The sequence below is a fragment of the Ornithorhynchus anatinus genome, chromosome 10 (assembly GCF_004115215.2).
Source record: "Ornithorhynchus anatinus isolate Pmale09 chromosome 10, mOrnAna1.pri.v4, whole genome shotgun sequence".
In the NCBI taxonomy this organism is placed as follows: Eukaryota; Metazoa; Chordata; class Mammalia; order Monotremata; family Ornithorhynchidae; genus Ornithorhynchus; species Ornithorhynchus anatinus.
Genome location: NC_041737.1, coordinates 46,437,366 through 46,559,837, shown reverse-complemented (window position 1 = coordinate 46,559,837; position 122,472 = coordinate 46,437,366). Strand labels below are relative to the sequence as shown.

Sequence of the window (122,472 nt, the reverse complement as noted above, 5' to 3'; positions counted from 1 at the left end):
AGAGCAACGGGACCCGAGAGTCCTGGCTCCCAGCCCAGCGACTCGTCTGCCTGTCTGGGCGCTCTTCCCATACGATTCTCCCTCGCCCCCCTCCCCGATACAGGGAGGGCGGGCCTAGGTGTGACGGGGGGAGGTCTCGCCCCCCTCCCCATCCCAGCTCCAAACGGGCTACCTACTACCCTCGGCACGCGGGGACCCCTGACTCAGGGGCGATGTCACCGACCCTTACTTGGGTTCCCTCTCTCGGGGGGAGGGGGCTCCAAGGTCCCCCGTGAATCACCTCTGTCCTCCCCGGGGCTGACTCAGGGGGGTGACTGAGCAGCAGGGGCACGGGGAGGGGTGGGGGTCAGGGCCGGCCTCCCCCATGCCAGGGAGCACCCCCCTCCCCCGCCGGGCACCGTGCCCCGCCCGGGGCGAGGGCCGGGCCTTCGGAAGGAAGAGCCCGGTCTGCCGGGCGGGGACATCCCTCGGGAGGCGGCCAAGGGGGAACGTGAGCCGGAGCGGCGGTAGAGGGGCAGGTCCGGGACCTGATGGGGGACGGGGATGGATAGGGGCACCGAGGGAGGGAAAAGGCCAACAAGGTGGCACCCCCCTGGTGGACGTGACCCAAGCCTAGCCCGGAGGTCAGGCCCTTAGACTCGGCGAGGTCGAGATGCCAGGACAACTGAGGCACAGGGCAGGGGAAGGGGCACAGAGAGACAGAAAAACAACATCGAGCCGGAGCCCCCACTAAAGTCCCCGAGGCCCTGATTTCCTGAAGGCCAGGTCCTGGGGCGGGGGGTTATTCCAAACTTTGACTCAGACAGTGACTCCGGTCCAGCTTCCAGGAGGGGTGTGTGGTGGTGGTGGGAAGTGTAGGGGCGGGAGGGAGATGAGGGGTTGAGGAGACTCTGGAAAGTTCTGGGGCTCCTCTGTTGATTTACTTCTCTCTCTGCCTCAGAGAGGCTGGGGGTTGACGGGGAGGAGGGCAGAGCCTCTGGGGTGAGGGGCTGGGGGAGGGGGAGGCTGTCCTAGGTTGTGGGGACCTCAGATCAGAGAGGGCAGCGCCCCACTATCACTCCCAGGAGAAAGGTGGAGTTGGGGAATCTGTGTTCTCTCAGAACTGCTGGGTTGGGTTAATGGAAGAAGGACGGAAGGGCCTGGGGTAGCAGGAGAGGCTGGTGGGAGATAAGCGCGTGAGTAATTGGGGGAGGGGGCCTCTGGGGGCCCTAGCTGGAGACCGGGATGGATTGGGGGTGGGGTAGGGGCTCCAGAGCCCTGATGGTGACAGGCGGGGGTATAAATAGCCCTCGGCCCAGGGCTCATGTTCCGTCTCCTGGCCGTGACATGCGGCTCAGGAATTCCACTCTCCTGGTTGCAGCTCTCCACCACAGTTCCTGCCCCGCCTTCCGCGAGTCCCTTCACCCCAGAACCAGGGCCCCCAGAGTCTTGCTCCACTAGACCTGGCCTCCTGTGGGGGACCTTACTGCCAGGGTCTGATGCTAAAGGACTGAATCCGACCTAGCTCCTGATGGCACAGGGCACAGTCCCTCCGTGGGACCCCTGGGGCCCGATCCAGGGTTGTGGCTGCTGGGGCCATTTGCACACCCTTTGAGCACTTCAGCCAGTCCCCACTTTGTCATGGGAGTTGGCAAGTGAGCGCAGTGGTGTTCTGATTTGCCCCCAGAGGCCCTAATAGAAGGCCAGTTCCCGTTGATCCCCTAGGGATGGCACCTGCCCTAAGGCCCTAGGAAACCCAGTTTGGCTCTGCCCTCACCCTTCTCCCAAGGCAGACCCTGGGGTTACTGTGAGGAGGTCAGGGATCAACCCCCAAATCCTCAGGGTCTTGGTATTGGTCCTTTTTCCTGGGACCAGGGATTTCCAGGATGGGCCCAAATAATGAGAGTGAGGCTCCTCAGGGGACTCCCAAACCAGATTAGTCCCGCCCCAGGCCCAGGAGCCCAGGAGCAAGAGGGCAGCTTTCAAGAGCCCCAGTAAAAGAAATCAAGATTCCAGGACTTGCCGTTTGGCTGTAGGGAAACTAGGTCTCATGGAATGGTGTTTCCCATTCCAGGATGGGGAGTGACTTCCCCTACCCTAGTGTGGGGAGAGCAAGGGTCAGAGCCAGGAGAGAGTCATGCTTATGTAGAAGGAAGAACCCAAAAGTCCTGGCCCTCCTCCCACCCCCCAGAACTTCTAGGGGGGCATTGGTGGCTAAGTGGAGAAAGGAGTCTCCTGGACAAGGTTGGAGGATGCAAGGGAGGCCACTGCTCCACGACTTAGGGCTAAATGGCACATGATGGGTGGCCACCGGGGAAGGCGGCCCAGAGGAAGTGTGGGCACCAGGACTGGGTGGGGAAGGAGCCGGCAGAGCCCCCGGGCGCTGGCTCCTCCTCAGTTCCACACCACTCCATCTACCAGCCCCAACCAGAGCCATCGTCAGGGGCAGGGGCAGATGGTGAATGGGGTAGAGCGGGGAGAGGTGCCAGCGGATGGTTCCCGTCACCCCCCGCCCCCGCAATCTGAGCCTGTTGCTCTCCAGGATAAATTGGGTCTTGACTCAGGCCCCCGGCTGGCCAGTCAGCCCGCCCGCCCTCCCGGCCCAGAGCACAGGGCCGGTGACTCAGCCCTCAATATAGTCCATGAGCTGCGGCCCCGAGACTGGGAGCGACGTGGGCCCGGAACAGACCGTGCGCAATGCCTGCCCCGGACCTGCCAACCTCCTCCGACACCTCCCCACCGCCGAAGGATAGCCAGTCTGCCCCTCTCCCCTGGGCCATGGGGCACACCAGGGGGAGTGCAGGGGGTTTCATCAGCTGACTTAGCACTGGGCTGGGAGGGGCCGTGGGCCGTTTATAACCTCCTGACTCACCACCCGCTGACCCTCCTCGGGAGACCCGAGCTGTCCCGCTCTCCCGTGGGGTCTGAGCCTGTTAGACACCATGACCTCCATTACAGCAGCCTAGGCGCCAAGCTGGATCAGTGGGTGAGTGACCTAACCCCAGGGCCAAGTGGCTTCTGTTTTGGGGTTGGCCACCTGGCAGGGCAAGGCCCTAGGGGCTGAGGGACCCCCTGCACAGGAATCGACGAGCCAAGACTCCATTCCCTTCACCAAACCAAGATGGTGGGTCCTGGGAGAGGAGGAATCCGAGATCTGGAGTTCTAGGATGACACAGGGAGGCAGGCTTCAGGCCAAACACATTATAAGCCCGGAAAAGTGTCGGGGTACAGACAAGGCAAATCCAGGGAAGAGCTGGGACCAGTCCATCTGGGGCTCTGAGCTGGTCTGGGCCCTAGGCAGACCACCAGGCTGGCTCCAAACTTCACTGGAGTTCAGAGGCCAGATCAGCTCACTTAACCACTGTTAGCCAGGACCTTACTGGCCACCCTCTGGGATTTCTTATGCTATTTGAGGCCCTGGGGCACAGGAGCAGCTGCCAACAGGTAAGAACAGGACCAAACCCCAGAGGGAGTGGGCTGGAGTGATGGGAAGTGGTGGCAGGCAAGTTCCTGTAGAAGTGACACAAAAGAACCAAAAAGAAAATCGGGAACATGAGCCAAGATTTCCTGACCTGTTTAATTCTGCCTGGGCCTCAAGGCAGGCAGTGGGTCTGGACGGGGCAACAGCACACAGAATGTGAGCCCCTCTTGGGACAGAGACAGTTCATCATTATCATCATCATCATCATCAAAATCGATGGTATTTATTGAGCGATTACTCTGTGCAGAGCACTACTAAGTGCTTGGGAGAATACAGTGCAACAGAACTGGTAGACACAACTCCTTGCCCACAGTGAGCTTACATTCTAGAGGGAACTCCCACCTGTGTGTTCTTTAGTGTTTAGTACAGTTTTACAAACACAGTAAGCACCCTGTAAATTTTATTACTACCACTACTACCACTAAAGGAGAGTGGGACAATGACAGGAGGGCAGGGAGACTTCTACGGAAGTATTGGGAGTTACACAAACTCATTACCCAGACCTAAAGCCCAGATCTAGGGCTTTTTGGAGCCTCATCAGAGCTATTTGTAAGAAAGGTTGAGGAAAAAGGCTCACCGGCAGTCACTTGAAGGGTTTGGGTCTCCAAAACTCTGCTTACAGGCCCTCACGGAAGATGGAGCTCTCTCAAGTCCCCTGGTCCTGGAGCTGCCTTCCAGGCTGGCCTAGTGGCCTCAAAAAACCCCCTCACCAAATACCATAATGGTAGTTCCAGTCCTGGGGCCACTAAGGGTAACTCCCAAGGCTTTGTAGACACTTGGGGCAGAAGGTCCCGGATCCTGGTGCTGACCCTCTCGTGACATTACCCTTAACTTGGCTGCTGAGGGTGGGCTACAAAATGTTTTTCAATAGCCTCTCATTCACCATGGCTCTGCTGAATCTCCCAAGGACTTGGTAGGGTGCATGGCATCACCTACCACTAATTTATTTTAGTGCCTATCTCTCCTGTTAGATTGTAAGCTCCCTCAGGGCAGCTATTGTGCCTACTATCTCTCTTGTAGTCTCCCAAGGACTTAGTTCAGGGCTCTGTGGAGTAAACACTCATTATATACTATCGATTGAGTCATTCATTCCATCGTATTTATTGAGTGCTTACTGTGTGCAGAGCACTGTACTAAGCACTTGGAAATGCATTGCCCTCATTAAACTCTCAGTGAATACCATCACTACCACTACAACTGCTCCTGCTACAGTGGCTTCTGTAAGCCCTTTTCCCTTCCACCTCCTTCCACTGAGAAGGCCTGGGGAACAAAATGGGAGGATCACGTCCTTGCCATTGTGCTGGCTGGTGACACACCTGCCAGGGAATTAGAGGGCAAAGTGTAGAGGGGAACCGAGGAGTATACAGATTCAGAATCTGGGGCAGTTCTGTTGGCCGGGGGTTCAAGGACAGCTTGGGGCCCTGTTTGAGGGTGAGGATGTGTCCCCTGAGGCTCCCTCCGGTGCAGCCCCCTCTGATGCCCTCCGGCCCCCAAGACACCCGTGACCCCCCCTTCTCCGCACATAGATTTGGCTCCGATACTCCCAGCCCTGGTAGCATTCACACACACTCACCGAGTGAGAACCCCTACAAGTAACAGACCATGCAAGTAAACACACCAGGCACCTTAAGGGGTCAACTCTGGGCACATGTTCCTCAATGGGCCTCACCAGCAGGTGACCATACACATCAACCCTGCTCGTAACTCACAGAGCCAGGTGGTAGAAGACCACAGAGGCTGTGGTGTGGTTGGCCAGGCACCCCCCCACACACCCCCTCTTCTCACCCCCCTGAACACCACCATCACCCATTTCTCCACAGGGACAGATGGGCCACAGCCCAGTGAAGCTCATCTCTAGACCATAAGCTTATTGTAGGCAGGGAACGTGTTTACTAGCTCCGTTGTATTGTACTCTTCCAAGAGCTTAGTACAGTGCTCTGCACACAATAAGCACTCAATAAATACCATTGAGGATGATAATGATGGGCTTGTGTAGATGTACCCTAAGCCAGGGAAGAGTAGATAAATCCAGCTTTCCCTCAGCAGCCTGCACAAGCAAAATCAGGTCCTAGGAGAGTAGGGGGGCAGGAAATGTGACTGCTGGGTGAGGGGCCCAGGCACTGCAGAAAGGCAAGAGGTCAGAGAGTAGCAGCTTGAGTTCTCATGCAAGGTGAAGGGAGCCAAGAAAAAGCCACACACTCTGGTGCAACTAAGAGGTCAGTGTTAAGTCCCTCCCAGCGGTGACAGTGACTCCCCGGCGGCCTGTCCGAGCTGAATGGTTGGAGGGAAGGGGAGCAGGGACCCGAGGGGCGCCGGACCTGAAGGTGGCTCTGGCCCAGTTTGTCCTGCCCGTGGTTGGGCCCGGTGGGGATGCTGAGCCCACTGCCCCGGCCCTCCGCTCACTCTGTGGGGCAGCAGTCTGTCTCCTGCTGTTGAATGTTGGGTAGCAGGTACATGGCCACAGCGGCGATGGCCAGGAGCACCATGGGCTTCCAGATGCCGAGCAGGCTCTGTGGGGACCAAGGACAAGCAAGCTGTGAGGGCTCCCCCAGCCAGACGATGCCCTTCCTGCCCTCACACCACCTCCACCCACGAGAGGGTGCCAATCCTCCCCGGCCTTGGCCCTGCTGGAGCTGAGGCAGGAACAGATGGGAACTCTTGGGTCTCAGTCTCCCTCTCAGAGAATTGGGGAGACATTGCCCCAGCTCACAGTGGGTGGTAGGCACAGGGACCACAACAGAAATCTCCTCCAACTGCCAAGCTGTCAAGGCATCAGAGGCCACGGAGAAGGCTTTGAGGTCAGGGTCAGCTCCTGGATCTGGTTACCAGCCAAACTTGGGGAGGGAAGGGAAGGGCTTAGCGTTTGGGATGAGGCCAGGAAAGACCTCCCAGCTCCTTTACAAGGCAGAGACCGGCCAAGATGAGCAGAGAAGACTAAGGCCTCGGGAACAGGAGCCAGGAATCCCGGCTGTGAAGTCTGGTCCCTGAGATTTGGACTGTAGGTGAGTCTGGATCCCTGGGCTGGGGCTGAAGCAGGAAGTAGGCCTGAGGGCCTCATCCAGGGCTCAGCCTGTCAAGGAATACCCCATTTCACTGGCCAGGAAGAAGCTGGGAGGTGTCCCTCTGAGCATTCTCACTCAGTCGGGTCCAACTCTCATCGAATTGGGTCTTTGTGAGACTAAGATGGAGGGTCTGTCTACCTCTTCCAGGGGCCAGGGGCTAGGGGAGGGAGAGGCTGACCTGGCCCAGCATCCCGGGGTTAGGGATCCCCAGGCGGAGGGATGGGTTTTCTGGGAACTGTTCTGTGGCTCCAACTGAGGGCTTCCCCGGGAACCACTCCCTGAGAGCAGCCAGAAGCTGTAAAGTGCAGAGCCAGCAGCCTTTGGCCTGACAGGGGCTGGGTGAGGAAAGGAGAGAGCCTGGCTGCAGGAGGATGGCGGTGGGACCACCTTCCCCTGAGCTGGATCTTCAAACCCCGATTGGACCATCCACCAGGTAGCAACTCCCCGCCGGAGAGCAGAGAGAGAGAGAGTGCTGTCCAGAGAAGCCGAGTCCAAGGAGGAGCCAGAAGTCCCAGCCCGAACTCCAGGTGCAGCGCAAAGGAGAAAGCACAAAGCAAGCAGTGGGGGAAGGCAGGGGGTGTCACAGAGTGGGGTGGAAGAGAGAGGGGAGCAGGGAGAGGCAACATGAGCGGCTCCCTCCCTCAGGCCCCTAGGAGCAGAGGAAGCAATACCAGTACCTGTGTTAAGACGAGGTCTCAGCCCACCAGCACCAGAGCAGAGCCGATATGACCACCAGGCCTACGAGAGGCAGGGAGAAGATGGGGGGATCGGGGGCGGGGGGTGGCTGTGACAAGTCGGAGGGGGAAGGGGAGAACAAGGGAGCCCCCAGGATGCAAACAGATGAAGCAACAGGTAATGATGATGGCAAAACGAAAGGAAAGGAGAAAGGAAAAAAACCGAGAGGTTAAAAAGCAAGTAAGCAAGGGCCCTGGGATCTCAGGCCTCGCATGGGACCTTGGCTCGTTGGGGTCAGCGGCTTGCAGATGTGGAACAGAAAGGAGGAAGCAGCAGCCTTGACACAGAGGGCTGGCCTCCTGGCTCAGGCCCCTCCTGCCCCTCTCACGTTGGCTGGCGGTGGGCACCGTCCAGGAAAGGGGACGGACCAGGTCTCATCTCTGAGGGGGGCCATCGCTTTTGGGAGCCTCTGAAAATGGTGCCCCTGTTGGACCCTTGGCTCTGCCAATGTTGGTCCCCCTCTTCTTTGCATTCATGTCCCGCTCTGACTCCGGTGCAGGCCCTGGGCCTTGCCCTTCCCACCCTGGCAGCATAACACCTCAAGTCAAGGTACACACTAAGTCACTGGCCAAACATACCGCTGCCAGGGAGGTGGACAGTGCCAGTGTGTAAATGGGGCGGTGGGGGTGAATTTGTATGTAGGAGAGGACAGAGGGAGCTCCAGTGCTGGGGGAGGGAGGAAATCCAGGCCTGGAAGCTGGGGCCAGAGGGGGGCCCAGCCCTTCACATGACAGCAGGGGTTGGGGCTGGAGTTCTGTCCACAGGCCCTGCTGGAACTCCCTCAAAAGGGTGGGGAGGATCCTTGAGGTCTCCCACCTCACAGCCTGGCTGAGGTCTGGGAATCTCCTGGATCTGATGAGCAGGCACCTGAGTGACCCTCTGGCGACCATCCCTCTCACACACCAGGGACCTCCCAGGGACCCGGGAGGAAGGCCTCACAGTCCATGTCCTTCCTGCAGGTCACGCAACCAAAGCTGGTGGAGCCAGTCAAACGACTGGCTGAATTGCTTCCTTCTCTGGGACCGTCCAGTGCTGGGTTCCCCTGGGAGCCTTCCAGGACTCCCCTGGGAGCAGTCCTGCTCCCGTGAACAAGAGAGCTGGAGCTGAAGACCCCAAAGAGGCTAGGGAAGTTTGATTAACTCCACAATAGACCCCGTGATCCCTGAGCCAACTGTGCCCCCAGGCTGCCCTACTCCCCACCATTCCTGCAGAGGCCCAGAATGATCCCCCAGACCAGTTCCGAGAATGATGTGGAGCCACTGCACCCCAGCACAGCCTTTGTCAGTTGCTCCCCAAATCTCTTGGAGGGGGTGTTTCCAGACAAGCTGACCTTGACCTTAGCCAGATGGATTTGATCAGCCGTGGGTAACCCTCAGGGATGGAACAAATCCAGTGGACTTTCAGCTCATTCCCTCTGTCTCTAGGCTGGTAAGTGCCAGGCAGTGCCTAGGCACTGGAGAGACCGTAGCCCTGCCTGAACTGTTTGTCCCAGCCAGGTGCTGCCCATCTGGGTGGCATCATGCTATGTTATGGGAACAGCAGATGTGAATGACATTTTTCACTTCCTCTTGCATCCTTGTTCCCCTCTCCTGTATGCCCCTTCCCTACCCTCCAACCCCCAATCCCAGTACTTCTTTAGTGGGCCATAGCCCATTCAGGCAATGGTCTGTTTGGCACCAGGGAGAGGGGAGGATGCTGGAAGCACTGGAGAGGTGTGCCTCTGCACCTCACTGCTAGTGTGTCTTTTCCTGGCCCAAGCTGGTGCTCCCTCCCTGCACTGCTTCACTTGCCCAAGAACTTAGCAAGCAAGAGCTTCTTCACCTTGTTGTGACTCTGACTGGTACTTACAAGCAGTGTGGCGGTTGAAGGAGGCCAGCATGCAATTCCTTTGGATTCCAGGGAAAGGGGGCTGCCTGAAACTGAACGATGGGACTCATCCAGGCCAGTGGCTCTGTCTGAGCTTCTGTCTCCCTGTCCCCACTTCCAATGGGGGACTAGCATTCCACTCCCTCTCCGAGAACTGGGGAGCCTTGGGAAAGAGGGTTGGTTCCTTCCTAATCTTGCCCCTAGGGCTAATTACCTTATTGCTCTCTGCGTCGGGACTGTTGGGAGGTTCGAGGGAAGTGTCCTTAAGCTGCTGCAGCTCGTCCTGCAGCGGCTGCCCTTTGTCCTGCAGCTGCTGCCCCTGCTCCTCCTGGCTGGCCTTGTACTGCACCTGCAGCATATGCAGCTCCTCACTCTGTGGAAGGGGGATGGGAGTGGGGAGGTTATCTGGAGGGATTCTTGCCCCTGTCATCTTTCAGTACCACCCTAGGGAAGCTATGGTTCCCGGCAGGCAATGCTGGAAGGATCTAGGTGGACGATCTAGAGATACATCTTCAAAAGCATCGAGTTCCAGGTTCCAAAACAAAAACTGTGTTCAGATTGGGATGAGGTTTGTGGAAGTGGATAAGCAGCATGCCCTAGTAGATAGAGCACAGAGCTGGAGTCAGAAGGACCTGGGTTCTAATCCCATCTTCACCACTTGCCTGCTCTGTGACCTTGGGCAAGTCACTTAACTTTTCTGTGCCTCAGGTACCTCATCTGTAAAATGGGGATTAAGACTGGGAGCCCTATGTGGCTCAGGGACTGTGTCTAACCCGATTACCTTGTATCTACTCCAGTACATAGTACAGTGCATGGCACATTGTAAGCGCTTAACAAAAACTACAGTAATTATTATTATTAGCCTATAAACTCATTGTGGGCAGGGAATGTGTTTGCCAACTCTGTAGCATTTTACTCCCTAGCTCTTAATATGATGCTCTGTGCACAGTAGGCACTCAATAAATACCAATGATGGTGACGATGAAGAGTATTGTATGTATGGCCCTGCAGTCAGGCACTCAGAGCAGTGTACTTAGTTGAAACCCCAGGTCTTCTATTTAGGGTGGGTTTGATCTGACTCGGTCTGACCCTTTCCTGAGAGCCGCACAAACCACCAGCACATTAACTGGTTCCTTGGTGCAGGTTCTCGGCCCCAGAATCCTCATGTCTGGGCCGAGGCTTTTTCGCTGTTTACTCTGAAACATTTCATGATCAACACCACCATCGCCACCACCACCACCATGGAGAGGAGGCCCCTGTCTTCACCCTTCTCCCTTATGTCATCTCGCTGATATCAATTAGTCAATGACATTTACAAAGTGCTTACTGTGTGCAGAGTTCTGTACTAAGAGCTTGGGACAGTATAACAGAATTAGCAGATGTGTTCTCTGTCCACAACGCTTAGCGGTTTTACTTAGTGCCCTAGCATGGCATAGTGGCCTGGGAGTCAGTAGGACCTGGATTCTAAAGCCGGCTCTGCCACATGTCTGCTGGGTGACCTTGGGCAAGTCGATTCACTTCTCTAGGCTTCACTTACCTCATCTGTAAAATGGGGATTAAGACTGTGAGTCCCATGTGGGACAGGGACTCCACCCAATTCCAATCCATTTACCTTGTATCTACCCCAGCGCTTAGAACAGTGCCTGGCAAATAGTAAGCACTTAAATACCACAATTATTATTATTTAACTTTAGAGGTCTCTGGTGAGGTGTAGAAACCTCAGGGAACTCCTCAGGCAGCATGGCCTAATGAAATGAGCACCGGTCTGGGAGTTAGAGGACCTGGGTTTTAATTACAACTTCACCACTTGTCTGCTCTGTGACCTCAGTGAAATCTGCACCTCAGTTACCTCATCTGTAAAATGGGGATTAAGACTATGAGTCCCACATGGGATGTGGACTATATCTGCCCCAGTGCTTAAAAATACCACATATATTCAAAAAAAGAAGAGCTCCTTACCCACCCATTCTCTCTCCTCTCCCCGCTCCCTTCCAGCTGCAGTGGCCGGGGTCCTGCCTCTCTCCCCGGCCCGTCTCTGCTAGGTTACCTTGTTGCTGATGACAACGCTGCCTTTTCCAGCGGAAGCCTGCAAAACCTTGAGCTGCTGCAGCTCCTCCTGACAGAAGCACAGCTCCTCCTGCAGTTGGCCCTGGACCTCCAGAAGCCGCCCCTGCTCCTGCTGGCTGATCTGGTACAGCTGCTGCAGCTCCTGCAGCTTCATCTGCAGCTCCCTGTGCTGCTGGCAGAGAGGGCAGTTATCTTGGGAAATACTAGCCCGATTAATTTGACCTCCACTTAGAGGTCATTTCCCTACATCGTCCAGGGGTCCTGGCAAAGGGCCAATCAGGAAAAGAAGTGGACAATATAGAAAATCAGCCTTTAAGTCGATCTCGTTGACAACCAGTTCTTACTCACAAAGGGTGAGTAGCAAGTGGTGTCAGGTGGTTGGCCATGGACCTGGTTTTCTTTGTTATTTGTGGTGTTCCACTGTAGTGGTGGTGGAAAACATTTAAGGATAGAGTTACCAACTCTGACCGGCCCTCCCTGCCCCTCATCTTGCACTGTGAAGGAATTGGGCCACCTAACCCAGGGTTGAGGCACATCGCTGACATCATGAGGCAGAGCTTCTCTGACAGAGTGGTTCAGCCTGCTGTATTGCACTTTCCAAAGCGCTTAGTACAGTGCTCAGCACACAATAAGCACTTAATAAATATAATTTAATTAATGAATGAATGAGAGCCCCACAGTTCCCCAGGCAGGTGGCCACCCTAGCCAGGTGGGCTGTTTAGAAGAAGCTTTGTGGATGCCTCATTTTTCACAGTTTGCAAAACTCCTCTACCCAGCAGAAGAAATCAAGAGTCCAACTGGGGACCGAGGACAGGCCCAAGGATGTTCCCAAACCCACCCAGGGGACCTGCCAGGGAAGAAACAGTGCCCTCCTTCCCTCCGATCCGGAAGCCAGGTCCAGGTAGCCCACAGAGAATATGGACCCAGCTTGTCAAATACCAACCAGCGTGTTGACGCCCTAGGCAGCACCTCAAGAACCAACTCAAGGCCAAAGTGGCTACTCGGAAATTAGCTGGGAGAACCCCCCACCACCACCCCCCTGGCCCCATCACTTTGCTTCCTCCACTCCCCTGCCTCTGTCATGGTTATCCTAAAGGGAAGGGTCTCGTGTCTTCCCCTGGAGAGAGAGTCCCCCTTTGACTCCTGATGCCCCTGCTCGCACCTCTCTAGCTGGGTTTACTTCACTGTTGTTGCTGCTGCTGAGGTGGTGGTGGTTGCTGCTTTCAGGAAGAGCGGGGACTGGCTTGGACTCCCGGAGCTCCTGTAGTTCCTCCTGACAGCCCTGTAGCTCCCTCCGCAGCTGCTCCTGCACCTCCACCAACTGCCTCAATTCTTCCTTCATCTGCTCCTGCTCCTTGAGGCTGTCTTGGTACAGAGCCTGGAGTGTCTGTAGCTTGACCATGAGCTGGCCAATTACATCTGCTGCCTGCATCGGGGAGGCAGGCGGTGCACTTTAGAGACCCTGGCCCAAGCTCCGTCAGAAAAAAGTGGGGCCCATGCTCTTCCTGACACTTTTCCTCCCCTCAACCAATACTCAGCCGGACCAAGGGGGTGTCGTGCGCACAGTGCATCATAGTCCCTGAAGGCTGCCGCGGGGACAGCTGACAGTGGAATTCCTAGATGGCCCTTCTGGTCTGTTGTGCCCAGGTGAAATATCCCGCCTCCTTGGCAGGCAGCTCCACGGTCATCAGTCACCCACTTTCTAGCCAGAGCAGCGTCACCCGGCCTGAGGAGGCCCGCCTCGGGTGGTTGGCAGTGGGTACTGAGGACCACCCCCTCAGCTTGGCCCCAGCCTCTCTCCAGTTCCCACCATGATGAGCAGCGCAGCTGCAGGGTGGATCCAATCGGGGGAGGTGGTGCAGCATTTGGCTTCTTCTCACCCTACTGTCCAAGGCCCGTCCTCCCTGACCCCCTTCGGCCTCTTCTGCCATACTAGTGTTTTCCTGCCAAGCTCCTGACCTCATCATTCAGTTTCATTCTGGCACCAGCCCTTGGGGCCATTCTCCCTAACCCCCGGTCTCATCCCTTGCCCAGGCTGCCATTACCTCAGTGCTTTCAAAGCTGCTGCTGCAGTTGTTGCTGCTCAAGTCTCTTGGAAGGGAAGGGTTGGGGGTGTTGGGGATTTTGAACAGCTTTACTTCCTCCTGGCATAAGTGTAGTTCCTCCTTCAATTGCCTCCGTTCCTCCAGGAGCCTTTCCTGCTCATCCTGCAGCCACTTCTGTTGCTCCTGGCTGACCTGGTACAGGTCCTGCAGCTCCCGCAGCTTGCCCAAGATCTCCTCAAACTGCAGTGAGGAAAGTGGGCTGGGGGGAAGGCACCCTTATCCCAGGAAAGTCCTAGGGCAGGGACCTCACCCCACCCCAGTGCAATTGCCCTATATGATGGATGGCCTGAGCAGGTAAGGTGTCACTGCATGTTGGGACTTGGGCCTCTAGCCTGGATCTTGGAGCCAGGATCAAACTAGAGGATAATCACAAAGTCCTTTTGGTGGGTGACTGTGGATCAGTCTATGTTCTACCACTGCAAAGGGGAGGTCCCTACGCTACCAGATCTTTTCGCCTCCCTCCAGTCTGTCATGCCAACCCTGCCTCACTCCTCGGTCCCTTGGCCAAGGAATTTCCTTCATCTAGGGTGCTGCCCTGTGGGAGAGTTCAGAGGCCCATGGTCCATCTTCTACCCAACTTGGATCTGAATTCACCTGTACCCAATGGAAGTCCAATCTGGGAGGGCATAGATCCCAACACCTCCACACCAAAATTAAAAGAATTAGTCCCAGACATCTGGCTTTCTTGGATACTTTCTTAGCTAGGTGTGAGGCTTCTTCTGGTCTTAGGTGCACTCCTCGCTCCTTTTCTCTCAGCTTCCATCCCGGGATATTTCGGCCCTTTCAGTGCCACCCACCTCGCCATCCCTGCATCTTGGTGGTTACAATGTCTGGGAGAAGATTCTTCCTGACTTCAGGGGCCCAGCCCTATGGATGCAGTTACCTTGCTGTGGCTGCTGTTGCTGCTGCTACTGCTGCTATTACTGCTGCTGCTGCTGCTCAGGGTGGTGATGTGGTTTTGGGAGGACAGGGCTGAAGAACATTCCTCCCGCTTCAACAATTCCTTACAGATCCGGAGCTCCTCCTGCAGCTGCCCCTGCTCCTCTATCAGGTGGCCCTGATCTTCCACTAGCCGCCTCTGTTCTTCCTGGCTGGCTTGGTACAGGAGCTGCAGCTTATGCAGCTCCTGCAACTTGTCCATCAGCTCCTGACTCTGCCAGGAGAGTTGTGGGGGGGCGGGGGTGGTTACTCCCAGATCAGATTCTTCCTTGGTCTATTAGCACAGGGATCCTCATGCCTAGTTGGGTCCACCCAGACTAGACAGACCAACCTCTTCCTCCTGGCACCCACTGCCTGGGCAAATTACAGTGCCCAAGACATCATGTGGTCCTGGACAGAATGTGAGGGGACCCCAAGACTGGATGCTTGCAATGGCCCATCTTCAGATCTCTCTCTCCCTCCCTCTTTTTCACCCTCTCCTTCTTTCCCTCCCTTTATCTTTTCCCTCCCTCTCCCTTTCTCTCCCCCTCTCCCTCTTTCTTTCTCCCTCTCCTTCTTTCTCTCTCCCTCTTTTTCTCTTCCTCTTCCTCTCCCCCTTTTTCTCTCCCTTTCTCTCCCTCTCCCTATTTCTCTGTCTCTTCCCCTCTTTTCTCTCTCCCTCTTTCTCTCCCTTTCTTCCACCCACCTCTCTTCCTTTCCTTAGAACAATTCCCTAGGATGTTCCTTGCCACCACACCACCCATCCATTCCCTGCCTGGCTCCACTTTCTGGCTGTGGTTACCTTGCTGATGATGAGGCATCTGCTTTCTGGCTTGGGGCCTTGGGCGTCTCTGAGCCGGAGGAGCTCCTCCTGCAGAGATCCCTGGTTCTCCTGCAGCCACCTCTGCTCCTCCAATAGCTGCCCCTGCTCCATCTGCAGTTGCCCCAGCGACTCTTGCCTCACCTGGAACAACTCCTGCAACTCCTGCAGCTTCCTCAGTAGCTCCTCAAACTGTAGTAGCAGGAATAGCATTTGTTAAACACTGTGTGCAGGGCACTGTACTAAGCCTTGGGAAAGAATACACAGGTGATATTACTCATGGACAGTGCTGTTATCCTGGGAAGGAGGAGGAAAAGGAGGAAGAGGAGGAGGAGAGGAGGAGAATGGAGGGGGAAGAGGACAGTATGGTTATCCTGGGAAGGAGGAGGAGGAGAAGAGGAGGAGGAGAATGCAGGAGGAGGAGGAGGCTTTGATTGTGCAGCTCACCAAGAACTCCCTGCCCTTTACTATTGGAGCTCAGGGATATCCCTCCCCTGGGCAGGTGCCCACCCATGCTCCTTGCCTGCTGTGTGACTCTGCGCAAGTCACTTAACTACTCTGGTCCTCGGTTTATTCTTCTATTCTCCCTCCCCATTAGACTGTGAACCCCACGTGGGACAGAGACTGTGTCTGATCTGCTTAAAGTGCATCTACCCCAGCACTTAAAAAATACTTGATTAGACTGTAAGCTCCTTGAGGGAGGGATGGCGCCTAACAACTCTATTGTATTTTATAGTCCCCAGCATTAAGTACAGTGCTGTACACACAGTAAGTGCTCAATAAATACCACTAATTAAATGATTGATGCAGCATACAGTAAGTACTTAGAAATCAGAGAAGCAGCGTGGCGCAGTGGAAAGAGCACGGGCTTTGGAGTCAGGGCTCATGAGTTCGAATCCCAGCTCTGCCACCTGTCAGCTGTGTGACTGTGGGCAAGTCACTTAACTTCTCTGTGCCTCAGTTCCCTCATCTGTAAAATGGGGATTAAGACTGTGAGCCCCACGTGGGACAACCTGCTTCCCCTGTGTCTACCCCAGCGCTTAGAACAGTGCTCGGCACATAGTAAGCGCTTAACAAATACCAACATTATTATTATTATTATTATAGTAATGGATAGAACATGGGCCTGGGAGTCAGAAGGATCTAGGTTTTAATGCTGGCTCTGCCACTTGTCTGCTGTATGACCTTGGGCAAGTCACTTAACTTCTCTATGCCTCAGTTACCGCATCTGTAAAATGGGGATTAAGACTGTGAGCTTTGGTGTAGGATAATAATAATCTTGGTATTTGGTAAGCGCTTACTATGTGCCAAGCACAGTTCTAAGCACTGGGGTAGATACAGGATAATCAGGTTGTCCCACATGAGGCTCACAGTCTTAATCCCCATTTTACAGATGAGGTAACTAAGGCACTGAGAAGTTGAGTGACTTGCCCAAAGTCACACAGCTGACTGGAGGTGGGGCCAGGATTCGAACCCATGACCTCTGACTCTTAAGCCCATGCTCTTTCCTCTGAGCCATGCTGTTTCTCTATTCTTCATTCAGCTAGGATGAGGACTGTGTCCAAGCTCATTAGCTTGTATCTACCCCAGTGTTTAGTAGTGTGCCTGGCACATAGTAAGCATTTATATACCATAAAATTAAAAAAACTACCACAGTTATCATGATGATGAGGCTGCCCCAGGACGGGTGCTGCATGGAATGCTGGGACAGGGGCAGACTGCCCCTCCTGCTCAAAGCAGAGGACAGCTTACATAAAACCTTGGAAGGTGGGGGCTTCCAGCCTCTGTTCCTGCCTTCAGGACATCTCTGTTTGGATCTTCCCACCCAAACCCTGTCCCTGCCTGACTTTCCCTTCATTGTAGATGGCACCATCATCTTCCTTGTCCCACGAGCCTGTAACCTTAGCATAATCCTAGACATATCTCTCATTCATCTCACATATTCAATCTGTCACCAAATTCCCTCAGTTCTACCTTCACAATATCGCTAAAATCCACCCTTTCCTCTCCATCCAAAAAGCTACTATGCTGATCTATGCATTTATCATATTCCACCCTGTCTACTGCATCAGCCTCTTTGCTAATCTCCTTGCCTCCTGTCTTTTGCCTCTCCAGCCCATCCTTTACTCTGCTGCCTGAATCATTTATTTTCTGGCATTTGTTAAGTGCTTATTACATTTCTAAGCATTGGGGTAGATACAAGTTAATCAGGTTGGACACAGTCCCTGTCCCACAAGGGGCTCACAGTCAAAGTAGACTGCTTTTTTCTCAAAAAAGTTCAGTTCATATTTCAACATTCCTCAGGAACCTCCAGTGGTTGCCCATCCTCCTCCATATCAAAGAGAAACTCTTTACCATTGGCTTTAAAGCACTAAATCACCTTGATCCCTCTTATCTTACCTCTCTGGTTTCCTACAACAACCCAACACACTCACTTCGCTCCTCTAAAGCCAACCTAGTCAATTTACCTCAATCTCATCTAACTTGCCGCCAATCCCTTGGCCAAGTCCTCCCTTCCTTAAATAGCTGACAGACCACCACTATCCCCACCTTTAAAAACTGTAAGCCCATCAAACGGCAGGGACTGTCTCTATCTGTTGCCGACTTGTTCATTCCAAGCACTTAGTACAGTGCTCTGCACATAGTAAGCGCTCAATAAATACTACTGAATGAATGAATGAATAAAAACCTTATTAAAATCACATCACCTTGTTTTATTTTGTCTGTCTCCCCCTCTAGACTAGAAACTCCTTGTGGGCAGGGAGCATGTCTACCAACTCTGTTGTACAGCTCTGCTCACAGTAAATGTTCAGTAAATACCATTGATTGACTGATGGAGCTGGCCCAGGGGAAAAGGCACTAATTCTTTCTGCTTCCCCTGATGCAGTCACCACGGGAGACCAGAATCCTGCCTATCTTAACTGGGCCTCTTACTGGGGTTCCTCCCCTGTCCCTATGTTTCTCCATTTCTTCCCTTCATTTTGGGTTTCAGGGCCATAGGGGCTGCACTGCTTCTAGCCTGGAAAGAATAAACTTTCCCAGAGCCCCTTGAGAGGAAACCAGGAGCCTTTCTACCCCCATATCTTCCTCATTCCCCTTAGCCCATCCCTGAAGGGGAATGGGGAGGCCTCTGTATCACAAAACCCAGAGGTGAACTGCCTTGCCGCCTCTGGGTAGGTGGGATGGACGCAGTCTACATATCCTCTATGCTTCCTGAAGGGAACACTGGGCAAGTTACCTTGTACTCTTCCAAGTGCTTAATACAGTGCTTTGCACACAGTAAGCGCTCAATAATTAGGATTGAATGAATGAAGAAAGTGCCCAGTGAGATGGTGGCTGCCAGGTACATTGCCCCAGATGACTCCCATCACAACCCCTTGACTGGGGAACCAGTGACAACTTCCTCTTACATAGGATCAGCCACCGGGAACACTGTGGATGCTCCCTGAGCAGGATTACTGGCTCATCCGGTCGGTCAACAGTGTTTACTGAGCACCTGCTGAATGCAGGGCACTGTTCTGGGGACTGAGGTCAGCTGAAGCTGACAGGCAGCTTGATAGCACCAAGCTCTCTCAGCTAGGGACCAAAAAGGGTTCTCTTCTCTTAGAAAGCAGGGAAACAGGTTCAGAGGGGTCAGCCAGAGGGTCAGTGACAGGGCAAAGAACTAAGTCTGGAACTTGGGCTCTGGTCATGCAGACCGCTCTGCCTCACAAAGGGCAGAGCCACTCTCAACCACTTCCTGCCACTTCCCCACGGGATAGTCTGGGTTGGATTCTCAAGGATTCTACTTAATATGTTTTCTCCCCCTCGTTGTGGGCAGGAAAAGTGTCTGTTATATTGTTACACTGTACTCTCCAAGTGCTTACTAGAGTTCTTTGCACACAGTAAGCACTCAATAAATATGATTGATTGAATGAATAAAAAGATGATCAGAGCTACATTTCAACAGAAAGAGAGTATGGAGGAGAGGATGGGGCACCTCCTGTTTGTCAGGTCAAGACCCAACCTGGCTGACGACCCTTCAAATGCTCCAGCAGAAAAGGAGTGAGATCTCTCTGAATAATTTTTTTAGGGGGGAGTAGGAGGAGAAAAAGGCTAACGAGCAATTAAAAAAGAGTCACTACTACAGCTTATGACCTTTCCCCCCACCTCTGAACAAGTGCATTAGTTTCTCATGCTATGCCCCAGCTGCAGGAAACTTACTTTCCAAGTCCCCTCTCCTTGTGCATTTTGAGAGAAGAGAAGGGTACTTGAGAGGCCAACAAACACACACACAGATGAAATGACCAGGTTTTCTGGAGCTCAAAGTGGGGTATGGGACAGGCTTCCTGGGGAGGTGGGGGAAGGAGGTGTCAATGGTTCAAGGAGTTGGGGTGAGGAAAGAAGCAGAGAGAAAGAGAGACAGAAACAGAGACCAAAAGAGCGAATGAGACTGAGTCTGATACAAAACAGAGATAGGCAAAAGGAGCAGAGCAGTGGGAAGAGCTTGGAGGTCCTAGCACCAGCTCCTCAGAGCTCCAGCCACGGCTGCTTGGTTATCCTCAGGGCAGGTTTGGGGGCCGGATGGGGGCAATTCCAGGAAGCTGTTCCACTGCCCAGAACCACCCTGCCTGGGTCAAAATGGACTTCTGGCAGGACTCGGGAAAAATGTGGGATTGTCCCACAGGGGCAGGACAGTCACTTTAACTGTAGGTAGATATCTCAATGCTTTTCGCACCATTCATTTGAACATGATTCATTTCCCTGATTGTCTCCCCTGGGGATCTTCCTGGCCCTACTTCCTTCCTTCTCTACTTCCAACTACCTGTCTTGGGGGGGTCTCCAGCTGCTCCCACCCACCCCCGCCTACCAATCCCCAGGTCAGGCTTGAACAGGGTGGGATGGGAGGAAGGTGAATGGGAGAGTGAATTCTGAAGGTGTCTTTGTGACCTCGAGCAAGTTGCTGAACTTTTCTGTGCCTCAGTTCCCTCATCTGCAAAATGGGGATTAAGGCTGTGAGCCTCATGTGGGATAGGGACTGTGTCCAACCTGATTACCTTGAATCTACCCCAGCGCTTAGAACAGTGCTTGGCACATAGTAGGTACTTAACAAATACCATAATAATAATTATTATTTCTGCAGTCCCATCAGAGTAAACTGCAATTATGAGATATTGGCTGATTCTGACCAGGGAAACCACACTCTTGTTGCCCTTTAGTGTGCGAGTCCAGGAGGGTTAGGGCTTCTCCCCCGACTGCTCCGCTCCCCAACAGAGGTGAGGGCTTCCTGGGGCTTGTTGGGTTAATTTGGGCAAAAACAACCAAAACACAGACTGGGTTAAGGCAGGAAGATGGTGGATGAGTCAGGATCAGTCCCCATAGGTTCAAAGATGAGGAGCAGCTGCATTTGGCTGGGTAGGGGCTATCTGGGTATGACCCTGTCTGTCGATCTTCAGCTTCCCTCAGCTGTGGTCTCAGGAAGCTGGGTGGGGGAGAGGGGAGGTTATGCCCATCACTGCCACTCTCAATCTCACGCTCCCTCCTGAGATGCTGCCACCCCTCACCCCGTCACCAATGTGGGTCGCTCCTACCTGAACAACGGTTACCTTGTTAATGTTGTTGAGGTAATCGGAGGGGCAAGTTTGGCTCTTCCTGAGCTGCTGCAGCTCATCCTGGCAGAGCCACAGCTCCTCCTGCAACTGTCCCTGCAACTCCAGGAGTCGCCCCCGCTCCTCCTGGCTGGTCTGGTACAGCTGCTGCAGTTCCTGCAGCTTCATTTGCAGCAGCACTTTCTCCTAGTAGGGAAGGTGGGGGAGGAGGGTGTGTTCAAACAGTGTTGTTTCCCTGAGAGATTCCTGCTTCTTCCAACTGTCCAGATCACTGGATCGTCCTCAGAAACAAGGCACTCTTAAGACCTCTTCTCCTTGCTTCCTCACCTTCCCTACCCTGCCTGGACCAGCCTAGCTGCTCTGCATTTGATGACAAGGGTCAGGGGGTGGGAGGAGAGGGAGGACGGAGAGTGAAGGAGCACACGACGTACCCTTCCCTGAGTTGCGCTTACCAGGTCTTCCCCTAGTGCAGAGTCTCAAAGGAAGCGGGGTGCCCTAGTGGATCAAGAATGGGCCTGGGAGTCGGAAGGACCTAGGTTCTAATCCTGTTTCTGCCTCTTCTCTGCTGTGTGACCTTGGGTTCTAAACTGTGAGCTCATTATGGGCAGGGAATGTGTCTGTTTGTTGTCGTATTGTATTCTCCCAAGTGCTTAGTACAGTACTTGGCACACAGTAAGCCTCAGTGAATATGACTGAATGAGTGAATGAATGAATGAATGGGCAAGTTACTTAACTTCTCTTTGCCTCAGTGACCTCACCTGTAAAATGGGGATGAATACTGTGAGCCCCCATGGACTGTGTCCAACCTTGTATCTACCCCAGCGCTTAGTAAGCGAACCACTAAGTGTACGAAGCTCTTAACGAATACCATTTTAAAAAAAAGGAACCAACAGTTTGTCCAGCCTCATCTTCTGTCCCCATGGGGACTCGGGGAGGATCTCTATTTCCAGCATGCTCTGCAGCCCATTTAGCTTTGGCTCTGCTCAGTCGGGGGCTAAAGTTTCATCCTGTCACTCAGCTCCCTCCTCTTCCTGGGACATCCAAGACCCCTCTCCTCCCTCATCTGTTGTTTTCTGCTGTTTCCTCAGGCTGGAGGGAACCTGCTTTCTGGCCTCAGCTGGCTGTTACCTGGTCCTGGGGGCTGGAGTCACTTTTGAACGGGAGGGCCTGCGCCTCCTTGAGCTGCTGTAGCTCGTCCTGGCAGAGCCCCAGCTCCTTGCGCAGTAGGCCCTGCACCTCCAGGAGCCGTTCCTGCTCTGCCTTGTTCGCCTGGTTCAGCTGCTGCAGCTCCTGCAGCTTGTGTAGCAGCTCCTGGTTCTGTGATGGGGGAGGTCGAGGCAGCACGGTTACCCTGAGATCCCTGCCTCCGCCACCTGAATCGCACTCAGATCCAGACACTTTGCTCTAACTTTAAGTCCTCTGTATCCCATGGACCCGGGGAAGGGAAAGACCTTATGGCCATTTGCGAGAAGCCCCGATCCTTTCTCCCCTCCCTTTCTGCTGCCCCGTTTCTTTCCCACTTTTGGGACTTACACCCATTTTTTTCCAGGGGTTTTCTGCCAGGGCCTCCCCCTCTATTTCCTCCTAGATGCCCTTTAGCCAACCTCTAGACAGGAGAGCCACCCTGTTCCCTCTCCTTGCCTTTACCTTGTTGCTTTCTGAGAGCACCTGAATTTCCCTGAGCTGCTGCAGCTCCTCCTGACAGAAGTGCAGCTCCTTTTGCAATTGCTCCTGCACCTTCAGAAGCTGCCCCTGCTCCTCCTGGCTGGCCTGGTACAGCTGCTGCAGCTCTTGCAGCTTCTTCTGCAGCTCCTCTCTCTGTGGCTGGGGAGGATGTGGAGCAGAAATAGTTACACTGAGGGACTGGTGAGCCCTCCACCTTGCTGCCTGGTCCTCGATGCCCAGGATTCCCAACTTCTCCTGCTTTTCCAGGCCTAGAAGCAGGTCGGCATCTTGGAAAGCCACCAAACCAGCTGCGGGTATGGCCTGGGCAGACCGTTCATTTCCTGTGCTCCTGTGCAAGCTGCACTTTCTGGACTTCTCCTGAGACCCAAACACACTGCCCATTGACAAAAACACTTACCTAGGCAAAGTCAAAGATGGCGACACACCGAGCTTTACCTGGCACCAGGGAGGATGCGGACTTTGCGGGGGGCCCTGTGAGAAACTACCTTAAGGATCTTGGTGTGTTCTCTCCTCCGATGCCGGGATCATAGGACGAGGGCCCTTTCCCAGATGCAGTGGCGCCCAGCTGCCCGCGTTAGCCCCATAGACTGCCACTCACGATCAAAGTCCGAGGTAGAAACCAACAGCCAGGTAGGGGGGATCCCACTTCTCCCAGAACTACAGTGGGGTTCCCACCGGGTCTAGAGTTGCCCCCTGGTCACACCCCCTTTGCTCGCCTGCCGACCCCCCGCCCTAGGAGTGGTTACCTGGGTGGTGGCACTGGGGCCCTGGGCATTCTGGAGCCGGTGCAGCTCATCCTGACAGAGCCGCAGCTCCTCCAGCAGCCGGCTCTGCTCCTCCTGGCTGGCCTGGTGTTGCAGCTGGAGTTCCTGCAGCTCCGTGAACAGCTCCTCGCACTGTGCAGAGAGGGGGTCGGGGATGGGGACTGCGGTGGGTGGGGGGGGTCCGCTCCAGAAAGGGGGTCTTGAGCTGGGGACGGTGCCACTCTGGGACAGGCAAGGAGCTCGCTCGTGAGCCACCAGCAAGTCTGCCCCTCCAGGCCCTTTCCTGGACAGCCTCACCCTTCATCCCCGGGCCTCTTGACCACACCACCCATCCTCCCAACAGCCCACCACCGGTCCTTCCCCAGGTCCTACCTTGCCCTGCATCTGCTGCACTTGCTCCTCGGCCCCCAGCAGCTGCTGCCGGAGGGCCGCCTCCACCTCGGAGTCTTCCTGATGCTCTCTGGCCTTGGGCAGACCCATCTCCACCTGCAGCTCCTTCTCTGAGGCCTGGCACCCTGTCGTCAGCATCTTCTTTCGGGGGCTTGGCTCCTGCCTTGATTCCACGGCTCTCACTGCTCTGCAAGCCCGAAGCCGGGGCTCAGGTGAGAAGGGCCGCCAGCCAGCTGTCTGGCTCCAGCCCGGCTCCTCCTAGTCCAGCCACTCAGCCTGACAGAGGTATTTACTGCACGCGTACCATGTGCCTAGCGCTGCCCTAATCGTGGGGGGTGGGGGATGAGGTGCCAAAAAAAGGCCAGATAAGACTTGGTCCCCTACTCTCAGAGGGCAGGGAGGTGGTCACTGGACCCAAGAAGATACATTGAATGCATAGAGACAAAACAACTTGAAAACCCCAGAACAAAGATAAACACAATGAAAGCTCCAGAACGCTGTGGTTGAAATTCAGCCGAAAGGGAAGGCGGATATTGTTGACCAGGACTCGACCCCCGGCATACAGACTTGGCCTGATGCCCGGCCCCAACCACCCTCCTTGGTCTCCAGTGGCAGGCTCCAGGGTAGAGGACACTCCAGGGCAGCAGGGCGGGATTGAGCCCCCAGCCTGCTCCTGCTCCATCCCTAATTAGGAGACTCCAGAGACTGAGTCCTTGTGGAACGTGCCCGGCTGTGATGGGCCCAGATCAGCTTACTGATCTGGGCTCTGAGCTGAATTTAGGATGGTCTGGGCTGCTCAACCCCCTAGACTATAATCCCTTTGTAGGCAGGGAATGTGTCTTTATTGTTGTACTCTCCCAAGCACTTGGTACAGCGCTCTAAACACAGTAAGCGCTCAATAAACACGACTGAATGAATTGAAGTAGCTTGCCTTAGTGGAAAGATCATGAGCTTGGGAGTCAGAGGTCATGGGTTCTAATCCTGGCTCCACCACTTGTGTACTGTGTGACCTTGGGCAAGTCACTTAACTTCTCTGTGCCTCAGTTCCCTCATCTGTAAAATGGGGATTAAGACTGTGAGCTCCACGTGGGACAACCTGATTACCTTGTGTCTACCCAGCTCTTAGAACAGTGCTTGGCACATAGTAAGAGCTCAACAAATACCATCATTATCATTACTATTATTATTATTAGCCCACCTCCAAAAGGCCCGGAATCCCTTCCTGTCCAGCACCTCCCTGCTCCCAGGCTGTCCTGGAATGGAACGGCCTTGGGCGCTGGAGGGGTGAGCTGCCATCCGCCCCAGTTCCACCCTGCCTGGCCTTGCCTGCCGGGTAGGGCCGGTGCCCCGGGTACGGGCTCTGGGAGCGGAAAGCTTAGGGGGGCTTGCCGAGAAGGCAGGTGAAAGGTCGGTCCATTTGAAGGTCCCCTCGCGTTGCCCGACCCCGCTGGCCATACCTCTGGGCCTCCAGCTCCTCCAGCTGTTCGCTTAGGAGGCCATTGCTCTGCTGCAGGGAATGGTACTCTTCCGTCAGGATCTGGCAACGCTCACGCAGCTGCCGCAGCTCCTCTGTGAAAGGGAGAATACAAGACAGGAGCTAAATCCATGGGAGTTGGGCCCACCCCCCTTCCTGGACTGGAAAACAGAAAGCAGGCAGCTGGCTAGCATCTTTGCACCCTCCCTTCCCCAGAGGTCCACAGGGTCCAGGGCTCCTCTCCTCATCCTGGGCAGCTGCCCCTCTTTATCTCCCCACCAGCTTTCTCGGCTGTCGCAAACCCCCATGCCGGCTGGATCTCAGGGGCCCCCAAACCTCTAGGGGTTTAGCTGGGTGGAGCACTTGGGTTTCATTTTCTTCCATCTAGGCCGTAAGCTCATTACGGGCAAGGAACATGTCTGCTAATTCTGTTGTACACTCCCAAGTGCTTAGTAGAGTGCTCTGCACACAATAAGGACTCAATAAATACCACTGATTGATTTGATTAATTCAATCCTGAGTCCTGGGAGTCAGGAGTTCTGGGTTCAAATCCCAGATCGGTCATTGGCTTGTTGGATGGCCTTGGGCAAGGCACAACCTCTTCTGAGCTGCAGTTTCCTCATCTGTAAAAAGGGGCCAAATTCTACTGTGATCCCCGGGTAGGACTGAGGCCAATCTGATTCTCTGGTATCTACCCCCGAGTTCAGCACACAGTAAGCACTTAATAAACACCCTAATTATTATTATGACACTATGGGTTTTATCCAGTTGTCATAGCCTTCCCTTTCAGATGCCGAACAGCATTATCGCTAAAGACACCTGTGGGGCGGTGAGTTCGGCTAATCTCAATGGAGCTTGTTTCCCGAGTGCCCAGTGGCCAGGGCCTGGGGAATACCCTGGGCATTACTTAGGGGGAGCTTAGGGCCCAGCACTCTGACCCACTTCAGACGTCAGCAGAATATGGAAGCAGCGTGGCCTGATGGATAGAGCATAGGCCTGGCAGTTGGAGGACCTGGGTTCTAATCCTGGCTCCTTCACTTGTCTGCTGGGTGACTTTGGGCAAGTCACTTAACTTCTCTGTGCTTCAGTTTTCTCGACTGCCAAATGAGGATTCAATACCTATTCTCCCTCTTTTCTCAGATTGTGAGTCCATGTGGGACGGGGGCTGTGTCCGACCTGATTAACTTTTATTTACTCCGGCGCTGAGAACTGTGCTTGACATATAGTAAGTGCTTAACAAATGCCATTAGTTAATTTAACAAAAAGAAAAGAAGGCAGGAATTCTGGGGCTCCCTACTGTCTCACCTGCCTTTTTGTCTCCTCTGGGCAAGATAGCACACTGCAGCCAGGCCCCATGAAAACCATCTGACATTTAACAGGGCCTGAGTGAAGCCATTTGCCCAAACCACCAGCTACTCGGATTCTGGTTTCCAGCTGCTATTAATGAGCAGCTGGGGCCTTCCCCAAACAGCCTGTCTTTATTATTAACCATTCTTTGCTTTTCTGACCCTGCTTCCTCTCACCCCATCCCAAGGACTGGTGGGCCTTCCTGGTAAATCCACCGGAGCGAGCCTGCTGACGGTCTCTTCCTTTGCCTCCCGCTGGCCCTGGCCCACTTTCCCGAGCCCACTCTGGATTTAGAAGAAACCAGAGGCAGTGGGTCAGGGCTTCCTTCAGCCAAGAGGAGCCCTGGCCCCTGGAGGTCCCAGTTTTGGCTGATCCTGCTCTGGCCCTCCCCCTTCTTGCCTGATCTAAGGCTGGGCCACTTCTGCTCCAACTCCCTGCCTCTCGGGCCACAGTCTGCAAAACAAAGGCAGCTCTCTGGAACTGCTGATCTCATCAAAGACGGGGGAAGACACTGTAGACAACACCACTCTTGCCGGCACTCTTGCCGGCACCATGTCCAACCTATCTTGTATCTACCCCAGTGCTTAGAATGCTGCTTGACACATAGTAAGCACTTAGAAATACCATGATTATTATTATTATCATTCACCATCACTGTAAACTATACCACCATCCTCTCTGTCTCATGAACCCATAACCTTAGCATTATCCTCGCCTCATCTCTCTCATTCAACCTGTACGTTCAGTCTGTCACCGAATCTTGTAGGCTCTACCTTCACAACAACACTAAAATCTGCCCCTTCCCTCCATTCAAGCTGCTACCAGGCTGATCCAAGCATTTATATCCAGTCACCACTACTGCATCGGCCTCCTCGTTGACCTCCTTTCTCCTTTCCATACTTCACTCTGCTGTTGGATCATTTTTCTAAAAAAAAGAACCATCAGTCCACAACTCCCCCCTCCTCAAAAACCTCCAATGTTTGCCCATCCTTCTTCGCATCAAACAGAAACTCCTTACCATCGGCTTTAAAGTGCTCAATCAACTCTCCTCGCTTCTCCCTTTCCTTGTTAACCACCTACTACAACCCATAATTCATTCTTCTAATGCCAACATACTCACTGTACCTCGGTCTCATCTATCTTGCCCCCAAACCCTTGCCCGCATCTTCTCTCTAGCCTGAAACTCCCACCTCCTTCATATCTAACAGACCACCACTCTCCCCACCTTCAAAGCCTTATAAAGTCATATCTCTTCCAAGAGACCTTCCCTGACAACTATTTCCCCACTTTATTTGCCCCTCACTCTGTATCGCCTATTCACTTAGGAGTGTACTCCTTAAGCACGTTGATATTCACCCCACCTCCAGCTCCACAGCACTTAAGTACATATCTTTATAGTCTTCCACTTCCCCTACCTGTAACTTATTTTCATGTCTGACTCCCTGTCCAGACTGTAAGCTCCTTGTGGACAGGAGCTTACCAACTCTGTTGAACTATACTTTCCCAAGCACTTAATACAGTGCTCTGCCCACAGTCAGTATGCAGTCAATACTATTGACTGATTGAAGACACTGGTTTCAGAGCCTTGTGACAGCTAAGAAGTCACTAGACAAGAGCGTTTCCTGTTCTTCTCTCAAGCTGGAACCTGGGGAGGCTTGCAGAGACCTAGGTGGCAGGACTAGGGTGCCCAACTCTGCCAACGGGGAAAAAACATTGCCTTTAACTTTGAATCATATGTTAAAGTGGCCCTGGAAATGCCCCATGGAGGGCAGAGACGCTCCCAACACAAGCCCATTCACTCTCTGCCCATCCCAACTCCTGGCTGGGTTGGGCTGGTCTGTGCTGTGCCGGGCTAAGTTGGGCTGATGTGTGACCTTGGGCAAGTCACTTCACTTCTCTGTGCCTCAGTTCTCTCATCTGTAAAATGGGGATTGAGACTGTGAGCCCCATGTGGGACAGGGACTGAGTCCAACCTGACCAACTTGTATCAACCCCTGCATTTAATAGTGCCTGGCCCATAGTAAGCACTTGACAAATACCACAATTTTATAATTATCATTATTTTATTATTATTACTCTCGGGCTGGGCCGGACCCAGCCAGGGGTCCCGGTCCTACCTTGAAGCACGCCGACGTCAGTGAGGACTCTGCTCTCCGTCCGCCCGCCGCTCTTCATCTGGATCTCGGCCCGCAGGGTGGTGATCTCCAGTTCGTACTCCTCCCGGGTGCTCTCGGTGCGGGCCAGCTCTGCCCGCAGCCGGCACAGCTCCTCCTGCAGGATGGCCACGTCCCCCTCGTGCTCGGCCGCCGCGTCCTCCGCCGCCTGCCGCAGGGCCTGGATCTCTTCGTGGGCCAATCGCAGCTCCTGCTCCGCCTCCTGCAACTCGCTCTCCTTCTCCTCTTCCAGGCAGGTGATCTCCTCCCGCAGGGACCGCAGCTGGCCTGCCCGGCACAGATGGGGAGGGAGGGCACCGTGGGCAGAGTCCAACACAAGGTGGGCGCAGACAACCGCCCACCATCCAGACCCCGACCCAGGTCCCTCGCTCTGGCCCAAAGCCCCGTCCATTTCCGCATCCATCAATCCATGGAATTTACTGAGTGCCTTCTGGGTGGGGAGCACTGTACTAAGCGCTTGAGAGAGTCCATGATTCCTTGTTCGGAGGGCTGGGACTGGTCAAGGACACCTTGAGGCCTGCTCTCTTGCTATCTCCATCATTTGTCTGATGCATGACCTTGGGTAACTCACTTAGCTTCTCTGAGCCTCAGTTTCCTCATCTGTAAAATCTCCCTCCCGCTTCGACTGTGAGTTCCGTGTGGGACAGGGACTGCAACCCACCTATCTTGAATCTACCCCAGCATTTAGTATAGTGCTGAGCACATGCATTCACTCATTCATTCAGAATTGAGAGAAGCAGCATGGCACAGTGGAAAGAGCACAGGCTTGGGAGTCAGAGGTCGTGGGTTCTAATCCCAGCTCTGTCACCCATCAGCTGTGTGACTTTGGGCAAGGCACTTAATTTCTCTGTGCCTCAGTTACCTCATCTGTCAAATGGGGATTAAGACTGTGAGCCCCAAGTGGGACAACCTGATTACCTTGTATCTACCCCAGCGCTTAGGACAGTGCTTGGCACCTAGTAAGCACTTAACAAATGCCATCATTATAATTTGTTCAATCGTATTTATTGAGCATGTACTGCGTGCAAAGCACGATTCTAAGCAGTTGGGAGAGTACAATATAACAATAAACAGACACATTTCCTGCCCACGGTGAACTTACAAGGTAAACACTAAACAAATACAACAATTATTAGTGATTCATGAGGACTGGGCTGGTCATTCCCAGTCATGAAGACTATGGCGGGGTGGAACATGGTTAGCTCCAAGTCCCCTTGGGAGGTTTGGTTGCTGTTCTATGGACCTGGGATGATTCTGGTGAATTGGGGCTTAGTCTGACCCAAATTCCTGAGTTTGGAGAAAAGAGTCTTATGTCAGGACAAAAGGGAGATAAATGGCAGCTGGGTAGTGTCAGCTCACCGGTCAGGGCTCCCTTCGGTCAGTGAGGCCAGCCTGGGGCCAGGGATTCAAAGCCCCTCATCTGTGTCCGTTCCCCAGGGTCGGGGGGACAACTGAGACAAAGGGTGGGATTCCCGCTGGTGCAATGGAGCATCATCTCCGGCCTCGCCCCTGTGGGGCTCTGGTGAGCACTTTCTCTGCTGTGTCAGAGTGGGCCGGATCGAGTGAGCCCCGGACCTCCCTCTGCTTCCGCCGGGGCCCGTCTAGCTGGCTCGGGGCCACAGACGCAGCGTTCTAGCTGGTCCCGAGCCAACTGGCTCAGAGAACTGCTTTGCCTTGAAGCCAGTTGGGGTGGGGGGGCTTGGCACGAGGAGAGGAGCTTTCATTCCTCCAAACACCTACCCCTTCCATCCGGTCCTTAGGGGGTCCCCACGGACCATGGGGTCCCGGGCCCCTTAACTGGCCCTGGAAGGTGGTGACCAGGCCCTGAGAGATCACTGCCTCTACCCCAGTGAAGATGGTCAGCTGTTTCTCCTGGGGCCCTAAGCCCACTTACCCACCACACAGTACAGAGCAAGATTAGATTGTAAGCTTTTCTGGCAGGCTGTAAACTCCTCCATTAGATAGTAGATTCTCTGGTGATTGGAAGTGTGCTCTCTCAAGAGCTTAGCCCAGTGCTCTGCACAAAGTAGGAGCTCAATAAATACTACTGATTGGTTGACAAAGAGGGAATCTGACTCCCCCCATCCTCTTCCATTAAGTTAGTCAAAAGCTATCTGAAGTAAACTGATTTTCCTCATTCTCCCTAAACCCAGAAAACCTAGAGTTTCCCTAAGGGTCTTGGGCTAAGAACCCCTGGTGGGCAGTGAAGTTTGCAGCACTGACTGAAAAGGCCAGAGGATGACATGAGATCTCCAGGTTGTTTCCAGCCCTGAATTCTGGACTCCTGCAAAGCCCTGCAGTGGGCTCAAGGCATCTTCTCTTAAGACTCACTGTCATCACTCAAATCTGCCCCGAACATTCTCCCTTTTCCTCATGCAAACTCCAAGTCCTGGGGACTCTCTCTATTTCTGCATTCTGGGAAGTCCCATTCCAGAGCAGGATTAGACTGAAGCTGGGTTAACCCCAGCTTTCCAGACTTGGGAGTTCCTGGAACCAGGAGTGAGCTGGGAGGCCAACCAGAGTAGAAAGCAGCTCAGCTTGACGATAGGGAAAGGGAGCATTAAAGATCATTATTGCTTTCTGGGCTGTTCTCTCCTCTTCACTCCAATTCCCTCTCTCTCCCCACCAATCTACTACCTCTATCCAGCGAGGTCTCTGAAAATTCCCCCATTCCAGCAGAAAACAGAAGCTGGGGAAATGGTGCAGAATAGAATGATGAAGCTGGAGAAGGGGCATGATTGAAGGGTATGTGCAGAGAGAATATGGAATTGTTCATCAAATCCCACATCACTAGCACAAGAGGTGAGCCACTGAAGCCGCGGGGTGGTGGGTTCAAAGCAAACCAAAGGAAACACTTCTTCACACAGCTGGAGGAAAGCATATGGAATTCGTTCCCATAGGTAGTCGTGCGGGCTGAAAATAACAGCAGGTGCAAACAAGCGCTCCATGCTGGGTTAGAGGGAAAGGGGGATATAGAAGGTAAGGCTGTCAGTTGGCATGTCACTAAATGTCAGGATGGATGTTAAGGAGGGCAATCAATCAACGATATTTATTGAGTGCGTACTACATGCAGAGCACTGTACTAAGCACTTGGGAGAGTACGTGGCCTAGAGGAAAGAACACGGACCTGGGAGTCAGAGGACCCAAATTCTAATCTTGGCTCTGACACCTGTCTGCCGGGTGACCTTGGCCAAGTCATTTAACTTCTCTGTGACTCAGTTACCTTGTCTATAAAATGGGATTAAGACTATGAGCCCATTGTGGGTCATGGACTGTGTCTAATCTGATTAGTTTGTATCTACCCCAGCGCTTAGTACAGTACTCGGCACATAGTAGATGCTTAACAAGTACCATGAAAAAAACCCATTCAACGTTTCCTCCAACCATCCTAACACCACTGTTGGAGACCAAACTGATGGATCATTGACCTGACCCAGGGATAGCCTTGTTCATGGTCTTAAATTCTCTAGATACCTTCACAGAGGAAAGTTCCCTCTTGAAGAAGGTGATGTGGTCATAACTCATCAATGGCAAAGTCCCTTTGAGCAACCTATGGTGGCCCCAGGACACTAGGAATTAGGTGTCAGAGGAATTAAAGCAGAGGCATGCAGCTCCAGAGCCTTTTCTCTGAAGTAAGGGCCCATGCTTGCACCTCCAGCAAGATTACCAATCAGTCAATCAGTCACCTACTGTGGGAAGGGAATGAGTCTGTTTACTGTGGTATTGTACTCTCCCAAGTGCTGAGTACAGTGCTCTGCACACGTGAAGTGCTCAGTAAATATGACTGAATGAATTAAATCTGATCGAATTTATTGAGCACTTACTATGTGCAGAGTAGTGTCCTAAGCGCTTGGAAGGGCACAGTATAACAGAATTAGGAGACACATTCCCTGACCACAACAAGCCCCACTTTGTATGCCCCATTTGCTTGCCCAGATCAGGGAGGGAACTGGAGTTGGATAAAGCCCCAACTCTCTGGCTCTTTTTGGCCTTCACCCTTTCACTTCAAGAAGCTGCTTAGTGGAAAGAGCCCGGGCTTGGGAGTCAGAGGATGTGGGTTCTAATACGAGTTCCACCACCTGTCTGCTGTGTGACCTTGGGCAAGCCACTTCACTTCTCTGGGCCTCAGTTACCTCATCTGTAAAATGGGGATTAAGACTGTGAGCCCCACATGGGACAACCTGATTACCTTATATCTACCCCGGCACTTAGAACAGTGTTTGGCACATCGTAGGCGCTTAACAAATTCCATAATTATTATTATTACCCCCTAGAACAGCGCTTAGCGCTTAGGACAATGCTTGGTACATAGCAAATGCTTAACAAATACCAATTATTATCTAGACTTTTAGACCATAAGCTCATCATCTAGACTGTAAGCTCACTGTGGGCAGGGTACGTGTCTACCAACTTTTATTAGTACGGTGTTCCGGAACCAGAGAAGCAGCGTGGCTTAGTGGAAAGAGCACGGGCTTGGGAGTCAGGGCTCATGAGTTTGAATCCCAGCTCTGCCACTTGTCGGCTGTGTGACTGTGGGCAAGTCACTTAACTTCTCCGTGCCTCAGTTCCCTCATCTGTAAAGTGGGGATTAAGACTGTGAGCCCCACGTGGGACAACCTGATTCCCCTATGTCTACCCCAGCGCTTAGAACAGTGCTCGGCACATAGTAAGCGCTTAACAAATACCAACATTATTATTATTATTATTATTACCCCGGCACTTAGAACAGTGTTTGGCACATCGTAGGCGCTTAACAAATTCCATAATTATTATTATTACCCCCTAGAACAGCGCTTAGCGCTTAGGACAATGCTTGGTACATAGCAAATGCTTAACAAATACCAATTATTATCTAGACTTTTAGACCATAAGCTCATCATCTAGACTGTAAGCTCACTGTGGGCAGGGTACGTGTCTACCAACTTTTATTAGTACGGTGTTCCGGAACCAGAGAAGCAGCGTGGCTTAGTGGAAAGAGCACGGGCTTGGGAGCTAGAGGTTGTGGGTTCTAATCCTGGCTCTGCCACTTGTCAGCTGTGTGACTTTGGGCAAGTCACTTCAATTCTCTATGCCTCAATGACCTCATCTGTAAAATGTGGCTCAGTGGAAAGAGCCCAGCCTTGGGAGTCAGAGGTCATGGGATCAAATCCCGGCTCAGCCGCTTGTCAGCCGTGTGACTTCGGGCAAGTCACTTAACTCCTGTGTCCCAGTTACCTCACCTGTAAAATGGGGATGAAGACTGTGAGCCCCACATGGGACAAACTGATGACCTTGTATCTACCCCATTGCTTAGGACAGTGCTTTGCACATAGTAAGCGCTTAACAAATGCCATCGTTATTATTATTAAAAGGGGGATCAAGACTGTGAGCTCCAAGTGGGACAACCCCATGACCTTGTATCTACCCCTGCGCTTAGAACGGTGCTTGGTACGTAGTAAGGGCTTAACAAATGCCATCATCATTATGATTATTATCCAGTGAGGGCTCCATAAAGATGATTGATTGATAGATTGATTGTCCAACCTGGTCTTTGAGGGGGGCGGGGCTGGAAAGGGGCTAAAGGGGGGACGTGGCTGAGCTGGGGGCGGGGGGAGCCGGCTGTCACTCACCGGAGAGGGACTCCATAGCGCCGGTCCTGGGGGGGGCGGCCCCCGGACTGCCCGCCGCCCACCGCGCGCCCCCTGGCGGCCAAACGGACCGCGCGCCCCCCCCCCGGCAGGCCAAACGCACCGCGCGCCCCCTGGCGGCCCAAACGGACCGCGCGCGTGCGCACCGACGGCAGGGAGGGCGGAGGCGAGCGGGAGTCCTGCCGCCCCCTGCTGGGCGGCCGGGGAAGCCCGCAGGGCCTCCCTCCGTTCGGAACGGGTTCGGGCTTAGTCGTTGCCCGTCCACGCGTGACCGCAGACCTCTCGCGGGTGGGTCAGCTTGCGCTCACTGTGGGCATGAGTGCGCATTTAGGTGGGCAGGCAGCCTTACTTCGGAAATATTTATACACTTATGCTCCGGGGACAGGTGGCCGTGTGTCAGTGGCGCGTGTATCTGTGTGCATGACAGCCCCGCTCTCAGCCAGCGCAGCTAAAGGGTCACCCACAGACACAGTCCACTGCAGCTATAAATAAACCCGGAGTTCTGGCCCTGTGCCCCGGCGCCTGGGAGAGGGAGGAAGGGATGCCCGGACCCGATGAAAATCATTTGGAGGCAACTACTGCCCTCCTTCACCTCTCCCTCTAGTCACCTTTCTCTTCCTAGGCGCCCCCCAACAATCTCTCTATCCCTTCCCTTCTTCTCTCCCTCTTTCCCTCATCTCTCCTCTTCTCCCTCTGTGCTGTGTGTCCTTCTCACATCCAGGGCACACTCCTCTCCCCCAGCCCTCTTTTTTAATGTTATATTTTATGTTATTTGTTACGCACATTCTATGTGCCAGGCACTGTACTGAGCGGTGGTGTAGGTACAAGCTAACCAGGTTGGACACAATCACTTGTCCCACACGGGGCTCACAGCTTTAATCCCCATTTTTACAGATGAGCTGAGGCACAGAGAAGTGAAGTCTTGCCCAAGGTCACACAGCAGCCCAACTTAGCCCGGTTCAGCACAGACCGGCCCGACCCAAGGTTGCACAGCAGAACTCAGATTCTCCAAATCCCAGGCCCGTGCTCCTTCCGCTTGGCCTTGCTGCCCTCCTGTCCTCCATCTCCTCCTCTGTCCTCTCTGCTTTCTTCCCTATTCTGTGTCGTTTTCTAAGGCGAGCTAAAGCAGGCCATTCTTCCTCCTTTGCTAGTTTTGCTGGTGGACACCTACGCCACTCCTCTTCAGAGTTAGCTGCACACGGAGGCTGGTCAGTGCGTGTGTGTTGTGGGGGCATTTCTGGGTTGCAGGCACTGCTTCCAAGAAGGCAAGAGATCATCTCCCACCTCCTCCTGCATCATCTCTAGAACCCTGACTAGATTAGCAACCCTCGCCCCCATCCATGCCCTCCCCCAAGGAAGTGGGTTACCTTGGAGTCTCTGGATCTGCTTGGAGAAGGTCTCTGCCTGCTGGGCACTGGCCATTCGCTCATCCTCCAGGAGTCCTGACCCAGGAGCGGGAGGGACACAGCGTGAGGTCTCCAGGACGGGTTGGCAGCTGCTGTGTCACCCCCCTCTTGCCCCCTCACTCCCTCAGAACTCTCCTCCCCTGGGGCCCGGTTCTTGGCACCCAGCAAATGGGGAGAATTCTGGTCACAGCCCCCAGGCCTCTCGGTGGGAGGAGACCCCTGTGACCCCACCTCCGACCCCAACTGGCCCCTCACCTTGTAGCTCGAGGGAGTCGTCCTCATGCTGGCCGGCCAGGGCCCTTGTCTGCTCCAGCTCCGTCAGCAGCTGCAGGACCTGGGCCCGCAGCTGCTCCAGCTCCACCTCCGTCAGATCCAGTTCCCGGGCTTTGCCATCCTCCAGGGTCCCCACACCATCACCCTCTTGAGGTAGCTGCTGCTCCTCTTTCTCCTCCTCTTCCTCCTCCTCCTCTTCCTCTTCATACAGGGCTGGCAGAATGGTTTCTCCTGGGAGGCAGATCTCTGCACCATCAGGGCGCATCCCCCAGCCCCATGCCCACCCTCCCCCAGCCCCATCATCCCCAGCCCTATGCCCACCCCCCAACCTCCCCATCCCCCAGTCCCATACCCACCATCCCCCAGCCCCATGCCCACCATCTTCCAGCCCCACCATCCCCAGCCCGATGCCCCTGCCCCATCATCCCCCAGTCCCATATCCACCATCCCCCTGCCCCATCATCCCCCAGTCCCATGCTCACCAACCCCCAGCCCCATCATCCACCAGCCCCAGGCCCACCATCTCCCAGCCCCACCATCCCCCAGCTGATGCCCACCATCTCCCTGCCCCATCATCCCAAGCCCGATGCCCACCATTCCCCTGCCCCATCATTCCCCAGTCCCATGCCCACCATCCCCCAGCCCCAACATCCCCCAGCCCCATCATCCCCCAGATCCATACCCACCTTCCCCCAGCCCCACCATCCCCAGTCTCATGCCCACCCTCCCCCAGCCCCCGCCCACTGCCCCTCCACCCCACAGCCCCGGCTGAGCTGAGCAGCGGCCGAGTGGCCTCCCCTAGTGGCCCGGACCACACGCAGCGGGGGAGACGACTCCCCTCGCCCCCCCTCTCACCCCCCAGCCCTTCCCACCCCGGGCACTCAGCGGGAAACTGAGCCCACTGACTCTTTTTGGAGTCTGAACGTTCAGATACAGTCGATTCTCCTTGGTCAGTCAGTCATTCACTCAATCGTATTTATTATTATATCTATTATAATATATATATAATATTATTTATCTATATATTAATTAATATAATAATGTATACATAATTATAATGATAATGATTGTGGTATTCGTTAAACTCTTACTATGTGTCAGGCATTCTACTAAGCAGTGGAGTGGAAAATAATAATAAAAATTATGGGTTTTTTTAAGCATTTACTTTGTGCCAGGCACTGTACTAAGTAGGTGGATACAAGCAAATAGGGTTAGACACAGTCCCTATCTCACATGGAGCTCACAATCTCAAACCCCATTTTACAGATGAGGGAACTGAGGCACAGGAGTGAAGTGACTTGCCCAAGGTCACACAGCCCAGAGAACACACAAAACTGATGTCCTTCTGACTCCCAGTCCCCTTCTCTATCTACTACCCCTTGCTGCTTCTCTTACTCCATGCAGAGCACTGTACTAAGCACTGGAAAAGTACAATATAACAATGAACAGAAAAATTCCCTGCCCAGAATGAGCTTACAGTCTAGAGGGGGAGACAGACATTAATATAAATATATTACGGATATGTACATAAGTGCTGTGGGGATGGGAGGGGGCATGAAAAAAGGGAGCAAGTCATGGAGACACCGTAGGGAGTGGGAGAAGAGGAAAGGAGGGGGAGAAGAGGAAAGGAGGGCTTAGTTTGGGAAGGCCTCTTGGAGAAGATGTGACTTCAATAAAGCTTTGAAGCCGGGGAGAGTCATTGTTGCATATGAGGAGAGAGGGCGTTCCAGGCCAGAGGCAGGAGTGGGCTGACAGACGTGGGTATATTGGCACCTAGACTGAGCTGCTGGCATGGCTTCTTCCAGCCCTCGGCACCAGAGGAAAGCATCAGGGCTGGTTGAACTATCAAAATCATCATCATCATCATCATCAATGGTATTCATTTATTTCATTTATTTTTTAATGGTACTCATTAAGTGCTTACTATGTGCCAGGCACTGGACTAAGCGCTGGGGTTGATACAAGCTAATCAGGTTTAACACAGACCATGTCCCAAATGTGGCTCACAGTCTTAATCCCCATTCTACAGATGAAGTAACTGAGCCACAGAGATGTTGAATGACTTGCCCAAGGTCACAGCAGACAAGTGGCAGAGCTGAGATTAGAACCCAGGTCTTTCTCACTCACAAGCCCCTGCTCTATCCACTGGGCCATGCTGCTTCTTTATTGAGCGATTACTGTGTGCAGAGTACTCTACTAAGGCTTGGGAGAGTACTGTGCAACTGAGTTGGTAGAAACGTTCCCTGCCTTCTAGTTTACAGTCTAGAGGGGGAGACAGACATTAATATAAATAATTTGTATTAGATAATTTATAGATATGTACATAAGTGCTGTGGAACTGTGGAGATCATGTCTCTATCTCACCAGCGACCCTTTTCCCATGTCCTCCCCCTAGCCTGGAACTCCTTCCCCCTCCACACACACACACTCTCTCCGCCTTCAAAGGATTGTTAAGGTCACATCTCCATCTTCCCCGATTAAGCCCCCTTTTCCCTGGCTTACTTTCCCTTCTGTGATTTCTATGCACTTGGATCTGTGACCTTCGTACATTTAATATTTGCCCCCTCCCCAACCCCACAGCACTTATGTACATATCCTGAAATTATATATTATAAATTATTTATTTATATGAATGCCTCTCTCCCCCTCTAGACCGTAAACTCGTAATGGGCAGGGAACGGGTCCATTAATTCTGTTGTATTGTACTCTCCCAAGTACTTAGTACAGTGATCTGCACATAGTAAGCACTCAATAAATATCATTAATTGATTGATTGATTGATTGAGATGGTCCCCAACACCCAGGAGAGAAAGTCCTGCCTTGGTCATCTGGAGTTTGGAGCAAAGACATCTTGCACATACAGAATCTTCCCCTTAGACCCGTGTCCCCCAAAGCCTTTTCATCCCATGATGCCCCCTTCCTCTAGCTCCCCATCACCCCTTCACAGGAAAAACGAAAGACTGGCAGTTTTGCTTGCAGGTGCCATCACCAGTAGCGGCAACAGCAGCCATTCCGAGTTAGGTACTTGCAGCCTCTCAGTGTTGCAGCACATCTTTGAGGCTGGGTGGGAGGGGCTGGGGGTGCTGGGAGAGAAAGTCCAGGAGGGGGAGGAGTCCGACTCACCCCGTCCATTCGGTCCACAGTTCTCTGTCATCATTACCCAACCCCACACCTCTCTTCAAATGGCTTTGGAATCTCAGCCCCCAGCTGGGCAATACCAGGTTATGCGGGGTCCCAGGGGACCAGTGGCCAAAATTCACCCCCTCTACTAACTGGCATTTCCAGTGCTTTAATTGGATCGGGACTGGCAGAGCGGGGGAGGGAGAGAAAGAGAAGTTGGGGAAGTAAGGGAGAAGCCCACTGACCAGTCAGTCCTGGGGTCCCAACAGCAGGCAGTGCCACTGGGTCTTTTTCTCTGCAGAGTAAAGCAGTCCTGCCTTAGAGGTCCCGAACCCCAGATAGACCTGTGGCTCAATAAGACCACCTTGCCGGGACCACTCTCCTCTGTCCTTCCCCTCGGTCCTGACTCCCAGTAGCTCCTCCAGCACCCAGACCAAGATTTTGAGTGCCTCCAGGTCCTTTTCCGCGGGTCTTCGAAACCGCCTTAGGGAAGCAGCGTGGCCTAATGGAAAGAGCACGGGACTGGAAGTCAGAGGAGCGGGGTGCTGATTCCAGCTCTGTCACGTGTCTGTGGTGTGACCTTGGGTGAATCACCTAACTTCTCTGTGCCTCAGTTACCTGATCTGTAAAATGGGAATTAAATCCTCCTCCCTCCTACTTAGACTGTGAGCCCCATGAGGACAGGGACTGTGTCCAAACTGATGAACCTGTGTCTTCCTCAGCACTTAGAGCAGTGCTTAGCACACAGTAATTATTTAACAAATAGAATAATAATCATGACTCCCCTTCTGGTGGGGGCTCTCTGGTGCAACTCCTGGAATGGAACCTGGTATGGAAGCAGGGCTGGGTCTGCAGGGAGAACTGAACTTCAAGGAAGGTCAGTCAGTCAACTGTATTTATTGAGCGCTTACCATGTGCAGAGCACTGTGCTAAGCACTTGGGAGAGTACGATACAGAAATAAACAGGCACATTGCCTGCCCACAATGAGATTACAGTCTGGGGCCAGGGGGTTGGGGGAAGCAGACATTAATATAGGCTGGGTAGAGGGAAGTGGGGGTGGGGAGGAAGGCACTCCAAGGGAAGAAGACATACCATCCATGTTGGGTCCACACCGACGGTCCAGAGCTCCCCAGCGCTGGGCTCTCTTCCCCTCACTGCCCTCCGCTCCTTCACAGGATCCTGCAGTGGTCAAATCCAGTTCTGAGGACAGACAGGGATGTGTGTGTGTGTGTGTGTGTGTGTGTGTGTGTGTGTGTGTGTGGCGGGGGGCGGGCAGGTGGGGGAGGGCCACAATACCCTCTGGGCTTGATGAGGGGAGAGGACAGGGTGACGGAAGACATAAGGTTATCAGGGAGAGGCTGAGCTCTGGGCAGCCATCCCAGCCAGGTAATAGAGGGGAAGGGTCCTGGGCTCTGTGGGGCTTGGTGGGCCCAGTGGGGCTCAGAGAGAGTCTAAGGACACAGGTCCAAATTAAGTCCTCAGTCTCCCCCCTTCTCCTCCTCCCACTCTATCCCATGTTCTAGGATGCTGTTCCCCCTCCAGCCCCCCGGCCCGACCTCTGGTTTCCGTGGATCCAAAGCTGACCGACCGTGTTCTCTCTGGCTTATTTCACTCTGGCTCGGGCACCGACAGCAAGGGTAGGAATATATTTAGCACGGCAAGGGAGAGAGGGAGGAGGTGAGAGAGAGAGGGGGAAGAGATGGGGAGCGGGAGGGGGAGAGATGATGGGGGGGGAGGGGATGGGGAGAGGAGGAAAGGGAGGGAGGCATCCTCTCCCTCTTTCCCAGAACTGTAACTAAGCTTCCTCTCCCCTTGTCCTCTCTCCTGTCCACCCCTGCAGCCTCTCATCGGGAGGTGGCTTCCAGGGTTGGGGCTAGATCAGGCAGGCAGGGAGGAAGCAGGGTGGCTTTCTGGTGGGTTGGGGACTGGAGAGGCAGGAGGGAATTGATCTCCAGGTGGGGGGTGCAGGTGGAAAGGCAGAAATGGGTGCCACCCCGGCTCCTCCCACCCATCTCTGGAGGCTGAGCCCTGGGCCCTTCGGGACTGGGAAAGCTCTTGGGTCAGAGCAGGTGGAGAGATTCCCGGGGAGAGGAAGGTGGGACGAGGGGAGCGGTGGGAATAGTGGCGGGGGGGAGCAAAGGGGGAGAGGGAAAGGGAGGAGGGAAGCAGGGATGGGAGGAGGGAGGCAGGGAGAGAGGACGAGAGTAGAGTTGGAGAGAACCGGTAGGAAAGGGAGGGACAGGAAGGGCAGGAAAGATGGAGATCAGGGCGGGGGGTGGGAAGGTGAAGACGGTGAGCCCGTTGTTAGGCAGTGATGGTCTCTATCTGTTGCCGAATAGTACTTTCCAAGCGCCTAGTACAATGCTCTGCACACAGTAAGCGCTCAGTAAATACGATCGAATGAATGAATGAAGGGATGCAGAGTTGAGGACAGAGAGATGGAGAGATGGAAAAATAGAAGAAGGAGAGGAGAGAGGGATGGAGGATGGAGAGGAGGAGAGAGGGATGGAGGATGGAGAGGAAGAGACCCGGGGGACTGAGAGGGAGAGGAACTAAGAAAGAGGATGGGAGAGAAGAGAGGTGGACAGAAGGAGCTGGGCGAGGCTCATCCCTGACCTGAACGCGAGCAGCTCCCGGCTCCGGACCCGGGCCCGTTCCCGGTCCCGGTGCCGGTTCCCGCTCCGGCCTCCATGGCTGCTTCTGCTCGCCCCGCCGAGCGCCGAAGCCGCAGAGCCGGAGGGGCGGGGCGGGGGGCGGGGGGATCTGGCCAAGCCTCCCCCCCACCCCCACCCCCATCCCCGAGCCCAGCCCTCCGGGGTCCCCAGGGACCCCTCCCCCCCAGGAGCCCCTCCCCCAGGCCCCTTAACTCGCCTCTGCCTGGCTTGTCCCCCGGAGGCCCGGTGGGTGGCTGTCATCCAGGCCCCCTCCCATCATTAACCAGCCCTGTCCGACCCGCCCTCCCACCCTGCTCTCTAGAGGCGGGGCTCAGGACCATCAGCCAGACCCCTGGGAGCTGGGACTCCTGAGTTCACACGGGGGCTCTGCTTCCAAAGGGCAGCCTCCATCGCTAAGAGGCAGCTAGGAGGCGTGAGAAAAGAGGGCCTGGCTTGCCTGTAGGACCGGAGGGCTGGGAGCCAGGATGACTGGGTTCGGCATTCATTCATTCAATCGTATTTATTGTGCGCCTACTGTGTGCAGAGTACTGTACTAAGCGCTTGGAAAGTACAATTCGGCAACAGAGACAACCCCTGACCAACAATGGACTCTCAGTCTAGAAGGGGGGAGACAGACAACAAAACAAAACAAAACAGTAGACAGGCATCAATGGCATCAATATAAATAAATAGAATTCTAGACATATACACATCATTAACAAAATAAATAGAATAATAAATGTGTACATATATACACAAGTGTTGCGGGGCGGAGAGGGGGGAAGAGCAGAGGGAGGGAGTAGAGGCGATGGAGGGGGGAGGTGGAGCAGAGGAAAAGGGGGGCTCAGTCTGGGAAGGCCTCCTGGAGGAGGTGAGCTTTCAGTAGGCATTGTCCACTCCCCTGCTGCATGGCATAATAATAATATTTGATAAGCAACTACTTTGTGTCAGGGACTGTTCTAAGGGGTAGATACAAGATATTCTGGTCCCACATGGGAATCACAGTCTAAGGAGAAGGGAGAACAAATCCTCGTTTTGCCCCTGAGGGAACTGAGAGCGGGAGAAGTGAAGTGACTTGCCCAAGGTCACACAGCAGGTACGTGGTGGAGATGGGATTAGAAGCCCGGTCCTCAGTCCACCACCCTTAGCTCAGGCGGAACTCTTGCTCCTCTGGTGCAGCCAGTTCTGGGGCAAACCTTTGTGGTAGCTGTCTTCTATGGAGCAAATGCTTCCTAGCGACTGCGGGGGGAATGCCAGGGGATCTCAGCCGAATGGCAGGCAGATTGGGTATAGGGGAACAGATAAGGCCAGGACTGGGATCTCAGGCCCTGGAACTGGGCAGGGGTGGTGGCGTGATTCTCTCCCCCACCTTCATCTACAGCCTGAGGCTAGTCAGAGAATTTGTTTCTGCTTGCCCATCCTCAGAGCCTCATGCCCAGCTGTTGGCTCCTTTAACAGCTCCTCTCTCACACCCCTAACCCGCTCTCTGTTTCTTCCTGTGTCTTCTTGGCCACCTGGCCACCATGTCTGGAGCCCATCCCCAGGGTCCAATGCCAGGGTCCATCTTGAGGTCCATCCTTGGAGTCTATTCTGGGGTCCATCCCCAGTGTCCATTTCCAGGGTCCATCCTGTGCCCCATCCCAGGGTTCTGCTTCAGGACACCTTTCAAATCGTGACCCAAAAAGACTACTAAGTCCAAACACACACTCACACCATCTCTCATGTACACCCTTAGTCACATGTATACATCCAGTTCATCATAAGCCTATTCAGTCACACTCATACTCCTCACTCACTGGTATGTTCATGGACAGTATTATGCACAAAACACACACACACACACACACACACACACACACAGTCTCACAGTCCCAGATTGCCAAAAAGTAGGAGAGAATAAGGGTAGACTCCAGCCACCGTGGAATGAAACCTCCTGGCCTCACTCCCTCCCCACTGTCAGACACACTTGAGCTCAGTGGGGTGGGAGCAGGGAGGATATGCCTACCCAGGAAGGACAGCAGTTGCTCTGTGGGACTGTAGTCACTCGTACTCTCAGGCTGAACTGGGCTCCAATTCCCACAGGTTGCAATGCATTAAGCCCAACAGATGTCAGGGGGGCCTGATTCCTGTTTTGAGAATTACTTTCACCCTCCAAGGTCCGACTTCACCATCACTCCTGTCCTGCAGAGGGGCAGCACTGATATTACTCAGACATGGCACAATTTGGCATCTTTTGCCTAACCCACCTTTTAGGGAAAGTGAAGTTCAAAGGTACATACAAAAGCCCTAGGTTTGAGCCACCCAGCTTATTGGACACCGAAACACACACACATACACACACGCAGATGCATGCTCCTGTCTCAGGCTCTCTCATCCTGCATCTTCCTGGCACCCAGAGGGTGGGGCTGCAGGGTGGAAAGATACCATGCTGCACTGAATTTTTCAGCAGATAATCACAGCACCTCTCAATCATAAAGCAAGCCACCTCCGGCTTCTAAGGGGTTATTACCTGGGGCCCCACTGTCTTCCCACCTCAGATTGCAAGTGCTTCCTTGGCTTGGGTTCTGCAGGCCCAAGGCTTCAGGGACTTAGGAAAAGCCTCAGACTCGGACTTCAGCGCCTGAAGACCAGTTTGTGCTTGCTCGGTTCCGTGGGCCACAAATTCTGTGAGTGGGCTGAGGGATTTAACCCTGTCCCATTCCTTTCTGCTGCTCTCACCCACACAGTGGGTGGTAGACCAGGCCCATGGATGGAGACCTGCTTCCAGCCTCCCCAGCACTAGCTGTCCCACCCCAGTACCCGAGCATGTGCACCCCACCCTCACACCCGCGCACACGCACCTTGGCAGAGGCCAGATGCTTGTTAGGCTAAGAGGTGCCAACTCCACAGGGTCATGGAGATCATGGCCCCTGTAGACTCGGCACCAAAGGGGAGACACTATTAGGTTAATTCCCAACGTTCTGGGGATAGCTTGTCTCACCCCTTGGAACTGGAAAGGAGCCAACAGGTTGGCTTTACCCCACAGACCTCCAGCGGGCACCCGGTCCTTCCCCGAGGGAACGCGGTACAGGAGGTGAGAGAGGGCTGCTTATAGTCAGTTGTGCCAGGGCAGCCCAGGAGTGCAGTTCTCTACCCTCCTGCCCCCCGTCCCAGACCCCAGGACCCAGCAAGGACCTAAAGCAGGCTTCCCCTGGGCCCCTAACCCCTTTCAGGTTTCTCCCAGGCCCCTAACTCCTTCCCCCCAGTCCTGCCTCCAATACCCACCTCCTCTATGCTCCACCCCAGGAGCATCTGGCTTTCTCACTCCAACCCTAGTTCTCTAGCCATGGGACTGGGGGTGGCAGCGTTGGTCCCAGGGGAAGAGATTGAGGAGGGAAGGGGTTGGCCATCTGGGCTGCAGGACTGTGACAAGGAGGGACTGGTTCTTCTGTCCTCATGGGGAGCAGGGCAGCGAGATGGGCCGGGACTGGGGCCAGAGTGCCATGGGGGTGGAGAGGGAAGTTGTCCGCTCCTCAATCAGCTCAGGGAGCAGTTTGTCTTGATCACCCTGCAATCTGGGGTCTCAAGGGGCTCAGCTGCCCAACTCATCCCATCTCACCAGCTCACACTTCCTGAAGATGCCTGGGATTCCTTCCTCCCAGCTGCAGGATCTTCCTCTCTTTGCTCCCAGAACCAGCTTCTTCCCCTGTGCCAGCCCCACCCCTTTCCTTCCAGGCTTCCCTGGACTCTGACCCCTCCAGGCTGTCCCTGAGCCCCACTCCCCACCCCCTAGGCTTCCCCCAGGTCCCTAACACCTCAGGTTTCCCCCATGTCCCTACTCATGAAGAAGTAGCATGTCATAAGGAAAAACAGCATGGTGTAGTGGATAGACACGCACCTGGGATTTAAAAGGTCATGGGTTCTAATCCCAGATATGCCACTTGTATGCTGTATGACCTTGGGAAAGTCACTTAACTTCTCCGGGCCTCAGGTACCTCATCTGTAAAATGGGGATTGAGAGTGTGAGGCCCCATGTAGGACAGGGACTGTGTCCAACCCAATTTGCTTCTATCTATCCCAGCGCTTAGTAGAGTGCCTGGCACATAGTAAGTGCTTAACAAATGCCATTATTATTACTATTATTAACCCCCTCCAGGCTGTCCCCAGGCCCATACCCTTCCCAAGCTTCCCAACAAGACCTTTGCTAGCCCCTTCTCCCCAGTTAGCAACTTCCCCCTCCTCCAACTCCTTCCCGGGGCTCTTCCAGGCCCCTTCCAACTCCCTTCCTTCCCCTGGAGCCTCTTCAGCTGGGGAAGAAGATGGGCCCAGGAGAAGGCTTCAACCCCAAAACCTGACTCCTGACCTGGGGTTGACCTGAGGCAGGGAGCGGAAGCTCAGCGGAAGTAATTAGTAAAATTATTATTATTATTATTACATAAAACTAAGGCCCAGTTAGTCCCCTCCATCCATTCCAGCTCCCCAGCAGGCTCTCCCCACCCTGCCCCCAAATAAAACCAGGTGGGAAAAACAGGGCTCGTCCGGGATTTGAACCCGGGACCTCTCGCACCCTAAGCGAGAATCATACCCCTAGACCAACGAGCCGGTGATAGAAGTAGCTGGACAGATGTGGTCTTCTTTGCCACATCAGCAGCAATTGAGGCTTCTGGTTTCAGGAGGCGGCTCCCTCTCTCTCCACCCTACCTGGCTGAGAGCCCAGGCCTACTCCATTCCCCTCTGTTCCTCCCAGCCTCCCTCTCCCACTACTGCTGGATCTTCCTTCTTTCTTTTCTCTGCCCCCAGATGCAGACCCTCATTGCTCAGCTGATTTGTGAGGCAAGGGCACCCCCCACGACCCACCAATGCCGGGAGGAGAGTAGCCTAGAGCTTTTCAGAACAGGAGGCTTCTTGTTCTTGGCTGCGGCAGTGTGCGGATTTAGTTTCAAATCCAGCCAACGGCTGCCCTTCCCCATTCAAATCAATCAATCCAGCAATGCTATTTATTGAGCATAGCATAAATAAGTGCTATGTACCCAGCCCTATACTTAGCACTTGGAAGAGTATGATTGAGTTAGTAGGCACTAATCCCTCCCCTCAGAGAACCAGTCTAGCCTGGGAAACAGATGCTAAAATAAATCACAGGTAGGGGCAAGCAACAAATTTAAACATATGCACATAAGCACTGTGGGAGTTGTACAAGGGTGAGGAGGGGGAAGTGAGTCCCCAAGTCCTTACATGATGCGGAAGTGTTCGCGTGGCAGAAGGGAGGGAAATAAAGGAGGAAGAGATGAGAGGGAAATCAGGGAAGGTCTCCTGGAGAAGGCATGATTCCAGAAGGGCTTGGAAAATGGGGAGAGCAGTGGTCTGTCAGATGTGAGAAGGAGAAAGTTCCAGACAGGAGGGAGGGTGTTTGCAAGAGGTAAGAGAGACAAGAACAAGGCACAGTGAATAGGTTGGCCTGAGAGGAGCAAAGTAGGTGAGCTGGTTTGCACTGGGAGAGGAGGGAGGGTAAGCAGTAGGGAGAGAGCTGATTGAGTGCCTTAAAGCCATCCCCTAGTTGCCCCTGCCGCAAGTTTTATTAGACTGTGAACCACATGGGGTTCAGGGATCGGTTATCTAATTCCCAGGATTTAGTTCAGTGCTTTGCACATTAGATAGGAGCTTAGTAAATACTAATGAGGAAACACCATGGCCTAGTGGTTAGAGATCATGGGCCTGGGATTCAGAAGGACTTGGGTTCTAACCCCAGCTCTGCCACTTGTCTGCTATATGACCTCGGGCAAGTCATTTCATTTCTCTGGGGCTCGGTTCCCTCATCTATAAAATGGAGTTAAGACTGTGAGCCCCATGTGAGACAGAGATTGTGTCTAACCAGATTTACTTATATCCAGCCCAGTGTTTAGTACAGTACCTGGAACGTATTAAACACTTAACAAATACCATAATTATTATTATTATAATCATTGATAGTAACTTCTCTTAGTTACTCATCTTTAAAATGGGGATTAAAACTGTGAGCCCCATGTGGGAGAGGGACTGTGTCCAATGCAATTTGCTCGTATCCATCCCAGCGCTTAGCACAATGCCTGGCACATAGTAAGTACTTAACAAATACCATTATTATTATTATTATTCCCTCAGACCCTTCCCTTCCCCCCAGACCCTTCTCCCTGAGAAACCACAAGGAGTTTCCTCCCTCCCTTTCCCAGTCCCTCCCAGACCCAAGGTCTCTGGCTCTCCTGGTGGGAGTCTTGGGGAAATCAATCTATCAATCAATCAATCAATCAATCAATCAGTGGGTATTTATTGAGCACTTAACTGTATGCAGAGCACTTACTAAATGCTTAAGGAGAAAGAAAACAAGGTGCTCGAGAGAGCTGGAGAGAATCTCCCTGGCCATGGAGATACCCAAAGGCAGCCCCTACTCATCTTGAGGGTCAAGTCCATTAGCTAAATTGGGCAAAGGATGGGACTTTGATCAAAATCTCCTGGGGTCATTACCTCCCCTGGCTGCTTGGGTCTGGAGGAGGAAGGGAGGCAGAAACTCCTGGGCTCATCTCTCTCCTGTGGCTGGGCCGATTGCCCCTGCATGCCTCCTATTCGCCGGTGAGGGCATTTTTCCTAGGTATCTCTCTTTGCAGGTTGTTTGCTACACCCCACTTCCTCCTCTACCTACTCCCACCCCTTCCTGGCTTCAGCTCCACCCACACTCTGTCCCACGGTGAAGGGTTGAAGAGCAATTCAACTCCCAGTTAAAGCTCACTCCTGCTCAGGGGTTTCCCGGGGCACCGAGCATCTGGGAGGGAATCAGTCAATATTGAAGCATGCTAGGGGGAATGACAACTCATTCATCTGGACCAGCTTCCCATTGCATCACCTTGGCCCGTTTCCCAAGAAAAGTCTGTCAGAAGGAGATGGAAAATTATTTTTTTGAGTAGCGGTGGTCCTGGCAAGGATGGGTAAAACCTAATTTCAAACTGTCAGGAAAAGGTGGGCCTGTCCGGGATTTGAACCCGGGACCTCTCGCACCCAAAGCGAGAATCATACCCCTAGACCAACAGGCCACTCACAGTAGGAAAGCTCCCACACATACTCTAGATGACATCATGAAGTCTGAGTTGGGCATTTAAAAACCAGTTGTGCAGCTTCTCATTATCCCTCAGCCTTCCCCTGCCCAGGGAGACTATGGAATAATCAAAGGGCGTTTAGACAGTTCACTGGTTTAAGGGAATGATTCTTGCTTTATGAGTGAGAGGGCCCAGGTTCAATTGTTGAATGAGCCTGCCTTTTGGCAGTGAATCCAGGGGCCTGGCCCAGTTTCTTCCCAGTACCCACTTGATCCTCTGGGGTCAGTCACTCAGTCAATCGTATTTATCGAGTGCTTAATGTGTACAGAGCACTGTACTATGTACGTGCTGGGGAAAGTACAGTATAGCATAGAGCAGACACATTCCCTGCCCATACGAGTTTACAGTTTAGAGGAGACAGATGAAAATAAATAAAATGTATTTATTTACATGACCTTGGGCAAGTCACTTGATTTCTCTGTGCTTCAGTTACCTCATCGGCACCGGGGCAGGGGATATATGAGGGGTAGGGGGCAGCTCACAAGCAATCTGTTGTATCCCCGCTACACCCTGTGAGAATGGACAATCATCTGTTTGTCATCACCACTTGTGAAACTCTTGTCCTGGAGTCTTACCCCCTTGCTGCAGGGGAATGGTCCAAATTGCTCTGAGGTTTCGGGAGAGCAGCCTGGCATGGTGGGCTCCGAGATGGGGGAGCTGAGATGGTGGAGGAGGGGCCCTAGTGGGGTGACTGCCTGGTGAGATAGGGAGGGAATAACCCTAGGGGTGACTCCAATTGAGTTTCAGGCACGAGGGTCTGGCAGAAGGGGCAGCTCTGGGGTGGAGGAGCAGGAATACAGGGTTTTCCAAGGCAGATCCAGATTGGTGCACCGTCCTAGGACCAGCTGCCCCTACCCGAGAGGATCTGACCTCACAAGATGCCCCAGACCACCTCTCACGGGGGGCTGGGGTGGGGAGGGTCTCCACACCATGCGGCTTGAGGCTGGACCTCCCTTTTGGAGCAGAAGCAGATTGGTCTCTGTTGGAACCAGAGGAAGGGGTGGCCAAAGGCTTCCTTTCCCTCCCCCTGTTTCCAGCTCCCATCTCTCCTCCCTGCAGTTCCATGCCTGCATCATGGAAATGATGCGTGGGAAGCTCATGGTGGACGACTCTGAATCCAGCTCTCAGGAAACCAAAACTTCCACAGTCTCCTCCAGACAGGTGGGACCCAGCTAATGGCCATGGGGGCCAGTCAGCCCAGAAGCTGCCTGGGCCCCCCTCTTCAAAATGAGCACCCCAGAGCCCCTCTGGAGACCAAATGACCAACATGGCCCTGAGGAGGTGGGGTGGTTGTCTCGGGTGGCCAAAGGGGTCACATTTTAACTTTTCAGACTTTTCTTTCAAATCCTCTCCCATCCTGGATCCAGCTCACTGGGGACAGGCGGAGGTGAGGCAGGAACAGCTTCTCGTTGTTAACTAGCTTGGTTTTAACAGATCTAGACCGGCAATTCTTAGACTCCATCCTCCTTTGGGACACTTAAAAGGGCCGCTTCCTGAAGGAAAAGCCCACATTCCCGGCCATTTTCTCCCTGCATCTCAAGATTCCCAGCTTCTGCCCCAAGGCAGCCCCAATCGAATTTCTCTCCAATAGCCTCTGAATCCACACTCGGCCAGTCTTCTCTTCCAGAATCTGTCCTGGGACGGCCCTAGCACAGGACAGAATGTGGGATGCTACTGGGATGCTACTTCACCCTCCCCAGCCAGCACTGAACTCCTGAGAATGGAAAGGGCACGGGACAAGGAAGCGAGGTCAGCAATCCCAGGGCAGATTTCTCATTGGCCTAGTCCCAGACAGGAAGGCAAGGGCAGTCTGAATGTCCTGCTGAGGCCAGCTTTAAGCCCTTACCCTGCACATCCAGTCCAACCCCACTAGCCAGCAGTTGCTAGAGCGGTCCTTGCCCCTGGCAGCTCCCTGTAAGCCAGCAGGGGCTCTCCCAGGAGTCACCTTGACCTGTTTGCCGGATGAAGGCCAGAGGGCAGAAGGGAGGGTTGCACTAATCAGGGTCCTACCAAGGACCTCGATGGCCTCTCCCTATCTGGGGCTGGTCACCTGAGACCAAGCCAGGGTCCCTACTCTTTCACTCGTCAGCATACCCCTCTGAAACCTCATTAAGTGGGATAGCAGATCTAAAAGTCCTTCTGGCCCTGGGGACCCAACCTTCTCCTCTGGGAACTAACAGGTCTGAAATGGTGTATTTTGCCTTTTTCTCTTGCGATGTCCCGCAGCCCAGAGAGCACAGGACTAGCCATTAAATAAAGGCCAGCTGGGCCAAACGCAGCTAACACCTTGGGACTGGTGTGTCCGTGGGACAGTGGGGAGCGCAGTTGGGCTGGATCTGGCAGTGTGGCCAGAGAGGAGGGACAAGGAGCAGCCAGGGGAGGGGTGGCGTAAGGGTCAGTTTTGAAGGTGGCGACGTCTCCGGAAGCAGGGGAGGGGCTCAACCTGCATGGCTTACTTCCTTGGGACCTTAGGCCTGAGGGAGACACTCAATCAGGACAGAGAGTCAGAGTGAATGTAAACGGTTTTATTGAGAAACAGATATCACCTGTTCGCATTACAATATAAAACTTGGTTTACACTCCATTACAAAAGAAACCGAGAACTCACAGGACACAGGATACTCTCGGTGGGCATGCTGCTTGTGGTTCACCCGCCTGAGGCTCACTCCGAACCAAAAATAACCCAGGGCCGAAGTAGGGATTTGAATAAAATGCATTCGGCAGAGCAGCCAGCACACAGGAGCTGCCGGTGCCACTGCCACCGTATGCTAAGATTCACTTTTGGGGTGGGTGAATTTTCACTCGTGAGAGTTGGGCTCTGCGGCTGCAGCTGTGCAGAGCCCCCGCCAGGCAGCTCTGACCAGCACACCTTCACCCAGGGGCAGGGGCTCAGACCACCAGTCTGAGGGGTCCGGTCTCCGGTCCCCAGGACAATTAAATGATTCTTCACGTGGAGAGTTAGGAAGAACGGGTCTTTTACCCGTGGCTTCTACCCCACAACTCTAAATCCTACATCCCACAGGCCTTGGGGAAGTCCCTCTCATTGAGACCCAGCCCCTCTCATTGTGGCCATGAAAAAAAAAAATCCTCATCTGGTTTCTAATATTCACCTAGCACCTCCTGATGCTGAGGTCTCAAGTTATACCAAAAGTGTATTACCTATAGAGATTACATGAAAGAGTAAAGGATACATACACACTTCTCTCTCCCTCTCACGCACACACACACACACACATGCACACATCTTAGTGTCCTGGGAACACAAAATATGTTTTCAGAGGAGGAAGTTCCAAAAATGGAGGATTAGTGTTGTATGAGGCAGAGAGGGAAGAACAGGATGGCATCTGCTCAGTTGGAAAGGAGGGTTTCCCCAAGTTCTCTCCCTAATGCCTTTCTGTTTCCATAGGTCAGCAACCTGCAAAGCCATACAGAAAAAGGGAGGAAGGATGGCACTTTGGCAGAAGGGGGCCCCACTAGGAATGCTGCTGGCACTCACCAACTGATTCCGACAAAGTTGGGCGATGACACCCACCTGTCTCCTGGTTTGTGAGTGGTCTACATTTCGAGCCAAGAGGATCTCTGGTAAACTAGGCAACATGTGGTTTAAGAAGCCAGCCCACAGAGCTATTTGAACACTGCAATTGAGCTAGTAACTAATACTGCTGTTCCACCACTCACTGCCCAGAAAGGAGAATGAAAAGAAAGCCCCACCACATCACAGATCCCCAAACTGAGCAGTTTTCTCTGAGGTGGAGGGCTTTCCTGGAGCCATAACCTGCTCTTGATCACTTTCTATTTTAGCCTAATTAGCCTTGGGGTCCCTGAGGGGAAGCCCTTTGGCTGATCATTTATCTTGGCAGGTAAAGGCACTTAAATGGCATGACTGACATGGGATCCGTCTTAGCTGTCTCAACCAGTTGAAAAATAAGAAAATGGGCTCAGCAGCCCTCAGTGCCTACCAGAGACATTTATGACCCACTGGTCACTGAGCAGATGTTCAATCATTTCAATAGGCATCAGTCAAGCCCGGTCCTAGTTATTTTGAAGGGTCAAGATGTTTGGAAAGACAGCGGGGTGTGTTACCAGCAGCCGGCTATCCCCGAAACAGATCCACGGCCCTGTTACAGATCCCTATGCCTCTGCCTCTGGTCACCCCCACCGGCCCTGACGCTAGACCCTCCCAGTCTTGCTGGGCCAGGTGGCCTGGGTCATCCTGACCTTGGGATGGATAGTTGGGGCTTGGCTTACATCCTGGGGTCCTTCCCTCCCCAGGACGACCCACTGCCACTGTAAAGAGTGCTCAAGTGGAATAGAAAATGGTCTGTGGAACTTGGGTGGCCCACCCCTGACACCCTCTCGGGAAATAATGCCTGAAAATGGTCTCACTTTTGAATAAAACTGGGGGAACAATTCTCCTCTTCCCTCTCCTGGACTCTATTGATCGTAGGCTTTTAAAACAGTTTGTTAGCTAAATAAAAAGTACAGACTTATGGGAGGAAACGGGGTTGGGGATGGAAGAAACTAAACTGAACCTATTGCAAAGAGGAAAGTGGAGATCTACATCCTTCATTTCATCTACCCGGTCAGAAAACAATACAAAAATAAAAACAACTCGTTATACAGGAAACCAAAGTGTAAATCTAAAAAAACAAGTTTTGAAATTACAGTCGCGCACCAGGAGCACGGAGTCTCCCTCTAGTTCCTCTGGGTAGAGGAAAGGGGGCAAGATGAGTTTTGCTGTCGTTGCTTTTCATCTCTTGAAATTTGTAATGGACAGTCTCAGTAGCGAACACGATTTTCACGTGAAACCGGAAGCTGTAAAAAATAAATTACTTTTGAAGAAAATCGGGCTTCTCTGTCCGCAGCTCAGAATTCGTCGTGCCGTACTAAGGCCTCCCCGAAGTCCGTGGCCTGGCTGCCCACGAATAAATCGTACTTGTCAACGATCTCCTCCTTGGTCAGCTTGCCATCCTGAAATCAGAGATTGTGTGTCAGCAGGGTTGCACGTACCCCATCGCCAATCTAGAGACCGCCTCGAGGGTTAGGTCAGAGGCGGCCTCCTGTAATTGTTTGAGCTTGATTCTCCAACCTCCAGGGAGAGAGGGAAGTTGAAAGGTTCCTGCTGAAAGGGTCATACGCAAAACCAGTCCTGGTTCCAACCACTGCTCTAGCCTACCCAGTCCAGCCAACCCCCTGGTCTGTGCCTTCAACCATAAGGCCACTAATCTACTATATCAGCCTCCTCATTCATCTCCCTGTTTTCATCCTCTCACTTATCCAGTCCTCGCTTCCTTCGGCTGTCTGGACCATTCTTCTGAGATGTCATTCGGCACACATTTCTCCACTCAAAGTTGGAGAAGCAGTGTGGCCTAATGGATAGAGTATGGGTCTGGGAGTCAGGAGGTCCTGAGTTCTACTCCTGGTCCTGCCACTTATCTGCTGTGTGACCTTGGACAAGTTACCTCATCTGGAAAATGGGGATTAAAACTGTGAGCCCTAAACTGGGATAGGGACTGTATCCAACCTGATTATCTTGTATCTACCCAACGTTTAGTGAAGTGCCTGGCATATAGTAAGAGCTTAACAAATACCACAATTATTAAGTTCTCCAATGGCTACCCATTTCTCTCCGCATCTTCTTTCAAAAATCATAGTTAAATATTTACTAGATTTTAACCACTAAGCTAAGCGTGGGGTAGAAACAAGACAACTTGACTGAACCATTTCCCTCCTCCGTCCTGCTCTGCTGTTCCTTGAGTTTTTGCTTTCAACACTCCTAGTTGTTGGATGTCTTCGAGGAAAATAGTTTCTCATTGTGGCCTTCCTGCTTGTCTCTTGCTATCCTTTTTCTCAGCTTTCTTTTCCTGGCCCTCCTTCTCTTGTTCTCCCTGCTCTTAGTCTCTCCATGTTCCCTCTTCCTGCAGTTTCTGTCTGCTTTTCCTCATGACTTTTGCTTCTCCCCCTCCACTTCTCTCTGCTTCCAAGCCCACCAATGGGAGGTGGCTTCTTCCCACAGGGCTTCTCCTCTGATTCAGACCTCTCCTCTCTCACTTGGACCTTTCAGAAAATACAAAATGCCATTACTGGGTCAGAACAATAGCCCATTCAGCACAGCAACATTGCCAACAGGGACAAAATATAGTTGGAATAATCAGATGACAGCCATCTATCAATTTATCCAAACCAGACTATGAGAAAGATGAGATTGTAGAGGGGATTAGGGGGCTGAAAATGACTCTTCTTGATGCCAGGATGGGACAGGATCACCAGAACCACATTCATGCCAAGCAACTGGAAAGGCACTTCCCTGGAGTCCAGGCCACACTGTCTAAGGCAGCAAGATAAAATGCTGGGGGCGGGGGCTAACAACCTGGACTGCCAGCCCACTGATAATGAAGCCTGCACTCCCAAACTGCAGGGATTGGCCACGCTTACCTTGTTGTGGTCAGATTCATAGACCAGGTGCCTGGCCTCAGCTTCAGCATGATCATAATCAGAGGGGAGGATCCAGTCCTTGGTCTCCTCCTTGTCCATCTTCCCATCCCGGTTCTTGTCTCGGAACTCCACAAACTGCTCCCGCTCAGTCTTCACCCACTCTGGTTCGTCAGCGTTCCCGTCGTGGCTGTACATATCGCCTGCACATACACACACAGGAGCAGATACACTCAAGTTTTCAAACAGCGGCTTCCTGCCACGCCAACGTGGCCTCCCTCCCCTCCTCATCCACCAAGTTGCAGCCTGGCCCAGGCAAACCCGGGCAGGGTTTAGCAGGCTTCTTAGAACTGGAGAGTTTGGGCTGTCGATGAATCTATGTGTCTGACACTCCTGGCACCCCTCCCACGCCTCTGCGCAGTAGGAAGGCGCTCCCCAATACGTTAGTGCCCCCCGCAAGAAAGCATAATCTGTTTCTTAGCTGTCTTTGGGGAAAAATAAAACCAGAACCATTCACTGGAAGCCATGGTATGCGGTGCCATTCATACCAATTTCCAAGATGGGGGTGAATATTTTATATTATTTTCCATTCATAAAATAATCAGCCATTTCCACTACTAAGAAATGAAACAAAAGGTTTTTCTTTTTGTTCTGGACTCTCTTTGCTAGGACAGAGATTAATGGCTCTTTTGTTGTAGAGATAGTAGTATCTACATTAGCCAACGATTTCAGATGCTGCGTTCTCTGTCTTTCTAGGTAGGTCTTGAAACAAGCTCTCGCCTCAATCTCTCAAGAGGGAAGCCTGGCCAGCATATCGGGACACATTACTAAGAAACCTGCAGCCAAAGGTCAATCATAGCCTAAACCCATTCTTCATTTAGGCTTTAGCAACTCGGGAAAAATGGCAAAGCCCAGTACACCCAATCCCGCTCTGATGTGTTTTCCGCAATCCATTTTGGATACAGTGTGTCAGCAGAATTAGGGAATGCTCAGAATCTGCCTAGATACAGCACAACATGGTGTTACAAGAAATAACTTGTGTGCCTGCCATGTGAGGCATTGGGCATTCAGGGCGAGCACTGCAGTACCAAGTGTTCTTTAATATGGGGTGTTGCAAGAACACAACCCCTGTGTTATAAGAGAATAGGTGACTTTAGGGATGGCGGTACTAAGGGGAAAAGCATCATCGTAACAAAGTACAGACTCAGAATTTCTTTATAAACACTATCTTGGAAACTGGCTATGTGCACCAGAAATTGCTTTCTTCAATCATAAACTGATGAAGAGATGCATCTAATGTCTTTCTCCAAGGGGCTCGATCACGATACAGACACGTGGAAGAAAAGCCTTACGTAATTCCGATTTTATTAGTCTCATCTCCCTGATCATACAGCCCCTGGAAAAGATAGACAATTATGGCTGGAGGCACTGAGATGCAAAGCAGTGGGAGCACCTTGCCCAGTGCCAGTTAGTGTGTCAGTAATTTATTTTAATGATCGTCTCCCTCTAGAGTGTAAGCTCCTCGTGAGCAGGGATCACATCCACCAACCCTGCTCTACTGCACTTTTTCAAGTGTTTAGAACGGTGCTCTGCACCCAATAAATGCTCAATGATTACCACTGACTGATGGACCCATATTTCCTTCCTCTCTTTCCGGTACTGAGGACCAGGTATTCATGACCTTCCTCTGGTACACATGCCAAAGAGCACTTGAAGCTTTCTGCTTTCCCTATTAGCCAAAGCCCAGACTGGGCCAGGCTTAGAGGGGGTACAGGAGGGAGGAGTTGAAAGGGTTTGGGGGGGGGGGGTGTCAGGCAGGTTTGAGTAATGGGCAGGTGCTCTGCTCTTCCTATTCCCCTATTTATGAATCCCTTCGCCCCCTACTTACCCAAGCATACGTTTTTTTAAAACCTGGCCAGACCTGGGCTATGAGTCAACGCAGGGGCACTGCAGCTCGGTAGCTAAGCTGCTGCCAGCCATGCATTATACATGCTTGGCCCCGTGTCTCGTATAAGAGGTCTTGGAGCTGAACTGGGCCCGTGGCAGTCCAAATGATGTCAACGTGCAGTGTTTCCCCCGAGAGCTCCCTCTAGCCACCTGTCCTTCCACAAGATGCAGGGGCTCTCGTTGCTGAGATCCAGAACCCTCTTCTCCTCCACGTAAACTTAAAGGGGGTCCCAAGGTGCAGGAATGGCAAATCGCTGAGGCAGCTGGAGTTCCCATGTCAACTCCTACCAGTTTCCAGGATCCCTGCATCAGTAGCCACCTCCACCCCGACCAGGCACATGAGACACTGAGGTGCTTTTGTCGCTCTACCAAAAACAGTTCTGATCCCTCTCTACGCTGTGCTGACTCAGATGGCAACAGGAGCAAAGCATAAACACTCCAGGCAGAGTTCAGCCCAAGACTGTCCTGACCTGGCAGCCTGAACAAATGATTCGGTGGTGGGGGGAGAGGGAGAGGGGAGGGAAGGTGAAAAATAATTTTTTTCCCCAGAAGTCAATTCCGATACAAGAGAAGGATTTTGTTTGAGGTTTTCTGTCAGAACGCCCGCATCACAGCACAGTGAAGAGATATGCTGTATGGTAGGGATGACCACCCTTGGCACACATGCCAGCAGGCATCCTATATGTGGCAACCAGCCTCTGGCCAAACTGGGGTACCCACACTCCCACCTTCTGGGATTGGCAGCACCCTTGAGGACACAGTCTGCGACAAACAGCCCAAAGAAAACATGGAACATGCACCCTGGCAATCTGGGTCACTGATCTGTTCCTTCTCTATGCCCCTCCTCTTCTCCTCTCTTGGTCCCCACCCCTGCAGGTAGCCCAGGCGGACCTGCAACAGGGATGCAGGGCCCCAGGCACACGCTTAAAAATGGCATTGGTGGCTATACCATTGTCATGGCTCCAGTAGGGAACTGGCAAGCCCCCGGGGCACCCCTGCAGTTTGGTGAAGTAGCTATCTTCCATTGCCAAGCTAGGGCTGACAATGCGCTGCTGTTCAAGTGCACCCAGTTCCTACATCAAACAGATTCCTCTCATCTCAATCCACTCTTGAAAAACAAGAGGTGATGGATGGTCACATGGGAGAGAAGCCAAGGGGCTCACCAATGTATTCTTCCAGGTCAATGAAGCCATCAGCATTCTTGTCAATGTCCTCCATGGTTTCCTAAGGATACAGAGAGGGTGGTGGGGGGCGAGGTCAGCAACTCCTCTTGAGAACTAGCAGGAAAGGGTGAGGATCTGTCCCGGCTTTGAAAATTAAGTCTAACATTTTACCAATCCATCAGAAAGCACTCTCAGCTTGCTACGCACCAAGCTGGTACTTAAGCAGTGAAACAAGTAAAATCAGTAGAGACAGAAAAGGAGACTAAGTCCGGAAGAGGAGAATTTTTTTTTAAAAAAAAAACTGCAACACAACTCCATTTCTTTCCTACTTACTGGTGGCTCCCGGCCAGCATTCAGTTTCATTAGCTCCCAAGGTCACCAAATATGGTTTCCTCAGACAAATGCAAGACAAGGGTTAAATAAATGATCCCAAAGCCAACATGACCCATGAAATATCGAGTATACAGTCATGCTGGCCTAATAGTGCTGCTCTCCCCTAATGGCATATTCACTGCTGTAGATGAGATTTTTTTTTTTAGAAATATAATAATGATAAATAGTATTTAAGTGCTTCACTGTACTAAGCACTAGGGTGGATACAAGCAAATTGGGTTGGACACAGTCCCTGCCATGTGGGGCTCACACTCTCAATCACATTTTACAGATGAGGTAGTTGAGGCCCAGAGAAATGTAGTGACTTGCCCAAGGGCACACAGCAGACACGTGGTGGAGTGGGGATTAGGACCCATGACCTTCTGACTCCCAGGCTTGAGCTCTATCCACTAGGACATGCTGCCTGGCTCTTGTGAGTTGCCCAATACTGTTTGAATTTATGGGAGTTTCAGCCTTCACAAAGCTTCCTGTGGTCAATGGCTGAATGAACAGTAAGATCTTAATCCATATTTCTGATTCTTCCCGGGAACTCTATCTCACTGCCCTTCACAGATGTGTTCTGGTGGCAAGCATTCTTTCCTCTGTTCCAATGGGGAAACAAATACATGGCGAAATGACAGTCTTAGAAAAACACAACATCCAAATCTAATACTCCGCAGAGTCAACCAGCCTCCCGAAAGCCAGGGAACAGGCTATAGGAGGAGAGACAGCAGGATGGTTCCTGAACCATCCAGAGCTACCTCACGAGGGCACCCACCTGCACTACTATATCTTTCATATAGTCATATTCCTCAGGGTGCAGGAAAGCTGTGAACTCTTCCTTTGTGGCAATGAGATCTCCATCTTTGTCTGCCATTTTGAACCTCCTTTCATCTCTCACCATCATCTGTTTGTAGTTAAATCCATCATCAGGGTCTGGGTCATCTAGGAAACAAACAAGTCACCTGGCCATTAGCTTTCTGAAGAGCACAATAAGGGATGGGTTTGGGACATGTTTAGTGCCATTATAGCAGGGCCCACTGACTCTAACCTGCACAAGTTGCAAAGCTCTAGGAACGCTCAAATACTTGACTTCCAATGTGGAGGTGTGATTCTAGGGATTCTAGGTGCCAAAATGCCAAGGTTTAGCCTCATCCAAATCTGTCTCCCAGTAAGCAGGGCTGTCTCTGTGTGTGGCATAGGGCCCGGGGCAGATCACCTTGGGTGGGGCTATTGCTTCCAGGCTCTACTCAGGGTCGGAGGTGTTCTGTACACAAGCCTCACTCCTTATACTCATACCTGCTGCAAACGTAGGAGCCATTGATTCCAGGGGGCAATCTGGCCCTGCACTGAACGGCTTTGTTGCTCAAGCTGAAAGAGGGTGAGACCCAGCCCTTTTAGCCGGGACTGAGGGCAACTGCCTAAATTTGCCATATCCTGGGGACCGTTCTGGGTAAAAGGCTGGGTTTTCCACACCGTAATTCAGAATAATTTAGGGCCGTGCTGGCGTTGGCAGAAGAAGCTCTGTCCCAGATTCTGGCAATAAATTTCCATGAAATGAAAAAGCTGGAGAGAGTTTAACTGGGTTGTACCCAAGATCTCCCACATGCCACGGAGGCCCTATTTGGGAAACGTCAGTCTTCTCCTTAAACCCCAACTAAGGAGAAAGACTGTCCCCAGGGAACTGCTAGAAACCAAAATAAAGATGGGAATCCACTTCCTGCTACCACCCTCATTGTAAAATATCAGGCTGTGGGGATTCTAGCCAAATCTGACCTAGCCAGGGCCTTCAAAAGCTGGAAGAAACATGGAGAGTGTAACTTAGAGCCTCTCTACAAATACAAAACCAGGAGTCAAATTTAAAATAAATCTAATATGTCAAATACAACCACATTTGGCATCATCTTTATAAAAAAAACTCCTACCGGCTCCCTTGGCTGGCAACACTACCCTGCCAACCTGTCACTGTGTTCAACCAGAGGCCAGCCTTCCCATTCACTGTGAATACAGCCTTTTAAAACTGCTGCCTCTTAAGAGTTGAGCTGTTTTCTTCCTGACTGAAGTCTTGTTTTAAACTTTCCCTGTAGCCCTTCTGGTGACAAGAATTCCCTACAGTTAAATGCAAGGAACTAATGCCAGAGTACACTTTCAAAATAAAATATACCTGATGGAGTGTCTTTTTGGGGTGCAGAGTGAACCAAGGATAGACTATGTGGGTGACCACCCAGTTCACATTGTCTTTGTTCAAATAGCCTATCATCTCTTATCTTTTAAACTAAAAGGATCCCGGATTGGTAGTGATTTGTACAAAGATAACAGGAAAAGAAGGAAATCGAGACTGAATTCTCAGACCCCGTCACCGTAATGAGGGTATGTCTCCCCCTCAAAAAATCAGGCAGCTCTCTAAGGTCCACTTGCAGCCTGCAAAAATGATTGCGGAAAGGGGCGAGTACACAGCTGTTCACTTCTGTGCCTAGCACAGATCCTTCCTTCCTTCATAGGAGAGGTGGGGATGAGGTTCCTTTTGTAGAAGCATGGCTCCTTCGTGAGCCATCAGTGAACAGCCAACCTGTCGGCTTTTCGGAACTCAGAGGGTGAGCCAATAACGAAGCCCTCTCCCATAGGCTTGACCTTTAAATAAGGAAGGAAAAAAAATACAGCTCAACCTCTCAGGAAGCTGTACCACCCACACTCTGGGGAGGAATACCTTATAAAGCCATTGCTGCTTCAGAGCTGTGTGTAGCCTCAGTCCATAGAAATACCCTTTACATTGAATCATCTGCCCTGTGCGGCAGCAGGGCCATCAGAGTTACTTACACACACAAACACACACACTCACTCTCTCTCACTCATACCCACAAATCAAGATTCAGGGCAGGAGGCAAGTGAGGGCCTAGGGCTGAGCCACAATTTATGAGCGTGCCTTTTCGTTTAGCTCACCAAAGGCTGACGTTCTGCTTCATATTTGTTTTTAATACTAGATAAATCAGGAGGATGTCAGCATGTCAGCCAAGTAAGAGGTAACGATGCCTCACCATCTGCACTGACTTTTGACTACACATGCTCTTAATTAGGCAAAGGGCTCTGTTCGGGGCTTGGCTGGGCATCAAGCATTTGACAGAGATTTCCACTTTAGTTTCAGGAAGGAGAACAGGCCTTTCGGACACGAAAGTCTCCCCAGAAATGCACCCAGTCATGTAATTAACAACAACAGCTGGTTCTCCAACAGGAAGCCTGCTCATTACCCAATTACTGTCTGCTAGAAAGAAAAGCTAAGGATGGCCCAGTTTACCCCCCGATTTTCCACCATCACCAATCAAATTTGGAGTGGAGGACAATTATGATATACTTTTTAAATTCACACAGCTATCATTAAAAAAAAACCCCAACCCAAAGCTCCCAAGTAATGAGGACCCCCAGCCAATATTTAATGCCCTCTGAGCATCTCCTGGGTAGGAGCGCCACCTAGTGTGTAGCAGTAACATAGCTAGAAAGAAACTGGAAGGAAAGCAACTAGGATTCCAGTCTGGCAGCTTTGCACCCACACCAACAAAATGGTGGCATTTGTTATGTGCTTACCAAGTGCCGGGCACTGCACTAGGCTCTGGGGTAGATAGACGACAATCAGCTGGGGCACAAGCAAATTGAGAGAAAGCAACAACTGGGCTACCCTGGCTTCTGTGGCTTTTGTAAAGCAGCCAAATAAATGCCTGCTACATTCAGAGGCAACAGAGGGTGGAATTTAATTGCTGCACGGCAGAGGGCTTGGGAGCGAACGGCTCCACTTTGGTCGGGGAAATAAAGCGGCCCAAGATCACACGGCCTCCCCGCACCTCCGGCATCGTTTTTATCTCCCCATCCCGACAAGGGGCCAAAAAAAAGTAGATTTAGTATCTCGCGCTTTCGTTCGACTGGTGGGTAAAGTAATTATCCCCCAAACTGCAGCCCTTGTCGCTCGGTCGCATTCTTGTCTGAAGAACACGGTGGTCCGTTAAGTGTGGGGGGGGGGGTCTAGTGCCTGTACGGGAGATGGTGGGAGAAAGAGGGGGCAGGCAGAAAAACCATGACTTCACAGAAGAGCTAAGAGTTGAGGGGACGGGGAGAGCTACCCCAACCAAAAAGTCCACCCAATCTTCAAGTGACTAAACGTGGGCTAATCGGGGGTCCGGGCAGGACCTGAACTGAAGCTGCTAAAAAAGTCCCCTTGGGCATTTCCTCTACCATCTCCTTACTCTGAAACCCTCCTCCGTCTTTCGCCTCGAGGCTAGGGTCTTTTCCAGGCTGACATTTTGCCCCTTACCCAGGTAAGTGCCATAGGTCACGTTTCTGTACTCATCCCAGGAGATTAAGCCGTCTTGGTTCAGGTCAAATTCCTGCCACTGGCGTTCAACATTGTCATACATGTATTTCTTCTGGGCGTGCTTAATCCAGGCTTTCAGCTCCCCCTCCGTCACAAACCCATCCTTATCCGCGTCTATTTTATCTACAATCATTCTACAAGACAAAACAGTTACGTTTCAAGGCGCCGGATCCACAAGGTGTTTTCCCCCCGACGGTGGCGACCTACCTAAGATGTAGCCGTAGGTGGCATTTTTATACTCCTCCCAGGCAACGAGGCCATCCTCATTGAGGTCATGCCCCTTCCACTGCCGCTCTACATCCTCGAAAATCCAGCGCTTTTGTGCAAACTTAATCCAGTCTTTGAGCTCATCCACAGTGACAAACCCGTCTTTGTCTTCATCTATTTTACTTACAATCTTTCTGTAGAAAATGCAGAAAAATCCAGCAAAGGGTTAAAAGGACACAAGACCCCAGCCCCGGTAAGCCGAGCTGAGCCGAGACGAGCGTCCCGATGGCTGGGACGGGGCAAACGAGAGTCCCCGGCAGCGGCTCAATCCCAGAAGGGGCTGCCCAGGGTTGCTACTTCTTTTCCAAGTCACCTGCTTGGCTTTGCTGGCAACCTTGGCAGAGGCCGAGAGAAAGAGATAGCAGAGTTCGTTTCTGCCCCGGGCTGCCAGTGGAGAGCCCGGCTCACCCCTGTAGTAGGGGAAGCCTAAACCCAGAGATAGACCATGGAAAGTAACTGGTTCAGGGCTTTCCATCTTTGTTTTCTCTCTGGGGTATGTTGCTGGGTTCTTGTTTTCGTTTTTCTCAATGATTATTCTACTCTGGTTCCAAAAATGAAGACTGAGGTACTGATCAGTTACAAGGTCAGGACCTGATTCTTATGAAATCAAAAATGTTTTTAATCAGGCCCTTAAAGAAACACTTAAAACATTTTTTGGTTTGTGGCCAAAAGATTTACAAATATACTAGAGAAAGGTTTACAAACACCAGAGTCCTGATTGCCCATTCCTGGGTCAATGTAAAGAAAAAAAATAATCTCTCCACCAGACTCCAATCCTGGTCCTTTTTAGAAAAAGGGCTTGCTTGCTGCCAGAAACGGCCAATGGCTTTGCAGGACACCATGTGCGTACTCCACTTGTGAATCCGTTTTTCACATGTGGATAAGATTAAAAATGGCTTCTCTATCCCAGGCGGCACTGGATGGGTTTGGTGTCTATGGCAGGGTTATGGAGTCTGTGAATTGTGAGGATGTTAATGAGCTGAGGTTAGGGGTGACAAAGCAAGGTGTTAAAGCTTATGTAGTGTGAGATTTGACTCCCCACCTCCTAGTCTCTCTCCTTCCTCCCAAGCAGGATCTCAAGAACCAACAGAAATGTCAGATGTTCCCTAGCCAGTCTGCCTTCCGCTCTCTCCTCATATTATCAAACCTACTTTAAGGGCAGTGGAGGTTTAAATTACTAACTACTCATTTCCACCCAAGATCTCACTAACCCTTGATCTTTTGGGGGTAAGGACAGTAACAAATGCTGAATACAAGGACACACCATCTTCTAATTAATAAAACGGCGAATCCAACAAACCAGGCAAGTGTCGCTGAAGACAAACAAGAATGTCGTAAGCCTCCAACATTTGAACGCACCCACTATGGCAACTAGTTCATGTGCTGTACGTTTCCTTTTGGAGCTAGTTATACACCCCCCAGAGAATCGATCTTAACCACCCTCCTTATCGAAATCACAAAGAAATCTACTTCAATGTAAACTTTCAGTTGCGGGTTTAAAATTTTTTAAAGGAAACGTTTGTTTCGGTACTGCAAGAACTAAGGTTTTTACTGTACCACCTGTTCTAGTAAACCAACCCCAAATGATACTATTTAATGTGCACATTCCCAAGTGAGAATCACCAAGTGTTCATGTACATGATGACCTATATGGTCATCCTAAATTTACAGAAGGAATAGCCCAGTACAGTAAAGTAACTTGACCAAGGCCACCCGAGACAGTCGGCCTCCTGACTGCCAGGAGAGTGCTCGAATTACGTGGATCAGAGAAGGCAAACTTGCTTGGATGTCTCGACACCCATCTTTTGCTGCTGGATTTAGAACTTTAAAATGGAAACTTTGCTCAGTGTTCTATTTTCCTCATCCTGGAGTTTGGTAAAACACCAGAGGAAAAATGGCAAAAGCCTCAAAAATCACTCCTCAAAAGCCCCTAGCTTGGCTTTGCTACCCTTACAGTGACGTTGCCCCTCCACACCACTTTCAAAATGTGTAACTGACACAAACATTCTTCAAAAATGTGTTCTAAAGAAGCTCCTGCTACAGAACTGCTAAAAAAGGCAAACATACTGCAGCTGGGATCCAATCTTAATTTTCTTGCAAGGTACACCCTGCTCTACTAAATAGAAATTTTCAGAACATGAACTGAAAAGGAGGATGAAGAGAAAGGTCTCAGTAGCCCTGTAAAAGAAGGAATGAGCTTGGGGTGAAGACCCTTTAGGAATCTCTCCTTAACCCCAGAGTGAACTGTCCAAAGAAAATCTGTCTCTAATTTGGGAAGAGACTAAGCCTACTTTACAAAGACTTCCCATTCCCCATCCTTCCCTACTATTCATTCCCCTACTTCCTAACCCTTCACTATCATTTCAAAAATGTAACCAAGCCAGGGCAAAAATAGTGACAATCAACCACAGACCTTTGCAGTATGGCTTATTTAAACACTGATATAAGCTGCGTTCCTGTAACTGAAGCCCCTCTCTCCCTCTCCTCCCTCATCTCTCTACGCATGCAGTACAAACAGTATCCAACTATATATAAATATATGTATGTGGTGCCAATTTTAAAATTATATAATTAAGAAAAAGATGGGACTGAACACAAAACGGGAATCGCCACACTGACAGACTCTCGCACCATGCCATGAAGGCCGATAATAGCTTTGGGCTCTAAAGTTCTGTACCCCAAGAAGGAAAGGAATTCCTGAGACAAAGAGGAACCCCAATTACTAAGTGAGAATGCTCTTCCGGAAACTAACTAGATTACCAAGGAATGTTCCACCTGGTCTTTCTATAAGATGGGCAGATTCAATTTGGGGTCTTGAAAAGTCAGAATATGAAGTTCAAAAAGATGGCCATGTTGTCAGCTACCACTCAAGCATTTATTACAGGAAACCCCAAGTACTCAGGCTTGGTGTTTTTTCCTTCAAAATACAAAACTGGCAACTCTGCACTAATATGGTTACAAGGATAGTTTCTACTAACACAAGCCGTTCTCTGAGTTATCTATCATGTACGGAAACAGAGTCCTAGAGTCATTCTGTGGGACAAGAGAAAAATATAGTCTTAAATCCCAGGGTAGCTTGGCTTGTATTGATGTTCCATTTCTAAAACAGGGACAGTACCCATTCTCCACCGCCTGGAAGGACTGGGAGGATTTGTTACACAATGGCTGTGATATTTTCTCATTTCTTCCAAAGAGGTGCTTCATGAATATGCAATCTCATTGTTATGCTATGACTAGCAAATAGATTCTTGCACAAGAGAATCTGTCAGGAAAGTCTGCCCCCACACTAATCATTCTAAGGATTTCCTGACAGTGATGGAAATGACCTCAAGACTGTAGGTTCGTTGTGGGCAAGGAACATGTCGGCCAACTCCGTTGTATTGTACTCTTTCAAGTGCTCAGTACAGTGCTCTCTACATAAGAAGCACTCAAATACCATTGATAATGAGACATCTCTCCCTCCCCTAAACACTACACCTGCTTTTACTCTTCAGGCTTATTATCAAGTAACACTCCAAACTGAAGCACTACCTGCTTCGGCCATTTCTAATCTTGCCATGAACCCATGACCCCGAAAAGGGCTGCTGTTATCTGGCCCTGGAAAGAGCTAGTCCCATCCCCGAAAGATGCAACATTCTCACATTTGCAGATACCTCACTTAGCATTTCGAGTCCCTTCTGAGATGCTTTTTAACTTAGGATTTGGGGGAGAAGAGGTGATGTTAGGCGAAAGAGCATTCTGAGCTGGGCATGCAGTATCCGACAGCACAAGCTGGAAGCTGCCTTCTTGGAGTGGGAGAAAGAATACTTTTTCTTTCACCCACCTTCTTTTAGCAAGCGAGTTAGACAAATTCAAGAAAGCAAGCAATGGTTCCTGAAGGTTAGAAAAGCAATTCAACTAGCAAGAACCTCTTGTGTGTTTCTGCATTTCACGACCGTTTTTCAACCGAACATTTTTCTTTTGCACTTGCTCATACTGGAGAATAAAATCATTTGCTTTTTCCCATTAGATTACTTCAATCATCATTGAGAAACAAAATCTGTCACTTTAACAGTGGACAGCTAAATGAAAGCCTCAAAACCTGAGGAAAAAAGGAAGTTTATTTTGGAACACTCCCTATGATAAACTCTGTGATCTTAGCACTATCTGTGGGAACTGAACATTTTTTGAGGTTATACAATAGTGGCCAGCTGGGACCAGAAGCAACAGAGGCTCAGGTCCTAGCACGTCTCTTACCTCCCCAATCTTGGGCACTGAAAAAGTCTGCTCGAGCTGAGCAGAAAGCGCTCCAGCTAACTGAGCATACTTGCAGGCCCAGGGCCCAGCAGTATGAACAATGGGTTTCTGAGCTGTGTGTCAGGAGCTGTAATCTTAGCACCCTCTGAGGGACTCTGAGGGTGGGGGAGGGAGGGAAAAAAAACCAACTATTGATGTGGGGCTGATATGGAAAAGGCTTCTGGGGGACAAATACGACTCAATAGTTTATCTGCAATCACTTCTATTTCCAACTCCTGGTTCTGATTGATTTCTATGCAGGTTTTTATGTGGCCTTTGTTAACCAAGAGATGGCCCCCCTCTGAAGAACCAAGCAGAGTGGTATTTTCACATGAATGCTCAGAGGAGGATCTGCACATCATGGCACTTTAAGACCCGGCCCCTCTCCGTAGAGGATTAGGAATTAGGAAAGCTGAGGGAAAAAAAATCCCCAGATGCCAGATCAGATTCCAATTTTGACTTTGTCTCTTTGGCACTTAAGAGTCTGGTACTCAAAAGGAATACTCATGCTAAGAGACAATTGTGAGAGAAGCTACATACAGAAATAGAAAAAAACCCAACCTGTGCTTTAGACACAAGCAGTATTCATTCACCACTAGATTCTGAGCAGTACTTTGGCCCTTCTGCGGCAGCTAATAAAAATTTTTTAAAAAAACCCAAAACAAAAAACATCTAAGGCACCTAAGAAATAAAAGGACTTGATCTTCCTTCAGATGGGAGCCTGATCTGTAGCTCAGCCTCAGTCCAGAACAATAACTGGACAAAAGGGAAGCAGGGTCACAAGTTGGCCTTCACCCTGAAAACCAAGACCAAGCTGCAAATATGGCATGCCCCATCAGGCACTGTTCTTCTGGGATCAAAACGGTCCAGCACAAGTTGGAGCCTGCTCAAGCTGTGGGCTGTGTTTCTTGCAGAGGTGATTTTGGTTTGAAGGAATGGGTGCCAACTAGTAAGTAATGGAAAATTTCAAGAAACAAACCCTTCAACACTTAGGGGCCTTATATCCCCACCTGGCTTTCAGAGGACGCGGCAGCTACTTCAGCTTCAGAGTAGCAAAGCTCAGGGAGCAAAAAGAGGAGGGGCTGGATTCTCAAGAGATTCTGCTTCCTAAATTAGACCTTTGGGCCTCAGAGTTGGCCCCTTACCCAAGTCGCTCCTTGCTCTCTTCTGGGGTCAGCTGATCAAAGGTCTTGGCCTCTTCTGCACCCAGGAAGGCATCATGGTCATAGTCAAAGTTTTGGGCATCATCATGGAGCTTGTCGCTGAGCTGAGGGTCATGGTGCACTCGCTCCTTCTTCTCTGTGGGCTTGCTAAGAGCACAGGCTGTGCACAGAGATAGGCACATGAGAAACTGTCGCAGGTCCATGATGACTTCTTTGAAGAAAGGGAGAAGGAGACAGTCACTTCAGAGAGCAATATGACACAAGAGTTAAACAATGGGTGAAAGGCTCCATGGCTAACTCTAGCTCTCTAATTTGCTTCATGATTCTAGGCAAGTCACTTACCTCTTCCCTAACTTTTATTCTGACAAGGGGATGGCAAACTAGCACCTTCACTGAGATATCTACATAGGATCTTCTAGGAGACACCAGTTAAATACAGAGACATGATCAGGGCCCTCCACATTTCATCTAACTTGTCAACAGTGTCCACGCTCCATTGTGCATACCAACTCTATTTAGTTTCACCCTCAATCTTAACTCATCATGGGTCCTGCACCTCTCAAGCACATAGCTTCTTAACCAGTAGATATCCAATAAATATACTGATGATGTCAGTACTCAACCGCCTCTAGGAAGTTCTCCTTTAATATGAATAAAAATGTCAGAAATCATATTTTGCACTTTGGACGGAGGCTAAGTAAACTTTATAGGCTAAACATTCTGAAGATATAAAGAACCAGGGAATAGCTAATAACTACAGCAATACTTTGAATTCACGTACCACCTTCAAAAAGCTTGAAGAGCTTATTATTAGATCAAACTTTTCATAGAACACAGGGTGAGCACGTATATTTATAGAGCTCCAGTAAAAGAGAAGGAAAGGAAAAAAGCAAAGAGAAAAATGCTGGCTTCACTCCAAGGCAACATCTGAAGTTAATTCCACTAAAAGATGACCTGATGATTTCACTACAGGTTTCAGGTAAACACACACCAATTAAATAGGGAAAGGTCCATGAGGGTAGCTTGTAAAGAGAAGAAAACAAAAACTCTCAAATGAAAATGTAAAGGAAACATCAGTATAATTGGAAACGTGCTTATACACAGAGCAGAAGATAAGACCAGCATGTTAAAATTCTCTTTGGTGAGAACTACAGGTGGCAACCATTCCAGAAGACTTGTATCACATTTTAAGTTTTAAAAAAGGGGCAAAGATACATTACAATAAGGGAAAGGGATGGTAAAGGTTACATATACACACTAGTGCATATACAATATAGTGAGATCACGCGGCTGAGACCTGTGTAAATATAGAAAGTGTATAATGTAGTCTCTGTCTGGGTCACTGCTAAGCTCTGACTGTTTTGGAAATGGCAGGGGCAGCAAAGATAAGAGAGAGAAGAGGAAAGAGCTGCAAAGCAGAGGAGGAGGAGGAAGAAGAAGCAGGGGAGGCCAGCAGTAAGGCCACCTGGGAGAGTTGGTCCCTAAAGTGCAAGTCCGGCTGCTGAGGGAGCCCACAGGGGTAGAGGTAGGCAAAGGGGCAGGGACAACAGTTAGTACTAAAACAATGACAGGTACAGAAGCATGGATAGACCACCTGAGCTAAGCACAGACTGGCTATTTGTGCTAGTCACTTAGTAAATCCATTTAAGAAGGTACAAAATAGCAGAAAGATCCTTAAAATCAAAAGCAGCGTGGCCTAGTGGGGACAGCACGGGCCTGGGGGTCTGAAGGACCAGGGTTCTAATCCCAGCTCTGCCATTTGCCTGATAGGTTACCTTGGATAAGTCTCTTCATTTCTCTGTGCCTCCATTTCCTCAACTGTAAAGTGTGGATACCTGTTCTCCCTCCTATTTGGACTGTGAGGCCCATTCAGGATGGGGGCTGTGTCCGATTTAATTAACCAGTGCTTAGAACAGTGTTTGACACTTAGTAAGTACTAACAAATGCCATTTTAAAAAAACAAAACTGTGCTCAAGGAGTTGTATCAGCTCTTAGCCCGATGGATCTTTCTGAAGTTACTGCCAAGGTAAGCGGTTACATGAAGCATAAAGCAGGTTCCTGTGGAGAGAGAGTCATAACCACCTCAGACTAAAGATTATATAATGCTTACATAAAGTAAAACTTTTCAAAGAACGGGTCAGAAGGATTTCACCCTCGGCTGATGGAGAACTACAATCCAAGCCTGGCAGAAAGAACCAGAAACCAAGGAAAGCAACAGCAGGATCCGGCTTTTAAGTCACCTTGAAAAAGAGCTCCTCCCTCTCAAATTTCATGCATTCCATATTTTGAAAAGCCTTTAATGCTATAACTAAGTCTGAGAGAAATCAAATTATCCTCAAATAGTTATTGCAAACTTTAGCGGTTTAAAGCCTTGGGTACAAAATGGGTCAGGCAGGGAGTTAAAAACAATTTACAGTTTAGAGGAAGACAGCATGTAGCACTGTCTCACCAGACTGCACACTGTGATTTCATTACGAAGGAAACGGCTTCCGCTTAGAGTTTCTGATGTGGGTAAACCAGTCAAGAATACTAGAAAAGCACTGGCTTTTAAACCAGATGACCTGGATTCTACATCTAGCTCTGCCATTGACTCTGGGTTGGCTAAATTACAGCTCACGCCTTGGTTCCACATTGGGCAGTGGGGAAAATAATTTTTGCCTGTTATTTAATGCACATAGATATTCTGAGTACTTTGGATACTTGAAGGGCTTTGGAGTTCCTTGGAAACTAGTGATAGTAGGAGAATCACACAAGCTAATTTTAAAGTCCTTGGTTTGCTGGGGGTGAGCCAAGAAAGGGAGAGGAGGAAAAATTCAAATCAGTAAAGGTGGCAACTTATTAGACACTCTGAAGCCAACTTTTGTTTGGAAGAGGAAGCACTTTTAGGAGGTTAAAACCACTGGTCAAAATGAGGGTTGCTTTTTTTTTTTTTAATTACCTGTGGATTTCAATTACCCCCATTAATGTCTAACTGCAGGAATATGCTCTCCAAAGGTGGAAGAATGCATCTTCGTTGAAGGGTCTGAGGTAGGCCCCTTCAACAGAAGCAAAAGGTACAGCTGCAAGAATGAAAAAAGTTGCTTCTCATCACTTTGTGCTTAATATAGATTAGGTAAACTCTCTTACTAAAAAGCCCCACCACAGGAATCCTTAACCCTGTTCAGGGTTAAAGATTAGCTAGCCCCAAGCAACCCACTGCCCGAAGTTTTAGCACAAAGTTTTAGCACAAACCTCTAATCCATCGATCAATGGTATTTATTGAGTACTTACTGTGTGCAGAGCATTGTGCTAAGCACTTGGGAGAGTACAACGAAACAGAGTTGGTAGACACCATTCCCTGCCCACAATGAGTCCTCGCAGCCAGAGTTCTCTAAAACCCATCTGCAATACGGATGCACTAGCACGCCGCCTAGCCCGGCCTGCTCAAGACAATGAAATACTCCTTAAAAGTGGTTTTGGAGACAGGGAAATGATGAATCACCTAAAATTAAACATCTAAAAAAATGAATCATAGACACTTACATAATGCCATTAATCTCTGCAGGAAAAAACAGAAAATGACTGAAAATTAAATACCAAATGGACATTAATTGAACGGTTAAGTTGTCGATGGTCTGATCATTGATAGGTGGCAATTCCAGATCACTTTCCTCTACTTCCGATAGACCGGGCCAGAGGGAACCGCCTGTGCTCTGGTCAGTGAGGCTCTTATGGTTCTCCAGTGGAGGGGGCTGGAGCAATCCTGCAAAGTCTTGCATCAGCGGTTGGTTTGGTTATCAACTTGACTGTCAACAATTTAACAGTGACTGATTTAATGCACGTCCATCTGACCTTTAATTTTGTCACTTAATTTTGCTGCTTTTGGAATCACTATGGAAACGAGGCTAAAGATATCTAAGCTTGGCCTCTTCACTTTGCTGAAGAATTTCTCTCATTTCTGGCAAGGGGTGTTGAATGCAAATCCTGGCCAGAAAATACCCTTGGAGCGCCAACTTTCTTCCAAGACTGACCAAACCACTGTCTCTCTTGATTTCTTCTACACATACACTATAGTGCAGCTCAGTACTAAAACTCCTGTCCAAGTTCATGCATGCAAATATAAGGATTCAAAATTCCCAATAAAGGGTAGGGGAGAATTCTGCTATCAAGTGTCCAAACTGAAAACTCAAGGCCAAGAGCCAGGTCTTTGGAATAAAGCAAGTGAAATACCCAGGTCCCTATTTTACCTCGGGGCAGACAATTTCTGAAGAAACCACCCAACAATATCAAAATCATTACAGAAGAAATCTTGACAAGCACCAAGCTTCACAAGAATGAAAAATATGAAAACACTTTGATTGCCTTTTTAAAGTCTGTGACTTAACTCTGAAAAAAGTCCACCTCATGTCACAATACAACAGATGGAAAAAGCTGTATTTCCCAAAAAGAGGCTTTCTTCCCATCCTACATGACACTTTAAACAACTATTCATTTAGGAGACAGGGAAAAAAATAAAGGAGCTTTCAATCCCCGACAGTATGTTATCTGTAAAAGCCCATTTCAGCAAAAATGAACTGTTCTGGCAGTTAAAATGGGGAGATTAATGGCTTGGGGTTGAAAGACATGTATAACAATGGGGCCTTCTGGGAGCCATAGCCAATAAAACCTCTAAACTCTCACTGTCACATTTCTTTCCTGCCTCTCAAATCTAGTGATTTTGGGTAAAATGCCAATGGAGACAGAAACAGTGGGACAGATTGCATTACATCCAATCAAGAGAACAAATGGACCAAATTAAGGATAGGACCTCCTACCCTGGGCAAAAATGTGTTCAACCTGAGAGGGTGTTTAATGGTCATTTTAACTGTTATTCTGAGTGACCTGGGGCCTGTAGTGAGTAGGGATTCGTGGCAGAACTGGGTGTGGTAGGCAGATTCCTTTTTTCTGAGCTGCACATTTTGCAGAAAAGGCACTCATGGTGGGGGAAAGGGCTACACTTTACAACAGTGACCCCTCAACTAAGAAGTGCTGAATTATTCTCCACTGTGAATGACAGATGATGCAGAGTAGTGAATGCTAAACAGTCTGATTTGTCAGGTACATATTTTCCTTCCCTTTCTTGGAAACAACTCTTCTTTGATCCAGGACCTCTTGTAAAATGCAACAGTGTATTACCACATGTTAAAATGACTCCAAAGCTGATGGATATGAAGTGCAAAGTCTGTTATGCAACCAATTTACCTGTAGGAAAATAAAAACCTAGAAACACAACTGACCTATTTTCCTGTCATCCAAATAAAGGTTGACAAAGGTGGCAACAAGTACTTCGGAATTACCGATCGGCAAAAATAATGACCTTGAGCAAATCCTAGGGAGAGAAACGGGCCATAGTTGTGACCCGCCTTTGGACTGAAGGAAGTGTTCTGACCTTGGAAAAAGGCACGTAGCTTTGTCCGCTCTAAATTAAAAGCGGTGATCCTAGCCTGTAAAATGTTTCCATATTCTCAGTGAACACTGATGTTTAGGGAGGTGTAAACCTTCCTGTGGCAACTCAAAAGAATCCCCTCATTTGACCTGACTTTCAGCCAGGAGCAACAGGTCTGTCTGCAGTTTCAACTACTGCAACTTCAGAAGACAAACTCTACTATCGTCATCACTTACTCCATCTGAAGCCCCCCTGGAATGCAAGCTCTTGGAAAGAATTTAGGGCATCAACTCCAAATTATGGCCTAAAGATTTCTCATCTCTTTTTACTTTGCCCTTGAGGGTCCTTTCTGTGATGTATTAACATATTTACCTAGAGATGGGCAAGGAACATGTCTCCCAATTCCTGTCTTGCACTCTCCAAAGCGCTTTGCACACGAGTGCTCAATAAATTGATCAAATGGGTGTGTTGGTAGGTTAAGAAGGAATGTACTTTCATCTGAAAATGGCGACTTTTTGAGTAACATTAAGGAAAATTTATCTTGAAAATGACCTGAGATCAGATTATGCCATCTATTTACATTACCCTAATTTTAATCAATACATATTACCTATAGCCCTAACAACCTTACATCTGGATATCGCTCTGAGTTCAATTCCAACAGGAATCGGAAAACGCCCAAGTTTACATTATTTCCCCCTTGGTGTAGACACTGATTTTAATCTAAGTACCCTGGAAGTGAACTTGAAACTCTGTACAGAGATACACCCCAAATTAAAAGTGTTAGACCTGGGATCATGAGGTCTATAATACACTAAAGACTCCTAACATTACTACATTTATTTTTCACTGATGGCAAATGAGCTCCTACCGCACAATCAGTAGGCTAAACATTTTCTTATTAACTTTTCCTTTTTTGAGGTCTGAAAGAACTGCTCTCAGATTATATAGTAAAGGGCCTTTGCATGCTCATTTCCATTTTAAAGGGCACCTCTTGGAGACTGTTAAAGAGGCCCCCAAATCAATCAATCGTATTGACTGAGCCCTTACCGTATGCTGAAGAGTGTATTGAGTGCTTGGGAGAGTACACCGCAGTGGGTAGACACATTCCCTGCCCACAACCAGCTCACACTCTACAGGGCTCAAAAGGGAACCCGAAAGGGTTCAAGGGGAAAGTGCCTCCTATGTCTTTGAGGTATATTAACTTTTTCAGGGACAGCCACTGGATATTTTGCCCCAGGGGAACCTTCTGCGCTGACCCATTGACCCATTGGGATGTTCTTCCATGCCCCATGGGGCCAGGCACCTCCTCCAGGAGGCCTTCCCAGACTAAGCCCTCCCCCCCCTTTTCTTTAAGAGAAGCAGCGTGGCTTAGTGGAACGAGCACGGGCTTGGGAGTCAGAGGTCGTGGGTTCAAATCCCAGGTCCGCCACTTGTCAGGTGGGTGACTTTGGGCAAGTCACTTCACTTCTCTGGGCCTCAGTTCCCTTATCTGTAAAATGAGGATTAAGACTTTGAGCCCCAAGAGGGACAATCTGATTACCCCATATCCACCCCAGCACTTAGAACAGTGCTCTGCACATAGTAAGCGCTTAATAAATACCATCATTTTTTTCCCTCTGCTGCCCCTCCCCCCCGCAATGCCCCAACCCTCTTTGTTCTACCCCCCACCCCCAGCACTTGGGTATTTATGTCCATTTTTATAATTACAGTTCTATTTATTTTTTATTCATGATGTCCACACATAAGCAGCGTGGCTCAGTGGAAAGACACAGGCTTGGGAGTCAGAGGTCATGGGTTCGAATCCCAGCTCTGCCGCTTGTCAGCTGTGTGACTGTGGGCAAGTCACTTCACTTCTTTGTGCCTCAGTGACCTCATCTGCAAAAAGGGGATGAAGACTTTGAGCTTCATGTGGGACAACCTGATGACCCTGTATCTACCCCAGCGCTTAGAACAGTGATGTGCTCATGGCAAGAGCTTAAATACCAACATTATTATTATCATCATTATCCATATTTATTTATACCGGTGCCACCGATGCCCCTTTACTTATTTTGATGCCTGTTTTCCTCCCTTCCAGACTGGGAGCCCACTGTGGGCAAGGACTGTATTAACGGTGGTATTTGTTAAGCGCTATGTGCAAAGCACTGTTCTAAGCGCTGGGGGCATAGAAGGTGATCAGGTATTAGACTGTGAGCCCATCAATGGGCAGGGCTGGTCTCTATCTGTTGCCGAACTGGCTATTCCAAGCGCTCAGTCCAGTGCTCTGCACATAGAGAAGCAGCGTGACTCAGTGGAAAAAGCTCAGGCTTGGGAGTCAGAGGTCATGGGTTCGAATCCCAGCTCTGCCACTTGTCAGCTGTGTGACTGTGGGCTAGTCACTTCACTTCTCTGTGCCTCAGGTCCCTCATCTGTAAAATGGGGATTAACTGTGCGCCTCACGTGGGACAACCTGATGACCCTGTATCTCCCCCAGCGCTTAGAACAGTGCTCTGCACATACTAAGCGCTTAGCAAATACCAACATTATTATTCTCTGTGCCTCAGTGACCTCATCTGTAAAACAGGGATGAAGACTATGAGCCTCACGTGGGACAACCTGATGACCCTGTATCTCCCCCAGCGCTAAGAACAGTGCTCTGCACATAGTGAGCACTTAACAAATACCAATATCATTATTCTCTGTGCCTCAGTTACCTCATCTGTAAAATGGGGATTAACTGGGAGCCTCACGTGGGACAACCTGATGACCCTGTATCTCCCCCAGTGCTTAGAACAGTGCTCTGCACATAGTAAGCACTTAAATACCAACATTATAGTAAGCACTCAATAAATACTACTGAATGAATGACTGCCTCTTTATTGAACAGTGCTCAGCAAATAGTAAGCGCTTAACAAATACCAACATTATTATAGTAAGCGTTTAATAAATACTACTGAATGAATGACTGCCTCTCTATTGAACAGTGCTCAGCACATAGTGAGCGCTCAACAAATACTATTGAATGAATGACTGCCTCTCTATTGAACAGTGCACTGCACATAGTAAGCGCTTAACAAATACCAACATTATTATAGTATGCGCTTAATAAATACTATTGAATGACTGCCTCTCTATTGAACAGTGCTCTGCACATAGTAAACGCTTAGCAAATACCAACATCATTATTATTATTCTCTGTGCCTCAGTTACCTCATCTGTAAAACGGGGATGAAGACTATGAACCTTACGTGGGACAACCTGATGACCCTGTATCTCCCCCAGCGCTTAGAACGGTGCTCTGCATATAGTAGGCGCTTAACAAATACCAACATTATTATAGTAAGCGCTCAACAAATACTACTGAATGAATGACTGCCTCTCTATTGAACAGTGCTCAGCACAGAGTGAGAGCTTAACAAATACCAACATTATTATTATCCTCTGTGCCTCAGTTGCCTCATCTGCAAAATGGGGGTTAAGTGTGAGCCTCACGTGGGACAACCTGATGACCTTGTATCTCCCCCAGTGCTTAGAACAGTCCTCTGCACATAGTGAGCGCTTAACAAATACCAACATTATAATAAGCGCTTAATACTACTGAATGAATGACTGCCTCTCTATTGAACAGTGCTCTGCACATAGTAAGCGCTTAAATACCAACATTATAGTAAGCGCTCAGTAAATACTATTGAATGAATGACTGCCTCTCTATTGAACAGTGCTCTGCACATAGTAAACGCTTAATACCAACATTATTATAGTAAGCACTTAATAAATACTACTGAATGAATGACTGCCTCTCTATTGAACAGTGCTCAGCACATAGTGAGCGCTCAACACATACCAACATTATTATAGTAAGCGCTTAATAAATACTATTGAATGAATGACTGCCTCTCTATTGAACAGGGCTCTGCACATAGTAAGCGCTCAACAAATACCAACACTATTATAGTAAGCGCACAATAAACACTATTGAATGAATGACTGCCTCTCTATTGAACAGTGCTCAGCACATAGTAAGCGCTTAACAAATACCAACATTATAGTAAGCGCTCAATAAATACTATTGAATGAATGACTGCCTATTGAACAGTGCTCAGCCCATAGTAAGCGCTTAACCAATACCAACATTATTATAGGAAGCGCTTAATAAATACTATTGAATGAATGACTGCCTCTCTATTGAACAGTGCTCAACACAGAGTGAGCGCTTAACGCATACCAACATTATTATAGCAAAAGCTTAATAAATACTATTGAATGAATGACTGCCTATTGAACAGTGCTCAGCACATAGTGGGCGCTTAACAAATACCAACATTATTATAGTAAGCGCTCAACAAATACTATTGAATGAACGACTGCCTCTCTTTTGAACAGTGCTCAGCACAGAGTGAGCGCTTAAATACCCCCGTTATTATTGTTATTCCACCGAGGTGGGGGGGGGGGGGTTCCGGCCACAAAGCCAAGGGGAGGGCGGAGGGGGCCGCGGATGACCTTTGACCCCGGCGGCCCGGGGCTGCGGTTGGGAAGCGGCCCAGGCCCCGCTGCAGGCGGGGAGGCTTGACAAGGCCCATGTGGGGGACGAGGTTCGGGAGGATCCCGAGGCCGCACGCCTTACCTTCTTCTTCTTCTCCTCCTTCTCCTCCTCGTCCTCCTTCTTCTTCCTCCTCCTCCTCCGCCGCCTCAGGTCCTTCTCCCCTCACGCGCTCGCGCACCGCCCGACCGGAAGCGTCCCGGAGCGCCCGCCCCCTCCTCCCCGGACGGACCAATCACAGGCCGCCCCGCCCCCTCCCCGCCTCGCGCCGTCCCTCGGCCCCGATTGGCTGGAAAGCGCCACGTCCCCAGGAGCGCGCGCGCGCGCGCCCGCCCGCGGCGGGGCCCCGCTTCCCGCCCTGTGGCTCCCCGCCCCGGCCCCGCCCCTCCCCGCCTTCTCTGCCACGGGAAGGGCGGCGACCGGACGCGTCGACGGCGGGAAGTGAGGGATTGAGGACGTGTCACGCAGGGTGGGAACCGAGGCGTCCACGGCGTCTCCTCCCCCTGGCGCAATACCCATCCTTATGCAGGCCTTGGTGTACGAATCGCCGGGTACCAAACGCCTCCCCCAGCACAGTTTTATCCCCATCTCAATATTATCCTCATCACAGTTTTATCCCCATCACAGTTTTATCCCCATCTCAGTATTATCCTCATCACAGTTTTATGCCCATCACAGTTTTATCCCCATCTCAATATTATCCTCATCACACTTTTATCCCCATCACAGTTTTATCCCCATCTCAATATTATCCTCATCACAGCTTTATACCCCTCACAGTTTTATCCCCATCTCAATATTATCCTCATCACAGTTTTATCCCCATCACAGTTTTATCCCCATCTCAATATTATCCTCATCACAGCTTTATACCCCTCACAGTTTTATCCCCATCTCAATATTATCCTCATCACAGCTTTATACCCCTCACAGTTTTATCCCCATCTCAATATTATCCTCATCACAGTTTTATCCCCATCACAGTTTTATCCCCATCGCAATTTTATCGCCATCCCAGTTTTATTCCCCATCACAATATTATCCCCAACCCAATTTTATCCCCATCACAATATTATCCCCATCACAATATTAACCCCATCCCAATTTTATCCCCATCCCAATATTATCCCCATCCCAATTTTATCCCCATCACAATATTATCCCCATCACAATTTTGTTCCCATCACACTTTTATCCCTGTGATTTGGAACGGGGAAGAGAAATTCCCAAGGGGCAGGGCTCCCCAAAATGGAGCTGAAGCCCAGGCACAAACAGGGCCTGAAAGATAGACATAATAATAATAATAATAATAATAACAATAATAATAATAATAATGTTGGTATTTCTTATTAATAATAATAATAATGATGGTATTTGTTAAGCATTTATTATGTGCAAAGCACTGTTCTAAATGCTGGGGGATACAAGGTGATCAGGTTGTCCCACATGGGGCTCACAGTCTTAATCCCCATTTTACAGATGAGGTAACTGAGGCACAGAGAAGTTAAGTGACTTGCCCAAAGTCACACAGCTGACAAGCGGCAGAGCTGGGATTAGAACCCATGACCTCTGACTCCCAAGCCCGGGCTCTTTCCATTGAGCCACACTTAAGCGCTTACTATGTGCCAAGCACTATTCTAAGTGCTGGGGTAGCTTTGAGGTAATCAGGTTGTCCCATGTGGGGGCTCATAGTCTTCATCCCCATTACAGATGAGGTAACTGAGGCACAGAGAATAATAGTAATAATGGTGATATTTGTTAAGCGCTTACTATGTGCAAAGCACTGTTCTAAGCGCTGGGGGGTTACAAGGTGATCAAGTTGTCCCACGTGAGGCTCACAGTCTCAACCTCCATTTTACAGATGAGGTAGCTGAGCCCCAGAGAAGTGAAAGGACTTGCTTAAGGTCACACAGCAGACACGTGGTGGAGTTGGGATTAGAACCCATGACCTTCTGACTTCCAGGTATTTCCAAAAGTGGTGGAACAGCAATTAGAACCCAGGACCTTCTGACTTCCAGGCCTGTGCTCTATCCACTATGTCTGGGGCCAAGGAGGGGACCACAGACAGCACCAAGGACATGGACCCAACTAAACACATGCCAAAGTGCGAGCTGCAAAATGTCAGCCAATCACATGCCCAAGTGGGGGTTACAAAGTGGGAACTATGCACTTCTCTCCATCTAGTCTAGAGAAGCAGCTTGGCCTAGTGATTAGAACACAGACCTGGGAGTCAGAAGGACCTGGGTTCTAATTCCTGTTCCACCACTTGTCTGCTGTGTGACACTGGGCAAGTCACTTCACTTTTCTGTGTCTCAGTTCACTCATCTGTAAAATGGAATTAAGACCATTACCCCTGTGTGGGACAGGGATTGTGACCAACCTGATTACCTTATACCTATCCCAGGGTTTAGTGTAGTGCCTGGCACATAGTAAGAGCTTAACCAATACTATTAAAAAATATCCAAAAACCTCTATGCCAAAATTCCCTCATCTGTAAAATGGGGATTAAGACTGTGAACCCAATGTGGGACATGGGCTATGTCCAACTTAATTAGCTTTTATCTACCCCAGCGCTTAGTCAGCGCCTGGCACATAGTAAGTGCTTAACAAATACCATAAATAGTAGCCTGTAAACTACTACCAAAATGATTGTTGATGGAGGAGGGGCGTTCAGGGAGAGATGTGTCCATGGCATCGCCATGGGTTAGAGAGGATTCAATAGCATAAAACAAGACAAAAGCTCCTTGTGGGCAGGGATAATCTACACCTATTCTTTCATACTGCACTCTTCCATGTGCTTAGTACAGAGCTCTGCCCCTAGAAAGCACTCAATAAATACCATTAATTGACTGATCAACTGATTGATTGGGTTAGGGTGGTCATTGGGCTGACTTGTCCTGGGTGTTCGGATTTTTAAGCTGGTCTATCACCTGCATTTTTATTTTGTATGCCCAGCCTCTGCCCCCACAGCCAAGTTTTAACACTGAAAAGTGGCACGCATGTTTCCAGGGACCTGGAAGAGAACTGACTGAGGGTCTTGAGACCCAGAAGAATAAGTAACCATTTAAGAGTTTTGAGGAGTAGGGAGATGTGCAGAAAGACACTTTAGAAAAATGTTCCAGGATGAGTGAAGGAAATGCTGGAATGGAGACTGGATGCAGAGAGACTAGGGTGGGCAGGAAATGTGTCTGTTATTTTGTTGTGTTGTACACTCCGAAGTGCTTAGTACAGTGCCCTTCACAGAGTAAGAGCTCAATAAATATGAATGATTGAGTCTATAGGATAAATATATAATTAGCTAGGAATCTGTCATAAAGTTCATCCTTTCATGCCTTAATGGGGAGAAAAAAACAACAACAATCTATCCTTACATCCTGTCCTCAGTCTCCACACCTCAGGGCTTGGTTCTGGAAAAGCACTGTCATACCTAAATCTCAAAGTCCTGAACCATGAGCCTGGCTCCTTGCCTGGGGTTAGGGAGAAATTATCTGGATTGTAGTCAAAAGAGTTTAATAACTCTGGTGCCAGACAGGTACTCATAGAGACAAGCCTAAGAACACTTTGTGATTTTTTAAAAATTCATTCATTCATTCAGTCGCATTTATTGAGCACTTATTTTGTGCAGAGCACCATACTAAGTGCTTGGGAGAGTACAATACAACAATAAACAGACACATTCCCTACCCACAACGAGCTTAGAGCCTGGAAGGGGGAAACAGACACTAAATACATTTAATGATATTTGTTAAGTTCTTACTATGTGCCAGGCACTGTGCTAGGTTCTGGAGTAGATAGAAAACATTCAGATTGGACACAGTACTTGTCCCATGTGGAGCTCACAGTCTTAATCTCTTCAGACGAGGTAAGTGAAAAACAGAGAAGTTAAGTGACTTGCCCTAGGTCACATAGCAGACAAGTGGCAGACCTGGGACTACAACTCAGGTCCTTCTGACTCTCAGACCTGTGTTCTACTCACTAGGCAAGGCTGCCTTTTGGTAGGCTTTTCCCTTTGAAGAAGTGAGGGTGCAGGCTTGCTGACTGACTGACTGCTTGACTCTGCTAACTGACAAGCTCTCTATTCTCTGGGCCAGAAACCACAAAGGCTTCCTTTCCCTCTCTCCCCCATTGGGCTGCTTAACTTGCTCACATTTTGCATGTGAAGTGAAGAAAGAAGCCAAAGAGATCATCAGTAAGTCTTTTATATGGGCCTTAATATTTATTATTTCACATCCAGGATGGGCACATAAAAGGATCTATTTATAATTTAAGAAATAATTGTATCTCTTGCTTACTATGTCATGAGCACTGTACTAAACACCGAGGAAGATACAAGATAATCAGGTCAGACAGTCCCTTTCCCTCAAGTGACTCACAGTTTAAAGGGTAGGGCAAACATTTTACAGATGAGAAAACTGAGTCTCAGAGAAGTTAAATGACTTGCTCAAGGCCTCACAGCAGGCAAATGGTAGAGCTGGTATTAGAACCCAGGTCTAACCCGACTCCCAGACCTATGCCCTTTCCACTAGGCCTTACTGCATCTCTTGTTATAATAATAGTAATAATAATAAATAATATAATAATTATATATAATATGATATAGTAATAAGCTCTTATTCTGTGCCAAGCACTATTCTAAACACTGAGGTAGATTCCAGGTAATCAGGTTGTCCCACTTGGGGCTCACAGTCTTAATCCCCATTTTACATGAGGTAACTGAGGCCCAGAGAAGTGAAATGGCTTGCCCAAGGTCACACAGCAGACAAGGACAGGGATTAGAACCCATGTCCCCTGACTCCCAAGCCTGGGCTCTTTCCACTAAGCTACACTGCTTCTCTAAAACATTGCTTTTTAAAGTGAAGAAGTAGTCACCATTCCCTGCAGCCAATGAATCAATGCTATTTATTGAGCACTTACTGTGGGAAGAGCATGGTATTAAGTGCTTGGGAGAGTTCACTCAAATAAGTGGGCAATAATTGCTCTAGAAGTGAAAATCAGTTTTTTGTCCAAGTGAGACACAAATCAGAGGTAAAACGGGGAGTAGAACTAATGTCCAGATCTCTCGGCTTCTCCAGAGAGACCTTATTTCTTCCTATATTATGAGGAGATTGATGGTGTTTTCATTTTAAGTACCACTTACCTGGAGGACTTCCATAGTTCTACCTTCTCATTCACAATAGGGAGCCCTAGCTATTCTCAGTTTTATATTCATCTTTTGGAAGCTTGATTCCAATATTCTCAGTTCTCTGTCACCACCCCAGTTCCCTGTGATTTTTCTAAAATAATTGCCAAAGATTCAATGAGTTTATTACAATTCCCTTAACTAACCCAGGATGTCTGACAGAACTGCTTATATTAGTGTGTGTATGGGTGTTCAATTTTTCCAGGCCTCTATTTCCCTTACCTGCTTGCTCATCAACACCAGCAGTAACAAAGTCTTCAGTATGTCCTAACTGTCAAAATTAATTTTCCTTATTTTCTGACTAATGGAAGAGATTTAAAGTGATCGTTGAAGAGTGGGGCCACTGCAGAATCATTAATCTCATCTCCATCGTAATTGATTTATAGGTCCACCATGTCAGGCAATCCCCTCCCTTCTACTATTTCCCCTTGATGAGTTTACTCCCTTTACATTATCCTTGGATTTTTTTTTCTGCTAGTGCCTTTTTTCTTAGTAACTTAATTAACTCTGGGTATTTGTTTTTGGTTCTTTATTCCAATGTGGAGTGTTGATTGATTATTAATTCTTGCAGCAATCCCTTATGAAGCATTTTCTTCTTCAGTAAATAGTCTCCGAGAAATCAATTTAGATAATAAATTCGTGTCTTTGATTTTTAATTTTTTTTTGGTGTAGCACCGGTCAACTTCCTGAAGCTTTATAAATAATAATAATAATCCTTCCCCTTCATCAAGGAGACTTGTTCATTAATTGAAGTGTAATTCTTACCCATGGAGTTAATATTTGTTTTGGTGCTTATTGGTTTCTTCTAAATTCTTCAAAATATGCTTTCTGGAAATGTTTTTTTTTTTGGTATTTGTTAAGTGCTTACTATGTGCCAGGCACTGTACTAAGTGCAGGGGTGGATACAAGATAATCAAGTTGGACACAGTCCATGCCGCATATGGGGCTCAGTCTTAATCCCCATTTTACAGATGGTTTACCTAAGGCAGAGAAAAGTTAAGTGACTTCCCCAAGGTCACACACTAGAGAAGTGACGGAGGGAGGATTAGAACCCAGTTCCTTCTCACTCCCAGATCCATGCTCTGTCCATTAGGCCACACTTCTTCTCTAATTTTATATTTTTCTTTTTTATTGCCATTGTTAGTGCTCAGGACAACTGATATCAGGGATTCAAAGGACTCTTTTGAGGATTACAGTGCAAGTGTGGACTATAATGAGAACCTCAGTTTGGTAATAGCTATACTAACAGTACTTACTGAGCACCCAGTAGGGGCAGTGCACTCTAATAAGGGCTTGGGAAATACACAGAAAATAAGTGACATGTTCCCTGTCTCCACTCTGTGCTCTAATGGGAGAGATGGATATAAAAGTATTTACAAATAGAGTAATCAAAACAACCACTGTAATTGAATGTATGTTTGAATAACACACTTACAGAAGTGCTTAGGATAAGTATAAATAGTGCATAAGTGCTGGAGACACTGGTGGGATGCTACAACCTGGGATGCTGGGAACTAGTCAAGGAAGTCTTGTCAGAGTAAGAGGGATTTTAGGAGGGAATTGCATGGCGGGAGCACTGCTGCCTATCCGATTTGGGGAGAGATGGAGCTGCAGGGAATGGCATAGGTAAGGGGTCAAAGGCAGGAGAGACCAGAGAAAAGAATGAGCTTCAGTTAGAAGGTCATCTTAAGAAGGGATAAAGAGTACTCTGCCAAGTGTTTAGGTCAGGGCTCTGCACATTGTAAGTGCTCAATAAATATGATTGATTGATTGATTGATTGATTGAGAGTGAACTGGGGATTCTCCGTTAAAGGAGAGCATATATATATATATAAGGGAACATTTGGTTGGGGAGCCTTGAAGCTGAAAGTGAGTTTTTGTTTGCTGCAAAGGGAGGGGCCCATGAACCTAGTAGAGGGTTTTGAGGAGGGGAGAGATGTGTGCTAAGCGATGCTTCAAGAATATGACCTGTGTAGCATTGAGCAGTATAGACTAGAAGAGGGAGAAGACAGAGGCATGGAGACAGGCAAAATTTTTTTTGGTGGGGAGAGATTTTTTTGGGGGAGGGGGGTTCTTTTTTTGTGGGGGGATTTTTTAAGTCCCCTCTCAGGTTCACATCTGGAGAGTTTTCAGTACTCTACCAGTCTTGGCTATGGGAGGGAGAGTCAAGCAGAAGCATACCCATTCCATTCCTAGCTCTGGCAATGGCCAATGAGTGGAATGCAATCTGCTGCAAGTCAAAACTCACCCGTGCTGGGCAGCAGTACCATGGGAGAGAGTTGAGGGTGGAGACTCGAGTTTACTGTGCCAAAGAAGGCAAGGGTAAACTATTTCTGCATTTTTACCAAACTCTATGGATACACTACCAGAACGATTGCTGATGGAGGTGGGGTGTTCTGGGAGAGATGTGTCCATGGAGTCGCTATGGGTCCGAGATGACTCGACGGAGTAAGACAAGACAAGATTTTTTAAGTGATCACTACGTGTCAAGGACTGTCTAAGCACTGGGGTGGGTACAGGCTAATCAGATTGTTTGCAGTCTCTGTCTCACATGGGGTTCAAAGTCTAAGTAAGAGAGAGAACAGGTATTGAATCCCCATTTTACAGAGGAGGAACCTAAAGCAGAGAGAAGTGAAGTGACTTGCCCAAGGTCACACAGCAGGCAAGTGATGGAGTTGGGATTAGAACCCAGGTTTTAAGATTTCCAAGCCCATGCTCTTTCTGCCAGGCCACCCTGTTACTCTAGGCCATGTTGCTCCTCTGGATATATATTTATACCTGGCTATAACTAGAGCTTGGACCCTGGAGATAGCTTTTGGTTAGAGAAGAGGGGGAAGATGTTATCTAGGAAGAGCCAGCAGATTTTGGCAGTAGATTGAATGAGTTGAAAAACAGCAGGAGTCCGGTTCAGTGAAATGAAAGGAAAGTACTATAATGCCACGTAATTACTGTAGGCTATAATGAGCACTTGTTCAAACAAGTATGTTTAGGAATCCACCAACTCTTAAATATTGAAATTTCACCTGTGTACATATTGTTCTAAGGGTGATAAGGATTTATATAGTCAATGAAAACCTATCTTTAGAAAAGAGAAAATACCTCAAAGCTCAGCAATGCAAAAATATGCATTAAGTAAATGTATATAACAAATTTCAAACCTAAAAGTTGTACTTTCCATATGCCCAAAATTTAAATAGACAATGAGTCCTAAATAAACTAATTTCTTTGTCCTTCCCCTTACCTTATTTTTAGATTTGGGTAGGGGAGCTCAACATATGCTTGGTTGCAGGTACCTATTTGCATTCTGACAGCATTCCCAGTGATGTGAGAGGAGGAAATGGATTTGACTAGAAAAGGGGAGGGAGGTATGGGCAAGATCTGTCTGAAAGCTCTTTGATTTTTTGAACTCACAGGCACGTGCCATATAGGAAGATTCAGAGAGGAGAGGGCTTTGGAGGGGGTAGGATGTGGATCTAGAAGCTTTTAAAATCGAGGAGGACTGAGTGCAGGGGGGCCAGAGTGGGCTAAGAAGTACAGTCTTGCCAGAGGAATAAGAAATATACCCAGAGATTTATCTGGGTAAGTCTGTCCTTTGCCCCATACTAACAATGGGCTGAGTCTGTGTAAAGTCTGATTATCTAATGTCTGCTCCAGAGTTTAGCATATGGTAAGTATGCTGTTAATAAATACTATCATTATTACTATTATTAAATGAATAAATGTAAGTAACTTATTGATTTTGCAGAAGCAAAACCCAGAACTCTAAGAACTTGCAAAATCATTTAGGTAAAATTTTCCCCACAAACCCAGAATGGCTTAGTGGATAGAGCATGGGCCTGGGAGTCTGAAGACCTGGATTCTAATCCCAGCTCTGCCACTTGTCTGCCATATGACCCTGGACACGTCACTTCACTTCTCTAGGCCTCAGTTACCTCATCTGTAAAATGGGGATTAAGACTGTGAGCCCCATGTCTGTGTCTAACCCGAATAGCTTGTATCTACCCCAGCACTTAATAATAATAATGGTATTTGTTAAGCATTTACTATGTGCAATGCACTGTTCTAAAGTATCCTGCACATAATAAACACTTAACAAATATCATAAAAAACCCCACCAGCTCTTCAAATGTCTCCCTCCCCTTGTCTTCCTGTTCCCAAAGCACTGCCAAACTCAGGAATTAAAAATAAACAGATGTCCTCCCTTTACTTCAGTAAATATCATTTATTGGTTGATTGGTTTATCCTTGCTTATGGTGCTTATAAGAATAGATAGTATTAACACAAATGTAGTTTTACATATTAAAGGAGACTGTTTCCGAGGCCCAAAACAACATATAAGTGCAAATAAAACTTTGCATAACAAAGAAGAAATGTAAAGTGAAGAGCTTCTGGAGGAGAAGAAATTTCAGAAATTCTAAACCCTTAATAAGACAGTCAGGGATGCAGGTGTTGTCCTTTTCCCTCACTCTTTCACCTGTGTTTCATTCTGCTTTTATACTGACCTAAAATATTACCTCCGACACTCTTGCAGAAAAGTTCGCTTCTTTTTAATACTGAAAAAATCCTCTAGACTGTAAGCTCATTGTGGCCAGGTAATGTGTCAACTAATTCTTTTATATTGTAGTCACTCAAGTGCTTAGTACAGTGCTCTGCACACAGTAAGAACTCAATAAATACCACTACTTGATTCATTCTTTCACTGAACTTAGAATTCTGGTTCCCCAGCAAAGATGCCCCACTCCACACAGGTGACTTCCAGTTGCAGAAGGGATTCCAGATGTACCTTTTCTGTATCCCGTCCAATCAGTCAATTAAAGGTGTTTATTGAGCCTTATCTTGCAGACAGTATAATAGTACCTGGCTGCCTCCTCCATGATTTGTAGAAGGGAGCAGAAATCTAGTGGCCAGAACATGAGTCTCGAAGACAAGAGACCTGGGTTTTAGTCCCAACTCTGCCCCGACCCACTGGGTGGCCTCAAGCAAGTGACTGAACCTCTTTGTGCCTCAGTTTATTCATCTGCAAAGTGGAGATAATAATACAAGCCTCTCCCTACATCCTAGGAGTGAGATGAGAATAAAATGAGATAATTGAGGTGAAAGTGCTTTGGAAAAACAAAAACACCATACTCATTCAAGGGATTTTTTTTCTCTCCCTGCGGATCCATTATAGTGTTTTCGCCCTTCAGGCTGTAGTTGGGTTATTGTCTGCCTTCTTGGTTCTCTCTGCCATCCATCTCATTATTTTACCTTTCTCTAAGGTAACTTTCCCTCCTCCAGCCCCATTCTATTATATTTTCTCCAACCCAAGATCTTGTTCTCATACAAAAGAAGTCAGAGGACTTGAGTTTTAATTCTGACTCCACCACTTGTCTGCTGTGACCTTGGGGAAGTCACTTAATTTCTGTGTCTTAGTTATTTCATCCTTAAAATGGAGATTAAGACTGTGAGACCTATGTGAGACAGGAACTGGGTCCAACGTGATCATTTTGTATTTACCCCAGTGCTTAGAACAGTGCTTGACACCTGGTAAGCACTTAACAAATGCTATTATTATTATTAAGTTGAATAGATCTCTCCTAGCCCCTCGGCACATATACATATCCATAATTAATTTCAATGTCGGTCTCCCCTTCTAGACTGTGAGCTGTTTGTAAATAGGGAACATAGCTACCAATTCTCTTATACTTTATTCTCCCAAGCACTTAGTTCAGTGCTCTGCACACAATAAGCACTCAATAAATATGATTGATTGCTGGGAGACCCCACAGTGATGCACCCTTGGAAATAATAATATATATTATTATTGGTACTTATTAAGCACTTACAATGTGCCAAGCACTATATTAAGCTCTGGCATAAATGCAAGATAATCAGGTTGGATCCAGTCCCTGTCCCACTTGGGGTTCACAGTCTAACTAGAAGGGAGTCAGATTTAATTCCAGTTTTCCAGATGAGGAAAATGAAGCACAGAGAAGTTAAGGCACTTGCCCAAGGTCACAGAGCAGACAAGTGGCAGAGTCAGAATTAGAACCCAAGTCCCCTGACTACCAGGCCTATGCTCTTTCCACCAGCCCGTGCTGCCTCCCATGAATCCATCTGTTGAAAAAGCTGCTTCAACAGACTGATGGAGAGAGAAGATGGATGAACATAGAAAGGGGGACACATTTGTCTATGCCTTATATTTCTGCTTTACAGCCTGGATGCTGTGAATATAGGCTCTCCATAGCAACCCACCAATAAAGTGTGTCTAGGAAGGTAGATCACACTTAAGCTTATCTTTCTGAGCTTGTAGTAAAATGGTGAAGTAATAGCACTGATATCTCAGAGACAGAGGTGGAGCACAATTCCCTTGAAGGTCCTCAGCATTATTGTGTTAACCATTTCTTTGCAAACCTTAAGCCCTGAGCTGAGGGAACTGGGTATCTGAACTGGATATGAGGTTTGTGGTACTACTAGTTAAAAGAGTTAGGACTCCTTTAATAGAGCCTGGTGGAGTTGCCCTCTCACGACAATAGCAGCAACACTATTGGATGAATAACCTCCTCTAGACTGCAAGCTCTTTGTGGACAAGGAACATGTCTACCAACTCTATTATACTGTACTCTCTGCACACAGTAAGCACTCTAAAAATTCCACTGATTTATTGGTCTTTCAGGATCACAAAATGTCCTTCTCCATACCCTGGACCAAGGAGCAGACCATATGGAAAGCAGCATGGCCTAGTGGAAAAAGCACAGGCCTGGGAGGCAGAGGACCTGGCTTCTAAATCCCAGCTCCACCAGTTGTCTGCTGTGTGACCTTGGGCAAGTCACTTCACATCTCTGTGTCTCAGTTTCCTCATCTGTAAAGTGAGAATTAAATCTTACTCCTCTACATTATTGCTGAATTACAATTTCCAAGAGCTTAGTATGGTGCTTTGTGTACAGTAAGTGCTCAGTAAATATGATTGAATGAATGACTGAATGAAAGCTTAGACTGGGAGTCCGATGAGGGATAGGCACTGTGTCCACTCTGAATATCTTGTACTTAGCACTTAGTACAGTGCTTGGCACATAGTGGGCACTTAACAAGTGCCATTATTATTATCAATTTAAAAGGGTTAAAAACTGAAATGGTTGAAGGAACCCCATCGTAGTGTTATTCCTCAATCCTTAAATTCAGTAAATCAGTAGTATTTATTCAACAATTCCTTTATGCGGAACTCTGTACTATTGCTTGGAAGGATACAATAGAATAAAATAAATATGGGGTTTATTATCCAGCAGGGGAGTTTAGCAGTTAGGTATCATAAACTGCATTTAGTATAGCTTACTCGATACCTAGTAGGAGCCGTGTTTCCGGAAATTTCAGACTTCAAGACAATGAGGCCCAGTGAGCACAGAGAAGTTAAATGAGTTTCCAAAAGTCACACAGCAGACTAGTGGTGGAGTTGAGATTAAAACCCAGGTCCTTCTGACTCCCAGGCTGGTTCTCTATCCACTATGCCACACTCCTTCTCATCTGTTTTAAAGAACTCAATCAGCTCTCTCTCTCTACAACCCAGCTAGCAACTTCATTACTCGAACACAAACCTACTCACTGTGCTTCAGTCTCATCTCTCTTGCTGCTGATCCCTTGCTCACCCCTCCCTCTTTCCTGTAATTCATTCCCCCTCCCACCCTGCAAGCCAGAAGTGTCTTGGGCCAACTGGTAGGTCCGAAGTCCAATAAGCCTGCAGGCATGGCTTCATTTTGGTGAGTGGGTGTGTTGTTTTGGAATGGTGGATATATAACAGCATTCAAAATGGTGGTGATCCCTTTGAATGGATGAGAGCCATCACATCTGGCTTTCTTCCTCTGAATGTTTTCTGGTGGGCATTAGGGAGCAAAGCCAGGCTGTCATACTGACCAAAGAAGTTAGTAGTCAGATACTGAGAAGCAGGGTGGGCTAGTGGAAAGAGCATGGGCTTGGGAGTTAGAGGACCTGGGTTCTAATGCCGACTCTACCACTTATCTCTGCATCTCTTAACTTCTGTGTGCCTCAGTTCCCTCTTCTCCAAAATGGGGAATCAGTACCTGCTTTCTCTTCTTCTTAGACTGTGAGCCCCATAAAGGACGTGATTACCTTGTATCAACCCCATCACTTAGTACTGTAGACTACTATAGAGTTAATAGAAGCAGCCTTGCTTAGTGGAAAGAACCCAGGCGTGGGAGTCAAAGGACACGAGTTCTCATCTCGGCTCTGCCACTTGACTTCTGTGTGACCTTGGGCAAGCCACTTAACTTCTCTGTGCCTCAGTTATCTCAACTGTAAAATGGGGATCAAGACTGTGAGCTCCACGTGGGACAACCTCATTACCTTGTATCTACCCCAGTGCTTAGAACAGTGCTTGGCACATAGTAAGCGCTTAACAAATACCATAATTATTATTATTATTGTTACTATGCTTGGCACACAGTAAGCACTTAACAAATACCAGTATTATTATTATTATACTGAGGCATGAGAAAAATTAATCTGACTCAGAAATCCCAGCAGTGAGGATGCTTCTCTTGTTTATTAGGTTGAAGTTGGACAATTTTGGACCATCAACCTGGATGGAGAGCCAAGAGGTCCCCAGTACCACCTCCTGAGACCAATGAGTGCAGAGTGTAAAGAGTTTCTCTCCTAAAGGAGTGGCCAGAAGCGTCGGGTTGAGGCTGCCAGGGTGCTGAGCAGGGAGAGGGGCTGTGGTACCGAAGGGTTCTCTCGTTCCCAAAGTCCGTAACTGCCTGTGTCGGTCCACTGTGAGGCTGTCTCTTCCCTGGGAAGCAGGCCAAGTTCATGGACACAGTGTGAGTGCTGTTCTTGAATTTGGGTAGAAAAGAAATGTCTAGAACCTCCTGAGAATCCTAAATTCAAAGAAAGGAGATTATTATTATTATTATTATTTTTACATCTCTGAAAATCCATTTTGCCTCGTGTTCAAACCCTGCTTGGACTTACCATAAGAACTCGCTCTGTGGGACTGAGGAATCTCACCCACAGTAATAATAATTGTGATATTTGTTAAGCACGTACTACATGCCAGGCACTGTGCTAAGCACTGGGGTGGATACAAGGAAATCAGGTTGGACACAGTCCCTGTCCCATGTGGGGCTCACACTATCAATCCCCATTTTACAGATTCATTCATTCATTCAATAATATTTATTGATTGCCTACTATGTGCAGAGCACTGTACTAGCGCTTGGAATGTACAATTTGGCAACAGAGACAATCCCTGCCCAATGATGGGCTCACAGTCTAAACAGGGGAGTCAGCAGAGCAAAACAGAACAAAACAAAAAGACAACATTGTCAAAATAAATAGAATCAAGGGGATGTACACCTCATTAACAAAAGAAATGGGTAATAAATACTATATACAAATGAGCACAGTCCTGAGGGGAGGGTAAGGGGGGAGGGGGAGGGGCAGAAGAAGAAGGGGGAGGGGAGGTCAGGAGGAAAGTGAGGTACAGAGAAGTAAAATGACCTGCCTAAAGTCACATGGCAGACAAATGGCAAAGCCAGGATTAGAACCCATGACCATGTTCTATCCACTACACCATTCTGCAAGCTCTGCCTACAGGAGCATGAATGGGATGGCCCAGAAGGCAAGAAGCATTTTCCTGTTGGGAATTGACCATATGCTCATTCCCCTTTTCTCACCTATCCCTTTTTCCATGCTCTTTTTCCTGCCCAATATCCCATCCAACCTTCTTAGTCTCTGGACTGTAAGCTTGCTGTGGGCAGGGAACATATCTACCAACATGGTTATATTGTACTCTCCCAAGTGCTTAGTACATTGCTGTGCACATAGTAAGCACTCAAAATATGGGTGTTTGATTGATTCTTACTCTCTCACACCCTCCCCAACTCTGTTTATGAACTTTGGGCCCTCTTTCTTTTTTCTAATGGTATTCGTTGAGCACTCTGTGCCAGCCACTTTTCTAAGCACTGGGGTAGATAACAAAGTAATCAGGTTGGTGACGCAGTCCATGTCCCACGTGGGGCTCACAGTCTTAATCCCCATTTTACAGATGAGGCACAGAGAAGTGAAGTGACTGGCCCCAGGTCACATAGCAGACAAGTGCAGAGCTGGGATTAGAGCCCAGGTCTTGCTGACTCCCAGACCCGTGCTCTATCCACTAGACCACGCTGCTTCCTACCTTCACGCCCTGCCTACCGGGAGCCCCAAAGCCGCCTCTTGGAGAAAGGATTCAAATCCTTGGTCAATCCCACCCCCAGGACCTCATTCTGATCCTTAATCAGAAGAAGCAAGGCTGCTTTACCTGGAGCCTCCCATCAAATTGCCATCTAAATCTAACCTTCCATCACAGGGCAGGTTCTGGACCCCCAAGAAAACCCACCCAGAGGGGCTGGACAGAAAGGAGAGATGACAAGCTATAGGCCAGGAGTTAGAAGACTCCTATACCCATGGCTCATGGGATTGGACCTCCAAGGGCCAACCTGGGCAGCTGTTTGGCTGAAACTAGCCTGGCTTCAGAACCAGCCACTAACAGGGCAGGTTCCTGGGGACCTATGGGGAGGAATAGGGTGCTTTACCTTTAAATATATATGTGTGTGTGGATATATATGTGTGTGTGTGGATATATAAATATATACATTTATATATCTTGTCTAATGGGGAGAAATCCAGATGGCCCCTAGTCCAGACGTCTGTGTTTTTCACATGCAGCTCTCCCTGGCCACCCCCTTACCCTCCTACCCAAGACTGATAGCTCATTGTGAGTAGGGAATGTGCCTGTTATATTGTTATAGTGTACTCTCCCAAGCACTTACTACGGTGCTCTGTACCCAGTAAATGTTCAATAAATACAATTGACTAAATGACTACTCTTATGACAGAGAAAGTTCCCAGAGGTGGGAATACAATAAATGAAGATGCTTTCTTTACCTGTTTTGTTGTTTGGCAAACTTTCTCTGCTGGTACTGCTGCTGCTAGACCAGAGATTTGGAAAAAGACAAAGAAAAAGCATGAAAATCTCATTTCAAACCAGGTCTCTATTTTTTTCCTCTCAGTGCAAATGCCTTAGGCTCAGCTATAAATATGGAAATGGTAGGCTGCGGCTATATTTGGGGGTGACATCGAATCTAAAAGAGTCTAGGGAAGAGGTCGGAAGCCAAGGAGAAGGAGGAAGACACAGTTAAGCTCTGCCTTCTGCCAAATATGAGTGGGTATTACTCCATCTGCTCCGACCCACTCCCAGGGCATTTGTTTATTTCGTCTGTTGGACAGGCATGGATAATTCTCATGGGCTGGGGGGAAGGCAACTTGAGCATCCAAGTCTAAAGGCAGTACAGCTGATTGGTGCATGCATCAGACCAGCCTTGCGGAGAGCCTCTGCTCCTCCTCCTCCCTTGAGCAGATGGGCCAGGGTAAGGAATGTTGATTGTGTAGTATAGGCTGACCCATCCCCAATAATAATAGTAATAATGTGGTATTTGTTAAGCGCTGTGCCAGACAACGTACTAAGCCTGGGGTGGATACCAGCAGATTGCTTTGGATCTAGTGTTTGTCCCATTTGTCCCTGTTCTACAAATGAGGTACCTGAGGCACAGAGAAGTGAAGTGACTTGCGCGAGGTCACAAAGCAGATGAGTGGCGGAGCTGGCATTAGAACCCTCATCCTCCTGAGTCCCAGGCTATGCTCTATCCACTACCCCATGCTGCTACAGCCCCAGCGCTCACACCATAGGGGACCTTTGACTCTCCAGGAGAACCAGGCTCCAGAGAGCTGCCCCGGTAGGTACACGGGAAAGCAAACTCTGGGGTGCCTAAATCTCCAGCAAGCTAGCCAACCACACCTCCTCCTTCTAGCTCTCTGGAGAGGGAGGTGCCCCCCAACTCTAGTGGCACCCATCAGGAAGGCAGAGGTGGCAATGCAGAGTTTGCCCAGGGCAGGGTTAGTTTAAGAGTGGAATTTCTGCTCTTTAAACAGCCCCCTACATGCCTTCCTCTTCCCCCACACCAAAGGGGCCCCTCGCTAGGATATCTGCCCCAAGCTCCCACCCCCGCAGGGACGCTTTTATGTTCCAGCCTCAGAGGCGCTGTTAATTATGTGTGGGCTGGCACTTTTTGGGTCTACTTCTCTCTGAATGAGACTGGACGCCAGAGCTCCAGGCACTCCCTGTGGAGAGGGGCTGGCAGGAGGGCTGAGTCACCTACCTGACTTGGGACTGGGTGCCCCACTCAGTTCTGAACAACACTTCGCTCTGGGACCTCTTTCTCATAGAGAGCTGGGAGAGGTTGTCGGCTGCTCCCTTCTCCTCTGTGATGATTTGGTTGTGGCCGTCTGAAGAGGAAGACGAGTTGCTTTCCGGCTGCGCGCAGAAGAGATAGAGTGAACTGAGCTGCCGGGCCAGCCGAAAAGAAGCCAGTTTCTCTCCCAAGCCTCTCAGGGGAGGAGAGGACCAGAGCCGCTATTCTGAGAGTAGCGTCTTTTAGACCGCTGAGGCCCCTAGGTTTGCCTTGGGGTGTGTGAGGGGGGCGGGGGGAGAGGGATCCCTTTGCCCACCGCTCACCAGCAACTCAGGAGGTCAACCCCTGTGGCACATTCTCCATTAAAAGAACCCCTGGTTAAGCCCATCTAGGCCTGCAATTCTTTGCCCTTGGGAATGGTGGCCATCCGAGAACTACGTCCAGTTCAAGCCTCCTTAAGTAGCAGTTCCAGAACCTTGAACTGCCTAGGGTCCCAAAAGGGAGAAGACCCTTCCTTAGCAGGCCTATGTACATTTGTACATTCAAGTTTCTATTCATCTTTTTATACTGTTATATATTTGTTCTCCCTCCTCCTCCCACTATTTGCAAATCATTTATGCCTCTGTATCTCCCAGTAAATCGTAAGCTTCTTGAAGGCAGGGACTGTGTCTTGGCTTTTGTTGTGCTCTCTGGTAGGCAGAAGGAAACAATAGGTGTAAGACAACAGGTGCTCCAAAATACCACTGAATCAGTGATTAATCCATATTCTCCCTCTTCATGATATGTATATATAATATGTATAATATATAATTAAAAAATGGTATTTGTTAAGCCCTTACTCTGTGCTGAACACTGTACTAAGTGTTGGGAAGATATAAGATAATCAGTTCAGATACAGTCCCTGTCCTACATGGGGTTCACAGTCTAAGAGGAAGGAAGAACAGAAATTGAATCCCCATTTTACAGATGAGGAAACTGAAGCACCGAGAAGTTGAGTGACTTGCCCAGGGTCATCCAACCGGCATGCCAGATTCTAATTTAGAATCCAGGGTTTTTGATTCCCAGGCCTGGATTCTTTCCACTAGGGCACACTGCTTCTCTGCCCCTGTGGGGGTAGTTGTCTTGTTGCTGCTAGGGCTTCAAGCTCTAACTAGTAAGAACAGGGGATACAATCTAAGGCCTGGAAGTCTGACTCCATCTTGCTAACTGAACAGTCCAGAGAGATGGTGAGAACTATTTTCTCTCCCAAATCTCACCCCAACCATCACACTGCAACTCCCTTCAGTTAACACCAAGGTGATGAATGGAACAATGAACATTAACAACATATTATATTCTCTTAAGTTCTTAGTACAGTGCTCTGCACACAGATAAGTGTTAAATAAATATGATTGATTGAACAGGATTCTTATTTCCCATTCCCAGGCTCCTGGCCTAACCACTCTACCCCCTCACCCATGATCATGTCATAGCTGGTTAACAGATAGCTCAACCTTCATAAGGGACTGGGGGAGAGCCTAGTTACCCGTTCTTTGGGGTCAGAGGAGTTGGGTAATATTCTGGGCACTAGGCAGTAAGGAATGTTGACGTTTGGGTCTTTGGTGGTGAAAGATAGGCCCTTCTGTAGAATTTTCACAAGCCTGGTCCAGAGCCAAAAGACGACATCAGGGTAGTTGGAATGAAGCTTCAGGTAGTAAGTCTTCTCGGTCACCGTTCGGAGTCTCAGAATTTGCTGGGATTTGTCATAGATCAAAAGCTCCACAAACTTCAGTGGGAGGATTCTGGTGGGGAGAGATGATGGTAAAGTAAAGAGGCCCTGCCCCAGAATCAATCTCCAGGAGCAGGAGGAAACCCCGGCCTTTCTTCTCTGACAGGAGGCTACCCCATTTCTAACAGGCCCCTGGTGATAGAGCACCAAGTACTAGGAGCCTCCCTCTCCCTCCTTCATACTTCTGCTTCAGAAGCTTGTTTGAACACCAAAGTTTTCGAATGGGTAATGGGGTAAAGGAAACAAAGCTACCCAGGATAATAGGAGGTCCATTATCCTCTGCCTCCCTAATTGTGGGTGTCCCTCAAGACTTTGCCTGCTTTCCCTTCTCTTCTTACTCAATGCTCATTCCTTCAGGGAGTGCAGTCGCTTCCATAGCTTCCACTACCACCTCTATGAAAACAATTCCCAAACCCACATCGCTGGTCCCGGCCTCTATCCTCTGCAATCCCACATTTCCTCCTCCCTCTAGGTCAGCTCTACATGGATGTCCCGTCAGGACCTCAAGCTCAATATGCCCAAAGCTAAACTCTTCATTTTCCTTCTCAGAGTCTCTCCACCACCTAATGTTCTCGTCACAGTTAATATCACCATGATCTTCCCTGTCTCTGAAGCCCACAGTCATGGTTGGCATTATCCGTAGACTCCTTTCTCTCTTTAGTTCCCCTTATCCAGTCCGTTGCCAAATCCTGTTCATTCTCCCTTCACATTTCCAAAATCTGACCCTTCCTTTCTATCTAAATGGTCACTACTCTGGTACAAAATTTTCTTATCCTGGCTTGACTATGACATCAGTCTCCTTGCTCCCTACCCTCCAGTCTCTCCCTTATTTTTCAATTTTTCACTTGGAAACCTGCATTTTTTTCTAGGAGGTCTTCTGCACACATCTCCCCATTCCTTCAAAACCTCCAATGTTTGCCTACTCTTCTCTGTATCAAGCTGAAAATCCTGATCAGCAGCTTTAAGGCACTCAAATCAGCTCTCTTCTTCCACTCCCTTCTCCCGCCTCAGCCCAGCTCACAAAGTTTGTTCCTCTGAACCTTATTCATTGCTGCTCGTTCTCATCTCTCCTGCCCCTGACTTCATTCTCTTACAATGTTTATACTCTATTTCTTCCTCCAATCTATAATTTATTTTAGCATCTTTCTCCTGCTAGAATATGTTTCTTGGGGTCAAGGATCATGTGTACTAACTCTATTGTAGGGCACAGAGTAGGGCACAGTCACTTAGTCAGTCAACCTTGAGGGCACAGAGTAGGCCCTCAAGGTTGACTGACTAAGTGACTGTGTCTGAATGGAGTGATTCCCCACTAGAGAGGGATGATTTATTTATCCTACATGGAGGCAAAGTTGGTTATGGGGGGTGGGGAAGTAACATGCAGCAAAGGAAGAGGGATAGCAGAAGGAAGCTTCATGCAGGAAGCTCATAAAGGAGGAGTCAAGATTACACTTGGAGAAAAGCTATGAAGAGAGACAACTTGCATGAAGGTAAGATATTGAGGAGGCTCTGATCACATGTATCATGGCTATCTCATCTGACTTCCCAGGGGTTAATGGTAAAAGAAAAAAAATGTGCTGGCGGGCTCCATTTCCCTTTAAATCAGTGAGGGAACATTTCCTGGTTGGGGTCATAGTTGAGTGATTAGGGGGTGGGGGGCAGGGAGGAGAGCACTAATCTAGACTAGGTGTCTACCCTGACTCCAGTCACCCCTTCCCTCCCCCGTCTTATTTCCATTACCCTTCTTGACCCCTCCTCCTCTGGCTCACCAGTAGCTCTGACTGGATCCCTGTGCTTTGTCCTTCTGAGTCGGCTGGACCGCCGAGATGCCACTGCTCGGGCCCCCTGTCCTCCCGTCTCTCACACTCTTTTCCTTACCTATTGAGGTTGATGTTGGGCGTCCCCGATGATTGGTCCTTCCTGGGGAACTCTTCCTGGGGCCTGGTGATCTCAGCCATCAGGAGGATGTTAGGGAGTGGCAGACTGGGCACAGTGGAGGTCACCCCGAGGGTTATTAACTTATCTGCGTCTCGGACGGGCACCCAGTTCTCGAGCTTCATGACCTGCAATTTGCGGCCCCGGAGGTTAGCATCGGAGATGAGGCTCAAGAGGTAGCATCTACCATGTTGGCGGGGGAGGTACCATTAGAGTCTCCTGATTCTAAAGCTGGGTCAACTACATTAAGTTATCTAGATAACTCGGGCCTTCAAATTATACCTTAGCCTGAATTATCCAACAATCTTCTCACCTGGTTGTGCAACCTGATGCGGAGGAACTCCAGGCTCAGGGCAAAGCAGTTAATCATTGGGAAAGTCAGAATTCTCAGTGTGGTTTAGTAGAAAGCACATGGGACTGGGAGTCAGCTCTGGCTCCTGGTCCCAGCTCCACTGTTTGGCTGTTGTGTGGCCTTGGGCAAGTCATAGCTTCTCTATACCTCTGTTAGCTCTTGGGGATAAGACACCAGTTCTCCTTTCCCCTTAGACTATAAGCCCCAGATAGGACAAGGATTCCATCCAATCTGCTTATATTGTGTTTACAGCAGTGCTTGGCACATAGAAAGTGCTTAAGAAACATCACTAGTATTATTACTGACGTGCCTTTTTCCCCTACCCCTCCACCAAAACAATCCTGAGCAAAACCTAAGCCAGCGGGCAAGGGTTCCCATGCTGTTAAGAAGGGAAGAGCAATAGTGTTCTCTTTCCTCGGTTTCCTTCCGGTGGAGGACCTCTAATTGGGAGGGAGGGCAGTGACCCTGGTGGCAAAAAGGGAGTAAATAAGAGGGAGGGGAGAAAAGGAACTAAGAAAAGAGGAGAAGGCAGGGCTCCACAATCAGACTCCTTCACCATCCCTAACCCCCAGCCCTTTAAATGGCCTCTTTGGTTCTCCCCCTCCTTTAAGAGCATAATGAAAGCTGTTCCTGAGTCAGAGCAACAGTTCTTTCTGCTTAGGGTTCTGTCTCCAACAGCAGTCATTGCACCAGGTAATGATTCCCATCATGGACATTATGAGGGCAAAAGATTAAGGCACACTGTTCACACTCTTTCTCCTAATCCATCACAGACCACTTGCCCATGATCTGATCCAAATTTATCTTGGATCTTGTACTGCAACTTCCTCTGGGAACAGGTTGCCTGCCTCTTCCTAAGGGAAGTAACCCTTCCTTGTGAAAACAGAAGTTACTTCAGACTTGATCGTCTCTAAAGGACTCCTGGCCTTCCCTTCCTATGGGTTTCAGGGGACCCTCTCTTCCTCTCTTCTAGGCAAGGTGATTTGAGGGGAGAGGAATCTGGCTTGGCCAGGCAAGATGGGCAACTGTACCTGGGTGAAGTTGCTTTCAAACACGACCGAATTGGGGAACAGGTTGTAGTCTGGAGAATGAAGTAGCTGGGAGAGCAGCCCTCCTTCCACTCCCAGTGCTTCTCCACTGTCCAGCTCCACTCCAAGGATTTCTCCAACTTCCAACTCCCTAGCCCCAGCCTCAAAACTGCTACATTCTGCCATGGGATCCAGGGCAGAGCAGGCTCAACAGCATCTCATAGCTCCGAGGGTCTTCCTGGCCCCTCCATTGCAGTTTTCCAGCTGGGGCCAATGTGACCATGCCTCTGGACAGAGGCAAGGCCTACCAACAAGCCCCCTGACCCTCCTAGGCTGCCTATGCAGCACAAGGATGGCCTGCGTGCTCACAATGCCTAACAGGTGACCTCACTGAGGGGCAGCTAATACCTAACAACCTCCACACCCCATGGGGATAAGGCTGAGACTCCTGATGCGATGTGGCCTAGTGAAAGAACACTGGACTGGGACGCAGGAGACCTGCGTTCTAATCCTGGATCCCCCTGGATCCCCAACTGCTGTCTCAGTTTCTTCTTCTTTAAAACAGAAATTAAATACCTGTTGTCCCTTCCCACTAGGCTATATGCCCTAAGAGGAACAGATGCTGTCTCTGAACTGATTATATCTACTCTAGCCCACAGTAAACATTAAAATACCACATTATGACTAGGGCTTGGCCCAGGTTAGTAGCTGTTGGAGGGGAAGGATGGGAGGAGAAAGGGTGGATCCAGATATGTTATAACCACCAGGATGATTTCACAGTAGATTGAATGTGAGCAGTGAAAGGCATTAAGGAGTCCAGTTTAATGAAATAAAACAAAGGCACTATATAGCCTTGTAATTACCTTAGGAATTAATGAAATAGGGAGCTCCTGGTGATGGAGGATTGGGGGGGGGAGAAGGGGGAGCTAAGGACTGGAGAAAAGAGGATTCATTCTGTTTTAGCCTTATTGAGTCTGATGTGCCGGTGGGATAGCCAAATAGAGATGTCCGGGTTTGCCCGTGAGATGTGAAGTTGGGGCTAGAGAGATGGGTTTGGGAGTTATCTGTATAGAGAAGGAGGCTGAAGGTAGAAGGATGAGCCCTCCCTGGGAAAGAATAATTTGAGGCCTGAGAATACCGCTTATGGCAATCAACTGAGAATTCAGAAGTTCCCAGACAGTTAAGGTTAAGTGATAGATCTTCATAGGGGAGACAATTTTGGCTAGAAGATCGCTTCCCAGATATGCCAGAGTTCCAAGAGAGCTCCTGCCCTGGATCCACTGAAGTTATAAGTGCCAATGTCACTTCTTAATACCAATGTCCCCTTGCATCTTGGGCCTGGTTTGGCAGTGCTAAAACCTTGAATGCACAATCAGTCAAGGGATGTAGAGATTCCATTCTGACTCAAGTAATTCCACTAGGTGGCCCCACAGCTCATGCACTGAGCCCACTAAAGGTGGGATTCCCGATTCATGTTTCCTAAGGCCTGGGGACTTTCCATAGTCTTCTTTAATGGGTTTTCCCCCCCATCCTGCCCCCCAACTGCCTATATAAAAAGGGGTTGGCTGGCTTGAGGCTAATATTTGTGAAAGGGGAAAAAGATGGAATCCTTAGCCTCATCAACAGTTGCCACCAGGAGATGGGCTGGCAGGGTGGAGGAAAGCTAGTGTGTTCTAGTGGTATGGAAGAAAGGATTCCTAGAATTAACTCCCAGTGTCCCAGGATCCCAAATAATACAATTAAGCCAACAGTAGAACCATTGCAAAGAGCACATCCATCTTTATTGCTTTAGAAAACAGTCAGTGGTCCCCAACCCACCCCCAGGAGTCCCTAGACATTCAGCCTCCATTCCCCTTTAACTGTACCCAACCCCCATCCCTCAACAACAGATGGAGCTCCTGCCCCTTCCCCTCCACCCCCCCACCCTTCTGAGAGGGGGCAGGGACCATCTGCCCACATTAAAACCTCAAGAACAGAGCTCCTCAGTCACCAGTTTCCTGCACAGATCTCAATCCTGACCGACATATATCCCCCTCCCCACAAGAAAGGGGGAGGGTCTGTCCATGATCCCTACTGGTAAGCGTGGAGGTTGTGGCCGTATTCAGAAGCCTGGGCCTCTACAGCTCCTAGCAGCCTGCAGGAACAGCTGTTCACAAGTGACAATTCTGGGGACGGGGGTCCTGTGCCTACCCCAACACCCGCTGCCAGAAGCAAAGTCATGTAACAGGGTTCCCTGTCATAGACTATATGATTTTTTAGACTCTACCAACCCCACTCCAGGATGGAAATACCCATTCTGACATTTCACGTAAAGTCATCTGCATGCCTACAACAGCACAGATAACTTTTCCCTCCTTAGAGAGAACCGCACGATACTCCATTCCGAAGAAGGGAGAAAGGAATGGGGGGTTGGGAGATGAAGGAAAGATTTTTAGGGTAAGGCAATGTCCATACCCAACTCCCTCCCAGTCTTAATGGTCCCCACAACGAGTCTTTCCCTTTCCGAGTGTCATGGAAGAGTCAGATAGGTTAAGGAGATTCAGGAAGAGGCAGGTGTAGTTTCCTGGTCGGGAGCTCTTCTGCTTGTGTTGGCCACTAGCCTGATAACCAGCTTCCAGGAACAGATCCATCTGGCAGTCTGCAGTTAAGTCCTAGAACCATGTACAGTTAGTTCCAAGCAGCCTGCTTACAGATACTGGCCCACCGTTTTGGTCCGAAGAGGCCGTTCTTCGGGGAGCCCCTTGGGTGGGGTTGCCCCTGTTTGGCCAGTGAAGTGTCGTCCCTCCAGAAGACCCCCCAAGCACTCCATAAATCCAAAGAACATGGAGAGCAGGGCCAGCAGTGTGCCTAGCAGGTAGAGGCTCAACACAGGCTTCATGGTAGCAAGAATCCCAGCTCTGCCACTCATCAAGAAGCAAGGTCAAAGCGGACCTCTCAGATGGGGTCTTCTAAGCCTGAGAGGAACAAACAGCAAAAATACAGTCACAAGACTCCTCCTGTACTATCTATCCGTCAGTGTTTTGTTTTTCAAATGGTATTTGTTAAGTGCTTGCTATGTGCCAGGCATTTGTAGTAAGCACCGGAGTAGGTTCATGTTAATCAGGTTAGACACAGTCTCCATCCCACATGGGGCTCAATCTTATTCCCCATTTTATAGATGAGGTAACGGACACAGAAGTTAAATGACTCAGAAAGAGTTCAATAAATACAATTGAATGAAGTGACTTGCCCAAGTTCACAAAGCAGAGAAGTGGTAGAGGCAGGATTAGAACCCAGGTCCTTCCGACTCCCAGGTTCATGCTCTATCCATGCTGCTAAGCCAAGCTGCTTCTCTTGAGCACTTAGTATCTACTAAGCACTTGGGAAAGTACAATATAACAGGTTAGAAGGGGGAATACTGTGTCACTCCAACCTGAAGGAGTTGATAGTTCAGTAAATGTTATTTGAGGACAGAGCACTTTATTAAGCACTTGGGAGAATGCAGCACAACCATGTTGGTTAGACAAGGTCCCTGTCCACCAAGAGTTTACAGTCTAGTGGGGCTGTAAACTGAATGCTATAATACTTCTGAAGGTTAATTCCCAAAGCCTATTAAAACCAGCCACCTACACCTTAGGGCGTAGAATAGAGCACCCAAGAAAGGATTGATTTCCCCTCCAGAATTGGGTATAGTGAGCTCCAATCAATCCATAGATTTATGGAGCACTATTCGCCAAGCATTTTTACTAACTGTGCTTGGGAGTAAACAAGGAGTTAATCTAGTGGACTGCAGGTTACTAACAGTTTAGCTCCAGCAAATCTCAAAATTGAGTTTCTCTAGAAAGCCTATAAAAAATAAAAATCAAACATGTTTCCCTCATTCCTCTAACCCTGACGGGGTGTAGAAATTCACTCTTCCTCCCCTGGAATAGCTTTTACAGGAGCAGGGGGAAGAAGCAGCAAGTACCAAACTGCTCTTGTCCCCCAGCCCCATAGGACTGCCTGTAAGCCCCGGGTGGGAAAGGGATAGTGTCCAATCTGATTATCGTTTAGCACAGGGCTTGGCATATACTAAGGGCTTAACAAATGCTATTATTACTATAACTTATCAACACAGACTGGCCTTAGGACCACTCGATCTCTCTACTGCCAGGGATGCGTTTATTATTATTCAGAGTAAGCACTCAAATACGACTGAATGAATGGTTCTGAAGCTTCAAACTAAATGGCGGGAACAGTGAGAATTTGGAGCCCGCCCGGCCCCCGCGCAGTAACGGGACACCGCAGGCTCGGAGCGGGGGGGGGGGGGGGGGAGGATCTGGGTCTGGAGTAGTTTAGGGAGGAAGAGGCCTCATTACGGGGCAGAGAGAAACGAAGCTCATCTGTAAAAATGGGAATTAAGACTCTGAGCCCTATGTGGAGCAGGGACAGTCCTCAACTGGGTTATCTTATAACTACCCTACGCTGTGCTTTGCACATAGTAAGAGCTTAATAGCACTGGAACGGTGCCTGGCCCACAAATGCTTAAAACGCTTTAAAACACACAAACAAAAAACTAAACAAGGGTCCTCTGGACTTCTGCAGCTGCCAAGGCCTTTTTTCATATAACAACGATGATGGTATTTGTTACGCACTTACTATATGTCACACTGTACTAAGTGCTAGCCCTGTCCCACATGGGGCTCACCTAACAATAATAATATTAATGGTATTTGTTAAAGGTTTACTATGTGTGAGGCACTGTACTAAGCGCTGGAGTTGATACAAGATAGTAGGGTTGGACGCAGTCCCTGTACCACAGGGGGTTCACATAATAATAATAATTGTACTTGGTAAACGCTTACTATGTGCCACTGAATGAATGTGCCAGGCACTGTACTAAACGCTGCGTTGGATACAAGCAAATCCGGCATAATCCCCGGAGTTTCCAAAGAGGCGTCTCGGGCCAGGGCTCCCCAACAGGAGGGATTCATGGAGTAAATCCGGGTCAGAAGACCCCACCCACTCCCCCCGAGCGGAGCCTCGAGGAGGAAAGGAAGGGGGGCGAGCGGAGAAACTTGGGCTCGGTTCATTCATTCATTCAGTCGTATTTATTGAGCGCTTACTGTGTGCAGACCACCGTACTAAGCGCTTTGGAAAGTACAATTCAGCAACAAAGAGAGACAGACAATCCCTGCCCAACAACGGGCTCGCAGTCTACAAGGGGGAGACAGACAACAAGACAAAATAGCATCAATATAAGTAAATAGAACTAGAGAGATACACACATTATTAACAAAATAGAATAACAGATACGTATGATTATGTTGTCTTCTTTTTCTTTCGTTCTGCTTGGCTCTGCCGTCTGTCTCCCCCGATTAGACAGTGAGCCCGTCACTGGGCAGGGATGGTCTCTATCTGTTGCCGCATTGTCCATTCCAAGCGCTTAGTACAGTGGTCTGCACATAGTAAGCGCTCAATAAATACTTTTGAATGAATATGTACACACCAGTGCTGCGGGGAGGGGGGTAGAGCAGAGGGAGGGAGTGGGAGCGATGAGCAGGGGCAGAGGAAAAAGCGGGGGGGGCTCAGTCTGGGTATTCATTCATTCAGTAGTATTTATTGAGCGCTATGTGCTGAGCACTGTACTAAGCGCTTGGAGTGTACAAATCGGAAACAGAGATAGTCCCTGCCTGGAAAGAGCACGGGCTTTAGACTCAGAGGTCATGAGTTCGAATCCCACTCTGCCACTTGTCAGCTGTGTGACTGTGGGCAAGTCACTTCACTTCTCTGTGCCTCAGTTACCTCATCTGCAAAATGGGGATTAAGACTGGGAGCCCCACGTGGGACAACCTGATTCCCCTGTGTCTACCCCAGCGCTTAGAACAGTGGTCTGCACCTAGTAAGCGCTTAACAAATACCAACATTATTATTATTATTATTAGTCGGGGGAGACGGACAGACAAGAACAATAAATAGAATCCAGGGGATCCCATCGTATTTATTGAGCGCTTACGGTGTGCAAAGCACCGCACTAAGCGCTTGGAAAGTACAATTCGGGGGAGGAAGGGGCCCGGGGCTTGGCCTGCGGTAGCCAGGGACAGGTAACTCACCTGGGCAGGTAGGCCGCAGGGGTCCGACGGTAGGTCGAGCGGACGCCCCCGAAAGTGGGCAGCTCGGCTTAGGGGGCACCGACCGTCCCGGGACAACAGGGCGCTCCGGCTTTTAAAAGGGGCCCTGAAGCCCCGCCCCCTTGGAGCCCGAAGCCCCGCCCCTTAAAGAGACAGGCACCCGCACACGTGAAGACGAGTTTCTAATAATAATAATAATGTTGGTATTTGTTAAGCGCTTACTATGTGCCGAGCACTGTTCTAAGCGCTGGGGTAGACATAGGGGAATCAGGTTGTCCCACGTGGGGCTCACAGTCTTAATCCCCATTTTACAGATGAGGGAACTGAGGCACAGAGAAGTTAAGTGACTTGCCCACAGTCACACAGCCGACAAGTGGCAGAGCTGGGATTCGAACTCATGAGCCCTGACTCCAAAGCCCGTGCTCTTTCCACTGAGCCACGCTGCTGCTCGATTCCAATATATTCTAATAATATTCATTCATTCAATCGTATTTACTGAGAGCTTACTGTGTGCAGAGAACTGTACTAGAGAATTGCTGTATTAGAGAAGCAGCGTGGCTCAGCGGAAAGAGCGCGGGCTTGGGAGTCAGAGGTCATGGGTTCGAATCCCGGCTCTGCCACATAATAATGATGTTGGTATTTGTTAAGCGCTTACTATGTGCAGAGCACTGTTCTAAGCGCTGGGGTTGACACAGGGGAATCAGGTTGTCCCACGTGGGGCTCACAGTCTTAATCCCCATTTTACAGATGAGGGAACTGAGGCACGGAGAAGTAATAATAATAATGTTGGTATTTGTTAAGCGCTTACTATGTGCAGAGCACTGTTCTAAGCGCTGGGGTAAACACAGGGGAATCAGGTTGTCCCACATGGGGCTCACAGTCTTAATCCCCATTTTACAGATGAGGGAACTGAGGCCCAGAGAAGTGAAGTGACTTGCCCACAGTCACACAGCTGACAAGTGGCAGAGCCGGGATTCGGAGCCATGACCTCTGACTCCAAAGCCCGTGCTCTTTCCACTGAGACACGCTGCTTTGTGACTGTGGGCACGTCACTTCACTTCTCTGGGCCTCAGTGACCTCATCTGTAAAATGGGGATTAACTGTGAGCCTCACGTGGGATAACCTGATGACCCTGTATCTACCCCAGCGCTTAGAACAGTGCTCTGCACATAGTAAGCGCTTAACAAATACCAACATTATTATTATTATTAATAAGGGCTTGGAAAGTACAATTCAGCAACAGAGACAACCCCTACCCAACAACGGATGTAGAAGGGGGGGAGACAGATAAAACAAATAAGGATGATAATAATAAAATAATGTTGGTATTTGTTAAGCGCTTACTATGTGCAGAGCACTGTTCTAAGCGCTGGAGTAGATACAGGGTAATCAGATTGTCCCACATGAGACAGTCTTAATTCCCATTTGACAGATGAGGAAACTGAGGCACAGAGAAGTTAAGTGACTTGCCCACAGTCACACAGCTGACCAGTGGAAGAGCCGGGATTCAAACCCATGACCTCTGACTCCCAAGTCTAATCGTATTTACTGAGAGCTTACTGTGTGCAGAGCACTGTACTAAGTGCTTGGAAAGTACAATTCAGCAACAGAGACAACCCCTACCCAACAACGGATGTAGGAGGGGAGAGAGAGAGAGACAACAAAACAGAACAAAACAAGTAAGGATGACGGTTGTGAAGCACTTACTATATGCCAAACACTGTTCTAAGCGCTGGGGAACATACATGGTTATATCAGGTTGTCCCAGGTGGGGGTCACAGTCTTAATCCTCATTTTACAGATGAGGTAACTGAAGTACAGAGGGTGATGATGATGAAGATGATATTTGTTAAGTGCTTACTATGTGCCAAGCACTGTTCTAAGCACTGGGAGACATACAAGGTAAGTGACTTGCCCAAAGTCACACAGCTGATAAGTGCCGAAGCTGGGATTAGAACCCATGACCTCTGACTCCCAAGCCCATGCTCCTCCACTAAAACACGCTACTTCCCCTATAATAATAATAATTGTGGTATCCGTTAAGCACTTACTATGTGCCAGACACTATACTAAGCGCTGGGGTGGATACAAGCAAGTCGGGTTAGACACAGCCCATGTCCCATGTGGGGGCTCACTTTTTAATCCCCATTTTACAGATGAGGTCACTGAGGCCCAGAGAAGTGAAGTGACTTGCCCACAGTCACCCAGCTGACAAGTGGCAGAATCGGCATTAGAACCCATGACCTTCTGACTTCCAAGCCCGGGCTCTATCCATTATGCCATGCTGCTCTCGGTGGGGAATGGTGGTGGGTGTGGAGCCTTATGTGATTTATTCATTCATTCAATAGTATTTATTGAGTACTTACTGTGTTCAGAGCACTGTACTAAGAGCTTGGAAAATACAATTTGGCAATAAAGAGAGACAATCCCTGCCCATATGGGGCTTACAGTCTAGAAAGGGGGCGGGTGGGGATAAAATCAAAACAAGTAAACAGGCATCAATTTAAATAAAATAGAATTATAGATATATACTTAAGTGCTGTGGGGCGGGGAAGGGAGAATAAAGGTTTGATAATAAAGGTATTGATCGCTAACTATGTGCCAAGCGTTGTGTTAAGTACAATCAGGTCAGACACAATCCTTGTCCCAAATGGGACTCACAGTCGAGAGGGGAGGGGAGAGGGAGGGAAGACGTGTATTAACATGTGTATTAACAGAAAACTGGGGCAGAGACAGAGGAGTTGAGTGACTTGTTCAAGATTCTGATGATGGTATCTGTTAAGCATTTACAATGTGCCAAGCACTGTTCTAAGCACTGGAGTGGATACAAGCTAATAAGGTTGTTCCACATGGGGCTCGAAGTCTTTTATCCCCATTTTATAGATGAGGGAACTGAGATTGCACAGCAGGTTAGAGGCAGAGCCAGGGTTAGAAGAAAAGACTCCAGTTTCCCATTCCTTTTTTTTTTTCCTGTAGGATAGGCTGCTTCTCTGTATAAGTACCAGGAGCTTCTCCTGAGGGAAGGGAAAAGGAGGTCATGAAAGGAAAAGAAAATGTGAGAACATACAGGTTCGTGGCTTTCATTGACTATCCCTATTTTGGGGAAACTGAGGCCCAGGGAAAAAACTTTATTTAAACCCCAGGGCTCCGAGGCTCTTGGTTTCAGCATCAAGCATAAATCCTCTCAAATTTCCTCTTGTAGACAGGCCATATTGGGTTCACCAAGCTTCATAAAGCTTCAGTGGCAAATGGGGCAGTCACTGACTGCCCTCTGAATATCAGACAAGGAGACACATATGATATCAAACATGTATCATGAACTACACCAATTTCATGTGATTCTAGAATGCTCCAGCTGGGAAACTCTCTGAACTCAAAAGGTCAGTGTGACATCTGGTGCAGAACCAGAGTTAGGGAGCTTGATGGCAGGAGCCAAACTGAAGGGAGGCTCAGCACCAAAAATATATATATAAAAAGAATAGCATAAAAGCATCTGGTGCTGGATTAGAACAGGAGACAAGCTACCTGAAAACTGGGCTGTTCTGTATAATGCCGGTATAATACCCTAGTGCCAAGTCAGGTGGAATCAATTAAAGTGCAGTTCCTGGCTCAGTTTCTTTTGTGTTGGAGTGCTTAGAAGAGTGCTCTGCATACACTAAGCGCTCAGTAAGTACTATTGATCGATTGATTCTGGGGCTCTGCTTTTAGATGGAGAAAGGCATGACAACAGATTTAGGACAGCAGGGTTCAACAGCCTTAGTGAAGGTACACCTCCTCCAAGAAGCCTTCCCAGATGAAGCTCCCAGTTTCCTCTTCTCCCACTCCCTTCTGCTTCACCCTAACTTGTTCCCTTTGTTCTTCCCCCTTCCCATTCCCACAGCTCTTATGTACGTATCTGTAATTTCTTTATTTGTATTGATGTCTATCTCCACCCCTCTTTCTAGACTGTAAGCTCTTTGGGTGCAGGGAACGTGTCTGTTTACTGTTGTAGTATACTCTCCCAAAGGCCTAGTACCGTGCTCTTCACACACTAAGTGCTCGATAAATACAATTGAACAGCCAGTTTTAAACATCTAATTAACTGACAACATTTCCCTTTTCCCCCACCATTTTGCCCAACTGACACCCTGTTAGAGTGGAAGGGAGAGGTGGGTTTCTCTACAGCTGAGCTATCTGAGCTACAAATCAGGACATTCAATACCAGAGCTAGCTAAATGCACTGACCTCTGACCCACTCTGAGCCAGTCCTGCTCAGAGTCAGGCCAAACCCAGAAAATCAAGAAAGTTACTCACACCTTCCCCATTTTTTGTGGTTTTAATTAGCCGTCTAGGAAGTGCAATTAGAGAATACAGAAAGAGGGAGCCTTATATAGAACCGAAGGAAGCAGGAATACAGAGAGGGTTATACAGTGAGGCAGAATCCCAGATCTTATTAATAATTCTGGCTTTCCACTCTGTGCCCTATTGTGGCTATGGGACAGCTGAAAAGGAAAAAATGGAAAACAATAGCAGCCCCTAAGGTCCCCTTTGTCCCCCTATGAGAAAGGAACAGCTGGAGTTCTCAGGGAGAAAATGAGGAGTGCTCCAGCAGTAAGGATAGGGAAGAGGGGAGCCAGCTGGGAAGGTCCCAGAATCTATGATAAAATAGTTGTGGTATTTAGTTAAGCGCTTCCGCCACTTGTCTGCTGTGTGACCTTGGGCAAGTTACTTAACTTCTCTATACCTCAGTTACCTCATCTGTAAAATGGGGATTAAAAGTGTGAGTCCCATGTGGGACAACCTGATTATCCTGTGTCTACCCCAGCACTTAGAACAGGGCTTGGCACATAGTAAGCACTTAACAAAGACCACCATTATTATTATTAGTAGTAGTAGGTGCGAGGCATGGTACTAACTGCTGGGGTGGATACAACCAAATTGGGTTCGACTCAGACCTTGTCCCGCATGGGGCTCGCGGTCTCAGTCCCCATTTTCCAGGTGAGGTAACTGAGGCACAGAGACATTAAGTGACTTGCCCAGGGCCATACAACAGAGAAGTGGCAGAGCCAAAATTAGGACCCATGACCTTCTGACTCCCAGGTCTGTGTTCTACCCACTATACCATGAGAAGGGGTTGGGGAAGGTGGGAGGAGGGAGTGGGAGGGGAGGATGGGAGAAAGTCAAATTTCCCAGTGACCTTTCGCCTACTTCTCTGGTCTGGCTAGGGAAGAGACTAGGAGAGGGGGCCAGCAAAGAGAGACTGGGGGAAGGGAGCAAATGAGGACGTGACTGAGAGCAGGCAGAGAGAGTGGGGGCGGGGGGCAAGTGGGAAGGGCTTTCCCTTGACTCCCCCCTTTGAGGGGAGTTACCAACTCCTTCTCATTACTTTGCATTCAGAAGAGGCTGCCAAAGTCCCTTAGCTGCCTTCCTTCCCTCCTATTCAAGCACAAAAGCCACTAGGGAGAGAGGATTTCAGTCAATCGATGGCATTTATTGAGTGTCTGCACTGTATGTACTAAGCACTGGAGAGTACAATAGAGCTTAAAATCTAGTCGGGGAGAGAGACACTAAAATAAGCTCTACATAAGGGGAAACAACCTAATTATAAGACAATCAGGTCAGAAGCAGTCTCTGTCCCACATGGTTCTCATATCCTAAGAGGAGGGAGAACAGTGCACAACTCCCCACTCCTTAAGAACCTCCATTTGTTGCCTAGCCTTTTTTTTATGGTATTTGTTGAGCGCTTACTACTTACCAGCCTCTGTTCTAAGCTTTGGGGTAGATACAAAGCAATCAGGCTGGACACAGTCCACATCCCACATGGGGCTCACAGACTCATTCCCCATTTTACAGATGAGGCAACTGATGCCCAGAGAAGTTAAGTGACTTGCCCAAGGTTACACAACAGACTCTCAGTGAAAAGAGCACGGGATTAGGAGTCAGAGGTCAGGGGGCAATTCCGGCTCTGCCACCTGTCAGCTGTGTGACTTTGGGCAAGTCACTTAACTTCTTGGTGCCTCAGTTACCTCATCTGTAAAATGGGGATTAAGACTGTGAGCCCCACATGGGACAACCTGATTACCCTGTATCTACCCCAGCGCTTAGTACAGTGCTCGGCACAGAGTAAGCACTTAACAAATACCAATATTATTATTATTATTATTGTTAAGTGGTGGAGCTGGGATTAGAACCCAGATCCTTCTGACTCCTAGGCCACACTGCTTATCAGCAGCTTTCCTTCTCCACATCAAATAGAAACTTCTTACCATTGCCTTTAAAGCACTCAATTACCTTGTCCCCACACATCTTACTTCTGATTTCCTACTACAACCCAGTCCACACACTTTGCTCCTCTAAAACCAAACTCCCCACTGTACCTCGATCTCATCTCTTTCGCTGCTGACCCCTCACCCATGTCCTGCCTCTGTCCTGGAATTCCCTCCTTTTCATATCTGACAGACCATCTCTCTCCATTTCTTCAAGGCCTTATTAAAGTCACATCTCCTCCAAGAGGCCTTCCCCAACTAAGTCCTCATTTCCCCTTTTGCATCACACTTGCATTGGATTCGTACCCTTTATTCATCCCACTGTCAATCCTATGGCATTTACGTACACATCTGTAATTTATTTTTATATCTGTCTCCTCCTCTAGACTGTAAGCTCCTTGTGAACATGTCTACCAGCTCTGTTATATTGTACTCTCCCAAGAGCTTAGTAGAGTGCTCTGCACACAGTAAGTACTCAATAATTACAATTGATTAATTGCTTCCTCATAAGTACCTGCTCTCCCTCTCCTTGTAGGACACATACTGTGTCTCATTGGAATGGATTGTATCTACCTCAGGGTTTGGCAGATTGTAAGCACTTAACAAATACCACAGAAAGTAATGTAATTTTCTGTGGCTGGCTGGGCTAAGGTGCCTGTTTTCAGTTGGTGGTCTGTGCCTGGTCCAGTCCTCTCCCCCTCCCTTCAGGCTCGCATCTCCTCCTGCCTCCAGGACGTCTCCACCTGGATGTCGGCCCGCCACCTAAAACTCAACATGAGCAAGACTGAGCTCCTCATCTTCCCTCCCGAACCCGGTCCTCTCCCAGACTTCTCTATCACCGTGGATGGCACGACCATCCTTCCCGTCTCTCAGGCCCGCGATCTCGGTGTCATCCTTGACTCGTCCCTCTCGTTCACCCCACACATCCTATCCGTTACCGAGACCTGCCGGTTTCACCTCTACAATATCGCCAAGATCCGCCCTTTCCTCTCCACCCAAACGGCTACCTTACTGTTACGGGCTCTCGTTATATCCCGGCTAGACTACTGTGTCAGCCTTCTCTCTGACCTCCCTTCCTCCTCTCTCGCCCCGCTCCGGTCTATTCTTCACTCCGCTGCCCGGCTCATCTTCCTGCAGAAACGATCTGGGCATGTCACTCCCCTTCTTAAACAACTCCAGTGGTTGCCTGTCGACCTCCACTCCAAAAAAAACTCCTCACTCTAGGCTTCAAGGCTCTCCATCACCTTGCCCCTTCCTACCTCTCCTCCCTTCTCTCTTTCTACCGCCCACCCCGCACGCTCCGCTCCTCTGCCGCCCACCTCCTCACCATCCCTCGGTCTCGCCTATCCCGCCGTCGACCCCCGGGTCACGTCCTCCCACGGTCCTGGAACGCCCTCCCTCCTCACCTCCGCCAAACTGATTCTCTTTCCCTCTTCAAAACCCTACTTAAAAATCACCTCCTCCAAGAGGCGTTCCCAGACTGAGCTCCTCTTCCCCCTCTACTCCCTCTGCCATCCCCCCTTTACCTCTCCGCAGCTAAAGCCTCATTTTCCCCTTTTCCCTCTGCTCCTCCACCTCTCCCTTCCCATCCCCACAGCACTGTACTCGTCCGCTCAACTGTATATATTTTCGTTACCCTATTTATTTTGTTAATGAATTGTACATCGCCTTGATTCTATTTAGTTGCCATTGTTTTTACGAGATGTTCTTCCCCTTGACGCTGTTTATTGCCATCGTTCTTGTCTGTCCGTCTCCCCCGACTGTAAGCCCATCAAACGGCAGGGACTGTCTCTATCTGTTGCCGACTTGTTCATCCCAAGCGCTTAGTACAGTGCTCTGCACATAGTAAGCGCTCAATAAATACTATTGAATGAATGCAGAATTTACAATGGTCACCTTTATGTCCAGTATTTTTATTCAATGTGCCCAGCCTCTCTCGTCCTTGGCTCCTGCTGCTGAGTTCCACGGCTTGGGAACGGGAATAAATGAAGTTATTTATTTATGTTAATGTCTGTCTCCCCCTCTAGACTGTAAGCTCATTGTGGGTAGGGAACACATCTACCAATTCTGTTACATAGTACTCTCCCCAGAGCTTACTACAGTGCTCTGCACATATTAAGCACTCAATAAATAGGATTGATATATTGGTGCTGTGCGTGGGGCCTGGGAAGGGAATGCAAAGGTCTGGAGTGTCAGGGTTGGGGGTGGGGGAGAGGAAAGGAATCTGTTGCGGAGATGTGCTAAGTGAGTGAGGACTTGGATAGCATTACATACATAATACGTCCATAGCATTACATAGGTCTGTAGGCTCAGTGTAACATATGTGGTGACATGTGCATCTCAGTTATGCAGTGTCCACCAGGACTGCTTGTCTGGGCATGCTGAGTTGCACCAGACTTTGAGCTCACACTGCAGGGAATTCTAATTCCCTGGGGCAGGTTCAGTCCATAATCAATTAATCAATCAATCAATCACATTTGAGCGCTTACTGTTTGCAGAGCACTGTACTAAGCGCTTGGGAGAATACAATATAGTAGAGTTGGTAGACATGGTCCCTCACTCACAAAGAACTCACAGTCTAGGGAGCCAGGGCACTCCTCTCTGCCCAGAAGTATTTTCTGAATTGTAATAAAAATAATAATGAGATGATGGTATTTGTTAAATGCTTACTATGTGCCAAGCACTGTTCTAAGCTCTGGGGTAGATACAAAGTAGTCAGGTTGTCACAGAGCTCCTTTATAGACCCAGGAGTTCAGGCAGTCCCAGAAATGCTCAACATCTAGTGTCGTCTCGGGCCTCTCCTTCCTTCATTCATTCAATCGTATTTATTCAGCGCTTATGTGTGCAGAGCACTGTACTAGGCGTTTGGGAGAATACAATACAACAATAAACAGACACATTCCTGCCCCCAATGAGCTTACAGTCTAGAGGGAGGGAAGACAGACATCAATACAAATAAATAAATTGCAGATATAGACATAAGTGCTGTGGGGCTTGTAGAGGGGGGAAGAACAAAGGGAGCAAGTCAGGGAGACGCAAAAGGGAGTGAGAGAAGAGGAAAGTGGGGCTTAGTCAGGAAAGGCCTCTTGGAGGAGACGTGCCTTCAGTAAGACTTTGAATGCAGGGAGAATAATTGAATGTCAGATTTGAGGAGAGAAGGGACTCCAAGCCAGAGGGAGAATGTGGGTCAGGGGTCGACGGTGAGATAGATGAGGTCGAAGTACAGAGAGAAGGTTAGCACTAGAGGAGCGAAGTGTGTGGGCTGAGTTGTAGTCTAGGCTTTGGAGAGTAGCAGCTGCCTTGGGACTCACTGCCCAGTAATGGTACAGGGAGACGTGCAGCAAGGCATGATGTATGCAAATTTGCTTCAGAATTACTCAGCAAGACTAAACCCAGACCTCACCCCTCCCTTCAGGCAAAACCCTATGAGGTTTTTTCCCCTCCACTTCCCAAGGCCAGATCGGCAGCTCAGGGAAAAAAGCCTGGGCCTTGGAGGAGAAGAGGACTTGCCTAGGGCCTGAGGCTGAGGCTTGTGGATTCGATTTACCCTGCTCCTCCCTGGGTGTTCCTGGGGAGAGGCTACCTGCCCTTCCCAGACCCTCCAACCTCCCTCTGCCAACTGGAGATACAGTCCCGAGTCGAGATTTCCCTGCCTTCCCATTGGGCTTGTCCCTGTCTAGGGTCTCTGAGAAGCAATGTGATCTAGTGGATAGAACACAGGCCTGGGAGTCAGAAGGACCTGGGTCCTAGTCCCAGCTCTGCCACTTGTCTGCTGTGTGACTTTAGGCAAGTCACTTCACTTCTCCGGACCTAAGTTACCTCATCTGTAAAATGGGGATTAAGACTGTGAGCCCCATATGGGACATGGACTGTGTCCAACCTGAATACCTCGTATCTACCCTAGTGCATAGAACAATGTCTGGCACATAGTAACTGCTTAACAAGTACCATTAAAAAAAAGGGGAGGAGGGGGCATACTGGACCAGGGCTGACCTGGGCTGGGGGCCATGGCAGAGGTCTGGGGAGAGGACGGAGTGCTGTCAGCCCCAGAGAAAAATGCTGATAACCTTGATCTGAGCAATGTAGGTCAGTTGTGTTCCTACCACCTTAGCCATCCCTTTTCCCGGGAGCCCAGATCGGAAGGCCTAACATGGACTTTGGCTTTGCTTGTTTAATAATTATCAGTAGGCCACATTCAGAGCATATTCAGGGCAGGGTTCTGCCCGCTGGGATTTTTCTTTCCCTGTGCTGTCTGGATGGGGACTAAGGAGAGGACTGGGGTGAAGACTCCGATTGAGGGCACTGGCAGATTCCAGATCCAGGAATCCTTCAGGACAACAATTTTTTACTCTTTCTTCCCTGACTTCAGAGCTGCCACATTGTTGCTATGGCTGTGACCCTCTCCTAGAGGCAGCTGTGTGTGCGACTGAAGGATAGGGGCTCCCCGGGGCTGGAAGAATGAAGGAGAATGGGGGAAGTGGAGGACATAGTGGGGTGGGGTAGATCATCCAAAGGATGCAGCAAGGACAGGAAGCAGAGTCCTCGAGAGAGAGAAGCGTGGACAGAAGGACAGTGCTGCTGGCCGCGGGTGGATGAAGGCTTAGCAGGACCGCTTAAGGAGCTCAGCAGCAGAGTGGGGTTAGGTCCTGAATAAGCAGGAGGGACTGGGAGGATTACGGGCATCTCTGGGTATTTATGGCCTTCGGGAAGCCATTAACCAGGGCCCGGGAAGACTTAAAGACCAGAGAAGTCAGGCTGAACAGACTAGGTTGGCTAACATGCTGGAGCTGGGGAAGGGGAGATGGAGGAAAGGAGGAAGGATGGAGAGGAGGAAGGGAAAAGAGCTGCCAGAGGCTGCAGAAACCTCTCCTTCTTGGAAAGCAACCTGGCCTGATGGCAAGATCCTGGACCTAGGCGTCAGAGGACCTGGATTCTAATCCCAGCTATGCCACTTACCTGTTGTGTGATCTCGGACAAGTTGCTTAACTATTTATTAAGGTATTTTTTAAGCATTTACTATGTGCCAGACACTGTTCTAAGCACTGGGGTCGATACAAAGTAATCGGGTTGGGCACAGTCCATGTCCCATGGGCTCACAGTCTTAATCCCCACTTTTCAGATGAGATAAATGAGGCACAGAGAAGTATAAGTGACTTGCCCGAAGTCACACAACAGAAACTTTTCTGTACCTCAGTCCCCTCATCTGTAAAAAATGGGAATTCAATTGCTGTTCTTTCTCTTACTTAAACAGTGAACCTCATGTGGGACATGATTACCTTATTCTTCCCCAGTGCTTAATACAGTGCTTGGCACAAAATAAGTGCTTAACAAGTACTACCTTTGTGCATCTTCCAGCTTGAAGGTGAGAGCTGCCAGGCTCCTTCGCTCTAAAATGTCCCACAGGTCCCTGTTGGGGAGGGGGGTGTTTTCCAGGAAATGTGACACTAACTGCCACCTCAGGCCCAGTCAGCGCCACCTGAATGGGGCGAGGCGGGTGCCTGGCCAGTGACACCTGCAGCCCATCCTGGTCCTCTTTGAGTCAGCCGGCTCGCATGGTTCCATGGGTTAGCACAGGGCTGGAAGAGAGAACTCTGCTGAGTCCTGTTTCTGGTTCTCTCGCTGACTCATAGACTGACCCCGGTTAAATCCTTACCCATTCTTGACCAAGTCCCTCCCCTATCCAATAGCCACCTCTTGTTGGCTTGGGTTTGGAAACGGGACCGGGGATGGGACCAGGGATAAGTTGATTGATGGCTTTTAGAGGGGCGTCATATGTGTGGGAAACGGCTGCTTGGCTATTCTAGTTTCTCAGCCAGCAGGGAGGTGGGGTCGGAGGCTGCCCCTCCTGGCTCCCATGGGCTGCCCTGCAGGGAAGTTCATAAGGGCACCCTGTGTTTCTTGGATGATTCACCAAACAAATCAGCTGAAAACATGGAGCACAGGTCCTATACTTCCTGAAAAGTCACAAGATCCTACACAACATTTCATACTCAAAGACGTAGAGTGACACACAGACCTAGAAAAACCACCCACCTAAAGACATGGAACCATTCAGAGCCACATGCAGAGAGACCTAAGGCAAGAGTCACAGGCATACACACGCACATACACACATATATACAGCACACTACATAGACATGGGGTGACCCACCCAGGGACACAGAGTTAAACCTGCATGAAGAATTGTTAACCCAGAGACATAGAGAAAGAGAGACAGAGGGATCCAAGGACCATCACACAGAAACTCAGAGAGTCACACCAATGCAGGCACAGAAAGTTACAAATCCCCAGAGTTCCCTAGAGACACTCAGTCACACAGTGCACAGACTCACAAATGTATCCTGAAGCCTTCTTAATGCCTAGAACCTCTTCTCATTTTAAAGTTGGATGTGATGTTCTAGCATTTGAGACTGACCCAACAACAGATTTTGATTTCTATGTTTAAGTTTCCTCCTCTGTGAAATGAGGAAAATCCCCCATTGCATTGTCCTCCTCAAAGTCCTCCAAGTCCTGAGGAGAAAGAGTTGGGGAATTTTAGGACTTCAGAGTGGCCTAAGTGGGCAGGGGGGAGGTAGTTTCAGGAGTTTGGTAATTTGTGAGACAGATGCAGTAAGGAGGAAAAGCTCAAGTTAGAGCTGGGTGGGAGCTTAATTGGTTTGGAGTATTCCACTCCAAAGTAGAGGAGACGCAGGGCCAAGGGTACCAAAGAGCTTCCTTACAGACCTCCCCGCCAACCTCTTCAATCTATCCTTTATCTAGTTGTTTCTATCAATCACTGAATCAATTAGTGGTATTTATTGAGCACTTACAGTGTGCAGGGCACTGTACTAAGCACTTGGAGAGTACCGTAATCATTCATTCATTCAATCATATTTATTAAGTGCTAACTGTGTGCAAGGCACTGTACTAAGCGCTTGGGAGAGTACAACAGTAAACAGACACATTCCCTGCCCAAAATGAGCTAGAGTTGGTAGACATGTTCTCTGCCCATAGTGAGCTTAGTCTAAAGGGGAAGACACATTCAGAGCCTATCACCCTGGCCTGAAACTTCCAGTGCCTTCTAATTTCTTTTCACGTAAAATAAAAAGCATGGGCCTGAGAGCCAGAGAACCTGGCTTCTAATTCTGGCTCTGCCACTAGTCTGCTATGTGACCTTGGGGAAGTGACAATTTCTCTGTGTCTGTTACTTCTCCCAAATGGGGTTCATAATCTAAGAGGGAGAATTAGTATTGAACTACCCCAACCCAGCCCTCACACTTCCCTCCCCTAGTGCCAACCTACACACTGTACCTCAATCTCATCTAGATTGCCACCGATCCCTCATCCATGTCTTTCCTCTGGCCCAAAACTCCCTACCCCTTCATATCCAATAGACCACCACTCTCCCCACCTTTAATCCCTCCTAAAATCCTCAAAGTGGCCTTCCCTAAGTCCTCATTTTCTATATTCGCCCTCCCTTCTGTGTCATCTATACAGTTGGATCTGTACCCCGTGAAAACTTTATATACATCTCACCCTCATCCCCACAACATGTATACACACATCCTTATTTTCCCTATTTCCCCTCTATGCAATTTATTTTAGTGTCTGTCTCCCCTCTAGAATGTAAGCTCCTTGTGGGAAAGGATTGGGTTGTAGTCTCCCAAGCACTTAGTACAGTGCCCTGAACACAGCTATTATTATTAAGTGCAGTTGAGTCATTTCCAATCCACAGCAACACTCAATAAATATCATTGATTGACTGATTGAACCCTCCTTTTATAGATGAGGAAACTAAGGCCAGAGAAGTTAAGTGTTTTCCTCAAGGTCACACAGCAGGCAATGGCAGAGTTGGGATTAGAACCCAGGTCTTCTGACTCCCAGTCTGGTGTTCTTTGCTGCTTCTTTTCTCTGTCATCATCATCATTAGCAACCTGGTCATCATAATTCCCAGCGTGCCTGATGTTAGCAGAACACGCACTACATTAGGGAAGACACAGTAGAAACAAAATCATGGTATCTGCCCTTAGAGAGCTTTCAATTTAATGGGGAGACAGGTAGACACATTTACAGAGGTCACTAGGAACAGGAATGAGAACATAGATACAATGGATTAAGAATAAAATTGGCAATGAATTTAATCAATGCGTGAACTGAATAAACAGACAGACACAGGAGTGAAGGCATGGTTAGTGAGGGAGAGGGGAGCTGGTGGGGGGACACCCCCCTCAGGCTGTTACCTCTCCTCCTAGCAGCTTCTGTCCTGCTTGGCTGGAGAGAGAAGGCAGCAGACATCCTCCCACCTCCTCCCATCCCCTTCCTGGATCAGTGCCCTGGAGCTGGGCACGGGGTCTGAGGCAGCCAAACTGTCTGGGGGAGAGGTCTGGGCCACCCAGGAGACAAGGCGGCAGTTGTGGGAAGAGAGGAGGACCAGGAGGAGGAGGAGGAATGGGAAAAGATGTTTCTTGTTATGAATGAACCTGAAGCCCAATATGCTGGACTTTCTGATTCAGTCTCCAAGGATTCGCCTCACCCTATTCCCCACTTCTTGCTCCTTCCTTGGCATCTTTCACCCCAAGACCTTCTGCCGGGAATCTAGGGATATTATGCCTAGAAAGAGAATGAGAGAGATGGATCTGGGGACATGGGTGGGGGTTGACACATCTTGCGAATAGTGGACTGGGAAATGCATGACATCACATGCCTGTGACATCATGCTGGGCATTCAGCAGAACAAGACCATGGCACAGTGTACCATCTTGTGGAACTATGCCAGGTTTGGGAGATTCTAAAATATTTCTCCAGAATTACCTCTGGTCCCCACCCCTAGGCACATGCCTACTCCGGAGCCTTTGTGTTCTTTTAATAATAGTAACCATAATAATAGTAAAAGTGATAATAATAATTGTGGTATTTGTTAAGCACTACTAGGTGCCAAGTACTGTACCAAGTGCTTGGGTAGGTATAAGATAATCAGTCTGGACACAGTGCTTGTTCCACATATTTCATCCCCATTTTTACATATGAGGAAACGGAGGCACAGACAAGTGACTCCCCCAAGGCCACATACCCGTGTAGTGTGACTTGAGAAGCAGCATGGCCCAGTGGATAAAGCCCAGGCCTAGGAGTTAAAA

The 122,472-nt window shown here is 49.3% G+C and overlaps 3 protein-coding genes and 3 non-coding genes across 11 annotated transcripts; 1 reads left to right on the top strand and 5 right to left on the bottom strand.

Moving 5' to 3' along the window:
- Nucleotides 1-5,659: 5,659 nt before the first annotated feature.
- On the bottom strand, nt 5,660-41,603 carry CCDC136 (coiled-coil domain containing 136). 4 transcript variants are annotated; one of them, XM_029073956.2, is made up of 18 exons: nt 41,500-41,603; nt 39,976-40,083; nt 35,745-35,993; nt 35,451-35,525; nt 28,400-28,723; nt 24,919-25,030; nt 23,444-23,648; nt 23,054-23,203; nt 22,269-22,445; nt 21,750-21,938; nt 20,619-20,807; nt 15,016-15,225; nt 14,179-14,448; nt 13,236-13,475; nt 12,353-12,616; nt 11,171-11,359; nt 9,338-9,496; nt 5,660-5,970 (listed from the first exon to the last, which is right to left on the bottom strand). In XM_029073956.2, exons 1-18 carry the CDS (start codon nt 41,573-41,575, stop codon nt 5,860-5,862), a joined length of 3,297 nt encoding a protein of 1,098 aa, XP_028929789.1. In that variant the 5' UTR covers nt 41,576-41,603; the 3' UTR covers nt 5,660-5,859. The 4 variants fall into 4 exon arrangements, with proteins under 4 accessions (XP_028929789.1, XP_028929791.1, XP_039769210.1 ...); XM_039913276.1 differs by lacking the exons at nt 35,451-35,525; nt 35,745-35,993; nt 39,976-40,083; nt 41,500-41,603 and adding exons at nt 6,701-6,857; nt 34,066-34,137 and having other exon boundaries at nt 5,896-5,970; XM_029073959.2 differs by lacking the exons at nt 9,338-9,496; nt 11,171-11,359; nt 12,353-12,616; ... (4 more) ...; nt 21,750-21,938; nt 22,269-22,445 and adding an exon at nt 7,200-7,306 and having other exon boundaries at nt 5,896-5,970.
- A 4,443-nt stretch (nt 41,604-46,046) lies between these two features.
- Nucleotides 46,047-46,118, bottom strand: TRNAP-AGG. The gene has a single exon. It is a non-coding gene; the product is annotated as a tRNA-Pro (tRNA).
- Nucleotides 46,119-48,505: 2,387 nt separating this feature from the next.
- On the bottom strand, nt 48,506-48,577 carry TRNAP-UGG. The gene has a single exon. It is a non-coding gene; the product is annotated as a tRNA-Pro (tRNA).
- A 2,567-nt stretch (nt 48,578-51,144) lies between these two features.
- CALU (calumenin) lies at nt 51,145-78,751 on the bottom strand. Of its 3 annotated transcripts, none has more exons than XM_039913227.1 (7): nt 78,629-78,751; nt 68,602-68,832; nt 62,855-63,048; nt 59,333-59,499; nt 58,183-58,243; nt 55,076-55,275; nt 53,507-53,611 (listed from the first exon to the last, which is right to left on the bottom strand). In XM_039913227.1, exons 2-7 carry the CDS (start codon nt 68,820-68,822, stop codon nt 53,507-53,509), a joined length of 948 nt encoding a protein of 315 aa, XP_039769161.1. In that variant the 5' UTR covers nt 68,823-68,832; nt 78,629-78,751. The 3 variants fall into 3 exon arrangements, with proteins under 3 accessions (XP_039769160.1, XP_039769161.1, XP_028929085.1); XM_029073252.1 differs by lacking the exon at nt 62,855-63,048 and adding an exon at nt 63,122-63,315 and having other exon boundaries at nt 68,602-68,830; nt 78,630-78,665; XM_039913226.1 differs by lacking the exons at nt 62,855-63,048; nt 78,629-78,751 and adding an exon at nt 63,122-63,315 and having other exon boundaries at nt 51,145-53,611; nt 68,602-68,822.
- Nucleotides 78,752-85,824: 7,073 nt separating this feature from the next.
- LOC114814860 lies at nt 85,825-85,962 on the top strand. The gene has a single exon (XR_003762656.1). It is a non-coding gene; the product is annotated as a small nucleolar RNA SNORA7 (small nucleolar RNA).
- A 6,295-nt stretch (nt 85,963-92,257) lies between these two features.
- LOC100078167 (protein FAM71F2-like) lies at nt 92,258-101,374 on the bottom strand. The gene is made up of 6 exons (XM_029072976.2): nt 101,029-101,374; nt 99,589-99,773; nt 97,471-97,726; nt 95,913-96,067; nt 94,642-94,685; nt 92,258-92,594 (listed from the first exon to the last, which is right to left on the bottom strand). Exons 1-6 carry the CDS (start codon nt 101,209-101,211, stop codon nt 92,371-92,373), a joined length of 1,047 nt encoding a protein of 348 aa, XP_028928809.1. The 5' UTR covers nt 101,212-101,374; the 3' UTR covers nt 92,258-92,370.
- Between the last annotated feature and the right edge of the window lie 21,098 nt (nt 101,375-122,472).

What these genes read in the sequence shown, in the direction of transcription:
- CCDC136 (XM_029073956.2), bottom strand. Translation starts at nt 41,575, where the DNA reads ATGGAGGCCGGAGCGGGAACCGGCACCGGGACCGGGAACGGGCCCGGG. An exon ending in CGACTCCCTCGAGCTACAAG is followed by an intron (nt 35,526 to 35,744) that starts GTGAGGGGCCAG and finishes CTCCTGGGTCAG; the next exon opens with GACTCCTGGAGGATGAGCGA. An exon ending in AAGTAAACCCAGCTAGAGAG is followed by an intron (nt 11,360 to 12,352) that starts GTGCGAGCAGGG and finishes CTCTGCCAGCAG; the next exon opens with CACAGGGAGCTGCAGATGAA.
- CALU (XM_039913227.1), bottom strand. Translation starts at nt 68,822, where the DNA reads ATGGACCTGCGACAGTTTCTCATGTGCCTATCTCTGTGCACAGCCTGT. An exon ending in GACCTATGGCACTTACCTGG is followed by an intron (nt 59,500 to 62,854) that starts GTAAGGGGCAAA and finishes TTTGTTTCCTAG; the next exon opens with ATGACCCAGACCCTGATGAT. An exon ending in TGACCTGGAAGAATACATTG is followed by an intron (nt 55,276 to 58,182) that starts GTGAGCCCCTTG and finishes GTGTATGTGCAG; the next exon opens with GCGATATGTACAGCCACGAC.
- LOC100078167 (XM_029072976.2), bottom strand. Translation starts at nt 101,211, where the DNA reads ATGGCAGAATGTAGCAGTTTTGAGGCTGGGGCTAGGGAGTTGGAAGTT. An exon ending in TTGAAAGCAACTTCACCCAG is followed by an intron (nt 99,774 to 101,028) that starts GTACAGTTGCCC and finishes CGCAAATTGCAG; the next exon opens with GTCATGAAGCTCGAGAACTG. An exon ending in CCTCTGACCCCAAAGAACGG is followed by an intron (nt 96,068 to 97,470) that starts GTAACTAGGCTC and finishes TTCTGCGCGCAG; the next exon opens with CCGGAAAGCAACTCGTCTTC.